This window comes from Mytilus californianus, unplaced genomic scaffold (assembly GCF_021869535.1).
Source record: "Mytilus californianus isolate M0D057914Y unplaced genomic scaffold, xbMytCali1.0.p SCAF_5, whole genome shotgun sequence".
Lineage (NCBI taxonomy): Eukaryota > Metazoa > Mollusca > Bivalvia > Mytilida > Mytilidae > Mytilus > Mytilus californianus.
The window spans coordinates 42,819,209-42,963,387 of NW_026262701.1; the positions used below are offsets into that span (position 1 = coordinate 42,819,209).

General features: G+C 32.4%; 2 protein-coding genes and 1 long non-coding RNA gene across 6 annotated transcripts; all 3 read left to right on the forward strand.

Moving 5' to 3' along the window:
* The first annotated feature begins 10,179 nt into the window (after positions 1-10,179).
* Positions 10,180-18,333, forward strand: LOC127702232 (heavy metal-binding protein HIP-like). Of its 3 annotated transcripts, none has more exons than XM_052206345.1 (3): positions 10,180-10,263; positions 17,380-17,460; positions 17,860-18,333. In XM_052206345.1, exons 2-3 carry the CDS (start codon positions 17,406-17,408, stop codon positions 18,297-18,299), a joined length of 495 nt encoding a protein of 164 aa, XP_052062305.1. In that variant the 5' UTR covers positions 10,180-10,263; positions 17,380-17,405; the 3' UTR covers positions 18,300-18,333. The 3 variants fall into 3 exon arrangements, with proteins under 3 accessions (XP_052062305.1, XP_052062304.1, XP_052062306.1); XM_052206344.1 differs by lacking the exons at positions 17,380-17,460; positions 17,860-18,333 and adding exons at positions 11,113-11,193; positions 11,608-12,134 and having other exon boundaries at positions 10,200-10,263; XM_052206346.1 differs by lacking the exon at positions 10,180-10,263 and adding an exon at positions 16,579-16,637.
* Positions 18,334-38,589: 20,256 nt separating this feature from the next.
* On the forward strand, positions 38,590-118,036 carry LOC127702229 (GTP-binding protein GEM-like). Its single transcript, XM_052206338.1, has 4 exons — positions 38,590-39,469; positions 112,664-112,746; positions 115,658-115,841; positions 117,566-118,036. Exons 1-4 carry the CDS (start codon positions 38,893-38,895, stop codon positions 117,808-117,810), a joined length of 1,089 nt encoding a protein of 362 aa, XP_052062298.1. The 5' UTR covers positions 38,590-38,892; the 3' UTR covers positions 117,811-118,036.
* LOC127702240 (uncharacterized) lies at positions 106,497-109,151 on the forward strand. Of its 2 annotated transcripts, XR_007982339.1 has the most exons (4): positions 106,497-106,541; positions 107,028-107,094; positions 107,468-107,556; positions 108,516-109,151. It is a non-coding gene; the product is annotated as an uncharacterized LOC127702240 (long non-coding RNA). The 2 variants fall into 2 exon arrangements; XR_007982338.1 differs by lacking the exon at positions 106,497-106,541 and having other exon boundaries at positions 106,837-107,094.
* Positions 118,037-144,179: the final 26,143 nt, after the last annotated feature.

Consider the following 144,179-nt stretch of genomic DNA (forward strand, 5'->3'; position numbering starts at 1 on the left):
ATTTGGTTAACAGTTTTGGATTTGTATTCATGTCGACTCTGAGAAAACTTTCAGTAATTTCGTCGACATTAAATTGATTTTAAAACTCTCCTTCTTTTCTTTGCGTTTTACTGACTTTTCTTTTCCATAAAACCGATTCGAATTATCTTCATCGGAATCTGTTTCCGGATAGATTGGCTTGCTGCTACCGTGTTCCTCAGACAGCATCTTTACATTCTGAAATTCACTACATTGCTCTTCATTCTTTTTGTATCCCCAATATGATCGAATGCATTTTAAAACCATATACACGTGGTCTTTTTGTTCATACCTACTGCAAAAATAGTATCAAACAAAATTATTCGTCTATGACGTCCGTTTCACTCAAAGGGTGTTTAAGGGCAAACGATACAGAGAAGATTTCTCGTGGATTTTTCATTCAATATTTACACAAAGTGAATTCTACTAACTACGCTCTTCGGCTTTTAGGGGATAAACCATTCAGCATTTTTTTTGCCAAAGTTCGGCGAGGTATAATAATTAACTCCCTTCAAAGAGGTCAAATTCCCAACCTATGATGTACTCACATGCTCATATCAATACGGCCCAGCTACCTGTGAAGCTTATATTTATTTACAGAGCGGCGAGGTGTAATTGGTTGTGAAGATTTTCTTCCCAGACGTTGTCCAGACTTTTAAAATTAAAATTTACTGTGAACTTAGTTCCCGTACATTATTAAACATAATTTTATAACTTGAAACGTTGTCCAAGTTCCATATTTAACGATAGTTTTACGTTATCTATGTTTTCTTCACCTGTACAGATGTGTTGTGTACAAATGGCTGACGACGATGTGTTGTCACTTTCAAACTCAGGTTGTGAAGATAATTTGAATTCCGATTTAGAAAACTTGTATTGTGCTAATACACAGAAAGTCAATACTGGGGCAGATTATCATGATGTTGAGAAACTAAAATAAAAAAACAGGGTTACCACTACCAAATAACAGTAGTTGACACCCCTAAAGGCCCTAAATAAGAACAACCAAAAAGTTCAGGGGAGAGTAAATCAAAGTCTAATGTCGGGGACATAGACCAATTAAGAGTTACAATTGGGATTGATAATCTCAATAGGAATATTGTTTCTTTATCTGCAGCTTTTCAGAAACATATCGCCGGGTCAAACCCGAGCACCTTGTCTAACTCCTCTAACACTATAGATACGGAACGTCAATTAAATCGTTAACGTGATAATGTTTCAGTGACGCTTAATAGAAATAGACCGGGTGGTGAAAATAATGAAGAAAGGGAACAAGTACCTACACCAAGGTCAGATTTAATTAGCTTGAGCGATCATGATGTCGGTAGCGATCCAATTCGCTTATACAACTGTAATGAATTTGATATATTTATCAGATAATTCTACCCTTAGCATGGGTTTTGTAACACTACCTGCTGTTGGTACTAACCCAGCTGATGCTGTTCAGAGAGCCTTTGATCAGCCTAATAGTGAAATAGATAAAGGTGAGGTTTTCGAGGAAAACCTTGAAGATGTTGAGTGTAGGGCAAATAACATGCTTAATGTTATATCCCATTGATCCTCAGGTTCCATTTCTAGAATGACTCTCATCCTTCACACTCCAAGTTATTCTTGGATGAGAGTCCTTTATGATATGTACTATCGAAATATGCAAGAAAATTAAATTTATTGAAAAAGTACCTAGTCGATTTGAAGGGAAAAAATGTGCGCATTTTTAGCTAGAAATAGAAATGCTAGCTTTTTCAAAAACTATTGTTTATTGTTTAAATAGTGTGCAAGTTGTGTTGGTACTATAATGTAATTTAGATAGGCTCCCCAAATCCCCCATCGCAAAGTATAGTACCCACACAATTTGTACAATATTTAAACTATAAATATTTATATTTTGATAGGATCTAAAATTAAATTTTGTATTTGCTTTGCCAAATCCAGCTTTTTCCCTATATGTAGCGAGTAAAAATACACGAGTTAAATATCAGCGCAAACTAGTGGTTAACAGTTAATACGCGTTGAAATTAGTTCTTTTTAATAAAAAGTTGACATTGTTGCTGGATACGTACCGCAAAAAAGACTTCACAATTGAACTGCTATATACACAATGTTCGAATATTGATATTTGCTTATAATAGATGCAATATATCAAGAAACAAAAATATTCTGTACAAATATCCAAAAGGCCTATATTTCCATAATGAATAATCGGACTACAGGTTAAATATTTATATTATCCTGCAAGCGACCTTTCTGCTATACTAATACATGTCTACAGATAACACGACGCGATATACGTATACTAGACGTATATAGTCTCCTGGTATCCTGCTTCTTTTGCAAGCAAACGGTTATGTCAAATTACTGTTTATGTCACAGTTCAATTCGGGGTCCTCATTGCGGTCCTCGTTTAAGTCATGTCGATTTCTTTCAAAAACAAATTCAACGACGATTGGGATGGGTAAAAAATGTACAAAATTAATTGCAGGATAAAGACAATAACTGTTAAGTGTCTTTAGATATCAGCTGTATTTGTACTTGGCTCGAAACAGGAGTAATAGCTCGCCTAATCTCGCACTACACCTGTTTCTTAGCCTCGTACAAATACAGCTAATATTTAAAGACACCAAACAGCTATTGTCTATGTACAGATTTAGCACAGGCAGTTTATTATTTACTCTCGTAGGGGTTATCATACCTCGTAGAAAAGTATGAAAAGTGACTTGTTTTTTATAATTGGAAATATTTTCCAGTTATACGATTGTTATGTATAATTATTCTATCTTTGTCAATATATTATCTTTTAAATGGTATTGGATTGCTTGACTGTTTCTTGTTTTTGCTTTATCTCCAGTGGCACGTATTTAACGCATAGCTAGGTAGAGTAGGATTTACCAATAAAGAAGCTAGGTTTGGTAGCTGGATCAACCGTAATGAAAAGCAGGGTATAAACTGTCACTTTAGAAAGTGGGTGTATGTTGCATAGGGCTTACATTTTACCTTAAAACAATAAATCGACAGACCCCAATTGAATATGAGAGTGCAGAAAAATAAATAAAAGAATTCTTTACTTTAGTCTTAGAAAATTTATTCGCGTTTTTGGTCAGCAATACTGAAAAGGTACATGAGTGTAATAAGCTTTATTCTGTTCGATTGTATAAGACCGGGAGCTTAATCCAGACTTGTGCTGTAAAATCTCCCACACATGATTCATAAACTGGCTATGTTGTGTAAGATCATTCGGTTAAAACGCATTTTTTTTAAATTGTGATGTTTTTGAATTTGTTATGTTAGTTTTGCTACTGTATATTTATATGATTTTGCATTTACATGTAATAATCACTTTATACAAAGGTAATACATTTTAGGAAAAGTTTGCTTTTTCATGATTTAAAATACACCAAATATTTAAGAAACAATTCATGACAGCCGTAGATTTATTTTCATTTAACCATGGGTTGGGCATTTATATTCGATTATTTTTCCCGAGCGTTAGCGAGGTGTAAAATATGAACATAAATGCCCAACTCATCGTTAAATGAAAACAAATATACGGCTGCCATGAATTATTTCGATTCTAATAGGACAAATTCTGTAATTTTGTCAACTGTGAAAGGCGTATACACACGATGCTGTTTTGGCTGTTCCGATTTACCTCACACATAATAATATTAATGCTATATTATTCAATTATAAATGAAAAAACTCACATTCTTCACCCAAATTTTTTCTTTTTGTGTTATTTTACTAAATTCTGAGGCGTACAAGAAGACTTTTCGCCGCCAAAATATTTCAAATTCCAAAATAACGTTACGCCTACGACGTTGCTAAATTTTACTAAATTTCGACGAATGCCATTGGAAACCTTATACCATCGTTAACGTTATTCCACAATTAGCCGTTATGTTCAATAAATTAAGTTCAAAATATACTGAATTTATGCAAATTTTGTTTAGCATATACTAATGTACAAAATATTTAATTCTTATTGAAAATTTAAATAAGATTTTAAAATATACAATATCATGAATTTGTGTTTAATTCTACACTTAGGAATATTTGTTTTTGAAAAGAGATGTGCAATAATTTTTTATGTCTTCTTCAAAATCCGTCCACAGATGTTAGATTCAAACCTATTTGTTATTGCTATAAACATTTACGTTTAAATGGTGTGAAAATATTAGGGGGTCACAGGATTCGTTTTTTTTTCAGTAAAATTAATTAGTTTCACTTTTGTAGCGTGAAAAAGACAAAGGCAAAAACAACAAAATAATCGTTATGTCGTGAAATAGTATTTTTTTTATATTATCATACATCACTCATACATAAATGATTTAGAATATAGCAAAATGCTCTCGACCAATGAAAGTTTAGAATTTGGTGTTCCTTAGTTGTGACGAATGAATGTAAATCATGTTCTTAGTAAGGGATTATCCTTTTGTTAAGGCCTACTTACAGTTCAAAACAAAGAATTTCTATAAATGAGTTACAACTGCCCGAAGCACATTTATTAGGATTATTGATTGAAAGTTGAATTTTGAAACAAACAAACAAAAAATCAAAATAAGTTTGAAGTTCACTTGTGCAGTACAATTGACACCGTTTGTGTTATTATATGAATATTTAGAACTTTCAAATAACAAAACAATAAGCAATATCAAAGCAATGGTAAAGAGAAGAAAAAGAAAAAAAAACTTTTAAGATCAAAGAAATTGAATTTACTTTTGAATTTCGTATAAAAGCATTTTCTTTAAACATTTAAATTTAAGTTAATTAACTGTAGTATTTGATGTAAAGAGCTGGAATAAAATTGGCTCGGGAATACAATTTGATTTTGTCTCTGATTGAACTGTAAATAAACAAAAAGATAATTTCTCACTAAATTATTACATAGTTTACACTCATACTCACAATTAGGGAACTTATACAATTTCTACCATTCCATTGTAACGTTGTGTCGTCTAATGTCTAAAACACATTAAAATTTCTCAAATTGAAATTAGTCCTTACATCACTAAGACAGCAAACACAAATCCGGTAAACCCCTAATATTTTCCTATCTTTACATAGAATTCTGTGGACGGATTTTCGGAAATCGCAATTTAAAGTGGGAAAATTCATACTCTCCGCCGCGTTTTACATAAATTCTTTACATTTAAAGACCATTTTCTTTTCACGTAATCGACAGTATCTTTGGAAGTATAAACTCTTCATATTTTTATTTTGTTTAATATTCAGATGATTCCAACAAATTGCGTACAAAATTTCTTCAAAATCCGAAATATTCGACTCCGAACTTATTTGACTTGGATAGTCAAACATTCAGCAAAACAGTTTGTTCACAGTTGTCTAAATCTTGAATCGGGATGTTATTAATAAAAAAAACAAATGTAACTATTTTTGAGTGTGGATTACGCTACATTTGTATTAATTTTTGTATACTAGTATTATAACTCATACAACAGCAGAAAATTTTGAAAAATACCCTATTACTTTATCGGGAACTTGACTTTTTGTCAATTTCTTCGGGTAACCTATTGACACTGCAGATTTGAAAAAAAAAACAAAAACGTTTAGTCTGTGCAAGTGATAAAAGACTTATATTGATGGAGGATACATAGAAGACATTTTAGACACCAGTTCAAGGTTATGTTCTAGATATTGGTATAACAAAAAGGAGACATTTGATAGAGAATGCTTTGATCTCATCACATTAAGAATATTGTATGCCAAGTTACTTGTACGCTGTTAAAAATATTATACTTGATTGGGTTTTGAAGTTGCTCTAATGTAGGCTGGACATAATACTCAATTCCGGTAATTTCGTGTGCCTTAAAGTTCAATGAACGGACTCTGGACGGATAAAAAACCGGTGAGCATCGTATATTTAGTTGTTGTCTTATCGGCATGATATTAGTATTAATGTATTCTTGCCCTCTGTGGACAACTTTAAAAGTTAACAGATTAGCACAACTTTTTATCAATGCATCTACGAATTTGTTCTATTATTTCGTTTAATAACTTTTACATAATGTTCCGTTCCCGTCTCGGGACGTTTCTTGAATAGTCAGAGACATACACAAATCGAGCCGACCGTGCGAATGCTTTATCGTCAGTTAAGGTAGTTAAACACACCAGTCATCATCTACAAATCGAAACGTTTTCAGGACGTGACCTTTGTTTAACCAGACTGGATGCTCCGACTAACTGGTCATGGATGAGTGCCGAATCAAGCACATGTTGTATAATATGCCTAGGTGCGACCATTTGATCTTCTGAGGAGATTTTTTTTCCGAATTGAATATTCGTTTGTATTTCTTGCTAGTACAACTTATTTGCATTCACAATTATTTCCTGCATTGTCCTGCATTTTGTTGGACAAAACTTTTTCATTTTTACACCACCTTTGGCAAAGTTAATAACAATGCCAGAATATTCATTTCCCCATTCTCCACCCTCAGAATATCAAATGGTCATCACCTAAGAACTTGAATTCGTTGACCATCAAAGGCATCCATGACTTCGTTTTGGCTGTGGCTGCACCTGCGCTGGTGCATAAGTTTACCAAGGAATGGTTTACTTCCAAAATATATAATTAAATTTTCATTTTCAATACTGCGTAACTCGAAGAAAAAATAAGACAAGAAAATTGTGTACTTATAAAATTATAATTAAAAATATGCCTATTTTAATTAACACGCTCTCGCAGCGCTTTTCTGGATTAACATTCATCATATATGCTCAAAACCAAATATATAAATGCCATGGATGTATTAGAAGCGACCTTTATGACTAAAAGTTAAAAGATAAAATGCAAATCCAAATACGAACAACTTGAATTGCCTTATTGAAATTATCAGCAATATGAAACTAAGAAGATTTGGTATGATTACAACAGAGACAATTATCCACCAGAGACCAAATGACATAGATGTAAGAAACGGTAAACCACCGGACGTCCTTCAACAAGTTCAAAACCCATATCGTACAGTAAGTTATAAAGGGTCCCGAAATGAAAAATTGTGGAACATTTCAAACAACACTCCCCCCCCCCCCCCCCCAAAAAAAAACAAAACAAAACCCAACGGCTTGATTTACGTACAACGTAATAAAGATAAATTAAAAATGACAGACAGATGTTAGCCATTCCGCTTGTTTACATGACATCATCGTTACGTCATAAAAGTGGCTAAATGACGTCATGAAAAAAAATTGAAATGAAAGAACATTGACAAAGCATCATTATATTATGCTCTCATATCTGAAATCAATGTTTCTTTTTTAACCTTAACCATCGGTCATATCGGCCCATTGGCAGTTAAAGAACACCTTAATCGGCCTTCTGGTAGTTAAAAGCAACGTCAATCGGCCCATTGGCAGTTAAAGGTAAATTCAATCGGCCCGTTGGCAGTATAAGGGTTTAAAACGCCCGGTGTTTACATTTGACGCCGGAAGCATACATATGACGTCACCTTGTTTAGTTGCAAAAGACAAACATCATTTGACGGAATTTTGGTTTTATGACATTTTACATCGAAATAATAACTGAAATGGACCGATTTGTTTATTTTGCATCTGCAAAAACACACAAAAGGCAAAGGAACAGCGCTTTTATTTCTGTTCTTTGTCTCAAACACACAGATAGGCCTTCAACACGAAGCAAAAAAAAAACTCGCATTATGTCCTCATAATAATCATTGAATTACAAAATAAAAAATTCACAGGATGGAAAGAATTTTATCCCTATACAGATTTTCCCCTACTATGAATAGGCTTAAGTAGATTTTTTAAAATTAATTTTGCGTTCTAAAACAACTAAAAAAACAATTTTTTGTACAATGTCTGCTTTTCACCAAAAAATCACCATTTGCATGATAGTAAAAGAGGGACGAAAGATACCAGAGGGACAGTCAAACTCATAGATCGAAAACAAACTGACAACGCCATGGCCAAAAATAAAAAGACAAACAGACAAATAATAGTACAGATGACACAACATAGAAAACTAAGGACTAAGCAACACGAACCCCACCAAAAACTGGGGGTGATCTCAGGTGCTCCGGAAGGGTAAGCAGATCCTGCTCCACATGTGGCACCCGTCGTGTTGCATATGTTATTACAAATCCGGTAAATAGTCTAATTCGGTAAGTCACATTCGTGAAAAGGGAAGGGTATTGTAGTTACGACATAAGGAACATATCCGATATCATCTGTGAAACGGTTATTCCAGAACTAACTATAAAAATCCAATTTCTTCAATCCGTCCTATCGTGATCGGATATGTAAAATGATGTGTTTCTTAAATGAATGATAAACTAAATGATCATTTCATCTTTTTTGTGATTTTTAAAATTGACTGCAAATATTAAAATAACGGCCAATATATATTTTTACGATGGAAGTCCAGAAAGACTTTTTCAATGTATTTTTATCATTATGTATTCAGTTGCAAATAAATAATGGAATACATTTCATCTATGAATATTATTTTGAGCATCCACAGTATTGCATTTGAAATTGGAATATAAGGTACATGTAATTACATGTTTTAAGAACGTATAAGATGTATTCGATGGAGTGGTCATGTGTTACCTTTTGATCCTTATTTTTCCTTCAAAAACTAAATAAAGTATGGTTGAGCTACTTTTATGTATGAATATACTTGTATTTGCTTTCGCTAGACATTACTATATTAAGGCAGCTTTTTCATCACGTATTGCTTATTGTCTTTGTGATAACAATACTTCCCCACAGGAAAAGCATCGGATATTTTGTTACATACACGTACATGTAAGAACGTGATCGGATATGTTTATTTATTGTTTAACATTTTATGTACGATGTATTTAGGTGTATGAAACTATTGTCTATATGTTTGGCCAAATAAACATAGAAGTTTCACCACCCATTTTCTTCAATCCGTCCTATCGTGGATGCGTAACGACCATTGAAGAAAGGTGTAGCGCCAATTTCCCCTTAATTTCTTGCACTTGCATTGTCAACATCCGAAAGATGTTATAACCATGTATTATATTGACAATATAACTCTTCCATATTATAATCTACTGGAAAAACTCTACAGAAGAGACCAAATGATGTAGAAGTAAGCATCTATACGTCACCGTATGGCCTTCGACATGAGCAAAACCTATACAACATAGCAAGCTATATATAGAGACCTGATTTATATAAAAAACAATAAACGAAAAACAAATACTATATTCAGGAACGAACTATAACTGAACTACATTTGTCAAGTTTGCGGTCGTCTATCCCGCCCCCAAATAAGGGACAGTGGTGTAACAGCACAAAATAAGGAACTAACTATGAAAATCCAATAAAAGGCAATCATACCATATCTTCTTTATAACATCGACAAGGTTTCCCAGAATGTATCGAAATTAACAGGCTCGAAAAACAACATCACTGTAAAAATTAGGATGTGCTATCCCGTTTGTTTCTAAAGGTACAGCCAAACTTCCAATGAAACTAAATCCAGACCATTATATTTTTACAAGACAATTTTTGTTTAACCTTAAAACCTCAGTCATATTTGACCTGCGAAAGAAAACTTTTCGGTTATGCACGCCTTATCAAAAAGACCGTTTAGGTGCATGTGAACCTTTCGGCTAAAATGTCTCTGTTTACAACTCAAGAGTAAATCTAAGTACCTAAAAATCTGTGCATCTGGAAAAGTTTAAAGGCATAGCATGACCTAAATAAATAAAATTCAAATGCATTTTATGTTTTAGAAAATTAAAACTTAACTGGATTTCGACATGGAATATCAAGGTGACGTAAGCTGTGTTACTGAGTGGACCATATCAAGTCAAACTTGAGTATTTGTTAATTTTATCATCAGCAGGGACAAGAAAAAAAAAGTGCACAGCAAAATCCAGTTAAGTTTTTAATTTTCTAAAACATAAAATGCATTTGAATTTTAGTTATCTAGGCCATGCTATACTTTTCCAGATGCACAGGTTTTTTTTTATATTCGGAGTAAATTTTGAGGTGTAAACACAGCTATTTTAGCCGAAAGGTCCACATGAACCGTAAGTAATTTTAGAACGAACTGGGTTCCGGTAGCAATATTAAAATTTTAAAGTTGTACATGTTGTATGTCAGCGTCTTGATATACGTTCTTTTAATTGACAAAGTTGAGGCGTGTTGTGTCCTTGACACGTATATCAGTATATATATGGCGTATAAAGCAGCAGTCCTCACAGGGGACTTTGATAGCCTGTTTTTTTCAAGGTAAGCAGCACTTGTTTATTATCATTTGTAGATTTTGTGATTGACAAATGCAAGTGTACTTTAAATAAGCTAAATTAAGGTCGTCATAAAAAAAGTTTTTAAAATGTAGATAATGGTAAATAAAACACTTTTATTATCTTCTGCAAAACCAGTTATTAAAACATGTAAAATTCAGAAGTACGTGAACATTGATTTTTTTTAAATTATAATGAATCAGTGATATTGATGATAAATTAAACTTTAAAGAAATAATGAAACAAGAAACATTATTCAATAACATTTGTGTGTAAACATTTTTCTTGAATTTTAAATTTAAATTATTTCCTCTTACAAAACATTTCTCTAATTCTACATCGATTTGAACCAATTCTGACTTGTCTTTTCCCGCGTCCGAAGCGCTTAGTGGATTTACGTTTATGAGGGACACTCAATTCAAAACATTGGAAAGCTTAGAATGTATAAATACATAGAAATGTTAGGACCTACATGTATATGACAAAAAGGGACCTAAAATGTATAGCCAAATTCATCTAAGGTCAACTTTGATGAATGTCATACTCAACGGGATGGCGTGGTAAAATCTCTCTTCCCCTTCATATATGTGTTATACTATAATAAACAATGGAAAGAGGATACAAAGTTGCCAACAGAGTGTGAATATAAAACAAATGAGATAAGTTTCGAAGTTTCACGTGTAGTATGACTTTTTCAAGTTAAAGACACATTCATACCTTGTTCCTTTTTTGACCGGCACTTTTCAAAAGTTTAGAATATTTTTATAGTTTACCTTTTTGACACGGTGATTATTCAAAAAGATACATTTTAAGCATTTTAATGTTTTTATTGCAGGATTAATATAAACAACTTGACGAATAATGATGATGAATGTATTTTGGATTTCTGTTTTGACTGTTATAGTACTGGTCTCCAGTAAGTTTGATATTAGTGAATTGAAATTGCATGTATCTTTTAAAAATATGATAGGATTCAAAATCAATTTTAATTTTTTACTTGACTTTAATCGTTTATAACGATTACTATTCCGAAATGGTAACACACATACACAGATAGGTTATGTAGGCTTGAATAAAAAGAGATACACATGAGTTTACGTCGATGAGACAATACTCCAAAAGCATTAAAAAAAAAAGAAAAGGCACATCGAAGTCATCATTCCGTCTTAACTACTTATTAATAATCTCCCTATTCATATTTAAATTTGTATTCGCCAAATATATCTTGGAAATTCCTCGTCATGCTTTTGTTAGTTGTCATATGTGACCATTGTGTTTGATTTTCGGATTGTATACTTTCTTAAAAATTATGATTTTTTTCTTCCTACAGAATCTACTTGCCTCATTGCATTTTCTTCCTACATGAGCGAAAACAAAGCGATCTCACAAAGTAATTCTGTTGTTGATGGAACAACCATGATCTTTGATAAAGTAGAAATAAATTCAGGGTCAGATTACAGCGTCGTCACAGGAAAATTTACTGCTCCTTCCTCCGGTATTTATGCATTCACTTGGACCATCTGCGTAGATTCACGTTATAAACACCCTGCTGGAGAATATAACTACGGGGAATATGGTACAGAACTAATGATGGGCAGCACAAAAATCGGTGTTTTACATACAGACACAGAGAAACAATACGACGACGCATGCTCTACAGGATTTGTCATCAAATATATATCATCGGGCAACCAAGTTTACGTCAGAAATAACTACGCTCACCAAGGTCGACTACTTAGCAAGGAGAGTCAGACCAGAACAACGTTCTCCGGATGGAAAATGCAATAAAAGGCAAATCCAACGGAACAAATTTTGCCAGATCTAAAATGTAATATTCAAAATAAAATTTGAAGACAATGTTTTATTTTATTTTTTTTTTAGTAAAAGAATAGAAAACATTTTAAGTATCAGATCTTTGCACAACATAAAAAACTAGAGAATGAGCAACACGAACCACACCAAAAACCCGGGTCGATCTTTTGTGATCCGGAAGGGTAAGCAGACTCTATCATACTCCACCCTTAGATGTTTGTGATAAGTTGGTCAAGGTAAACGCTTGTTGCCTTTCTAGTCATTTTTACTTCTTTGAATTTCAAAGATTTTTAATCATTTATCGGAATGCTGTCCAGACATACTTATTACATTATACCAGGTTGGTAAACATGTATTTCTGGTTAGACAATTCACATAGTGCATGTCCATAAAACGGTAATTTTAGTAAGTATAAAACACATGGTTCTATTTGATTAATGTTAAGGCTATATATTATTCTAAAGTAGTTTATATATATATACTAAGATAAAAGCAATAATACGAACTAGAGAATATAAGGGAAACGCATATATTTCAAAGCATACGGTTATTACAAATTTGCCAAATTAGACTAAAAAAATGCTGGAATATCGAAATTGTCGTGCTAAGTAACGATTCTTTGGTCATAGTTGAACACTTGTTGTTGTCAATATTGTCCACGACTGCTGTTGTAAAACCACCAAGATTCGTGTGAAGACCACATATTCAATGTTGAATATGTATGGATGGAATCTTCTAGTACTGTAGATAAATGGATAATTGGATGATACAAAAACGTCACGCGTAAACAACAGATTTTGATAATAAGTATCTGCTTTCCTGGTCCTATCATCAAGTAAAATGGTAATATACATTAAGAGATGGTTTAAGTTCAGTTTAATGTAAAGTTAAAGAATATCAAAATAGAAGTAATTTCGAAATGGAAAGCGTCATATTTGCCTCAATGCAATAACTCGACTGCATCTGAATATTTGGCTTAGCAAACGATTATCAACTAAGTTTTTAATGTCTGATCATGAGGAAAAGACTTGCCTACATCATGTCTTTTTGAACTACCTATATGTGCATTTTTTCAAATATCGTTGTCATACAAGCATATAGTTGCGATTGCGTGTTTAATTGCCACACTTAAATAATCATTAAACACATGAACCAAGCACCTGCTTTGTTAATGACATGGCAAGCCTGATATTACTACATTTTTCTCTTCCAGTTCGTTGTATACTGCAAGAATAGAACCGTGAATACGATTTTCTATACTTTCCCTAACGATTCTTTTGATGGTTGGCTTTAGTGCATAAATGTGACATACTCTTGGTATTAAAGGTCACATAGTTTTACTGAATGTATGTTTAAACAAAACACTTAGTAACCTTAAATAAGGGATATTTATCGATTGTGATATCTTATTGACCTATATGTTGATTTTAATAGTTTATGGCGGTCATCTTGGAAAAAACCGCCATATAGAAATTGCAAGGTGGGTCCATAGCTAATAGGGTTTGAAACACAATGAACTATTACCATGCCACATTTGGTGCGTTTATCATCAAACCTGAAATTTTGTGACCGATCTGCAAGACTAGTATACGTATTTAACGCATAGCTAGGGCAAGATTACATTTCCATTAAAGAGGCTAGGTTTTAGTAGTTGGATCGACCGTAATCAAAGGAAGTGAATAGACTGCCACTTTAGAAAGTGTGTGTATGTTGTACATATTTGTTTGTTTTTATAGTGATTAAGATTATAACACAATGTTGACTGCTGTACCCCTATTTTTGACATTTTTACCTATTATGTCTGTTTGTTTTGTATACACATTCTTGTCAATATAATGGAATTTTATGCTACTGTCATACAAGTGAGAGGTTTAGCTAGCTATAAAACCAGGTTTAATCCACCATTTTCTACATAAGGAAATGGATGTACCAAGTCAGGAAGATGACTTGTTTTCCATTCGTTTGATGTGTTAGTGCTTTTGATTTTGCCATTTGATAAGGGACGTTCCATTTTGAATTTTCCTTTGAGTTCGGTATTTTTGTTATTTAACTTTTTTGCAGAGAGCTTACATTTTGCCTTAAAATGTAAATCAACAGACCCAATAGAATATTAGAATGCAGAAACAAGAAAAATGAAACTTAACTTTTGTCTTAGAAAATGTATCTGTGTTTTTGGTCAGCAATACTGAAAGGTACATTAGTGTAAGAAGCTTTATTCTGTTCGAATGCATAAGACCGCGACCTAAACCCAGATTTGTGCTGTACAAATGCTTCATAAACTGGATATGTTGTGTTACATCATTCTGTTATTACGTAATTTAAAAAAAAAATATTATGGTATTGGATTTGTTTTGTAAGTTTTAGATATTGTACATTTAAATAATTTTGCAGTTACGTATGTACAGTAATAATAAAATTAATACTAGGGTACTACGTTTCAGAAAAAAGTTTACTATTTCATGATTTGAAAAACACCATTCGTTGTGCATTGTACAGTAAATAATTGAAACATTAGTATTATTTAAGTGTGTCATCATTGTAGTCAATGGCATGGAATTACAAAATAATGTAATTCACAAGAAGGAAAGCATTATATCCCTTTACATAATTGTGCTAGTGCAGACCATTCCCCATGAATAGACTGAAGTAGAAATTTTATTTCATTTTGCGTTTTAAAACAACTATCAAAAATAACTATTGTTCATTGTCTGCTTTCCACCCATAAATCACCATTTGCATGATAGTAAGATGGAGTGGTTCTTAAATAAACTAAATGATTAATTCGTCTTGATGGGGACTTTTAAAATTAACTGCAAATATTAAAAGAACGGCCAATATATGTTTTCTTTTAATAAACGTTTACGATGGAAGTCCTGACAAGACTTTTCAATGTATTTTAATTATTATGTATTCAGTTGAAAATATAAAATGAAATACATTTCATCTATGACTATTATTTTGAGCATGCACAGTATTGCATTAGAAATTGGAATATAAGTTACTTGTAGTACATGTTTTAAGAACATATAAGGTGTATTCGACAGAGTGCTTATGCAATACCTTATATTTCCTGCAAAAACAAAATAAATTATGGTTGAGCTACATTTATGTGTAAATGTACTTATATTTCGATAGACATTACTATGTCAAGACATCATTTTCAACACGTATTACTTATTGTCCTTGTGAAAACATTAATTTCCCACAGGAAAAATCATCGGATATTTTGTTACATACACGTACATGTAAGAACGTGATCGGATATATTTATTTATTGTTTAACATTTTTTTTGAACGATGTATTTAGGTGTATGGCACTATTGCCAATATGTTTGGCCTAATAAACAGAGAAATTTCACCACTCATTTTCTTCAATCTGAAGACACATTTTCCCGTTTCATCGTGGATGCGTAACGACCAATAAACAAAGATAAAGCGCCAATTTCCTCTAATTTCTTGTGCTTGCATAGTCAAAATCCGAAAAATGTTACAACTATGTATTTTATTGACAATATAACACTTCCATGTTGTTATGTACTGGAAAAAATCCACAGAAGAGACCAAATGATTTAGAAGTAAGCAAATATTGATCTACGTACGGCAATCAAGATTGAGCAAAATCTATTCAAAATAGCAAAGTATAAAAGGCTCTAAAGTGACAAATCTAAATCAATTCAAACGTAAAACTAGCGGCCTGATTTATGTACAAAACAATAAACGAAAAATAAATACTATATACAGGAACGAACCCAAACAAAGGACAGTGGTGTAACCACACAAAATAAGAAATTACTAAAACATCAGTTAAAGGGAGCTGTAAAAAATTGATGAGATCGATATAAAGCACAATAACAACAACAATAACAAAAAAAAAAAAAAACACAATAAAGACACAAAGAACAGATTTGAAAGTGTTCACAGTTACTGAAAGCTAGTTCAATGCAAATAACAACGAATAATGTCTAAAGGGCACTCATACTATATCTTCTTTATAGAATCGACAAGTTTTCCCAGAATGTAACTAAATCTAAGGGCTCAAAAACAACATCACGGTAAAAATTAGGAAGTGCTTTCCCGTTTGTAACAAGTTTTCTACAGGTACAGGCAAACTTCCAAATAAACCAAATCCAGTCTATTATATTTTTACTAGACAATTTTTGTTTAATCTTAAAATCTTAGTCATATTTGACCTGCGAATGAAAAATATTCTGTGATGCACGCCTCATTAAAAAGACCGTTGAGATGCATGTGGACCTTTCGGCTAAATTGATTGTGTTTACATATAAAAAGTAAATCTTAGTACCGAAAAATCTGTGCGTCTGGAAAAGTTTGAAGTTATAGCAGGACCTAGATGAATAGTAATTTTGGAACGAACTTGGTTCCGGAAGCAATATTAAAATTTTAAAGTTGTTTATTAGCGTCTTGATATACGTTATTTCAATTGACAAAGTTGATGCGTGTTGTGTCCTTGACACGTATCGCAGTATATATATGGCGTATAAGGCAGCAGTCCTCACAGGGGACTTTGATAGCCTGTTTTTACTCAAGGTAAGAAACACTTGTTTGTTATCATTTTGTAGATTTTGTGATTGACAAATTTAGTGTACTTTAAATAAGCTAGATTAAGGTCGTCATAAAAACAAAAGTTTTTAAAATGTAGATAATGATAAAAAAATACGTTTTTTTATCATGATTATCTTCTGCAAAAACAATTATAAAAATTCAGAAGCACGTTAACATTAATTTTCATAAATTATAGTTAATCAGTGATATCGATAATAAAGAATAAATTATAAAGAAGTAATGAAATAAGAAACATTATTTAAAAATATGTTTGTGTAAAATTTCTCTAATTCTACATCCATTTAAACCGATTTTGACCAGTCTTTTCCTGCGTCAGAAGCGCTTATTAGATTTACGTTTATGAGGAACACTGAATTCAAAACATTTGAAAGCTATGAATGTATAAATACGTAGAAATTTAGAAGTTACATGTATATGACCAATAGGGACCTAAAATGTATATCCGAATTCATCTAAGGTCAACTTTGATGAATATCATAATCAACGGCATGGTATGGTAGAATCTCTCTTGCTCTAAAACAAATGAGATAAGTTTCGGAGCTTCACGTGTAGTATGACTTTTCAAGTTAAAGACAATGTACAATGTCCTTGTTCCTTTTTTGACCGGCGCTTTTCAAAAGTTTAGGATATTTTTATAGTTTACCTCATTAACACGGTTATTATTCAAAAAGATACATTTTAAGCATTTTAATGTTTTTTATTGCAGGATTAATATAAACAACTTGACGAATAATGATGATGAATGTATTTTGGATTTCTGTTTTGACTGTTATAGTACTGGTCTCCAGTAAGTTTGATATTAGTGAATTGAAATTGCATGTATCTTTTAAAAATATGATAGGATTCAAAATCAATTTTAATTGTTTTACTTTAATTTAATCTTTTATAACGATTGCTTATCCGAAATGGTAACACACATACACAGATAGGTTATGTAGGCTTGAATAGAAAGGAATACACATGAGTTTAAGTCAATGAGACAATACTCCAAAGGCATTAAAAAAAGGCACATCGAGGTCATCATTCCGTCTTAATTACTTAATCTCCCTATTCATATTTAAATTTGTATTCGCCAAATATATCTTGGAAATTCCTCGTAATGCTTTTGTTAGTTGTCATATGTGACCATTGTATTTGATTTTCGGATTGTACACGTTCTTAAAAATTATATTTTTTTTTCTAACAGAATCTACTTGCCTCATTGCATTTTCTTCCTACATGAGCAAATACATAGCAAACAACCAAAGTGATCGTATTATTGATGGAACAACCCTGATCTTTGATAAAGTAGAAATAAATTCAGGGTCAGATTACAGCGTCGTCACAGGAAAGTTTACTGCTCCTTCTTCCGGTGTTTATGCATTCACTTGGACCATCTGCGTAGATTCACGTTCTGCATACTCTGCTGAATATGGTACAGAATTAATGATGGGCCACACAAAAATCGGTGTTTTACATACAGACACAGATAATATATATGACGACGCATGCTCCACAGGATTTGTCATCAGATATATATCATCGGGCTATCAAGTTTACGTCAGAAATAACTACGATCACCAGGGTCGACTACTTAGCAAGGAGAGTCAGACTAGAACAACGTTCTCCGGATGGAAAATGCAATAGAAGGCAGGTCAAAAATGTAATATTCAAAATAAAATTTGAAGACAATGTTTTAATTTATTTTGTTAAGTAAAAGGATAGAAAACAAATTAAGTATCAGTTCTTTGCACAACATAAAAAACTATAGAATGAGCAACTCGAACCCCACAAAATACCCGGGTCAATCATTAGTGACCTGGAAAGGTAAGCAGACTCTATCAAGCGCCGCCCTTAGATGTTTGTTATTAGTTTGTCAAGTTAAACGCTTGTTGTCGTTCTAGTCATTTTTACTTCTTTGAATTTCCAAAGATTTTTAATCATTGAAAATTTCTCAGAGTTTTTCTCTAATGAATTCTGTATTTACATGCTAAATAGTATATTTGTCATTTCCGTAATTAACGCTGAGTCAAAGGTTCATTGGGACGAGTTGGTCTTGTTAGGAAGAGCATTGCTTATTTCATTCGTTCACTCGCGTGGTTGCTTTAAAAGGAATGTTTTTGAAAGCCTTTTATAAGTAATCTAGATTAGATTAATAGATTTATAGATTATATTACTGACGTTTTTTGTCATCTTAATTACGTGTTATAGTGTTTTTTTATTTGTCTTTGTAAATTATTATCCTTTTGGCGTGGTACTTATACATCCCGCTATTGTGTTATTGTGCTATGGTCATTTTTGTATTCTTGTATTTCATTTTTGCGTATGTGCTTTATATGCCATTTTGTTTTTCTTTGTTGACATATTTGTTTGTTTTTATAGTGATTGAGGTTACAACACAGTGTTGACTGCTGAACCCCCTTTTTTGACATTTTTACCGATTGTGTCTGTTCTTTTTTTGTTCTCATATTGTTGTCAATATAATAATTTTAATTTTCTAAAACATAAAATGCATTTGAATTTATTTATCTAGGTCATGCTATGCCTTCAAACTTCAATATGCACAAGGTTTTTTTTATATTCGGAGTCAATTTTGTGGTGTTAACACAGCCATTTTAGCCGAATGGTTCACATGAACCTTAAGTAATTTTGGAACGAACTTGGTTCCAGAAGCAATATTAAAATTTTGAAGTTGTTTGTCAGCGTTTTGATATACGTTCTTTCAATTGACAAAGTTGAGACGTGTTGTGTCCTTGACACGTATCGCAGTATATATATGGCGTATAAGGCAGCAGTCCTCACAGGGGAATTTGATAGTCTGTTTTTTCTCAAGGTAAGAAACGCTTGTTTGTTATCATTTTGTAGATTTTGTGATTGACAAATGAAGTGTACTTTAAATAACTTAAGCTAGATTAAGGTTGTCATAAAAACAAAAGTTTTTAAAATGTAGATAATGATAAAAAAAAAACACGTTTTTATTATCTTCTGCAAAAACAATTATAAAACTTCAGAAGCACGTTAACATTAATAATAATAACGTTTGTAACTTTAAAAAAAGAGTCGAGTTTATTAGCTGGGTATAATACCAGAAATCATGGTATTCACAAACGAATTACTATCATACTAGAAATCTACTTTATTTCTGATTATACATTCGATGCATGTTAAAGTTACGGACATCCCTATTGGTATAATGAAATAAGTTACAGACAAGTTGTTTTTTTTAAAGTTACGGACATCCTAAGTGTTTTAGCAAATCGTGCTGTGATCGTTTATTTTGGAATATTTAAACACCGTATACGTTTAGGAGTTTCCCTAAAAGATTGATACAACTTTTTAATTACTGAAAAGTTGTGTTGTATTCATGGTATTGTTATTATATAGAAGAAAAGTTTCATACCGACGCCAGGCGGCTCCATCTTAGGCTGTGGGCAACATAAGTTACCCACTGTCGTTTAAGCACAGTGGTAGTTAAAAGGATTCAAAATCAATGTTAATTGTTTTATTTTCACTCTTTTATAACGATTACTACTCTGAAATGGTAACCCACATACAAAGATAAGTTATGTAGGCTTGCATAAAAAGAGATGCATGATTTTACGTCAATGAGACAACCACCAACGGCTTCAAAAAAATCCAATATGAACATCGAGGTCATTATTCGGTCTTAACAATTTAATCTCACTATTAGTATTTATATTCGCCAGATTGTTCATCGTCATGCTTTTGTTTACTCGTCATATTTTACCATTCAAGTTGAAATACGGATTATACAATTTCTTTTTTGTTTCTAACAGAATCTACTCTCATCCTATATGAACGAAAGTATAGCAAAATCACAGAGTTATTCCATTATTGATGAAACAACCCTGATCTTTGATAAAGTAGAAATAAATTCATGGTCCGAATACAGTGTCGTCACAGAAAGTTTACTGCTCCATCTTCCGGTAGCTATGCATTCACCTGGACCATCTGCGTAGATTCACGTATGTCGGATCCCCGTAAAAGACATGACTTCGGGGAATATGGTACAGAATTAATGATGGACAACACAAAAATCGGTGTTTTACATACAGACACAGAGGCAAGAAACGACGATGCATGTTCTACTGGATTTGTCATCCGATATATGCCAGCGGGCAACCAAGTTTACGTTAGAAATAATTACGATCACCAAGGTGAACTACTAAGCAAGGAGAGCCAGACAAGAACAACGTTCTCCGGATGGAAAATGCAATACAAGGCAGGTCCAACGGAACAAAGTTCTCCAGATCTAAAATGTGATATTCGAAATAAATTTGAAAACAATGTTTATTTAAATTTATTTTGTTTAGTAAAAGGTTAGAAAAAATAATATGTTTCAGTTCTTTGTACAATATGTGGTTTAATTGCCTATGAGACAACTATCCACCAAAGTTCAATTAAAAGATCACTATAGCCTATTTATTCGTTCTTTTCTGGCTTTCCAAAGATATTAAATAATTCAACATTTCTCAGACTTAGTTCCTCAAAAGTATTCTGTATTCATATATTTTTCTAGAATTTAGTTTTCCAACTTATTTTAGTGAAAGATACAATGTATATCATAATCATTTATAAATTTTAAAAGAATCATATTCTTTCTGGTTGCTTGGAGGTTTCTACAGTTTTTGTCAATCCATAATTGACCCTGTAATTAGAAATCTATTGTTTTCATACAAAAAATTGTCAAATGCCACTTTACCACTATCAACTTATCATGCTTGGCATGGATGCCCATTTTGGGTGGTGTAGAATCAGTATACGGTCGTTAAACGGGAAACAACTTGTGTTAAAAGTGTTCAATAATAAAATAAAATAGTAATTGGCAAACAGACTATTCAATAAGATTGATACATGTACTTGCACGAAAGAATTTACCCTAATTTTTTTTTTTCATTTGCGTGGTTGATAAAGGAGGGTTAATGAAAGCCATCTATAATCTAGATAGTCAAAAGACTGATGCATGTGTTTATGCCACTGAAATTTAAAATAGCAATATTGGCATACGTAACAACGTTTTCCATAAGACTTTAAATCAAAATAACGCAAAAAAAAGAGAAAAGAATAAAAATCAAAATTACGCAAAAAAAAATGAAAGGAGTAAAAGAGATGTAAGAATAGGTCAATGAGACAGCAACCAAACGACATGAAAAACCAAAAAGACACTTAGATCGGTTTCGACAATGGTTAATTTGAACGTTTTATAAAAAGAACATAGATCAAGTCTTGAAATGTTATGCACACATATTATAAAGACTATCAATGGACTGCTATCAACAAACAATTAACTAAAGAATATAACAAAACGACGATCAATGACGAGGTTCCTGAATTTTGTCACCTTTTTGGGGTGGAAGAGGGATGAGAGGGGGCACTAAGAGGTTGCGGGATCAAACTAGTTAGAATTAATTCAGAAGAAAGTACTGTTTACATAAAAACTTTTATTTAGGCTTTGCAGGTATTCATATTAATATATACGTATGTCAAGATTATAATACAAATGGAATACCATGTGATCATAGATTATAACTGACAAATAAACTCTGAATTAAAGAACTACTAAGAAGTATCTTAAAAATTATAAAGAATGAAGCATAACAAAATAAAAATTCTATGAGATACAAATGGAATGTAAATATCATACCCGCCAAACCGAAGGTCCGCCAAACAATCAAATCATCGAAACTGCAAATTGCAACTTTATAATAATTCTTAATCAAATTTCAAACACAATCTTAACTCATTCTACTACAAAAAAATTTAAAAGTGTGCAAGAGTATTAGCTATAAAGCTAAAAACATTATTAAGACCAGTAGTGGACAAATGCAATTGTCAATAGAAAACAAAGTGTTAATTGGCTTCCTCACTCTATTATAAAAAGTCTCTCACATGCCATGTATCTGACATTAGTAAGAGAGGAAGCCAACTGTTTTAGTACATTGTTAAAATTGATGACGAACAATTCAGAATGATTAAAATCACATGGCCTGGGTAATATTGAGGATAAAATAATTACACAATCTGGATTACAAATCCTCAATTCATGTATAATATCACGAATGTATTTTTCAAATACATTAGTATTAATATTAAATAGATCATTTGTACCCACATGTACAATTATATTGTTAAAATGGTACCAGGTGAATACCCTGTTTTTTAATTTCCTTAAAAGCATTTCGCTACTCAGACCACCAAAGGCCTGAAGTTGCGTATTCCTCATCTCCGGAAGATACTTTAAAATTGAATCTGATATTACTATACTGGGTTTACCCCATGCCTTCAAACTACAATATAAAATAACTTATTAACTACTAATAAAATTATAATTCCAAATGAAAAACATACATCACAGTCTACAAATCATTTTTGACGAGACTTGCATCTTATCAGCTAAACCATATCTAAGATACAATTTATAGGCGTCACTCTTCCAATCCCCTTGTAACTGAATGAGTTCAGAAGATACACCACAATGCCCAAGTTGCACCTCCTATTCTGAAGCTATGAGATGAGTATCTTGTTGGATCTAATCCAATTTTCTCTATAATGTTTTTTTTTAAAAGTTTGTAACATATTGTAGGACACTGGCTTAAATTTTTTACCAGATAATACAAGAAAAGCTGGGGAAGATGCTGAAACAGGAAATTTTATGCACATGGCCTTGAAGGCACTAAATGCACATAAGGGAGAGGATAAATTTTTAATAATTGGTATTTCTAAAACTCTCTCCCCAAATTGTATAGTCTTAGACCAATGAAACTGAACTAGTAAATAATATTTAAAAACTGAAATATTTTCTCTATGCAAACATTTAGAGCTATCATCTACTATCCCAACTAAATTGGATTTTCTACATATCAAAAAGAAAGCAAAAAGAAAATGCACCAATATATGTAACTATTGACATCATCACAATCTAATTCTTCCCTTATTTTTAATAGAATACTAGGTGTGATTGGAAGAGCTGCCCGAACTGTGTGGGGATTGCATCGTTTTAATCCCTTCATAAATAATCTAAAATAAAATGACTCAAAATGAATAAAAGGTAGATCAAAAAGTAAATGTAACAACTTTGTATTTAAATTGCAAGGCAATGTTTTAAAATTATAATAATGACAAAACAGAAAAAGGCCTTCCACTGTATCTTAAAATTTTTTCTAGTGCATGTGCTGATTTCAAAGATTCTTGTGCTTGTGTTTTTAGCATGTGGAGATCTACAGATAAACTAAGTTCACCAATTTTGACAGAATCTGAAAAAATTTGAATCTATATTAATATGTTGAAAATTTCTACCTCTAATTGATTTATAAAACTGCATAAGGTAAATATCTGACAAACTCCATCTGGACAACATATCAGGTAACCTATTATCAATACCGTCTATATGAATAGCTATTAATTCACATTCTTTAATTGCACAAATAAAACATATTTCTCTAAGATATGCTTGTAAAAAACGACTCCTTGATTTCCCTTGATTAATAACTTGAACTGAAACTATATTGTCACACTGAATGCATATCTTTCTGTCTTTTTGTCCCCACAATTTCAAACAAACAATAACTGACAATAATTCCAAAGCATTTATATGTAAGTTTTGCTGAACAATGAAATCTGGAAACACACAACGAAAGAACTGTCCATTCGAAGGACTACTAGCTTTCTCTACAGATTCTTCCAAACCAGAGCTATCTAAAACCCATTTCAATTTTTTATATGAAATATCAGCTTTTTCACTAATTTCAGCACCAGCAAAATCATCTAAATAATTTATCAAAGATATATCATGGTTTTTGGCTATAAATCTGACAGCATTAGTCACTGTCTGACAAATGAAAGCACTTGATTTTAAACCCATAGGTAAAACTCTATCAACAAAATAATGACATTTCCAGGTAAAACCAATTAAATTATAATCGTTTGGATCAACTGGAATTTGTCTATAGGCTCGGCGTAAATCCCTTTTAAAAATTTTACAGAATTTACCTTTCTCTTTAACAATTTCAATAAAATATTAGGATAATGTAGCTCTATATGTTTACCTAAATAAACATTTTTATCAATTCCATCATTGACTGATTTACCCTTTGGAAAACTCAAATCCATGATAACTCTCCTTTCTTCCGAGTTTGCTTTAGAGACAGAATTCAAAGGAGATATTACCAAATGATCATTAAATGGGTTTGATGCAAAAGGACCTAGTACAGCACCATAACCTACCTCCTTTTTGATATATTTATCAATATCTTTGGCAAAATCCCTTGCCCCACTATGATTTTTAGCAGTTTTATTGTTTCCAAATTCCTCAAGTTTTCTATCAAAACCTAAAGGCCAACCAAATTCTAACATATCACAGACTTCTTGGTCTGCATAATCACATAACTCTTGTCTCCAAAACTTAATACATAATTCAGAATAAACTGGAACTTTAAATGAATCAAAATTATATCCTGATACACCAATGAAGGAATTATGCAAATTCAAAAGAGAATTTTGTTCTGTTAAAATTACTTCAAATACTGCAATACACAATTTACAATGATCTTTCTTAGTAAACATGAATTTTGTAGGCAGGTTTTTTTATTTTGGCAATTGTCTGAACACTCAGGATGTTTTTTTTTATATGATTTTTTTGCCAACATGAAGCACATATGTGATGCACAGTTCTAGTTATACCTCTGATGACAGTTGAGTGGGTTGAGTTGCTATGTTCACATTTATTGCGCTGATATTTAACGCAAAACCAAATTTGCTCTTTACCAGTTTGGTTTTTGGAGACTGATCTAAAATTGGCTTGCTTCACTTTTTTTGGCAAACTCTGTCCACTTTACATTCTCTAACATCTGTGAGTCATCAGACCATGTTTTTCTACCTAACTCAATAAGTCTTAACCAGGCAGCATAAAATTCTAATACAGATGCCCAGTGATAAATAGGCAACTTTCTGTAATAACTTTAACCGCCCTTCTTTTTCAGATTTGTTTTTGTAGAAATTATTTATAATTTCAAGTTCTCCTGCAACAATCATTTTAAAATTCAATTGTTTAAACTCCAAATCTTTACTCACATACTCATACTGTAAAAAATTATGTGGAAAAAACTGTGGATTTATAACTTTATCTGCAGTCCTGACTTTAACTTTTTACTCTCTTTCTTTGACGATAATTTAGCTGACAATTCATAATCAGATGAATCCTCAGAGCTGGAAGTTGAACTTGTTTCAGATTCAGACTCGGTACTACTGTTCCCTCTCAATACAGATTCAGGCAACTGTACTACCTTCTGAGATTTAGAATCAGAATGTTTTCTCCTATGTTGACTAGTTTTAGAAATAGAACCCATAGTGTCATAGTCCAAACCTAACCTCTTCATTTCACCATTAACATCTTTATTTAATTTATCGTTTGATCTTAAATTCGTTAATGTGATCTCACCCTTTGACTTCTTGGACTTCTTTTTAGGCTTTTCTTCTAACTTTGACATCCCATCTACTTCCGCTTCTAACTCTTTAATCCGCTTGTTGAGCTGATCCCTCTTGTGTCGTTGTTTCTTTTCTTCTAGCAACTTAATTCTCAACTCCAGATCTTCATCAGACTCATGTTGCTTTAACTCATCACTCTCTTTGCTCTTTGTTTTATGTGGTGTAGTGTAAATTAAATCAGCGGCCTCATTCAATTTGTTCGACTCATCATCCGACATAAGGTCGAGTATATCGTCTTCCTCTGCATGAAGTTGCAACTCATCCCGATCCGAATTACTATCGGCCATTTTCTGAAATATATACTGAAATGCCATGTCATCTATACCAGAAGATCCAAAATTATTATTTTTTTTATAATCTACTGTCGCGACTTTTTTTCTTAGGACGATCCATAATTTACGGAAATATTAGATAAAAGTAACAAAAAACTGTATAAATCTAAACGACGACGACAAGCGTTGATAGAAAATGAAAAAACGACGAAATGCTCAAATTAAATAAAGAATATCGACAATTCGCTATAAACTATAGGTGTTTCTGAAAAAATGAGCAAACGACAAAATGCTCAAATTGAATAAAGAATATCGGCGATTCGCTATAAAGTAAAAAGTTTTGAAAAATGAACAAACGACGAAAAACAATGTTCATTAACAAATTAACTACGCTTAAAGAGGTTCCAACGACAAACTAAGACATATTTAAACATAAAAAATTTAAATTATTAAAATGTTGACTACCTGTTTTCTGGTGTTTCTGAAAAGTGATAATTAGTGGTGAGTTCTACTTTTAAACTGAAATTTTAATCCAATATAAATTACTGTACTGCGTGACAAACGTGTTTAAATTAAATTAGAAGGCAGTTCAAACTAAACCTTGACCAGAGATGTGTTCACCCTTAAATGAAGTGAAACCAATTGTTCAATTACCAATTCACTAAATTATTTTTCTGATTCTTCAATAACTATTCATTTTTATTCAAAAATTTACATTTTATTAATCGAGACTCTTTTCTTATGACCCTCCCCTTTTAATGTCGATAAATGGACTTAAAATAGGTACAAAAAAGAACAAACAACAAAAATAAGAATAGAAAAAGAACTCTATACTATCGATATATAACTACCACTAGGGGGTGTTTTACGACCTTATCTACCAATGAGGGTCTCGCACGGTCGGATTCAAGATATAAGATAACAAAAACAAGCAAATAACTAATATAATCAAAGAATACTCGCAGCAGGGTCAAAGTACTTGACCAGCTATAACGGAAGCCTGCCATCCTACACTAGAATATACGACTTTTAGTACTGACAGCGGCGTCATGGAATAGACGATTTTGGATTGACGAAATCATCTAAACCACAAGACTCAATGAATGGACAACCAACCTTTCTAAATATCTCCAGAAAGGGAAGATTTCAAGCACAACTCCTATCGTTTTGTTTGTATAGGTAATGTACCAATAAAACACTGGGCGTAAAATTTTTTGTGCTTATTCTTTAAATAAAATAATGTGTAAAAATGATTTTTTGGCGGACAAGTAGATGTACAGGAGATTACTTGAAATTAATGCTTAACTAGTAAAATAAGAAAATGATCAGAATTTCTAAGTTTTTTAAGAAAAAAGCATTATTTTGTTATTCAATATTTTTGGGTTATATATAGATGTTGCTTAATTTACTGCATAGCCTAGGAAAAAGCATTTGATTTAATTTCAAAACCACAAAAAGGATTTTATTTTCCTTAACCATGACATTAAAAAGTACAATGGAAATAGTATTTATATACGTGACGGTACGGTCAAGAAATTATTATATATATAAACAACTATTTAACGAGGGATTTAGAGACAAAAAAACTTCCGTACTCTTTACTGAATACGAATTTCAGGTTCAAGATAGATACTTTAGACTGTAGTTTCAATATATAAAAGGAGATGTGGGATATATTTCAATGATATTGACTGATTTTTTGCTTAACATCCAGTGGCAAATATTCCAAGCATGTTCAGGAAGAGAACAAATAAGCCTGCAAGGTAGTGGTTGCCCGAAATGAAGGTTGGAAAATTTGGACTGCCAATGGAAAATGAGGGTATGTGGCATAGGGTCTTGCATCAGGCCACCTTTAGACACATCTGATAGTTGAAGCAATGGTTTTTTAACATGCAGAGAGCGAAGCACTCTATTTACACGAAGCTTCAGATTTAATGTCCCTATTCTGACCGGACGTGCCTGCGTATATATACATCCCGCAGAGCCAAACGGACGCCTTACTTTATCAAGGGTTCGGCTACTGGAACGGGTCAAGTCCAAGGGATAAACATATTTCTATACTTCAGTCAACTCTTGGAATGCTTCTTCAATGATACATCAACTCAATGAATGAAATAAATTTAAAGATTTGTAGAATGTAGCATGCAGTCTAACACATCTCTTCATTACTGTTCATCATTATCGACATTAATTTTAATGAAAAATCTCATCAAAGATACAGGAATACACACACTGGCTTTATCATTTTGTTCCTCATGCAAATCTATGGGAAAAAGTAAATGCTTAGTAGCTAAATCAAATGTGTGAAAAATATGCTAAGCTAGCGACTTTTTATCACTCTATCGAATCAGACTATTTAATATGTATATTATAAATGACAACCTGGATTCTTTCTGGTGTTAACTTGTCGGTTGTGCTGCTCCTGATACCGTTATAATGTAACTCATAGTAAATGTTTCCTCAACAAATGTACAACGCAATGTAATGTACAATAATATGTTTTTCTGCATATCTTTGTTCTGCTTAGGTGATACCAGAATAAAATGATATATATGTGTTTATATCCTGGGTATATCCTTTGAACTGTAATAGAGTATATGCACCAATAAAATTGTCATCAAGAAAATAGAATTTAAACTAAAGAGCACTTATATATTTATATCCATACACTGCCTACATTTTACATATGCAGTACTTTCAAAAACAAACTGACGATGAATATACTATATCTGAATTATTCGAAAAAGTGAAACACAAAATTTATATATTAAATAAACTACACATAAACAGGTTGAGCTCACAAACATGTTTAACCCCGCCACATTCTTTATGTATCTGTCCCAAGTCAGGAGCAAGTAGTTAAGTGGTTGTCGTTTGTTCATGTCCGTCATATTTGTTTTTCGTTAATTGTTTTGTTATAAATTAGGTCGTTAGTTTTCTCAAATGAGATTATTATTTTTCATGTCGGTGCCTTTTATAGCCGACCATACGGTATGGGTTTTTCTCATTGTTGAAGGCCGTACGGTTGCTATAATTGCTTACATCCACTTTATTTGAACTTTGGTGGTTTTCTCATTGGTAATCATACCATATCTCATTATTTTTATATAAGTTAAAATATAAAGTATACAATGCAATCTACTATCGATCTTTTAATGATAAATGTGTATTTGCATAATAGAATTGTTTCCCTTAGAACACAGTGTCTCAATGAATCGAATTGGTGTTCATCGTGGAAATTTTACCTTATAAATGCCAAACGAATACAGCATACATTTGGAACTCCATGGCGATATGTGACCGTCTGCAGCCAGCGTTCAAGTAGTGCTTATTTTCTATTCTATGTATTTCAAATCCCAGAGAAAGGTCTCAGTGAACGGAAAATATTTATTTGTTGTAATCCTTTTTGAAATGTCAATATTTTTTTTTCTATTTTGAGTGTTTTTGCTATTTTGCATCGAATTCCCGTGTTTTGATTATCCCCTTCGTATCTTCTACCTATTTTGAATGTATATTGAAACAAAAATATCGAACTCTCTTTCTTTTTTTAAATTGTTAAGCTTGCTTGAAGTCGTTAATCTTGATTGGAAATATTGTACAAAGTACATGTACAACCATCCTTTCTTTTTATTTCGTATTCAAAGTAACTCGGTTCAACCCTAATCAACCAAATTAAATTCTCAAATAAACTTTGTCAAATTCAGTGCAGTCTCTCTTCAATGCTGTCATTCGGTATATCGAGAAAAATGATCGTAAAAGAATAAGAAACGGTGGTCAAGCATTGCCATCGGATCGTGAAAGATCTGGTATCAGATCGTGAATGCAATTTGATACAATTCAACTGCAACATGTCTAAAAATATCCGTTCTAACAATAAAGGCGTAAAAATTCAGAAAAAAAAATAAATATGTCTGTCAAAGTGGTTCAACTTCCTTAATATTACTGTGCAATAATAAAAAGAAAAAAAAAACCAGTACTGTTTAAGAAAACATAAAAGGCGAAACATAACATTATGCGAATCATTAAAGAAAAAACACAATTTGGATCTAAAATGGTAACTTTCCAATAAATCATGATGTATTTGAAACTAAATCATTCTTTTTTTGTCAGATAGTACAGTAAAAAAAAAGTGATGTTATCCCTGAAATGTTTTAGATTATTTTCAAAAAGAAGTATTCTGTTGATTTTTCATCAAAAGTGATCGTGACAGATAAGGCAGAGAGGTACAATGTAGGCTGAACTATACATGCTTACGACTCTGATAGATAGTTGTCTCATTGGCGATCGCGATCATTTTTCTCGATATACCGAATGGCAACCGTGCTCTTACATTAGTCTTTTTAAGTTTTACTTTTACCGTACCACTTTTCTTAATTTTTACATTTATTGTCAGAAAATTCAATTTCTTTTAACATCGCTTTACTTAAATTGATTACAGCGTGTATATCTGTTTAATCCACAATGTTCTACATAAGGAAATGCCTGTACCAAGTCAGGAATATGACAGTTGTTTTCCATTCGTTTGATGTGTTTAAGCTTTTGATTTTGACATTTGATAAAGGACTTTCCGTTTTGAATTTTCCTTGGAGTTCGGTATTTTTGTTAATTTACTTTTTATCTGAATAGGAATGTAATTGTTCTAGTGTAATCGACAATCAACTCATTTCCAACAAAACATATAAAAAAAACCTAAATTAAAAATAATACTTGAGTCTTGTTCATTACTTAAAAAAAAAAAACATATTTATTTGTATATATTAACACAAGATCTGTTTTCACTTAACCGGCAAACATACCTAAGAATCTAAGGCAATACGGAAACAAGGAGCCTAATTTGTCGAAAAATAAATATTTTTGTTTATCTATAATGTTAAATGCATGTGCAAATGTGCGAAGTGAGATGGGGTCTGGGGGTCTTCACTTGAACTACATTGAGTGAGTACGCTTTGAAATACGTTGGAGGTGAACATTTCACTTTCGTATCTCGAGTGTGTTGGATCGATTTCCTAGCTTTGTCTGTAAATTTACCGATTGTGTTCTGTTCCCGATCGTAGAAAGTCTGGATTCGCTCGTCTGGTGAAGCATGCATAACAGAAGATGCTTATCTTGCGGACACATCCGGTCTCGTTGAGTTTGAGATAATAAATTGCTATTAAGTTTGTTTTTCTCATGGTATGTATCTTTGAAAAAAACTTAATCAAAACGAATAGTCAATTTCTTTACGCTAAGTACACAGTCCTGGTAATAACATGTACACTGTCTAACTCTAAGTCAATATCATAAGTTCGGATGGCGTGATCCTGCGAACTGTTAACACATTTTGTTCAGCTCGAACCTTAAAAACTTTAGTTCGGCGTATCTTATACAATAAAGGCACGACTATCATTCATTGTTTCCACAGTCGCTGTGTAGACACTGTTACGTAAACCAGGAATTATTTCGGGGTTTGTCTTGTTTTTACAAATATACAAAATTTCTTCTATGAAATTGCACTTACATTTTGACGGTCGTTTCGAATATGTCAGCCAACTGATAATTTTTGACACCGGGAATCAATTCAAAATAGCATGCAATACCTGTGTTTCAATCTTTGTTTAAATCATATTAACATAAAAAGATGATTCTCACATTTTGTAATCTCTTTTCAATCTCACATTTTACCGCAAATTGGACACCGTTAATCAATTAAGAATATCATAATACACCTAATTTAATTCGGTCAAGTCCTTGAACAGAAATAGTTTTTTTTCAAATTTGTGGTTATTTTTTTAATTAATAACTTGTCTATCGATAATTTGACACTGGTTGTGCATCAATCTTGAATTCTATACTATACCTTATTATTAACCAGGTTTAGTGCATTATGTATGGAAATGCCCCTTTATTAATAAAAGCAAAACTAAGCCATTACAGACTAACAGGGCATTAAGTCAGGGCCATCATGAATAAACAGGGCCATAATGAAAAAAACAGAGCCCTTGTGAAAAAACGGCCATTATGGAAAAAACAGGGCCATTATAATTAATCGGGGGCTATTACGGATTTTCAGTTGTTATCAATTCAAATACATTTCTACGGAAAAGAAACATCAAGAAATTGAAAGTTCCCAAGAATCATGACTTATCTTATTTAACCTAGTTGCCAAATTATAGTTCCAGAATACATTCCATGATGTATATCAATTTATTCAATTTTAAGTTTTAAAATCAAGAATGAAATTTTGTATTTTGTATGCCATAAATTGCTTTGAATAGGACAACAATAAAACTATATTTACTTTAAAATTTACATGTAAGTCCATCACATCACTTTAAAAATTTCCTTTTATTATTGCATTTGGTATTATTATATATATATACAATTTCTCCCAAAAAACAAAAAGTGTTAAGAAATGGGTGTTTTCAAATTGACCCTGTTATTTGTCCTCAGTCAGTAATAATGACCTCGGAGGCTGTAATGTCCCTCGGCGTTGCATCGTGCCACGACAAGCATCTTCGACCATTATAACAGACCTTGGACATATAACAGGGTCATTATGAAAACACCAATTAATTAACGCTGTCGTATAAATTGTTGTTGAAATCCCAACACATAAAGATGAAAATCATAGTTTGTTGATTTTTTAATAAAAATTAAGTTTTTATCACATCTTCTAATTTTCACATGCCGCAAATTTGAAGTCCCCGGATTCTATGGTCATTTTTCATTGAAAAAATAGCTCAAAAAGATATTTCTCAATTTTTTTTGAGTTTTTTAACCAAAAGGAATGAACCATCATAGCCTACAAATGTAACCGGTTTATTCCTAAACAAAAGTGAACCGAAAGAAGCATGGCAGTTCAGTCTTTTGTTCAAATAATTACATAATATTTTTTCATATCATTACAAAACGATTTCAACTTTTTCAATGATTTGTGCAATGACATATATGCGACATCGAATCTTTCACAAAAAACTGATACCTGATATTTCACGGGCATAAATATCAAAATTATATAAATATTTCTACTTAGCACCACTTGCTGATTAAGCTACTACAAAAAAATGTTGAGAGCCATTTGAAAGTTTAATATAAAACGACAATTCAGAGAATAGTAATTCAGTCATTCATATCATAAAAAAAATCACGTTTGTTTATATTTTTTATGTCATTGCAATGTTGAAGCGCAATCTGTCTTTTATAGTTTTTTAATAGCGGTGATCCATTTTGACAGACAATTTAAATTTTTTGAATATTTGTCCTTATAATTTAATAAAATAGATTTTCTTTTGACCTTGTATGTGTGTTCTCGATACGATTTCTTTCACGATCTCTAACAAGATCTTTCACGATCCTGTCGCTATACTTGACCACCGTTACTTATTATTTTAGTTTATATAATTGTTGATGTGCACAGATGTAGTAGTGCTAACATGTATCAAAGAAATCTGTCCATACCGACGATTGGTGACAGTTTGTTTATGTATTGAGATGCGAGCGTTTCCTTAATATAAACATTGCAGACCTTAGTTTGAGACTTTGCGGTAGAGACCATCAATACAAACGGTAAAAAACTGCTATAGTTTATATTCTAGACACAAAATCACATCTGGCACTTCACAAATCTAAAGCAAGGTAAAGCGATTTTATTTATATAGCTCCTTATTAAATATTTACAAGAAACATCGTAGGTATATGCAATATAATACATTGTATTATCTAAACGATACAGGAAGTTTTGTCAATTATATTATCTTGTTATGAAATAGTTGACCATTTCTTTATAGTTTTAACTAGCCCCCTAAATAAAAAAAATCTTAAATACAAAAAAAACTATAACAACAGATTGGTGATACTTGAAAACCCATCTCTAAACATAAAACATCTCTCATTACATCGATTGAATATTTATATATCTATCTAATTTAAAGTGATTCATGACAAGTTTGCCGTACTGAATATGTCAGAAGCGTCAGTCTGGAAAATATTTTATCACAAAAATTGTTAAAAGCCAAAGATGTACAAAAATGTATAGATTTATGTATTTAGTGATCAATTTCACACAAAGTGTGTTATATTGAACATCAATATCCGGCTGATATTTCCCGGAGAAAATTGCGTTCATTTTATTTTAAACGTATCACATGTAACAGGGTATGGCATTTATCAAAATATTTGGAATGGATAAAATTTGGTGCTGACGTACAGATTACTGGACTGACGATATCCGTAGAAACTAAAATACTACACACTAGCAGAAACATACAGAATATAAGAATGAGGAGATGTTTTATGATTGTCAACGAGACAACTATTGCCAGGGTTAAAATGAAGTGGCAGTAACAGTTACAGCACAACATAAGAACAAATTGTAAAAGGTAGCTGTAATTGGCTAAACACAAAAGATCGGTACGATGCACAAAATCAACTAACATGAAAGCTAGTTCAAAGCCAATTACAACTAATGAATAAACCATTTTCTCCAAGACTAAACTATCAATCGGTACGTATCCAACAGGATTAGTGTTAAGACGTCATAAACAGTCTGAGTAACACATGACCTCGCGCAATGGCAAAGTATAAGAAAACATTATCGACAGGATGTAGTTCTCATAACTTCCATGTATCATATATAGCAATATATATTTAGTTATGTTTTAATTTTTCAAAAACAAAATCAATGTAAGTACTGCCAAAAAACAATATTTAAAGCTTTAACTACTGTGTTAAATTGATAACCTTTAGAAATAAGTTTAGTCAATGGATCAATTAGTTCATATGGATCGTATCTAAATTTACGGGCTCTAAAAGCACAATTACCATACAGATTAGGATGTGATATCGCGTTTTTTAATAAAAATTCTACTCTCCTAACTTTCTAACCAATTTTTTGTATCTGTATAGGAAAGAATTTGGGAAATATTTTAATTTATTTGTGGTAACGAAATCCCTTACTTAATGATTTACCAGTTATACATAAATTACGTTCATTGAAATCTAAAACGCGACTACAGACACGGGCATAGCGAACAAGTTGTGAAGTATTCACACCGTAAGAAAAATGCACTTCGTACTGTTTTGAATTACCTTAATAAACTCTTTTAGAATTTATGCCTCCAAAAATTTATATATTTTGGTTCCAAAACGTTTGTCTCCAGTCCCGAGTCTAACCGAATAAGGTTTCTTGCGTGAGCTGAATATTGGAAATCAGTAAAAACGCCTTGTTTTGTAGGAAAAGTATAATACATTATGTATACACTTTATATTCAAAGGCAACATGTAGATAAAGAAGACAAAAAGTTCGGAAGCTACGCACGGGCATTTGTTGCAACATACTATAAAATTAATGAACAGAATAACAAATCAATTCATTTATTAATTTGCACGGCACACAAAGATTGCAAAAGGTTGCTGATTTTGTTTCCTATTCTGTCGAAGGAATCATTTCTTAGTTTGGGTAACAAAGATTCAAACACGTAAAAACGAGCATTCAAAAAAGACGTTTAGTTCGGTCTCCGGCCAACTGGCTGAATGCGAGGTATTATACGTGGAGGTATGGTAATCCGAAGCTTGTTTAATCAAATTTGCAGAACCTTAGTTACTTAATATATAGGTACTTTAGAAAGTAGTATATAGCTATAACATCTATATCGTTTGTTTAGATGTCTTGTGTCTTCATATTTTCGTCTTGTATTTGTCCGCTGGACTTAATCCGAGTCCTATTGTTCTATATCTAATTATATTAATGTGCATCCAAGTTTTATGATTGAGTAATTGCATATCAGGACAACATGCAGATGACATATGCTTAATAATTGACTCTTACATGTACGGTGCATAAATGTTTAAAAGATTCTTTTAGAGATTGTGAAAAATTACTTAACTCGGATTTGGAACCTTAAATTTCCAATAGAAAAGTGAAGGTAATATGGAATTCAAAAAGATCAAAGACAAGACACTGTCATATCTGCTTCCCATTAGTTGGAAACTAATTTCATTATTTGTTTGAGTTTCAGTCTGTTATATTAAAAACAAAAAATCCGAAAGAAGCCTAGTTCAGCATAATTATTTCCGAATATTACATGGTTCAATGTTTAATATAAATTTCTATACATGTAGTTGTTTCTCAATTCTACGGCTTCAACTTAGTTCTAAGAACCTCCACCCATGTTTTGATAATATTCTTAAGGCTAGACTTCCATCCATGATACAGGGATTTATGTTGAGTTTTTGAGATAAGTTTCTTAGTTACTATTAGTAACAAGAAAGGCTTTTCTAGGTAATTCGAGCGTGACGTCATTTTTACATTTCGGTGATTCACATTAATATTATATCTTATTTTCGTTAGGTTTTTTTTTTGTAATCTATCTTTTTTAATTGTTAATTGTAATACATGGTATTTGTAGCATAATAATCAATTAATTTGTTGCATATTTAGCATACCCATATATTCATGATTACTTAAGCAAGACATTTCTATGTGTCAACACTTGTGTATCTCTAGTTACATGAAATAACGGTTTTGCAATTTGTATAGATTAATATCTAAGTAGTCCTGATTTGATCTTGATTTACGTTTTCATTCACAAGTATTAAAGCAGAATGACACTTTGAATCTAGAGGCCCCTCATTGGGGTGTCCAAGTAATCACATAATCACAAAGGTTTTGCCAATATAATCACATAATCATTAAATTATTTTTTTAAACTAGATAATCAAATAATAAAAAAATACAGTTCTAGATAACCAAATAATCATGAAATATTTGGGATGGTAATCAAATAATCACTATAAAAACGACCAAGTAATCACATAATCAAAAACCCTATGAGGAGGCTCAATCTATGTTGCAAAGTATTTCTCTTCACGATTTATAGAGTCAACTCCAAAAATTTCCAAGCATAACCAAAACGCTATTTTTTCGACTTGGAAACACAATCATCACATAGAATTGTTAAGTCAACTTATATTTCTAACGCTGCCAATAGTAATATTATTTTTTTTCTAAATGTCTTGAATATGCATTAAATATTTGCCACTGGCCGTTATGTACACCATTAAATATTGTTTTTATTGGTACTAATATTGATTTTGTTATCAGTAAATTAAAAGCAAACTAAATATTATTGTTATATACATATACACATTCATGGATCTACAATCTGTCGATACCTGTATCTTGGCATTGCACAACGTCATGTTTTTCTCTGACTGTTTATGACGTCTTTACACTAAATTCATTGGATGTTGGATGTGTACGGATTGATAATTAAGTCTTAGATGCATGATTTGTTTTATTAGTTGTTAGTGGCTTTGAACTAGCTGCCAGTAACTGCGAGTACTCTCAGATCTGTACTTGGTACATTCTGTATGTATGTTCCTGTCCCAAGTCAGGAGCCTGTAATTCAGTGGTTGTCGTTTGTTTATGTGTTACATATTTGTTTTTCGTTCATTTTCTGTACATAAATTAGGCCGTTAGTTTTCTCGTTTGAATTGTTTTACATTGTCATTTTGGGGCCTTTTATAGCTGACTGTGCGGTATGGGCTTTGCTCATTGTTGAAGGCCGTACGGTGACCTATAGTTGTTAATTTCTGTGTCATTTGGTCTCTTTTGTAGAGTTGTCTCATTGGCAATCATACCACATCTTCTTTTTTATATTTCGTGTCTTTTTGTTGTTTGGATATACAAGTACCCGGCCACGTCCACTTGTATTTGTAGTATTTGTATTTTTATCCATCCGATGAGTTAAGCCTTTTTCAACTGATTTTTATAGTTCGTTCTTATGTTGTACTGTTACACCACTGTCCCAGGTTAGGGGAGGGTTGGGATCCCGCTAACATGTTTAACCCCGCCACATTCTGTATGTATGTGCCTGTCCCAAGTCAAGAGCCTGTAATTTTGGTCTCTTGTGGAGAGTTGTCTCATTGGCAATCATATCACATCTCCTTTTTTATATGTAAGCAGAAAATCAACCAACAATTCAATAAAACATATAATTATGTTATGTTAAGTAAGCAAGAGATCTCTAATATAGCAAATGTTACAGCTGTTAGTAGTATATAAACACGATGAAAGGGCAGATTAAAAGCAATTATCGAACATACATTGTCAGTCGATACTATATCTTCTTTCCCATCAAAAAGGAATATCGGAAGTATTTAAATGCAACCAATCGATTAGCTGAAAGCGTAAAATCAACATTCACTTACACTGTGAGAAGCTTAGACTTTACCAACCAATAAAATGTTAGCTGTATCTATATCTATCAACCAAAGAGCAGGTAAATTTCAGTTTATTGAAAAATATCGGGAAATTGCCGTTATTAGACTTGTTGTAAGATTTTTACAAATATTGGAAAGATGGTGATTTTTATGAGTGGCTGTTCAACAATTGATATTATTTATTTGTGAATATAGAAAAATATCAAATGGAAATATTTATGAATTTAAAGGGAAAGTAAAGTCGCAACTTATTAAAGAAAATCATGCATCATAATTTGCAAGAGGTAGAAGAAGGAAAACTAATGTATTTCGATAAAATGAAACGTGTCCCAAGCCCATTGATTGGGGATCATAATTGTAGTGTGAACAATGAAAAATCTATTAATCCGAGGCCAAGAGCACGATCCACTTCTATGAAGAAAACTAAAAATAAGACGTTTGAAAGTTATGAAATTGACGGAATTCGACCTAGAACAAGCAGCTTACCAACGAAAAATAATTATCGGAGGCCTTTAATAAAGAACTTGAGAACTAACTACGAAGACCAGGATCATGACTTGTATAGACTAAGAACTTTTGAAATGACATCGAAAGGCATTGTCAACCGAGGAGATTCCATCAAGTCACGCAGTACCAACAGTATTGTTTCATCCGAAGGGGACGGAAATACCTTATCAATTGGGTCAAGTTCCTGTTCACAAAACAGTTTAGCCAATAGTGAAGGTTCTTTACAAAGACCTAAGCCTTATAAAATTGTTATATTGGGTGCCTTAGGTGTTGGTAAATCTACAATTGTCCAGCAGTTTTTGACATCGGAGTATCGGTTTGATATCAGCATCGGTAAGTCATTCTTAAATATCTAATGTACAATATGATTTTAATTTCAGTTCTACGTAATCTTAGTTATTAGTTCTTGATGCAGAAGTCTGTAATTAAAGAAATATCTCTTTTGTGTTATAGTAGCTAACATCTTTCAATGTTAACGGAAATATATGAAGAGTATTGTTTAATTGCGATCAGTTTTCTTTTATAAGTATTTTTGTTATGCATCGATCATCAATAATAACCCTTTTACATTTTATGAAATGTGCTTCTTGACCAATAATAAAAGATGATATATTATATATTTAATATTTGGTCATCGGTTATTCTCCAATGGTATCACGTGTCAAATAGCTAAATACGCTGGTGCAGATATAACAATGCGAAAAACGATTTAAAGAAATTATCACTAGACAAAATATTTGAAAATTCAGTTTCATTTTACTCATGTAAATCACTAAATCCTCAGCCAGATTTTGCCTCTCATGTTTTTTCATGTGTTCCAGTTCTTCAACGTTCTGTTAAGGTTTATAAGTTATATGATCACCAACATAACTGAAACTAAAATATTTGTTCAAAAGCGCATCTGGTGTATAGAATGTTTTACATTGAAAAAAGTTTACTACGCATGTTTTAAGTCGTTGCTTTATATTTTGAAATTAACTATGTCTTTTTCACTAGCTAATGCGTTAAAAACTATTGCCCAGTTACTCCCAAAAACTTTTTATCTTTTTTTTTTTAAACTTTCATCTAAAAAGACAATTCTAGTAAATTATACTGAAATTATTGTATAAGTTTCAATATACTGGAAACTAAGAAAATACACTCAATCGAAATTTCCGCCTTTCATCCCGTCCGAACCCCTGTTTGATTCATTGTTAATTAGTTCTCGTTCTGGAATCCATTAACTATTTACTAAATGATGTTAAACAAACAGTTGTCAATCAACCAACAAAAACAAGTGCAACTGAATGCAACCAATGTCATAAATATATAGCAAAGATAATAAGCAAATTAACTTGCTCAGACGTTTATTTGCAATTCGAACAAAATTACCCTCGGAATAATGAACAAAAGTATAATTTGAGATTTCCCACTCAGTTCTTTGATTCATTACATTGAAGTTGATGCCATTGTAAGAACAATAAAAACTATTTATTAAACAGAACACCTAAATTGAGCAAAATTTGAACCTATCCTTTGCAACACTATTTGCCAAATGGATGTGTTGACTAGGATATACACAATTATAGACCAACTAAAACGTCGCATGGAGTAGTATTAAGGGTTTCCATACAAACGCCTCAATTAAGACTTTTTGTTCTTTTTCCAAGCTAACAATGGTTGAACCGTCATGGTTTACACTGAACATAGCAATTGTAATGGTTGTAAACAAAGTTAACCGTTGATGATTTTGGATGTTTTGTTCAGTTCAGATTTGTTTTTTTTTGCATTCAGACGTTCGATGTGTTTTGGCTTTTAAAATTGAGCGTACCCTATGAAAGTTATTCTACGAAAACTCATCGTTTACACATAAATTGGTAGCTTACGGTTTTGTTGAGAAACATAAAGCTTTTCAATAATTACTATCAACAATATCCTGCGAGGGACACTTAACACATGACTGAAGTCTCGTTTTTGTATCATATAGAGATTTAAAACAGTTTATTTGCAAAACATTTTATGGAAATGTTTTTGTATTTCCCAAATTGAAAATTACATGTAGAAAACAAAAAAGGCTAAATTATTTGTTTATTACAAAAAAAAATCACTTGAAAACTGAAAATAAAAGGTTTAGAAGAAAAGATTTGAAAAGCTTCTGAACGTTACTGTAAAGTGTTTTGAATTAGCAAATGCCTTTAAGTAGAACGAAAAGACCATACAAATGTGTAGGTCAAAATAAAAATAGGTCAGAGGTCACCTATAAATATTAACGACTACTTATATCTCAGAAAGTTTCAACTGGGTACAAGCAGCAGAAAACGTTAATGAACAGTTTTTTGTAAGATTTCAAAACAAGCATATTATTATTATTAAACACACTCTTAAAGCAAAATTAAACAAATGTTGATAAGTAGCATGCAGTGTTTGAAGGCACTAATCTCTTTGACATTTCGTTGACATAGTTTTTATTTTTGCACTGGAAACTTAAGAAAAACGAAGATTGAAGGATGAATACATACAGTTCAAAAGTCAATCGTTCAAACATATTTAAGACAAGACCAATGTCCATTGTATATGTAGGCATTTGGTAGGCATAAAGAATAGACCAGAAGTATCACCATGGACCCTAGACCTAGATATACTTTTGATCGACTCTTAAAGATGAGTCTTAAAAAAATGACTAAAAACTTATTATCGTTTAGAGTTATTTGCTGAAATGTTTTCTATCAGAGTTAAACTACCGTGGTTCATTTACAATTTTCACCCTTAAAGATCAATTATAGATCAATGTGAAATTTCCGAATAAACTGACTGAAAAAAATATTGACAACAGCTGTTTTTGTATTGTTATTTTATGATATTTGTTGTATTTTTTTTTAGAGTAACCTATTAATTTCGTCACGTATTCACTGCAAACACTAACAAATGTCTAATATTATTTGTTTCCTACTCATTCCGTTCGTTGATAACGTAACTATGCTTTTGACAGTTTTTATTTACTTCCCCCTTTTTGAATTTACCTTTATGTGTTGTACTTTTTTTTTCTCTCTTTTTACGTGGTTTTATTTCTCTATTAAGTTGCTGTTTATCTAGGATGAGTTTATTTATCTCACAGATCCTTTATCACATGTATCCTTACTAAAAAAAGCGAGAAAATTGTCGCTTTTTCCGTCTGTCCGTCTGTGTGTCGCTTTGTTTCCGGATGTTCACTTTAGTTTCATTTGCTTAATTTCAATGAAAGCCATATAAAAAAGGAAGAAGCCTATAGCTATTGCTTGAAGGGTCACTAGGTGGAAGTTAAAAGTAACTTTTACTAAAATCAAATTATTTGTTTTGGAAAATGGTTTCTGGATGGTAACTTGAGCCTACCTTGCCCGATTAGAATGAAACTTATACAAATTGAAAATATAGTCTGATAATTTCACAGTTAAAGTCACTGTTACTAAAATTAGTTACTTTCGATAAATTTGGTATCTTTGAAATGTAACATATATTTATAATGTTTAGTAATATTGCTGCCCATGTGCCCATACCTGGCGAGAAAGTCAGGGTCTTGGGGAATCTTTGCCTTTGTTTATAACGTATGCCCACAAAGGTTATTTCTGGATGTTGTGCTCTACAGAAAGTGTTGGTAAAAATATTTGTTTCTAGATACCAGACTTTTTATACTCCCTGGAGCATGCAGCCTTGCTTAATGTCAACTTTAGTATCCCGTTATGGATTGAAATGTTAATTTTAAAAATAAATTGACAGAAGAAATATTTTTAAATATCAAAATATCAGCAAAACAAGCAAAGTGTATGTGATTTATGATTATATTTTTTACATTTTTGGGTTGCTTGCTTGTGAGAGAACTGTGCTGTATCATTTGCAATCAACATGTTCGATGGTCACGTGGTAAATTGACAGAAGAAATATTTTTAAATATCAAAATATCAGCAAAACAAGCAAAGTGTATGTGATTTATGATTATATTTTTTACATTTTTGGGTTGCTTGCTTGTGAGAGAACTGTGCTGTATCATTTGCAATCAACATGTTCGATGGTCACGTGGTAAATGGCTTCCGTCGAGCGCAGAATGGCGTTGTTCCTGGGTAGGTCTGGCATTTAACAAAGACTTTAGAACTGGCAGTTTCCTTCTCTTCTATAAGAACATGACGTGACGGCTCGGAAATAGAAAACTATGTATGAGGGCAGACACTCCTGTATTAGGACATTAAAAATCCGATTAAGCGTGTCGGTCTAGTACAGAACATTGCACTCGTATTAGATATAGTTTTTACGGAATTACTAATAATCAAACTTATATGCTTCGAAATTCTTCTAACACTGGACTAACAAACATATTGGTACCGTTAATGTTAACTGTAAAAATAATATATGGTATGATTGCCAATGAGAAAACTCTCATCCAGTGAACAAATGACGTAGAAGATAGCACAAAAATGTCGGCATTCACACCAAAAGCTAACCAAACCTTCAAACAGAATTATTCGGAAAGGATATAGTTACGATACTGTTGTCAAGTCATTAAGGATTGCATATTTTGTTATTAATATTGATTCATTCATAGGGTCTTTGCAGTGGAAATAAACACATTTATTCTAAAACCAGTTGTTGGCATGATACGGGTTATGTTCTTCTCATATATTTTATGATGGTATGATACTAAACCCCTAACGGGAGGGATTGTACTTGATTTTCATATGATGAAGATATAATCTTTTAATCAGTTTAATTGAGGTCTGGAGCTGACAGGTCAGTAACTACTAGTAGTCCTTTGTTCATTTATGTATCATTGTCATTTTACTTGGTTTCTTTTGTTACCTATTCTGACATCGGACTCGGACTTCTTTTAAACTGAGTTTTACTGTGTGTATTACTATGTGTTTCTTTATTCTACATTGGCTAGAGGTATAGGGGGAGGGTTGAGATCTCACAAAACATGTTTAACCCCACCGAAGTTTTGCGCCTGTCCCAAGTCAGGAGCCTCTGGCCTTTGTTAGTCTTGTATGTTTTTTTAATTTTAGTTCATTTATATGTTTTGGAGTTTAGTGTGACGTCTATTTTCACTGAACTAGTACACAATTTTATTTGGGGGCCAGCTGAGGACCACCTCCGGGTGCGGGATTTTCTCGCTGCGTTGAAGACCCATTGGTGGCCTTCGGCTGTTGTCTGCTCTTTGGTTGGGTTGTTGTCTCTTTGACATATTCCCCATTTCCATTCTCAATTTTATTTCGTCCTGAATATGCTTGCAATATTTGTCACCAGACGATTAAATTCAATTCGTATCCCAAGGAATAAAAAAACTAAGAAAATAATGAATAAGAAAATACAGACTTTAAAATGTTGACGTGAGATGTGAAATCATGAGAAGCACATCACACTAAATATTATAGGAAAATTCTAAACACCAAGAAATTTTTTTTATAAACTGTGTTTGCCATCATTTTATTTAATTTTTATTAAAATTAATTTTAAGTAAAATTGAGAATGGAAATGGGGAATGTGTCAAAGAGACAACAACCCGACCATAGAGCAGACAACAGCCGAAGGCCACCAATGGGTCTTTCAAAGTGTATATTCTCTGTAAATAGTTAAGATTTCTCTGGAAAAAAAACGATCATAATTTATATAAATTCTAGATCTGGCGTACTATATCCAACATTGACTGTGACTGTCGTTCTTTTTTAGATATCGACATTAGAATTTCTCATGGTATTCTTCACACCTATAAATTATGACATACGAGACGACAGTTCCTTTTGTTAATTTCCTTTGCAACATGGTGATTGTTTTTGGGCATCTTCTTATGGAGTGAACATTTCTCACTTGGTTCGATATCCGCATTATTTCGATAAACGCAATAGTTTGTTTACTCGCATTTTTTTAAAGCTAGGATAAAGATGTAAATTTAAGATGTACTGATAAACTTATCATAGATACCAGGATTGAAATTGTATATTTGCGCTAGACGCGCGTTTCGTCTACAAAAGACTCTTCAGTGACGCTCGAATAAAAAAAGTTAAAAAATCCAAATTAAGTACGAAGTTGAAGAGCATTGGGGACCAAAAATTCCTAAAAGTTTTGCCAACTACAGCTTAGGTACTAAATGATCTAGTTTTGGGATAATGATTTCGCCTTCAGAGATTTAATAGAATGGGTTATTTAATCTATCCAACTTTTTACTTTAATTTTATCTATCAATCATTTCTTTCCATATAAATCTTATATATCTTTTTTTTTGCATTAGCTTAACGGAATTATTAATCCAGGATGTCATTACATTGTTATTGTTCAATCATTGGGTCTTTCATTTTTGGGGATAACTATCAATTCGCTAATTTATAGTTTAAACAAGGAAATTTTTTTTCTGAATTGAAATTTTGTAAATTTATTTGGAATTATTAAGCAATGCAAAAAATCGTGCATTCTTGCATTGTTTATGATGTCGCTATCTGGAATCTACTCCGAAGTACAGTCGTCAATATTAGAATGTAGGACGTTATAATTTCATAAGTACTTCGAGCTGACTTTCAGTAACTGCGAGTATTCTTAGTTACGGTAATAATAGTTTTTGTTTTCTATAATATAAAAGTAAAGGAATGTGGTATGATTGTCATGAGACAACGATCCACCAGAGTCCGAAAGACGTGGATGTAAGCAACTAAATGCAACCGAACGGTATTCAACAATGAGCAAACACCCATATTGTAAAGTAAGATATAAAAGGCCACGACATATCAAAGTGTAAAACAACTCAAATGAGAAAAAAAAACGGCATTATTTATGATTAAACACTATAAACGAAAACAAATATGACAGACGGACAGACACCAAAGAACTACATGTATACCCGTATTATAGAGCTTTCCCGTGATGAGTTTTATATTTTATCCGGCAATCAGCCAACTATTGTACAAATAACAGTTTCAGCAAACTATTTTACCAATAACAGTCTCAGCCAACTATTGTACAAATAACTGTCTCAGCCAACTTTTGTACAACTAACTGTCTCAGTCAACTATTGTACAAATAACTGTCTCAGCCAACTATTGTACAAATAACAGTCACAGCCAACTATTGTACAAATAACAGTTTCAGCCAACTATTGTACAAATAACAGTCTCAGCCAACTTTTGCACAAATAACTGTCTCAGCCAACTATTGCACAAATAACTGTCTCAGCCAACTATTGTACAAATAAATGTCTCAGCCAACTATTGCACAAATAACTGTCTCAGCCAACTATTGTACAAATAACAGTCTCAGCCAACTATTGTACAAATAACTGTCTCAGCCAACTATTGTACAAATAAATGTCTCAGCCAACTATAATTGTACAAATAACTGTCTCAGCCAACTATTGTACAAATAACTGTCTCAGCCAACTATTGTACAAATAACAGTCTCAGCCAACTATTGTACAAATAACTATCTCAGCCAACTATTGTACACATAACAGTCTCACCCAACTATTGTACAAATAACCGTCTCAGCCAACTATTGTACAAATAACAGTCTCCGCCAACTATTGTACAAATAACTGTCTCATCCAACTATTGTACAAATAACAGTCTCAGCCAATTATTGTACAAATAACTATCTCAGCCAACTATTGTACAAATAACTGTCTAACTCAGGTACACACTAGTACATTTTTGCTCTTTTTGTACTTGTACTAATAAAGTTTCCTGTTACTCCGCTTCCATACTGAGCAAACGGTAATGAGAATATTTATTTTTGTGTGACAGTTCATTTTAGGGTCCTCTTTGTGGTCCACGTTTAAACTATGTCGTATTCTTTGAAAATCAGAGACAACTATTTGGATTTTCGCAGTACACAATTGGTCTAGATCTTTGCCCAAATCTGCAAACTTGGAAAAAGATAGGCAATTTATAGGTTAGACTGTTTATTTAATGAAAGAAAACTTGGTGATTTATTGCATTATTCAAAATGTTTAAATAAATACCAAATAATTGTGTTTTTAGAATCATTTTTCAACTTGGCCATTTAAGGGGAGATAACTCCTTTAGTAAAAAAATTATACTGGACTGATAGGGAAATTTTAATTTTTTACTTGTAGCAAGAAAACAAGTTCGGTGACACCATTTTTTCTTTTTATTTTCTTAAAGCATATTATAAAACCTATCTTCTCATATTTTATTTCAAAATTCTATTTCATAGATTTCTTTTTATGCACAAAAATGTGTTTTTTCATGATCAATCTAAGCAAATTTGTGCAATTTCATACGACCCGTAGCTTGAAAAATAGCACGGTGACCCATACTTTTTATTATATTTTTGGAAAAAGCATAGAAAAATCTTTATTTTGGCGAGTATAAAAAAATTCTATCTGAGGAAATATATACCTATGATCTACCTTAAACAACTAAACTTAGAGTGCGAGCCTCGCTTTTCGTCCTGTTTCTAAAGCTCGTATAAATACATTTTCCCGACAATGTTCTTTGTATACTTACATTTGTAGTTCTTTCATTTTCATGAGATTTGAGACATGGAACATTCAGTTTTAAACAACTATATGTTTATGCGCATGTCCCGAGTTTGGAAATCGTCAGATGTTGTCTTTCGATATATATTGGAGGTTTTTCATTTGTGGAAATTAAGAAGTATAAAAAACTAGTTTATTCTTTGTACACGTCCGTATGTAACCTTTACTAAATCAATATCAAGCCGTTGTGAATGTTTAAATACATGTTCAGAAGTTTTCATTCTGAGGCAAAATGTTGTAATCGGTAAATAGTGTTTGTAAAATACAAAAACATATAATTATTTTACTCTTTAACACGTAAATAATCGAACAACAATTGGTCACATATAATATAACCATCTGTTAGTTTTACGGTGTTGTAGTTCATCGTAGATTTTTGTAGATATTTTGTACATAATAAAGTTGTTATGTAGTTTCGTACATAGAACAAAAATAATGATGACAGGTTTTATTGGAATTCCTCTTTTTATTTACATTTGTTTTGGTTATAAAATATGAAATCATAATACTTAAACTAAGAGTCAGCTCCAGTGAGCATATCGTCTTATTTAACTGGTAATTTTATCGGTTTTAAACTTTTAAAATCATTTGAAACACTACGGATGTCTTTCCATCAAGCATAGATGGCCTTAGCCAGAATTTGCACATCGTTTTGAATTTTGTTGTTTTCAATGCAATTTTGTTATTATTGGCCTTTCGAAGGTTTTAATTCGAGCGCAACCGATAAGTCTTATGTTGACGAAATGTCAGTCTGGCGTATTAAATTATAAAATAGCTTTGTTGCACTTTATTAAGTTTATTATAAAGTCGAAACTAAGTTATTGAATAGACACAGTTATCGTCATTTGATTTTCGTTTTATAGTCCCTAGAGTGGACAGTGTATAACTTGCATTTTTTTTCATACGCTTTCCAAATTTATGTCTTTATATTTTATGCACAAAATAGTAAGCAGGGGAAAAAGGGAGGGGTTGAAATTACATCAACAAAATTTTGTTCATATGGTTTTTTATACGCCCGTCAATTTTTGACGGGATGTATTATGGTATACAAATGTCCGGTGTGTGTCCGTCCGTCTGTCTGTCCGGCGTAAACATGTCGCACCGTAACTTGAGAATGACTTATCCAAATTTCATGAAACTTAATATAATTGTTTCTTATGATGGTCAAACGATCTGTATACTTTTTGGTGAAAATAAGATTAAAACTTTTTGAGTTACGGGACTTAGTAACTAAAACAGGTGTGTGTTTTTTTTTCACATGTCGCGCCGTATCTCAAAAACAATTTATGATTATTGCTTAAAACTTTACACACTTCTTAGTTATAATAATCTTAAGATCTGTATACTTTTTGGTGATGATTCAAAATTTTATTTTAGAGATATTGAGTATTTTGTTAAAAAAGGGGGAGGGGTTTTTCCACATGTCGCGCCGTATCTCAAAAACAGTTTATGATTATTGCTTAAAACTTTACACACTTCTTAGTTATATTAACCTTAAGATCTGTATACTTTTTGGTGATGATTCAAAATTTTTTTTTTGAGTTATTGAGTATTTTGTAAAAAAAGGGGGAGGGGTTTTTCACATGTCGCGCCGTATCTCAAAAACGATTTATGAGTATTGCTTAAAATTTTACACACTTCTTAGTTATATTAACCTAAAGATCTTTATACTTTTTGGTATTGATTCAAAATTTTATTTTAGAGATATTGAGTTTTTTGTAAAAAAAAAAGGGGGGTTTTCGCATGTCACGCCGTATGTCAGAAACTATTTATGCTTATTGCATAAAAATTCACACACAAGACGACGGGCGTATCATGCGCTCATGGCGCAGCTGTTTATTAAGGTAAAGTAGTGATTTGGTCCAGTTGAAAAAGGTAAAAAATTAGTATGTCTGAAGCCGTCAAACAGAATTATAGACCCCCTTAACATAAAAATGTCTATATTTTGAGTAAGCGATAGTAGACTTTTCCATAACTTTGATATAATTTATCCCAAAAGTAGTACACTAAACATCAAAAATCTTTATGAGAGAGAGAGAGCTGTTGCGATTTTTTAACTTGTATATATCGTCTAAAAAAAGGCACCAGATACTGTGTTCTCGGGCCTAAGATGAAAGCTCCTACCAACATAATTTTCTTTTATTGAAACATGTTATTATGATGATTTTTCCAATATGAATGACATGCCATTTTACTGCTGTTCTTAAATCAACAGAAGGCTTCAATAGTTTTACCAATATAATGATTATCTATTATTAATGTATATCTCAGTCTGTTTTCCTAACGAAATGGAATTAATTTTTTTTTTTGCGAGGCGGACAATTAATTTCATAAATATGTGATAAGATTATAAATTAGATTTAATACTCGTCCTGAAAATCAATGTCATTTTACCACTGGACGTAAGCAAGCAACAATCTGCCATTCATGTTTTGTAATATCTGTTTCCATTTTGTACTTACTTGTTATGTTCGAGGGTATGACAATCTGCTATTCATGTTTTGTAATATCTGTTTCCATTTTGTACTTACTTGTGATGTTCGAGGGTATGACAATCTGCCATTCATGTTTTGTCATATCTGTTTCCATATTGTACTTACTTGTGATGTTCGAGGGTATGACATTCTTTAATTAAGTTTTAAAAATATTTACGTATAGTACATGTACGAGTATGATTTGAGTGCACACAAATAGTGTTTTTGATAGAAATATATATCAGATGAGCTCGAGAAGTTTAAATACATACTAGTAATCGCAAACCCTATTACCGGTTATCACAAAAGCAGAAACAACAGCATCTGTGTTTCCATTTGACATTCCAAACAAGGTTTTTCGCTATCGTGTCCAGAATATTTTTGTTCGCAGTTCTGACAATAAATTTTACAGTGTTGATCTGTGTTACCTACTGCAAATAAGGGTGCCGATAACCGGTAATAGCATGGAAGTCACAAACGATTCTAGCATATGCAGTAACTGTTCCATGTATTGAGTTTAAGTATACATGTAAAAAGTCTTAACATCATAACGGTTTCGAAGGTTTCATGATGAATGATATTTCTGAATACCCGACTGTTTCACTAAACCTATCAAAGTGTATTGCTCTTCTATCTTTGGTTTTAAAATTTCAATGTATACATCTCTTTGTTTTCTCTAAAAAGAAATTACAGAAATGAAGTTTAATACTTATTTTAACTTAATGTTAACTTTACTTTTATAAATATACATTTGGTTTTTTTTAATTTCAATCAAAATACCTACTGAGAATTTCTTTCCTATAATAAACATAGAGTTTATTTATGACCAAGTGTCAAAATGGTGAAAAGATTGAATGTAAAACAAACTAATTTAGTGTTTTATAACAATGTCTTTTATCTGTTATTTAATCGAGCGCATTGCATTTGCGCCAACTTTGACAAAATCCAATCTTTCATTTGCGCCACAAGGTTATATTTCATTTGCTGAAAAATAAAAACTATACATTTGCGCCATTTTACAGGTAACATATAACGTAAAAGTTTTAAATACATGTCTAGGTTAGTCTATGGAAAGGTATATACTATGAAATTTAGAGCGAGGGGCTTGCCCCGAGCTCTTAATTTCATAGTATATACCTTTCCATAGACTATCCAATTTAGCACATATTTACAACTCGAGTAATCTTTTAATTGGTCTATTGATAGTTTATTTTGGCTGACTACTTGTATCACAGGTGTTTGTAAAACGGAGCTCATTAACGAATTTTGTGTAAATCTACTTACTAGTATCATTGTAAAATATGTGATTTCAAAAGGCCCTTCACTCCAGAATGAAAAGATGGTAGCTGCTGGTGTAAGTATGTATACTGATATAAAGCAGTGTTTTACTATACATGTTCTTCTTACAAGGTAAGATGACAAAATAAATTGACCAAAAGCAGGCAATAATTAAATTGCAGTGGAAGCAAATTACATGTTTTGAAAACATTTTTTAATTTCACAGTAAAACTAAAGCTATAATAAATTTGAAACATATAGATAGTTTGTCCCCAAAGATATAGTCTAGCAGATAGGCATTAAAAAGCAACTACAAATAGATCAGAGATTATAGGTTTTGTGTTTTTTTTTTTTAATTAGTTCAAAGTAAAAACTAAAAGATTTATCAGAATATGTTTATATATATATATATATATATAGGTGGCACATTATCTTCAGACATAATCACAGTTTTTCAATTCATGACATCGTCCTGAACATGCATGAAATATTTGCCACGGGACATTAAGCAACCAATAATCAATCAATCAATCAATTCATGACGAAATAGATCACTTTCCTTAAGAAAGTTTAAAAAATTATCACCAAGTTGCTTTAATTTTCCTTCACAAGGTTTCATAGTACACACTTTTCTGTGTACAAAGTAATTGCATGGATGATACATTATCATAATTTTAAGATATCGTTGTACTCTAATCAAGGTATAAAGAACCATATGTATTACCCTTTATTTAAATGATAAAATTTGCAATTGTCAAAAACATTTTTTAGATCCAAAGATATTAATAGCAGGATATTTAAAAATCAATGTGAAAACTAATTACAAACTATTTAATTTAATTTGGAACACAGCATTTTATTTCAAAATAGCCAGTGGCAATTTTTGTTTTAAATATCTTGATTACGATACAATGAAATCTTACCCTTGTGGTCATTCATGCGTAGTTACTTAGTACACAGGAAAAGTATGTACTATGAAAATTAGAAGGCAAATATAAGCAATTTGATTGGACGAGAAGTTGTAAGTATGTGCTAATGTTACATCGTGAATAAGATGATTTTTTTTAAGTATTCCCCCTGGGTAACTAATTTAAAAAAGTTCATACTTATAATTGTTTAATATAAAACGGCGGGTTTTTAGAAGGCCGTATGGTTGTCTTTGGTGTCGTTCGTCCACTTCATTTGAATTCGCTAATCGCGTTCACACACTCTCTCTTTTCCACAGTTAATTCGAATCGAATTCAAATTGATGAATTCGTATTATGAAATAGAAATGCGTTTTCGTATGAAACAATGGATGAACACTTTCTAAATTGTAATTCGAATTATCCGAACAAGTGCTTAGACGGACAAATTAAAAGAATATCATCATTATTTCTTGATTCTTTAAAATTAAAAACATAACACTAATAATTCGTGTCCGCGAAAATATCATAGGCGAAAACTATAATGACGTTATTTGTTTTTCGTTTAACAGTGGTTTGTGCAAAATAACTGGAAACAATGTTCTTGAAAAAAATTAAAAGTTACGGTCGTTCGGACAGTAAAGCGAATTTGACGTGCATTGCAATTCGAACTTAAAACGTAAAACGTTTTGAATACGAATTTAACTAATTCGAATTTGTAAATTCGAATCAAATTCGAATTACATGTGAACGCAGCAAAGAAAAGCGATGTCTGTCGAGCCTTTCTCCCGTTTTGTAGCGAGTACAAATACATTTTTGTATTTTCCTACATTATACGAATATTGTTTTTAGCCTACAATTTAACATTTAATTTAAACGTATAGTTTTTTCCCCATCTAAATCGTTGAATTTGTTTTTGAATGAAAAATCTACATAGCTATAAACGTGGACCGCGATGAGGACCTCAAATTGAACTGTTATGTAAACAGTAATTTGACCATAACCGTTCAAGAAAGATAGCAGGAGACTATAAACGGACACTATACGTTTATCGCTTCATGTTATCTGTCAGCCTGTATTTGTATAGTAGAAGAGGGACGAAAGATACCAGAGGGACAGTCAAACTCATAGATCGAAAACAAACTGACAACGCCATGGCCAAAAATAAAAAGACAAACAGACAAATAAAAGTACATATGACACAACATAGAAAACTAAAGACTAAGCAACACGAACCCCACCAAAAAATGGGGGTGATCTCAGGTGCTCAGGAAGGGTAAGCAGATCCTGCTCCGGTTCGGTAAGTCACATTCGTGAAAAGGGAAGGGTTTTATAGTTACGACATCAAGGAACATATCCGATATCATCTGTGAAACGGTTATTCCATAACGGTCAACCAACTCGTGATGGCGTCCGTAAAATTTACGAAGGGATGATTTCAACTTCACCATTTGGAACTCTTGGTTTAATAGCTTCCTTGTGAGCTGCAATCCTCTATCAAGGAAATCATGATAGGAAACACAAGCCCGGGAATATCGCAGGATAGAAAAAAAATAAACTTAGCAAAAATTCTAGCAGCAATTAAATGCTTACATATCATTATAAAATCTTAACACGGTTAAACTACATCTAAATATTTATGTAGATTTTAATCTAGTTTTGATATAAAACATATGGATATAATCGATACAGCAATCGAACTTTCTTTCACCTTTGCTGAATAAACAGTGTTGAAGGATAAAGCGATACTGTACTAACATAATAAATTGAAATGTTTATTGATGAGTTAGCTGTTTAGTAATGAAGTACCACTTTGCTTTTTGAATAGCGTGAACGGTACATTACTCATTGGAAATTAAACCATGATAATTTATGACAAATTGTATAATGGCAATCTATTGACTGGGAAATGAGCGATACAAAATTGATAGTTTAGTGATAAAATGAATATTATCTCTGGATAATAGGGGAATCTACTTCCCTTTTACAAAACATGCAGAAGCAGCGTTTTCAGTTTATTAGAAGTGACTTTATGAAATAATGGTGTCTTTAAAAAGTTTTTACCAATAGCAAGTATTGAGTACTATTATCATTTTTTTCTGTCATCCCTCCGAACAGATTACTTCGTGCTTATTTGAAAACTATAGATGGTCTGTCAAAAATAAGTTGCTAAATGGTTAACTGTACCAAAGTTTTTTTTTATTCTTTATAAATAAGTACAAATGTGCAAAATTATCAAAAAAAATAGTAAAATAACAAAAATACCGAACTCCAAGGAAAAAACAAAACAGAAAGTCCTTTCTCAAATGGCAAAATCAAAAAATCAAAAGCTCAAACATATCAAACAAATGGAAAACAACTGTCATATTCCTTACATAAAACAGCAATTTCTGTGCGTATGTAACGTGCTTCTGTAATAATCTTTATTAGGTACAATCACAAAAGATTAAAAAAAAAAAAAAAAAAAAAAATGTGACATTACCGAATGGGACTTATCACTGAACTAAAACTGAGCAAATCTACGGGTACAACATGTGGGGCAGGATCTACTTACCCTCCCGAGCTCTGAGATCGCCCTCTGTTTTTGGTGGAGTTCGTGTTCAGTCTTTAGTTTTCAGTGTCTTGGTTTGTAGTGTGTTTGTTTGCCTTTTCGCGTTTTTTTTTTTGTTTGTTTTTTTTAAAGCTCTTTAACTTTTGATCAAGTTGTCCCAAATAAGCATCTCAAGCATCATTATACGGCATATCAAAATACGTATATAAGAATAAGCCTAACTCCGATTAACGGAACATTTTGACGCGTTCCCTGTTTATATGGGAACACAGTGTGCACACCAATGTGAATGCACAAACCAGATTGTAACACGGATATGAAATACATCTCTTTTTTTTTTTTATGTCAAATGAAGTCGAAAAGGTGTATACTTTCACCTTTGTGAGCTTTATTACGTTTTATGAGTTATTTAACAAGAATGTGTCCATAGTACACGGATGCCTCACTCGCACTATCAATTTCTTTGTTCAGTGGACCGTGAAATTGTGGTCAAAACTCTGATTTGGCATTAACATTAGAAATATCATAGGGAACATGTGTACTAAGTTTAAAGTTGATTGGACTTCAACTTCATCAAAAACTACCTTGACCAAAAACTTAAACCTGAAGCGGGAGAGACGGACGAACGACGAACGAACGGACGCACAGACCGAAAAACATAATGCCCCTAGGTTGGGCATAAAATCATTTGTTGTTTAACAAGAAGATCTAGGATATGATTTAGCCTAAAATGATATAATCACAATACACATTTAAATCGTTATCAAGAAATGGTCCATCGCAATCTCTCGACTGAATTTTTATATTTATTTGGTTTCACATTTGAGCAGGCCAACAGGTATCGCATGCCAAGACGGTTATATTTACTTTTCCGAAGCACCTGATTTCACGTAAGATTTAAACTGTGAATAAAACGAAATGGGGGTTTACGAGAGTATATTTAGTGAAAAAGACACATAGAGATTAATACGCAGTTTTTCATGATAAACACGAACATTTACGCGGTTTATGCATGTCAAGTTCTCATTAGCATCGAGTGTAAACAACTTGTGAATAATAATATAATATCTCTTTGATTTTAATTGTAACCAAAGAAAACCACTGAAGAGGCTTCTTATCTTCTTACTAATAACTGCATATGATTCGTTAATGAGTTTTGATAAAGATAACGTAGCTGATGTCTCTAGTGGAGCTGAAACTGCTGACCTCCTGTGACACTTGAGTTATCCCCCCTGGTTTGAGAGTTTCATGTTATGCAATCTCTAGTTTGCTGTGTAGTGTTATTTGTCTTTTCATCAATTTTATTTATTTGGTTATTGTATTTCGTTTTTTTCGATTTATGGTTTTTATGGCCTGTTTTGTGTTTTAAGTATTTTTTTTGGAGGAAAGATACATTAGTATGTAACGGGACTGATGAGTAAGGACTGAACTCTCCCCCTTTTATTCTGATCAGTTGAAGACAAAAAAAAAAGAAGTAGGGATTTAAATAAAATACATTCAAGAAAAACACCGAACTATGTTTTCCATATGACAGATGTCAGGTTAAACAATACTTAATTTGTATACCAAATATAAGAATGCTGGCAGTTAGTGACAGCAGGCTAAAAGTACATATGCACTACCGATATAGAAGTTATACCTTTAAACGCGATGATATCGGCTGTTGTATTTCTTTGAAGATTTTCTTTTAATAGCGACTTATTAGCAGTGCAGTAAAACACTGAACATCTGTACGTGAACCAATATATGTACTTCAATTTTGTTAAAGAAAATACAAGACGCAATTAACGATTTCATAATTAACTAAAAACCAATTCTTCAGAGAACAATTGAAGGTCTTTCCACCTCAACCTCGATAATAAAGGGTTAATTTAAAAAAACGGTGTAAGAAGGTATCACATCTGGTTCATATCATTTGTTACTTCAAACTGATTTTAAAAATATATGGTTTCTAGGTACTTTTTCATTAAGTTAGTATGAAAACGGCTACTTCCGCTTAAAAGAATGTTACTTCCGGTTGACCTTTTTAAAGGTCACATGCCTACCAACCTATTGCAAAATATCTAATGGTTTTATAATGAACCAGACGAGTATGGATTTTTAGCAAAGGTCAAAATCTAGAACGTAAAATTGACCTTTGACCTGGACCTTAATTTCAAGGGCATAGGTCAGTGATCTCAAATCAAAAAATCCTAGGTCATTCATTTGTATGGTTGAGAAGTTATAAATACATAAGGGGAAACAACTCCTATATAGGGTCACCAAAACCCTTCGACTTAAATGCGTTGAAGTTGCACCCTGTCGTAAACAATTATTTGGCATAAGCCTCTTATCATTAACTGTTACGATTTCTTCACAATAACGACAAGCAAAGTTCAAAATTAAAAACATGACCTTGACCTTTGACCTTGACCTCAAAATTTCTCCAAATGGACCAATGACTTCATATCAAAAAACTTGAGGCCTCTATGACTCATGGTGTGTGAATTTATTCAACATATCACAAATGTTAAATTTTTAGAGGGAAATAACTCCCATAAGATGTCATTGAATCACTTCAGTTAAACTTAACCAAAACATTCTTAATACATGTAGTGTACGAACAATTTAATTTGGAAAAAAAAATTGTTGACATCTTTTACGGTTTCAAAGAAATAAAGATAACAAGAAAAAGGGACGCGGGGAGATAACTCCTATAAAAATAAGTGTTTGGGTACACATGGTGTATATTCAATGACTCTACCATCCAAAGCCACATACCTACATATTTTGATAATATAGAACCACCTATTATTTCGTATTCTTATAAAAAAATACCAGCAGAAGTTTGATTTTTAATTATACGTCAGTTACAACAGACGTCAATATAGAAAATAATGTTCCTTCCACTTGAGATTGTGAAACATCTAGTTTTAGATATGTTCCCTATGGTCATGTCCTTACAGGAGACCGTGAGGTCATAACTTTTCTTAAGAAAGGACCGAAATATCGTCCTCCATCTAAAATAGATTGGAAACAGTGTCGTCATGTCATTAAAGACGCTCTGTATGTCTACTGTAAAAATTGGTGTAAACGTGAAAAATCTGATAAAAAATCTCTAGACAGTTATTTGAATAAAATTATGAATACTGTTAATATTCGTATATCTCATTTTGAAAACAATTCTGAAATTAGTAATAGGGTCCATGATATTCCCATTTCTAGAATAAAAAATAAACTCCAAGTACTCGCAAAGCGGTTTGTTTTCGTACCGGCAGACAAAGCAGCAAATAATCTAGTGGTGGTGTGACGCATATACGACACGGAAGTTCTCCAAAACGAAATTACAAATTCATCTACATTCAGGTCCGTACGCTCCACAGAGAGTCAAATTGTAAACAAGCATATCACTGCCACTACCCAACTTAAAGCCTCTTCCGAACATTTGAAAGTCCCTACTATGTACTGGTTACCTAAATTGCACAAAAAACCATATAAATTCCGTTTCATCTCCGCATCTAGTAAGTGTTCTACTACCAATCTATCAGTGCTTCTAACTACCTCCCTTACTACTACCAAAGAACTTGTTATTAACTTTTGTAATAAAGCTTATGAAAATAATAGTATTAATTATATTTGGAGTGTTAAAATTCTTTAGAGGTTTTAGATAAAAAAAAGTTTTCATATTTAATTAAATGGTCTTTTAAAAAATCACATTACACATTTATTTGCTGTAATTCGTTTAAAGCCTTTTTCTGTAACGAAAAAGGAAAGTATCTTAGATACACTAACTGGAAATGTGAAGATATAATTGAAGCTTTAAATTTTTTCCTGGACAACATATATGTACGTTTCGGCGATAAAGTGTATCGACAAGTAGTAGTTTTTCCTATGGGCACTAACTGCGCCCCTTTAATAGTAGATTTATTCCTGTATTGCTATGAATCTCTGTTTATGACCAAACTCAGTAAAGACACGTTATTGTTACATTTAGTTGATACATTCGACAATACCTTCCGTTATCTACATGATATTTTTTCGTTAAATAATCCAGAGTTCTCTAAATATACTACCGAAATTTACCCAATAGATCTTACTTTAACTAAATCTAACATAAACAGCAGTAGTTGTCCTTTTCTAGATTTGGACATTTCAATCTCTAAAGGAAAACTCCATACGAAAATTTACGACAAAAGAGACGACTTTTCATTCCCTATTGTTAATTTTCCTTTTTTAGACGGCGATGTTCCTTTGGCCCCATCATACGGTGTTTATATATCCCAACTCGTTCGTTATGCCCGTGTGTGTAGTGATGTCATAGATTTTAATGAACGTAATCAATGCATCACTGGTAAATTATTAAGTCAGGGATTTCGTTACCATAAATTACGTAAAACTTTTACTAAATTCTTTCATAGATACAAATATTTGATAAGTTAATTTGGCTGTACCTGTAGAAAACTGATTAAAAACGGTATTTCACATCCTAACCTTTACGGTAATATTGTACTTGAAGCGCGAAAATCACTATGTGATCCGTGTAAACTCATCGAACCTTTAAACAAACTTATTAGTAAAGGTTATCTTACCAATGTTGTAATTAGATCTTTGAATATAGTTTACATTGGCACTAATATCGATTTTGTCATCAGCAAATTAAAACATAACTAAATTTGTATCCTTTTCAAACGGGATGTATAAAGACACACCTACGTTCTTTTTGATCTATAAAGAGGTTAAACTCCTAACTATCCTACTGCCTGTCAATACATTTATTTTTGGCATTGCACAAGTCATGTCTTCTTTGACTGTCCATGACATTAAAATACTAAATCCCTGGGATGTGTTTTAGTTGATTTTAGTCTCTAATGCATGATTTTTTTTATTATTAATTGTTTGTGGCTTTTAACTAGCTGTCAGTAACTGCGAGTACTCTCAAATCGTACTTTCTTGTTTATTTGACCTGTTGATACTAAGTGTAATGCTTTTTTGTTATTAAATGTTATTCAGGGTTATATCTGGTCTATATACCAGCTTTGATAAGTGTTTGGTATTATTATAAATTTTCACTTTGTACTAAAGTGTTATTTGGCCTGTCTTGCTGGGCTTTACGGTTACCCCAGGGGCTAATACAAGCTATGCTTAGTGTGAGAGTGCCCTTACCTTCCTACTAGGTGTCAGTCCCTGCTAAGCTCGTCAGGTCTTAGATCTCAGGCTCCTTGCCTTGCTCGTTCCGCGGACAGAGAGAGATGCCCTCGAAGAAGAGGCTGGAAGTACCCAACTGTTACCCTTGTGTCATGTGTCCCTTCGGATCCCTCGGTGCTGTACCAGTATCTTTACACAGGCTGGGGAAACCCCCTTGTACTAATGGCAATTACACTACACCCCCCTCCATCTTAAAAAGGAGGAACTACAGTTCCGACAAAAACGACTGTAAAATATTATCTTACTCAAAACTCCTCAGTGAAAGACTGGCAGCGTCTTTTACTAACTCAACCATGACACAGGGTATCTAAAATATCTACCCCCCCTAAATCCTGGATAAGGGGAAAATTGAACAAACTTAATCTTTCCCTTAGAAAAATAATTATTACCCCTGTAAACTTAAACATACAAATGAAAATTCAGGACTGAACAGCTATCTAGCTATAGAGTATCCAAACTCCCAACAATTTACCCACCAGAGTTGCCACGGGTGCTAACCTAAACAGGTTCTTCAGGACAATTAACAGTCGAATTCCACGTCGACCATAGCTATATGCTATTGCAACTTATCAAGTCCAGGACACAGGTCTCACTACAAGACAATAATCTGCGTGCTCAACACGTCTAAAATCCCTGAATCTGTGTAATGTTCACATGCATGTACATGTATCAACTGTTCAGACCTGAACTGACGGAAATCATATTTCAAAATGTAAATGCACAATTATAAAACAATCTTAAAGTCCTGATGACAAGTTCATTAATATCGCCCTGAATTTCCAAATGAAACAAACTAATATGTATACCCTTATACATAATTTACAACCGACAAAATAATTTATGTCTGTAATCCCATAACTGGGAATGATGTACATGACCATAAATAATTTGACTCTTGTCAAAAACCCCACCTATATAGTGCCTCTATATAAGGATACATTTAACTATTTTACTACTGTAATAGTTAGTATAACTACAATTTACATAATATCAGGGTCATGACACCGCTCTTAATATCAGTTGCAACTATTTAACATATCTGTACACTTTACATGTGAGAGTGTGAAGTAAATAATTAATAAAAATCACATAAAATACAATAATGGTTCACACTCAACACAATTTCAAAGGCGTTAAATCCCAATCTGGGAAAACTGTTCTGTTACGACAATTTTACTACTGAAGGCGCCTCACCTCAATGTGAGGACGGTGACCTAACAAGTCAAAGCATACACTATCATCTAAGACGGTTCCTTCACAGATCAGTGAAACATTCCCACTTTCAGGGAACCGTTCTGTAACCACATTGTACAGTTCTGCCATAGAACTAACCCTTGCCATACACTGCAAACCTCCATACTGTATAACTACAAGTATTGGAACTTGAGGGCTCTGGATCGGCTTGAGCTGCGAAGAAGAAGGCTCTACCTGGGATTCAGCTAGTTGTGAAACTTGGCGTCCCAGGAGAATTGCGGTTTCATTCTCCGGAGTATGGTGTGCATATGTGTCATTGTCTGCAATACTGGACTGCAATTTTCTCTTTTCGCTAGATGTGTCAGTGTTCAAACTTTCACTCTCATAGTGAATTTCTTCTATTTCGTCCATCACTATGGTACGTTCTTCTTGTTCAGACACAACATTGTCTTTCTCCCCTTCTTTTTGAAGGATTGCTGACTCATCTTGAGTTTTATAAAACACTGGCCAGAAACTGGCATTCATCTGAGCAAGTTCCTCAGGTTCTGGAGGATTTCTAGGATTGTAGTTTAATCCCTCGGCTACCATATTTTGTTGTTCAGGAGTTAAAAAGTGAAGAACTGAAGTGAGGACTCTCCAGTTGAGTAAACAAGCAGGGCTGTTTACCGGTCTCAAGCTATACCTGACATAATTTGTCCACCACATCTCTTTACACACTGTACGATGAATTTGCATCTGTATCCCTGTAACATGTGTAGAACGAGGCACAAAAGACTTCTCATTCAGGAAGTTCACCAAATCTTTGGCAGTCACTGTTTCCTGCCTGGTTAACCATTTTCCTATGAGTATAAAATTGAGAATGGAAATGGGGAATGTGTTAAAGAGACAACAACCCGACCATAGAACAGACAACAGCAGAAGGTCACCAACAGGTCTTCATAACCACATAAGCTCTATGTTGGTGAAATCCCCTGTCGTTCATGAGTCTTTTGGAATGATAGGTCTGAAAGATTTCAGAAAGATGTTCTTAAAAACAATGTTGTTTTACGTCTCTTCTATCTACCACTACTGGGCAATTCTTTACAGAACATTTACGGTCTGTTCGGCTTTCGACACATGTCCTCTCTCTTTTCCCACTCTTGGGACAAGTATAAAACCCAAGGTTTTCTCTTGATTCTACCTTGTTAGTACCGCACTGATCTTTATTGTCTCTACATTGATCAGGCTCTTCCTGTGTTCCTCTTTCATCAGATACGTGTGTAGATGTCGAAGCCATCATGCCTAGGTTAAACTTGAGGAATGACTGTTTCAAAATGAAAATCAGCACTTTGCCTGCTGAGATGTGTGGCTGGGAACCTCTGTGTTGACCCTTCTGTACTGGGTTTCTCATCAGATGATGAATCTGAAGTGTTCGGTTCGGTTCATGAACAACATTGACATTAGGTTCATGAGCAGTATTATCATCCCCTAGGAATAGTGGCATGTTCCTGTTCTGTACAGTGATAAGAAGTAATTCTCCAAAATTCATGACACATTTGTTTTGTATGAAAAAGTCACATCCAAGTATCATATCACATGAAACTGGAGCTACATACAGTTGTTGACTGAACTGCATATGTCCAATTTTGAACTTTATAGGACTAGTTAGCCTGCATGGCATTGTCATGTTGGTACCAGCACCATACATGGTGGTCTTCCTGATAACATAGGGATTAGGCTCCAAAGTGTCAAAAATTGTGTCCTTTAGAATAGTAACTTCAGAACCAGAGTCAACTAGAGCAAGTACTTTCTTTCCTGCAGTATTTACTTCAACTCTGAAGAGTTTGGCTGCTCCTAGTGATCTCACTGTACTGATTCCTGATACTACTCCTTCAGAATCATAAAAATCATTTTTGTTAATCTCATTAAAAGATACTTGTTGGGATGTTGGCTCTTTCTGTACTGACTGACGACTGTCTGTGTCTTGTACATATAGGTCTGGACAGTCTTTGATATAATGACCTTGCTTATGACAATTTAAGCATTCATTATTATAATAACCACGTCTGGTATATCTCCTGTCACCCGAATTATTCCTCCGCCCACGACCTCGGCCATAATTACGTCTAGGCGAATAATTGGAAGATCTGTTGTCTTGGTTAGGTGACCTAGAGATGGTACTGGTTCCTTGTGTGACAGATTTTTCCTGAGCCAAACTGGTTATTGTTGACATCATTTTCTCAATATATTCCTCTATGCGGGAGAGACGATTGTTCATACTGGAATTGGTGCTTCCTACACCAAGAACTACTGGTGAGTTACCTGGCTTCTCTGTAATAGACTCAACTGCCTTCTTGCCATTTTTCTGAATGGCACTGACTGCCTTTCTAGTGTGCTGACACTATCTTATCATATCCAAGGCTGCGTCCATGGACTTAGGTTTAGAGATACAGGCTTCTGTTCCTGCAACAGTATCATTGTAACCCTGGCAAAATCTCATGATTGCCTGTTCAGTCATCAGTTGTTCACTGTATCTGCTGTAGGCTCTAGTGGCAAGAGACAACACTCGTTCCGCCCACTCCCCCAAGGTCTCTTTTTTCGCCTTGGACACTTGTCTGGAACTGAACTTGTGAGGTTTCTGGCAGTTCTTGATGACCAAATCTTTTGTTCATGTTGGATATGATGTCGGTAAAACTGGCTGTTTTGTTATTTTCTAGAAGTAAGGTGTAGTTCTCACTAGCTGCATCATCTAAACACCAGCAAAGCTGTTCCCGTCTTTGAACATCTGTCCACTCAGCAATTTTAGCATAACCAGAAAACTTGGTGTAAAAGGCTTTCCAGTTACCTTTCCCACTGTAACGGAGTGTTCTTGGGATCGAGGACAGAAATTGTCTTTTCTCTATTTTCTCGTTTTTTCTACTTTCCTGACTGCTTTTAGAACATCGCCCATCTGTGTCAGATTCTGATTGGGAGTCATTAGACCCTCTGGACCTTCTAGGACTACCACGACTATGGTGTAACGGAGAACTAACACTCCTTATAGGTGAGAAATCACGCTGTTGATCCTCACGAGGTCTGTTATACTCAGGTTCTGACCTTCGCTTATTTCTGGTCTGGTGGTATGCTGAAACATCTGACGTGTCAGAATCACCTGTATATTTATGTCCAGGATCACTTCTTCGTTGTCTCACATAGTAATCACTATTATAGTCCTTTGGTCTTGCTGAAGGTTGGTTATAATTTGGCTTAGGTGCTCCTGATGTTGGAGGTTGCTGCTGTGTGTCAGGTATAGGTAACTGTTGATAAGGCACGTGTAATGGTTGTGGCTGATAGCCTGAAAGGTTAGGCTGACCCAAACTTGGGTACGTTAAACCAGGTATGTATTGTTGGTTGTAAGGCGTTAAAATTGTTGGTGCCTTTGGCGGTGGTCCACTTCTAGGAGGCTGGAACATTGATGTTGGGTGACCAATCATCTTAGGTTGTTGGATCCTTTGTACAAAACTTGGCGGTTGAAACCTTGGTTCTGGATAATTTGGTTGTTGATGAACAACCGCACTAACCTGTTGTTGTTGTAGCTGCTGTTGAGGCAAAGAAACCGGCGCTGCAGCTGGATTTTGTTGTCGCACAGGTTGTGCAATAGTTATCGACCCCTAGTTGAAGCTGGTCTAGCCTTTGTTGTAGGTCTTGTACTTTTTGTTGCATTTGCACACTTTGTTTAGCTGGCAACAAAGGTTGTTGAACCTTGTTGAAGCCTTGTTGTTGGTTGGTGAGACAACTATGATGCTGTTGAAGATAGGATAATTGATGGTGACTATAGACATCAGTCTGATTTTGTACGGTTGGTTGTTGACTCTGGTTGACTACCAGTCGATGTGGACTGTTGTAGCCATGTTGATATTGGTTGACATCTTGATGACTATGTTCAAAATTTGGTTGTTGAAGGTGTGCAAAATTTGACGGTGTTGTAGGTTGATGCTCATCACTAAATGACTGGTAAAAAGGACTGTTGACCTCTTGTTGGCGGTGGTACTCATGTTGTACACTTGGTGAAAAGTGCACATGGCCATGTGTAGGTGAATGTAAGAACCGTGGTTGTTGGTTATAATCTATAGTTGGTCCAGGGCTGTTATATCTTGGTGGAGTCTGTTGCACCTCTTGTTGACGGTTGCAATCCTCCTGTTGATCAACCACAGGGTGTGGAATATGCCAGTTCTGGCTAAGCGGTGAGAATATTCTGTCATTTGGTTGTTTTTGGACATCACGTTCCTGTTGACTGTCTGGTTGATGGCGAACAACCATGTTGATCCTTGGTGATGGAGTATGATACTCAGTGTTTTCACAAACACTCAGATTCTCATGCTCTGAGTTCAAACTCTCTGTAGAGTGGCTCCCCTGTGGCGGTCCACAAAGTGACTGCTCTAACATAGGTAAATGTTCAGAATGCCTTTGTAGTTGTTCCAGACGATGTTTCTCCCATTCAAGACTTGAGCAGGCTCCTTCCTCTGAGCAAGATGATCCTACCTCATCTTGTGGATCACATTCTTCTAACCAGTGTCTTATGTTAGAGTTGAATTCTTGCAGATGCGCAATCTGTTTCTGATCTTCTGTCCGTCTATCTCTTTGGACTGGGTGATAAGGTGGTGACTCATACTCTGGGATGCATGAAATACCTGTATCCTTCAAATCCGCACCATGACACTCCTCTAGGTCCATTTCAATAATCATGTGATCAGACTTTGGAGTCGACATACTCACAGATCCTGCCCTACCACAGCTGGCTTCACTGACCTCAGCCTGTGGTCTCGGTGAAAAATCAATTATGCCTAGGGTACCTTCTGTCACTCTCATGTGTGGAATTTGGAATAAAACATCTCGATCAATGTGGATACCTTTTCCCCTCATATCCATGATCCTTGCTGCTATGGCATCCCCTATGCCAGGTATGCAGGTAAGTATAACCTTAGGACAGGTGTTAATGTTGATCATATACCCCTGATCACTCTGCATAGTGACTTTGTACTTTTTACAAAGTTATTAAATTTATTTGACTTAATTTCAATATAATTTACAAAGCAATATATATATAATAATCAACAATAATTTTTTTATTCAATAAAAAGTCAAGTCAATAATAAAATACACAACGGAACAATATAAAAGCAACCGCTCTTGTTTTTGATTACATCCGTAACTAGTAAACACAATATGGCGTCCAAATCTCGCGGCAAAAACCTCGCGTGACCTAGTTATCAATATAGCAAACTTTTCAAAAAGTTTTTTCTCAGCCCAAAAAATTTCAAATACGATGTTTTTCCACTAACTTTCACCTAGAAAGTAAACCACCGGACCTGGTATGTCTCCCTAAGACAAAATACCAAATTTCAGGATTGACTGAAGCCACTCATAATTTTGGAGTGATGCCAAACTGGCGTCCAAACCCCTGCAGGACCAAAATTTAAACCACCCGCAACTACCAGTAAAGTGTTATTTGGCCTGTCTCGCTGGGCTCTACGGTTACCCCAGAGGCTAATACAAGCTATGCTAAGTGTGAGAGTGCCCTTACCTTCCTACTAGGTGTCAGTCCCTGCTAAGCTCGTCAGGTCTTAGATCTCAGGCTCCTTGCCTTGCTCGTTCCGCGGTCAGAGAGAGATGCCCTCGAAAATGAGGCTGAAAGTACCCAACTGTTACCCTTGTGTCATGTTTCCCTTCGGATCCCTTGGTGCTGTACCAGTATCCTTACACAGGCTGGGGAAACCCCCCTTGTACTAAGGGCAATTACACTACAGTACTATGAACATCAAAATTATTTATTTTGTAAAATATTTCCTTTCTCTATTTGAATTGTACACGTATACCTAACAACAAAATTATTTTCATTTACCTGTGTTTGAATTAATTGCAAATGGCTGATATTTTTGTTCGAGTATATTGTTTTTCTTAAATTGTTTAACATTTCATAGCGGTATTTCATGTTACTTTTATTATTCTTCCCTTAGTTTCTTTATTTTGTATTTACATTGTATCATCGGTCAAATTTATTTGTTCAGTGTATGTTCACTGGTGTTAATATGTCCTTTGATTGAGTTAAGCTATTTCAGTTGATATTTTATAGTGTGTCTTTCTATCTTGTGATGTTACACTATTTTTCAGAAAAAGGATGAAGGTTTCTCGTTTTTTATATATATTAGACCGTTGGTTTTCCCGTTTGAATGGTTTTACACTAGTAATTTTTGGGGGCCCTTTATAGTTTGCCAAGGCTCACACCGAACAGCAAGCTATAAAGGGCCCCAAAAATTACTAGTGTAAAACCATTCAAACGGGAAAACCAACGGTCTAATCTATATAAAAAACGAGAAACGAGAAACACTTACGAACCACATCAACAAACGACAACTACTGAACATCAGATTCCTGACTTAAGACAGGTGCAAACAATTGCAGCGGGTTTAAACGTTTTAATGGTAACAAACCTTCACCCTTTTTCTGAAACAATAGTGTTACATCACAACATAGAAAAACATGTATTGTTTTTCAGTTTGTCTTTCTCCTTTGCTTTCATTTTTAGAAGCTTGGGTCTAACGTCTTAAATCGGTTATATGATACTACTAATTAAGACAAATCAACTTTAAGGCATGACAGATAAATATTTAAAGATATTGAACATGCATGATTTGATTTTTACTTCGGAAAAAGAGCAATAAAACAACGAAAAAACATTTTTTTTATCGAAATATGTTCCTTTTCTTTTGAAGATGATTTATGTAACACGAGGGGTGTTATAAGCTGACAGTTTGGCAGCACCTGAATTCAACCTGATTTTTGTAAGAATTTGTTGCTGCTCTATCCTAGTTTTCTGTATAGTATTTGTGGACTGCTGTGTGTCTGCTTTCCTGTTTCCTCAGGCAATAATTTTGAGTGCATTTCTATTGATAACTATTTGAAATTGCCGTTTTTATATCTTCTTACTTTTTTAAAACACTTAGCGACTTAGATTACCCTCATTATCTTTCCATTGAACATATTTGTCCAAACCTAAGATCTAATAATTCATATCTCGGAAGAGAAATAATTGCAATCATGCCTACGAGAAAAATCTAAAACGAGAATCATTATAAATGTCATTTCTTGCTAATTACCAGTCTATAGCTCTTATCGTGTCGTCTTTTGAACACTCGGAACAGACGTCTGTAATCATGACCTTGATTTCAATATCCTTTTGACCAGCATCTGAGATCAGAAACTGTTTAGCGCTTAACGAGTATATTTTTCAGGTTGTTTTTTTTTGTATCATAGTTGAAATGAAAAATAACAAAACGTAAAGGATTGCATAAGTCAATTGTACAGAAACATATAGTGACATTTGATTGTGAAAATAATATAGGTTCTTCAGCAGAAAATTAAATATCGGAAATTATTTTTACTTTTTGATATCAAACACTTTATTGAGACATTTGCGAATTTTGTTTCTAACTCTTTTAAAAGAGGAGAAAAATAAATTTAAAAGAGGCAATAACAAACATAATTCGAAGATAAAACAGAAAATACAATGGTTAAAAGAAGAACGACGAAAGTACAGACGACAATCCACAAATATCTATACAGGGAAAAATGTTTCAACAAAAATACCGATTTCCAAGGTAAATTCAAAAAGAGGAAGTCCCTGAAAAATGACAAAACCAAACGCTCGACTATATCAACAAACGGAACGATTCAAAAGAGATCCTGCAAATAACCTTATAAATTGATAAAATATTTTATGTTCCTTCTTTTCGTCATATGTACGTCAAACATTTGATGTAATTGTTATTCAAACTGGTTTTGTTCCAGCACTTAGTAATGCAAGTCTAAATACGAAGGCGAGCTATCACATTACATGCATGTTTCCTCTTCATAAAAAAAAAATGTGTGTAGATTTTACCGGATAGCAACATGCAGAAAGTATTAATTTACTAGTACTGGTTAAATATGAATTAAAAGTGAAGTGGGATAAGCGTCTAAAAGACAGCAACTCAAGATACAAGTTAACTTTTTCCAAATGAGACATCACTTTGAAAGTTATGACTCCGATTATGTTCTGCATTACCTTCTGATGAAGTTTCTATGTTCTCTTGCATTACGTCAATAGTCATTAAACTAATATTGTCCAGTACATGCATGACGAGAAGATGGTTGACGGAATTCAAATAGCTTGTCGCAGATCTCCCACTTGATGTTAAAGGAGGAAAAAAACGACGGTAGAGTATGATTGATTTTTATTTTCTGAACGTCCAGTTACAAATATTTCATGGCGAGATCAAATTTACAATAAATCTAAAATAGGTACATGTAGGCATGGCAGATGGGGGAAAACTTGGATGGTCACTAAAAATTAAGTGCACGTTGGATAGAGCAAAAATAATTCCTTGCAAAAGGCTATCCACGGACCCATCGAAGAGTTGTTTAGCATGCATAGAACATGACATTCTCCATTCACAAGGCATTGTATTGAAGGTTCCCTTTTCATGGGATGTGGCTGCATATTTATAGATCCCACACAACCTTATGGACCCCCTCTTCAGCACAGGCTCGATTTTGAACTTACATGTACTTAGTGTACGTTATTTTGTTTTCCACTGACGTTCATTTGTTCAAAATATTCTTTTAAAAGAGTACAACACACATGTGTCGCCAAATCCTTCAACGTATGCGTTCATTACATAATCCAGAACCAAGTGTTTACCTACAACACATCTATCCAAGTAAAGTTGATATTATGGAGAAAACACGATCTGCTTAATGCGTTGTACCTGGATGATCCATGACAAACGACTACAGTCGAGGATCTCTGACGACTGATTTTATAACATTGACTTTTTATTTCCCAGCAGCAATGTACATGATAGACAAGCTGTCGTTGTTTATAGCATATGTTTGTCGCAGCTGATGCGATACATTAGTCTGTACGTAATTAGCCAAGGCCTTTCTAGATAGAATATTCTTGACACAGACAGCGGTTTATAACTCAATTTAAAGTTATGCCTTTTTTTCTCATTTTTACGGACGATATCGTGTCGATCACACAAAATTTCTGTATATCAACCGATAAACGTACTTTTACCGAATAACCCAAAAAGTTTTAATTCCGAGACATGATATAATTAGATTCCAAATGTCCACATTTTTTACTTCAAAAATTTCCAGCAAGACGGAAGATGTATTTTACAGTTTCGGATACACGCATTGATCCACACCTAAAATTCCTGCTTATATTGTAAACAGGAATAACTAGACATCATTGAGATGGGAGCCATCTCTGTGGGCCCCGCTGTGCATAACGTGTGGTAAAAAATTTATATCTTTACCATAGGACATGGGGTTGTCAACTGAAACCAAGTTTATGACCTTGACCTTTTACCTAGTAGGAAGTTGTACATACATTATGACACACCCTTTGGTGTTGGTTAATATACTTGGCAAGTATGAACTTTGAAATCATAACGGTTCTCAAGATATAGAGCGGACACGATGTTTACCATAGGACATGGGGTTGTCAACTGAAATCAAAGTTTTTGACCTTGACCTTTGACCTAGGAAGTTGTAAATATATTATGACACACCTTCTGGTGTTGGTTAATATACATGTCAAGTATACAGTATGAAATTATAACGGTTCTCTAGATATTAAGCGGACACAATTTGTTACGGACGGACGGACGGACGGACAGACTGATCACTATAAGGCGACCTGCCATTCGGCGGTGCCCTAATAAAACTACATTTATTTATGACAAACACTTTCGACATAACTATGATAGTATAATTTAGAGCTTTGGACGAGTAATATCTTGCTGGTATTCTATTTTTTTCTTATCTCATTAAGAAAAAAATATATATTGAATTAAAAAAAAATTATATTAAATTCCTAATGTTACGCTATAAAAAGTTGTTATCTGCGTGTCAGCTCATTAGGTTTCCACTCGCTCAATACTAAAAGGTTTCATAAGATAACCGAAAAAAGCCATAAAAGACATATTTATTCAAAACAGCATTGTCTAAAGATAGAAAAAATATATCATTGATTATCCTTCAATTTTCTTAAGATTTGTATTGTATTTGATTTCTCCGAGGTTAAAGAACTATAATCACTACCTGGTTCTCTCATGAATAATAAAATAATGTACCAAAGTCAGATTTCTTACATGGTGTTATTTGTATAGAAAAGGATACTCCTTTTTACTGTGATATTCTGAACATAAAATGTTATTTACAATTGGCACTTCAAATCTCCATCCCTTCATCATGGGTCTACTCATTTTGCAGAACCTACGTATTGATTTATATAAAAATAAGGAGATGTTGTATGATTGCCAATGCGACAACTATCCACCAAAGTTAAAATGAAGGGGATGTAAGCAATTATAGGCAACCGTTCGGCCTTCAACAATGAGAAAAACCCATACCGTATAGTCGGCTATAAAAGGCCCCGACATGAAAAATATGAGACAATTCAATAGAGAAAACTAACGGCCATATTTATAACAAAACAATTTACGATAAACAAATATGACAGACATGAACAAACGACAACCACTGAACTACAGGCTCCTTACTTGGGACAGGCACATTAAGAATGTGGCGGGGTTAAACATGCTTATGAAAAAAAAGTAAAAAAACCCAAAAATACCGAACGCTCAACCCTCCCCTTATCCTGGGCCAGTGGTGTAACAGCACAAACTATAAAAATCAGTTGAAAAAGGCTTAACTCATCAGATTTATACAAAGAAAAACATCAAACAAAAACACAGACAGGACATGGCAGGGTATATATCTATCCCTTATCCCTAACAACACAAAAGACACTAAGTACAGATCTGAGAGTAGACTACTCGCAGTTACTGACAGCTAGTTCAAATCCAATAACAATTAATATAGAAATCATATATCTAAGACTAAAATATCAAGCAGTACACATCCAACATTCAATGGATTTAGTATAAAGACATCATTAACTGTCAGAGAAAAACATAACCTTGTGCAATGTCAAAATATAGGTATCGACATATTGTAGTACCGTGAAAGTACATATGTGTACTATTTAGTATGGTGTTAATTTACTGATAACAAAATCAATATTTATACCAATAAAACAATATTCAAAGATTTTATTACATAGTTGAACAAGTGTATCTGTAAGCTACTGCTAATGATACCCCGCCCCGCTTAAAGTATAAGGTAAACAGGAAGTTGTTGAGCGGTGAATCTGAAAACGCATCACACGGTATAGCTGACTCATATAAATCCTTGTAATGTAGTTCCTGAAAAAGATGCGACGAAAAATGTTCATGGGACGGACGGACGGACTGGCGGATGAACTGACGGACGGACGGATGGATGGACGGATGAACAGACAGAGGTAAAATGGTATACCCCCACTAAAGCGGGGTTATAATAAGTAACCTTTTAGTATAAGTTTATTTAAAGGATTATATTTAATTTGTTCATTTTTATGCATGACGTGATGCAACTGGACGTTAGAAAAAAACAACAATAAATCATCGAAAAACTACACTTTAAATCTTAATTTTTAGGCTAAAAACTCGTACATTTTATGATACATTGTTACAGACATAATATTTGAAGGTCAATTTTGTACGCCATATGCGCGTTTTGTCTTCAAAAGACTTCTTAAAAGATTCATTCATTAATCCTGTAGAGTTTGATCACTTCTTATCGCACTGTTAGGAATACTCTCATGAACACTTCCCCTCACATCTTTTCTTCTGACAGAAAACTTATAGACCTCTACTACGTAAAGCTATCCATGAACAGTTTTGGACAGTTCTACCCTAGAACGGATTCTGACAGCTATACCCTAGAACAAATTTTGACAGTTCTACACAAAACAGATGCTAACAGAACTTCACCAGACCACTTGAGAACAGATGTACTCTTTATCAGATTCTGACAGTTCTACACTGGAGCAGATTCTGACAGTTCAAACCTAAACTAGACAAACTATTGTGACAGTTTGTGAGATGAAATTGTTGTGGAGCCAGGAGTAGGGTGACACTTCCTTGATTTAACCTGATAATATTCAGGAATTTTTTTTATAGTACTAGCATTTTAACATGAACATTAAATGAAACAATTTTCAAGGTTCATGCCTTTTTAACAAAATTTTGAATATTCAACTTGATAAATATTTTCGCGAAATTGAATGTTACAAATTTGTTTAAAAAAAAACTATACTAAATTCAATAGTTTTTCATTTTGAATGTGACCCAACGCTTAACACCTTTAAAATACTTAACCTACAGTTTTATATGGACCCGTAACGGTGCTTTTTAACTGGAAAAAATAAATCGGAAAATTTGAAGTTTAGAATATATTTTTATTTACTAGTAAACACCACTACACAATTACATCATAATTCAAAAATGTGGTTACGAAAACACTAATTTTTCTAAACTTTGACCTCGGAAGGCATATTCCATGATGAAAAGAAAGCTTTGATATTATAATATAAGTTCCAAATTCTAAATCTTATCATCACTGCGTTTTTGCAAATGGACGGGTAAGCTAATAATGATAAGCACAGCATTTGCCATTTTGGTTTGCAGAAGATATAAATATGTTGTAGTTTCAGTCACAACAAATTATGTCTTGTATTGAATTATAATTGTAAACAAATTTCCGTGTAAAAAGTGCAAAATCAAAAACGAACTACAGTACCATGAAATCAAACTGTTTACTCATAATTAGTCATGATTGTCATCAAAGATTTACATATTCTTCAAAACTAACGAGTGATTGCAATCTTTAAAAGTTCAAATGGAGCCTAGCTATAAATCATTCATGTAGGAAAATTTCAATTTCCGATGTACGGTATATTCCAGATTGTTGAAGCATCAGTTGTTCACCTCAAATATTGATATACAGAAGTACAACGATTTGCTTGAATATCGGTTGATGTTTTCAAAGCATGTAGTTCTATTGAATTACACTATGAATCCATGGAAGACATTTTTCATTAGTAAAGGTATTATTTTGAATTAAAAACGTCGGTATTAGGTGATTAAATGCCTATGGCCAATTTTAGTGACCTTTTAAAATTTAAATAAAATCACGAATAGATGTGAAACTAAATAGAAATTTTCCCATGTGGTAGCAAATTGTATTAGTGCACTCTCATTTATTCTGTATAATCATCTTCCAATCACGGAGGTTATCTCATATAACCTCAACCTCCTTGTTCGAATGTTATCAATCAATCATAACTAATTCTGTAACATGCGATGTGCATTGTATATGTCTGTCATTGGTCTGCAATTTTGTAATTGACTTGAGTGGTCTGACTTGTAAGATAATGATCGATTAAAGGGCAAGACGTTGTTTTTTAAACATATTTTGTTGGTGTTGGGAATGATCGAGCAATAACGTAGCATTTTAATCGATTTCGACGTACGCAATACTAGGCACCGCATTTAACAAACACTGAAATTCCTTCAATTGTTAAACTTAACACACTATTGGTATTTGCAGCTATATGTTCGTTGTATCTAATGAAGATTATTTTCAGATATTAAAAAAAATATATACATATACCAGCAATGTATTAATGTATTGCATTGGTTATGATGATTCAAGAACTTGTATTCCTTCTTTTTAGGTTGCACGTTTTCTTATAGTTTATATGTACACGATTAAAACGGAATGTAGGGTAAACGTCAACAAAACACAAAACCGATCGACACAAGTTAAACAAATAAGTCTCCATGAGGATTATTGCAATGCTCAAAAACCCAAGACGTCCAAAATGATCTTTTAACCTCTAATAATTACTATTTGTCATTTGACATTTTCAATATGCCTTTTAATGAAAAGTAAGATATTCACAATTTGTATTTGATATATATCATTATGGTATATTTTATGATTTATCTTTTTTTTATTTGCTAATTTGGATACCTCACTATACCTTACTAAAACTTACCTTTAACTTTTGTATTTTGTATATACCTTCACTGGAAATCGAACCCTTCCGTGAAGTCTGATATGTGTGACTGACATCAACACATCGACTAAACCTCTCGGCAACTAATGGGTTGTAATTTGGATGTCTATTTTATATAGATGTTAGCAGCAATAAGTATAAATGAACATGACACACATCGGCACAAAGAACACACAGGGCTTGCACCTTTATATATACATAATAGACAATCGTATAGTATAAGTTGGTAGCCGCGAGGTTTAGATCAATGAGTTTTAGAGTCAAGTTAGAAGTTGTTTTTCCGTTTTGTTTTGTTTTTCCGTTTTGTTTTGTATGTTATTGTGGATATTTTTTTATAATAATAGTGGGTTATTATTATTTGCTATTTTACGTATTCGAAAAGAAAATGATTACATTCAATTTGTCCATTTTAAAAAAAAATATAGTATGATCTCATCTGTTTTACTACATATCTTTACAAATGTTAATTTGTAAATCCCTATGCGAGTAAATCGTGATGTGCCTATAATTAGGTTTTTGCTAGAAATTTCGGTAACATACTTATTGTATATACTAAGAAATAAGTTCGAATATGTCTTATATTGTAAATTACGGATAGATTATAAATTTTATCATGTATTGCTGTACATAAGATTGATTTCTTGTTTAATGTTATATATATTTTATGTTAGAAAAAACAACAACAAATGTTACATGATTATATAAAAATACTAAAAGTTCTTCTTACGGTGAAAATGCAATTTTTATCAATCGATTTTTGAAATGATGACAAGAAATATAGGTAATCCACTTATTATGCTGTTGCGATTTCATATCCCTTTAAAGAATAATAACAAAAGTCAATTAAAGTTCATCAATAATGTAAAAGACTTTCCAGTACTTCACCAAGAGAAGAACTACTTTAACACTGATTAAGTTCACAATAACTGTTAGATTCGGGATAGTGTTAGCACACATAATAAATGTTAAACCCTACCACATTATTTATTTTCCTATTTCAAGCCAAGAGTCTGTAGTCCAGTCGATGCGGTTGGTTATAATTGTTTTTGGTTTAAAATTCATATTTGGTCAAATCAGGGCGTCAGTTTCCTTTGTTGTATGTTTCACATTTTGCTATCCCGAGTCCTTTAAAAGTTAAATATGCGGTTTTACTCATTAGGGAAGACCGTGCGGTTGACTGTAGTTGTTACCCTCCTTGACCTTTTATATTTTGGTAGACATCGTCTAATTGACGATCAATATGTTATGCCCACTCCGCTGTGGTGGGGGCATAACATGTTGATCGTCAATTCGTTTCCGTTCTCTAATTTAAGTTTGCCTCAATCAAATGTTATGGAACTTATACACAATGCTTATTACCACTAAACGCAGATCGAGCTCGAATTTGGGTGACGTCACTTTTACAGTTCTTGAGTTATGTCCTTTTATAACGTTATGCAAGGAGGGCATCGTTTGTGTCCCATGGACAAATTCTCCATTTATTTCTTACATAACTATCTTAAAACATCCAGTGGCAAATATTCCATCCTGGACGACAGTCAAAAGTCTTGGCATATTATTGTATTTTGTAGTTTCAATATTCATATTTCGATTTTGGTTTATTAGAATTGTAAGACAATATAAGAAATAAATATACTGTCCATAATTACTCCATGAAATACATTTATTGATTGATTGATTGGTAATAAATGCCATTTTCAGCACTATTGGCTATTTCGGAGAGGTCAGTTTTTATTGTTAGAGGAAGCCGGAGAGAACCACCGACATTCGGCAGGAATACTGACAATCCTAGTCAGTTAAGATAGAAGTCGAGCGCACCTGCAAAGTGAAGGATGCGAACTCACAACCTCGGTGTTGACAGGCTAGTGATACAGTAGTTCGACTACTTAGACCACTCGGCCACCGATACCCCATCATGAAATACAAGAAATGGCATATCCGTCAGATTGTAGATTTCATATAGTATTGTATTTCAAACAGACAGTTTATTGTTATTATAATGTATCATAAATTGTTTCGTATCGTTGTGCTTATTCAACTGTGTATTGTTAATATCCATGAACATGTACTTCATCGGATTAAAAGTATTTTAGTTTTCCTCTTAAGATGAAAAGATATTGAAATTTTATAATGAATGTTACAGAATTATGTCACACAGTAAAGTAAACAGATATATATGGAATGCTTATCTGTGGTTGCCTTGCAACATTGGGTGATGCCTAATCAATGTCAATCCGTATCCGAATTATTGATTAAGAGATCTTTCATCTCCATGGTAAAACAAACCATTTTTTCAAGTTTGGAACTTATTATATTATCAAATTCTAAAAACAACTACAGCCATCGACTACCATATTTTTCTTCAGACAAAATGTGATGTTTGTCAATCGTACCGTGTTTATAAATAAAAATAACACTATATCACTATAACAAAAAAATCGACATTCAATAGACTATCAAAGGTAGATCAAAGCTTTGCTACCAGGGCTACATGGAGACCAAGCATGCTATACGAAAGACTAACCGGTGTTATAACTGTATAAAACGGTTAGGCTGCTGGTGGAGACGAACCCTTACTACGTTATTTTTTGCTATACAAATTACACTTATCCTCATTACAAATCTTACAAATTATCAGCTTATAATCATAGTGAACTGAACACCAATGTTAACCCTTATATTGCAGTTCTCTTCTAGTTGGTTTACAAATCCTGTCATTCAATTTTTGTTTATTTGTTAGTAATCAAAACCTTTTAAAAAATGATGTCATTTGACATTAACTGCATGATTTGAGCGTCACTGATGAGCCTTTTGTAGACGAAACGTGCGTCTGGTGTACACAATTGTACTCCTAGTATCTATGATGAGTTGAGGGACTGTCAAATAGACTCAGACTTTAGACGCATTAAAAACACTATGATCTAAATCATATAGTTATTGACCAGGATAATCAAAATTGAAAAAAAAACTACACACATTTGTCAGCGTGTCATGGTCCCCGTATAAAATACATTTAAATATTTGAAGAGACTAACTTTCATAGCTGATTTAAGTCTTTTAAAAAAGAAAATAACTACATTATAAAATACCACAAAACATGAGCCAATATATATTTTGTCTAATTTTAATGTAGTAATTTTGGTTTTGGACTTTCAAATATTTTGACCTCGAGCATCACGGAAGAGACACTACTTGTCGAAATGCGCGTCTGGAGCAGTAAAATAGGTACTGTTTATGTTATTATTTAAACATTCATTTGTATATTACCATGTTTTTTAATAATTATCTTACCTCAATAAAAGCAAACATTATCTTTATTTTTGAAGCAAATCTACATATTTGATTTATAGCGCTTCAATCCCAATAATAATAGAGTCATGCTGCAATGTAGCCAAATGCAAAACAATTAAGGACGTAGCTTTATTTCTTTCTCTGTATAATAAATTAGTTCTATACAAAAATGACGTCTATTACATAATCGACGAAACAACTATAACTTAACTGTATCGATCAACGTTATATCTTATATTTGATTTTTTATAGCAAAATGTAATGAAAATTCTGAAGGTATTTTCAATAAATAAGTCAGATACGAAAAATACACGTTTTATTTATTGAAAACTGCAGAACAAAGGCATATTATATTGAGAAAAGATAATTTTATCATGCATCCGGATTCCTTTGGTACTGAGAAGAAACTTGCTACCACCCACTAAATGTTCTATCGAACTCAACATTACTTTTTTTAAACAGTAGCTTTTATAAACTCGCCGAATACGGACATATTATGAAATTTTTATAACGATATTCAAATTTAATATAAACAAGATTACTATGCCGTAGCGAAAGGTCCCCCGCGATGTATAAATGCGGGATTATAGTGTGTTTCACAATTTTTCATTGCGATAAGATAGTCAAACTTCGTAAAAATAGTCGAAAGCAAAATGACCGTATAGTACAATCATCCTCACATAATGACAAACAATCCTGTCAAGTAAGAGAGCGTTCATATAAATTTGACCAACAGAAACGAAGAAATACTACATTTTCCAAAGGCGGTTATGTTGATGAATAACTCATGTCTGTTAAGAAACATTTTGGCGGGAAAAGAAACGAAAAACTTATCACTACCGTCTCCAATCACAGAATTTCAGAAGATTTTATAACAACCTTAATGTTGTCATGTATGGTAAATCTAGAATGAACCCAGGTTATCTTATACAGTAAAAGGATGATTAAATGGTGACCACTACACTTAAACAACTCTACAATCACTTATATCAAACATCGATGATGGTAGAATTTAGGATGTTGTTATTGTGGTTTTCATGGCAGACCTTGATGAATCTTGGAATAATGAAAAAAAGATATATGATGAATTTAAGCACCTGAAAATATATATCTAGACTTTTCAAATTTGCAGAAAATGAAACACAGAAAGAGCGATCAAAACACAATTTTGACTTCGCCTTTTAAATAAATTATGTATTGCCAGAATCTTGGTACATATTTTATATAATGAGAAGACAATGTTCGGGTCGCCTCTAATTTCATTAAAGATATCGAAAAATTTGTTACAAATCGAACAAACCACTGGATTTGTGAGGAATTTTCCTATCTTATATTTATTGGTAAATTGTTTCATTCAAGTGATCAACGCGTGATATCATCAGTGTTGATAACGTATTTTAGCGAAACGCCATGTGATCTTCCACTATGAGGAACAATAAAAGTCTTAGGACAAAATTCCCCTATTCATTTACCAGTTACTGTAAACCAACAGATATTCGCAAGCGATTAATTTCCGCGAGTAAAAAAATAGCGCGAATTTAAATCGTCGCGAATATGTGATTATTGGATCTTCAATTATATGAATATATCACGAAAATGAGAAGACCCCGAAAAAAAACTGTTGCTGAGTTGGCTAAAAAGAATTTTACGCAAAATAAAGTATGCGCGAAAACAAGCTGGTTTACAGAAGTTTATTTCAACATATTGGTAAAACTCGTCCCTCCGGAATAAAATGGTGCCTTTGACAGACCGATTTTTCAAGGATAACGGATCAAACATTTTTCCAATTATGAAGAAATAAAAAGGGGGTCATCCAGATGCGAAAGTATGTGATTTTCCATTGGAAAATGTATATTAAAATAATTTATACTTTTAGGGTTCAAACCCTAGACTGAGGTATTTTAGAAAAATTTGAACAAAAGCTTTAAATTTATCACGATTAGTTATTTCTTCAAAATATCAATGAAAAAGTAGTTTTTAGAACGTGGAGTATTAAAGGTATAATTTGATAATAAACAAAAAAATTTCCAATGAATTGAAAGAATTCGGTTCATTCGTTGAAGGTGAATTCGATTCCCTAATACAAGGAATAGCCATACCAGAAAGCATTAAATGCTTACACATAGAAAGGGGCAAAAACAGTGGTTGATTATATGGGAAATATAAATATTTCTAAATAAAATATAAAATACAAAATAAACAAGAAAAAATTATGAGAGCGTTCTGTCAAATATTATTAGAGGAGTTGCGTTCAAAAGGTCTTATTGTTACAAAACTCTCACAAATGGTCAAAGTCTTATAACGACGGTAAAATTGTCGGATTATAATGACTGTATTATATGGTTAATTACACATGATGGCAAACAATCCTATCAAGTATTAGAGATTCTGTAAAACAGTCACAGTCTCGCAACTCCTGTAACTCCTGTAAAAATGGTCAAATCAAAACGGCCGTACAATATGGTCAACTAAAAATCATATGTTCAGGATGTTCCGTTTTAATGAAAGGCAAATTTAACACCTTTCTACTGTCAAATTTGCAGGTTTTAGAAATTGGAACCTATATAAACTGTCAAACACCTAAGCTAAAACAAAATTAAGAAGATGATATATCATCGACCTTGTTCTGAAAATTTTTCTGTAATTACAAATATGAAGTACAATGAGAAGAGAAATTTTTCTTCGTGACTGATCGTTTCAAACATCATTTTCACTTGTTATCGTATATACATACACACCATACCCGATACACACGAGTGTTAACATCATACTTTGTCCTAATTTATTGATCTTCAATATCACTTGACACGTGCCATGTATGGAGCAGGATATTCTTACCGTTCCGGTGCACCTGATTTCACCCTTGGTGGTTGTAGTGGTTCCTGTTTACTTTTTTAGTAGTGATTTGTAGAAGGTTGTTTGTTCTCTTCATCATCGTTTTTTGCTATAAATTTGTATGTATCTCTTCTAGTTGTGCCTCTTTTAATTATAAATTTGATACTATTTCATAATCATAAGCTTATATACGGTAAAAAATTGAAAAAAATAAGAATTATAATGATCTGTTGTTTGTATAGACCATGACATTAAAAACTGCACAAAACATACATTGCGATAGGGTGTGAGGGAAAAAAAATCAGATTTCACAATTTAAAAAAATCACGAAGCAAAGCTGGTTCTATATTCTACATTTATATAAAAATGAGGTTATTTGGTATGATTGATAATGAGATAACTATCGGCAAAACTTAAATGACGAAGATATAAGCAATTATAAGTCACCTTACGGCCTTCATTGATAAAAACCCATACCGTATATATGCTATAATCAGCTGTTAAAGGCACCGTAATAAAAAATGTGAAACAATTCAAACGAGAAAAGTAACGGCCTACTTTATAACAATACAATAAACGAATAACGAATATGACAGGCATGAACATACAACAACTACTGAATTACAGGGCTCCTGACTTTGGAATGGCACATACAGAATGAGGTTAAGCATGATTTTGAGCGCCCAATTCTCATCTTACTTGGGAAAGTGGTGTAACAGCACAACTTAAAGATAACTGTAAAAATCAGTTAAAAAAAGACTGAAATCAATAAAAATTGGTACGAAGCACAAAACGAACAACTTATATAAAAACAATAGACACAAAGCTCCGATATAAGAGTACTTGAAGTTATCCTTTTGTGTTTTGATGGATAGTTATCTTATTGACAATGATACTACATCTAGTTATATGTCTTTCTGCGTTATTTATCATTAGATATGACAAAAGCAAAGGATACTCATACAACATGAAAATACAGTTAAATAATGCAACAAAGTACTTTTATTGAATTTAACTTACAACATAAAACTATGCACATCTCAATTTCATTATTTGGTTATGTTTGTTTAGTCATTGTATTCGAAAAAACAACATGGAATATAATAGTACAAGATAATTACATTATATGTAATTTAATACCAGCACTGAATATTTAATGGGAACTATCAACTTCAATGAATTGTTTAAAATATCATGGTCATTCACGGCATGCAACACTTTTACAAATCAATTTGTTTTGCATGTACTTCGCGATAATTAGATCTTATATTTTGTACTGGCTGGTTAGCTTAGTAATATAAAATATATGAATTATTTGAAAATTGGAGTTAATAAAGGGAATAGTTATTAAGAACAAACGAAATTTTGTCAACTACATTGTAAGTTCTAGATAAGTGCATATGAATAAAAATGTGCATTTTTTCATTGCCTGTGAAATATGCTTAAATTATCAACGTTTATGTTATAGTTAATGGGGAAGTGAAATGGTTTTTAAATCAGAAGATGAAAAATTAACATTGATAACTATTAGATGTAAATCAACAATCTTCTATCTTTTATACATAAGAACTTAATAAAAAAAACCCAGTTACGCGGTAAGATTAGCTTTTCTTGAATGAATCGAAAGTGTACGGGTTTGTCATTTGCTCTAGTAAATGAATTTAGTCTTAAACAGTCATTTTGATTTTAAAATAATTTGAAAAGTTTGAACCTAAGCACGAATAGTTTTGTTAACAGTTTAAGTTATATTTCAGATATTATCTACTTATGAATAAAATAATGTTCCGAAATATCGTTCGCACAGAATCCAATACTGTTCAGTCAACCTTATATGTGTTGTTGTTTAAAGCGTTAAATTTGAACTTCTGAAAATTCTTAAAATGAATTGTATAGTCTTAATTAACTGATAGCAATTGGTCCAAGAAGTACCACATTACCGCAGTGAGTATGTTTGAAAGATAAACCATAGCTTACTAATATTTTTGGTCCAGTGTTTAAAGACCTGTACAAATTAAAATGCCTCGTTTCAGTTCAAAATCGATTTCATGTGAACTTTTCATTAAGATCAAAGATGACGCTGAACTATATTTTTCCGACAAGGGAGTCGATATGTTATGCAAGTACATGTACACTGTTCATGCATCTATGCAAAATCCATGCAGAAAAAGCCAGAATCTTAGATTATAGATTATGAGAAGTTGAAAACTTGTGGATGATCTATTTGTCCTTTTGAACAATAATATATGTTTAAACTATAGCTATAGGTTGAAGAAAAAACAGATAATACCATGGCAAAAATCGAAAAACGACCACAGAAAAACACTAGTCTACAAAACGACACATCATTGAAACTAGTAAACTTACGACTGAGCAACACAAACCACACCAGATAATATGATTTATGTCAATGAAGGGTAAGTAAATCCTGCTCCACATGTGGCAACCGTTGTGTTGATCATTGCAAAACAGATATAGGAATAAGTTTTGCCATATTTTATATGCGCCTGTCCTATGTCCGGAGCCTGTAATTCAGAGGTTTCGTATGTCGCTGTATACCATATTTATTGTTCGTTTGTTGTTTTGTTTACAACCTAGGCACTTAGGTTATCTTTTTGCTTCTTTCAAAAAAGAGGCGAATAATATCAAAGGAACACTTAAACTCATAAGCCGAAGATAAACTGACAACAGCATGGCAAGAAAAGAAAAGAAAAAAACCAACAGACAAACAACAGTATACACAACACAACATAGAAAACTAAAGAATGACCAACAAGAACCGCACCAAAAACCAGGGGTGATCTCCGGTGCTCCGGATGGTTAAGCAGATCCAGCTCCACAAGTTGCGACCGTTGTGTTGCTCATGTAAGTACAAACCCGCTGATAAGTCTTATTCGGTAGGTCATATTCTGGGAAACGGAGGACGGAATTGTTGTTACGATGATTAAAACATAACTGTCGTCATCTGTGAAACAGATATTACATAACTGTCAACGTGATGGCGTCCGTAAAATTTTTGAAGGGATAATTTCAACTTCACCTCTTGTTTTAATAGCTTCCTTGTGAGCAGCAACCCTCTATCAAGGAAATCATGATAGGAAACGAAAGCCCTGGAATATCGTATCAACTGGGTATATAAACTCCACATGCAGGCAGTGCTGGAATGCTTTTACATATAAATGGAAAGTTCACAATTCGGAAGCTGAAATCATCTCTTTTGTCGTAAAGTTAGTTCTCAACCGACCCTCATTGTCAATTTCTAGATGTAAATCAAGATATAAGGCAGACTTAACTGTATCTGTTGTATCCTTTATACTAAATTCGGTGGGATAGATGCGTTCAATATAGTCACCAAACTTTGAATTATTTAGTGAGATGACATCATATAGCGGACCGTGAAGTTTAAAGATAATGATAGCTTCTTTACATTCTTAATAAGAAAATCATGTATGAAGTCAACCTCATACGAATAAAGAAATAATAGACAAGAAGAGGTTACCATCTGAATGCCGATTATTTGTTTAAAAAGCACGTCTTCAAAACGCAAAAAATATGTTGTCAATCAAGAAATCAAGCATCTTGATAATGTCAGTTTCGGAGAATTGTTTGTTTGAATCATAGTGAATGTTTACTAGGCACAGCTTATCCCTCCCTAAGATACTCGTACCTACGTTGCCCCTTCAACAGCACATTAAACTACACGTGGTAGATGTAATAAGGTTACATTGCCATTGCAATTAATAGTCCAATTTTGCTCTAATTTGTTTCATATAACACGTGATGAAGGTTATTCAAATTCAGCGTCTACCATCTAAAAGGAAAACATTTTCCAATACAACATACACGTTAGTCGTACCATATATAATGTTATTATTCATTCATACTTCAATATGTTATGTCTATATCCACACATGTCCAAATCGATATGGCAAACATGCATAAAACTGTCGGATTGGCGGATAAACAAGGATATTCATTTTTTTTTCTAAAAAAATAACTTCACGAAAACTTAAAGTTATGTAAAATAGATATTCATTAAAAATTAAATTAAAATTATAACAACAGCTTTGTGTCGAAATAACCAGTATTTGTTACTAACTTTTGTTATACACTGGTATGCAAAGAGTTCTGCAGTAATTTACGATAAAAGTTTACTCATAAAATTGAGAATGGAAACGAGGAATGTGTCAAAGAGACAACAACCCGACAAAAGAGCAGACAACAGCCCATGGCCACCAATGGGTCTTCATCACAGCAAGAAATCCAGCATCCGGAGTCGGTCAATTTGACCAGTAGCCAAATTTTCCTCTAAATGAAGACAGTTGGGGGGCCAAATCAAATATAAGACCATTAAAAATAGAAAGTTTCAGAATTGCCAATATAAAGCTAAGGCAATCAATGGCTTGCAATTGGGTAAAAAACTTTAGTGTGCCGAATTATTAAATAATGTACTTACTGTTAATTTACAGAAAACAATACTTATCAATGATATATTACGTGACCATAAAAGTGCTGACAACTTAGAAAGTAATACAATCAGGGACGAAACTTCCACTAGCAGTGGCGGCGACCAAGTGTTTGTTAAATATCACCAAAGATACTGGGTTTATAATTTAGTACTCTAAAGACGTCATGGTCATTTTCTTCATACTAAAAAGTTCATAATAAAATATATTGGGTTCAAAAAACTTATCTATGATACAAGGCTTATAAGTTACTACACCAGACCCAACATTCGTCCACATAAAACAACAATATACTGGTGCTCGAGTCAAAACATAAAATCGCAAATCTTCCTCGGACGATGTTATATTTCTCGACCCTATATTCATACGTATACGTAACGTCATCGACAAAATTATGCATGACGCGAGCTTCTGTATCAGACTTCGTTTCGTTATTGATAGGTTTAAAAATATTCATTATTATGTTTATATGAACGACTAAATAATTAATTGGTACAAGACTTAGTACTAAAGCTTTGTTGTTTTTACTTTTAGGATCTAAATGATTTATAATGTATCTAAAGTATTCGGAATGAAATTTCATTCTGTAAAATGAAAAATATTTGATGAGAAACAATAAACTAATGTGAACATATTATTAATTTTCAATAACATCGTTTAAGCTTATGATAAATCCATTAATGTTTAAACTCGCATTTCTACTACTGCTCGAAATGATTATATAACAGTTATACATGTAAATAGATAAAGAAATGTGATTAAGTACAACGGTATGATTATTTTTAGGAAAATCGATTACAGATTGTCCTTGCCTTTGACAAACAAAAGTACGAAGAAAAACAAAACACAGAGAACCAGTAAAATGACCAAAATGGGCAGACTTCACATAGCACCGTATCGAGTTGTGTAGTGATAAGAATATAAGAAATTTTGAATAAAACAAAACAAAAAAAACATGTAAAATTTAAAAAAAATAAAAATGTGTGGATAAACAAGGCTATGAAACATACATAGGATACAAAAGGCTATAAAACATACACAGGATACAAAAGGCTATGAAACATACATAGGATACAAAAGCAAATTTTATGAACAATAAAAGGATTGAGGTGTTGGATTGTGTTTAACGTCTAGTGGCAAATTGAACATGCATAGCAGTACGAGAAGTTATGTAGATGATATGAATACGAACCCTGCTAGACCGGCACGCTGATGCCTTTAAATCATATAAAAGTAAGGATATGTGGTATGAATGTCAAATAATAACCAGCGACGTATATGTTAAACACTAAGTGTCTTGCAGGGCCTTCAACAATGCGCAAAACTCATACCGTATAGTAAGCAATACGTATGCACATGTTCAACCTTTAAGTGTTTACAGAGACTAGATTGTTGTCAGTTTTGAACTGTGTCCAATTTGGTTTTGTTTGATGATTATAGATTGCATACTTAATGTTTCGTTTGTTGTATGTTTTAGACATTACCGATTATGTTGCATGAACCATTTGTACAGTTCAGTGCATTTTGCCTATTCAACAAACTTTTAAGAAATTCTCCTATACAAGACTAAGATATAAAGGTTAAAACGAATTCGTTTCCATAATCGATTACTAGTATTCGATTTCATACATCATGTAATAAAGTATTTAAAAAAAATTGCTGTTCGGGTATCAAAACTCTAAAAGTTTAATAAAATCTCTGGTTTACTTTTTTGTCGTATGCTGTAACTATCAAAACATATGTATCACGTCGTCCGCGGCACACTGTTAATCATTAATTTTTTGAGAACTTCTTGAAATGTATTTTTCAAAGAAAGTTGTCGGCAGTTCCATTAACATATATTTAGATGTATTCACGTATATCCCACAATATTGCGAGAATTAACGTGATTAGTATTTTATATATTCATAACGTCAGAAGGGAACAGTTCGTGCGGTAGTGAAAAGTTTCAATTGACTTTCACACCTTTAAATATTATGAATTCTGTTTTGTTCATTTTACAGTTCGCATGCCTGTTTTAGGTTAATAAATCTTATGTCGTATGACATGTTGCGGAAGTTATTAGGTTGGCACAACCAGGATCTTTGGGTCTACGAATTTTGAGATTTAGATACATTTACAATATTATTTTCTTTGATATACAACACCAGTACAATGGCTTCACAAAACCACTGAACCAGTTCAATGTTATTGATTATGCTGATTGTGAAAGTTTTTATTTGATTGATCTCTGTCGGAATATTTTGAACAACTGGTAAAGTAAAGAGACTAACATCAACCCAGCCTTTGATATTAAAAATTCCGCTTTAAGAATGTTGTACGTTCGACGCGATGACTATGGGAATTCTTTGGGGGTCATATCGATGGTTAATACGATGGCGTCTAATCTAAAATATGAACAAAATGCTCAATATGAATTATTAACTTTTTCTATTGTACTTTTTGTATTTTTATGTATGTTTCAGTATGTTATAACTCATATATGAGAATTTTATTCAAATCGGTGAACATGAATTTGCAGCTAATGCCCCTTCAACTTGTAAGGTTTTAAGTGGCAAATAACATAAGACAACATAATATCCATAAAACTGTAGATTTTTCGAGTATTTAGGCGAAGAACCTTGCATGATATGATTATGAATGTATTTGCAACAATTAAAAGTTAGGTAATTTAATCTAGGGAAATTTTCATTATGATATGGTTTTCTTTTCATGAACATATGCGTTGTTTAAAGTTAAAATTTAAAAAGACTATTTATGTGAGTATCACTTTTTCAATTCCAGCAAAAAAGCCAATGATAGTAAATAATCATGTCACTACCACAGCTCAGCTTAAGGCCTCCTCTGAACATTTGAAGGTCCCCACTATGTATTGGTTAGTTAAACTATACAAAAAACCCGTAAAATATCGTTTCATCTCGGCCTCTGGTAAATGTTCTTCTACTAATCTTTCGGTGCTTTTAACCAGTTCCTTAACTTCTATCAAAGAACTCACGTTAATTTTTGTAATAAAACATAAGAAAACAGTGGAATTAACCATTTTTGGAGTGTAAAAAATTCTTTGGATGTGTTGGATATTACGTGCTTTAAATGGTCCTTTTGACTCGGTTGACAGTTTTGACTTTTCCATTCTTATACTACACTTCCACACAATCTTATCAACCAAATTTAAGTTTTCCTATCTAATTAAATGGTCGTTTGATAAATCTGATTGCAAATTTAGTTGCTGCAACTCACATAAAGCACTTTTCTCTAATGAGAAAGGTAAATATGCTAGATAAACTTACTGGAGGTGTGATGAGATGATTAAAGCACAATATTTTCTCCTTGACAACATTTTATACGTGTCGGCAATAAAGTTTATCGACAGGTTGTAGGTATTCCGATGGGCACCAATTGTGCCCCTTTAATAGCAGACTTGTTCCTTTACTGTTATGAATCACAGTTTATGCCAAAGTATGTTCAGTAAAGAACTGTCTAAATTCCATTTAATTGATAATTTAACAACACTTACCGTAATCTTGCTGATATTTTTTTCGTTAAATAATCAAGAAAATTCTCTAAATATACTGCTGAAATTTACCCGAAGGAACTTACTTTAAATAAATCAAATATTAACAGCAATAACTGTCCTTTCCTAGATTTGGATATTTCAGTATCACACCAGAAACTTTACGCACAAATTTACGACAAAGGGATGATTTTTTCCCTATTGTTAATTTTCCCTTTTTGGACGGTGATGTTCTTCTGGCACCGTCTAACGGTGTTTAATTATCCAAACTCGTTCGCTATGCTCGTGTCTGTTGTGACGTTTTGGATTTCAACGAGCGTAATCTATGTATTACTAGTAAATTATCAAGTCAGGGATTTCGTTACCACAAATTACTTAAAACCTTTACTTAATTCTTCCATAGATACAAAGATTTGGTCTGCAAGTTAGGCTGTACCTGTAGAAAACTTATTTCAAACGGAAAAGCACATCCTAAATTTTACGGTGATGTTGTAAACCGAGCCCGGAAATTTAGATAAGATCCGGGTAAACTTATCAATCATTTAAATAAACTTATTCTGAAAGGTTACCTATTAAACACTGTAATTTAATCTTTGAATAGTGTGTTTATTGGTATAAATATTGATTTTGTTATCAGTAAATTAAATCCATACTAAATATTACACATATGTACTTTCACGGTACTACAATCTGTCGATACCTATAGTTTGGCATTGCACAAGGTGATGTTTTTAATTGTTAATGACGTCTTTACACTAAATCGATTGGATTTTGGATGTGTACTGATTGATATTCTAGTCGTAGATACATGATTTTTTTAATAGTTGTTATTGGCTTTGAACTAGCTGTCAGTATCCATGGTAACTGCGAGTACTCTCAGATCTGTACTTAGTGTCTTTTTGTTGTGGGTATCTATAAGTACCCGTCCACGTCCACTCTGTGTTTTTGTTAAATGTATTTCTATTTGTATCCATCTGATGAGTTGGGTCTTTTTCGACTGATTTTTATAGTTTATTCTTGTGTTGTACAGTTACACCACTGTCCCAGGTTAGGGGAGGGTTGAGCGCTAACAAACATGTTTAACCCCGCCACTTTCTTTATGTGCCTGTCCCAAGTCAGGAGAGTAGTTCAGTGGTTGTCGTTGGTTCATGTCTGTCATATTTGTTTTTCGTAAATTGTTTTGTTATAAATTAGGCCGATAGTTTTCTCAATTGAATTGTTTCCTATTTTTCATGTCGGGGCCTTTTATAGCCGACCGTACGGTATGGGTTTTTCTCATTGTTGAAGGTCGTACGGTTGCCCATAATTGCTTACATCCACTTCATTTGAACTTTGGTGGATAGTTTCTCATTGGCAATCATACCACATCTCCTTATTTTTATATTGATATGAGTTACGTAAAGAATCATACAAAAATTATTTGAAGAGCTTCATTCAGCAAATTGTTTAACGAATGCAAACATATGAAACGTGTTAAATTGTGAAGTAAAGTTTTAGAAAAGTTATAATTGTTAGGTTAAAGATGTGTTTACTGTACGGTCAAACAGTCTCAGAAAAAATGCTTTACTATACAATTACACACTGTTGGAAAGGTTTATAGAGTCAATTATTGAAATGAAACCTTGTAATTGTTCACTATTTAAGTGTATTTTTATTTGTAGCATATACCATTGTAATATAATACAATTCTTACATACATACAAATACAATATGAAAATACAATTTCCGATAAGGTCACTCAAAACAGACACTGGACGATTCAATTTCAATGTAAAAAGTATGACATGTAATAACCGCTAGTTTTTAGACTTTCACATAATTTCAAAAATACAGGCTAAGTCAGGAGCCTGTTGTTCAGTGGTTGTCGTTTGTTGATGTGGCTCTTAAGTGTTTCTCGTTTCTCGTTTTTTTATATAGATTAGACCTTGGTTTTCCTGTTTGAATTGTTTTGCACAAGTCATTTTGGGGCCCTTTATAGCTAGCTGTTCGGTGTGAGCCAAGGCTCCGTGTTGCTGGCCGTACTTTGACCTATATTTGTCTACTTTTATACATTGTGACTTGGATGGAGAGTTGTCTCATTGGCACTCATACCACATCTTCTTATTTGTATTCATAAACAATGTTGTTTAAAGGCTTCTCAAATAATCTTCGAAACATTATTACTCTTTCGGCAACATTTCGTGTCGATGATTAGCTTGACGATACGTTTTACGCAAGTTTCCTCAAGATGAAACGCCTATTTGTCTTAATGAAGATATCCATAAATGCCCCCTGATTGTGGCGACAGTTTATATGAAACGAAATTGATATTATACAAAATATAATAGTGTTACTACATTTAAGAAATACATGCATAGACAACACTGCAGTTTTAGTAGACAATACGCATTTCTTTGTATACACATATTGTAATTCGTTCTTTTCATACTTGACTTACTTTACCTTTAATTACCTAAAGATAATGACACCTTTTTGAGATTAGAAACATTTTACTTGTTTCAATAATGACTACAATCGGAGGTGACTGCTCAGTGATGATATATCTTATCAGTACTTGTCCTCGTCCTTTGACATTAGAGTGCTCAAGTGTCCGACAGACATATTTGCCAAGGTTTCTGATTATTCGAACCATACACAGAGATTGCCAATATAAGGGAAAATCAACACCATTTTGATCTTTGTACATGTTGTAATGACTTACAATTACTGGATATTCCCTTAATCAAATAATATATTTAATTTAATACTTCATATAAACTTAAGGTTTTATTTCTCAATCAGTTTCCGTATATTTTTTCCCACCTGAAAATAAACTAAATAACTTGTATTACCTCATCAACTATACCTGGGGTATAATTTGTTACCGTAGACGCGCGTTTCGTCTAAATGAGACTCATCAGTGGCGCTCGAATCAAATCAATTGGAGGCCAAATAATCAAAACGTAGATGATGAGTATTGAAAACCAATTCAGAAAAGTTGTGCCACATGCAAATAAGGCATTCTCTGTTTCGGATAGAAGACCTTTAAGTGAGTGTTTTCAAAATTCGTTATTTCGTAAACAGAAAATTTACAAACTTTGACTGTATAATATGTATATAAGTGATCTATAATTGTGGATCATGTTATTCGGTGTAATTTATACCGCTGATTTATTACATTTTCTTGATGTATTGTCTTCATATGTTTTTCAAATTAATGGATATCTTGGGATTTCTACCACAAATAATGTAAATCTTAAAAAGTCGCATATGGCATGACATTTATCATGTATTTGGATTACTGAATGGATGACTGAATCCTTCGGGTCATCATGTCAAGTTGTTAATTTACATTTACTTTTAAGAAGTGTACATAACAAAACAGTACAGCTGATGCAGAGTTTGTTTTAAGTGATGTCAATGTCCTGTTCGTATATGGTTAATACAACTCATCTTTAAGTAAACAAATAAAACATTCAAGGAAGAAAACAACGGGTTGCATTTCATTTGTTTGTCCGAAAAAAACTAGATTGCTTGAGAATGTGTGATAGCATAATTTATGCAATTGTCATTCAATCATATCTTGAGTACATGTATGACATTTCAGGATTCAGAAGTTAGATGTAATATGTTTCTTTATTCTACATTGGCTAGAGGTGGATGAGATCTCACAAAACATGTTTAACCCCGCCGCATTTTTGCGCCTGTCCCAAGTCAGGAGCCTCTGGCCTTTGTTAGTTTTGTATGTTTTTTTAGTTTTAGTTTATTTATATGTTTTGGAGTTTAGTGTGACGTCCATATTCACTGAACTAGTACACAATTTTTAGGGGCCAGCTGAGGACCTCCTCCGGGTGCGGGATTTTCTAGCTGCGTTGAAGACCCATTGGTGGCCTTCGGCGGTTGTCTGCTCTTTGGTCGGGTTGTTGTCTCTTTGACATATTCCCCATTTCCATTCTCAATTTTATCCTCATAACTTACTCATACATGTATGTGATATTGCATTGCTTTGATCTTTAAAAATTCAGGTACTAATGACAATGGTTAATTACCTTTTGAAGATGTCCTTTCAGATAAATATAGTCACCGGTAGTATAACATGGTAAAATTCTATAAAACATATAATTTTCTATTAAAGGAAATACAATTACTTATAAAGGAATTAATAATGTCATAACGTTTCATCATGCTTATGTAAGTTCAAGCATACAACTGAAACATTCTATGGCCATTAAGTTTGAGTAATCTAAACATTTTATATTATATCTGATCGTGCTACTTGAACTGTACAGTTGTCTTACCAAAATATAACCAATTCAAGCACGTTGTTGTTCTGTTATATCTTTTATTCAATTTACTTCAGATGAGAATACATTCCTGAAAGAACATGTTGAAGCTCATGATTTGTGTTTAGTGGGGATTTTTTTTTTCAGTAAGTAGTGTTGAATGTACCCGCCTGTGCTTGCCTCTGCATGTCATACAGGAAAATAATTCTCATAATGACAGAAAAATCGTGGCTTCAATCAACTCCCAGATATCATCTTTAATCATTTTTTTTCTGTGCATCTTATAAGGAATCAGTTATTAGTATTATCAGTGTTTACTTAGAAAGGGATAGCATCAGAAATGCTACGAAAAACTGAAAAAAAACATCAAACCAGCAATCCATGAACTAGGCATTCTGCATATCCAACAAACTAACAGAAGACAGTCATGGGTTCCAAAAGTATAAATAGTTTGGCCTTGACATGAAAAAAACGTGAAACAATTTCAACGAGAAAATCTACGGCCAGATTTATAACAAAACAATCACCAAAAATAAATATGAGTAACCGGCTCCTGACTTAGGACAGGCACATAAAGAATATATCGAATTTAAACCTTTTGTTTTAAGGCTCAACCCTCTTCTAACCTGAATATTGGTGTTACAGCTGTACAAACTACCGATATGAGAGTACTAGCAGTTAAAAAAAGCTAGTCCAAAGCCAATAAAAAATAGTAAATAAGACATGTTCTTTTAAAAAAAGCATGACTGTGTGCAAAGCCAAAATAAAGTACATACTATTGAAAGGTTGTAGTTTTCATACCTTTATAGCAATACATATTTTGTTATGTTTTGAGTTATCAAAACTATATTGAAAATGGAAATGGGGAATGTGTCAAAGAGACAACAACCCGACCATAGAGCAGACAACAGCCAAAGGCCACCAATGGGTCTTCAATGCAGCGAGAAACTCCCGCACCCGGAGGCGTCCTTCAGCTGGCCCCTAAACAAATATGTATACTAGTTCAGTGATAATGGACGTCATACTAAACTCCAAATTATACACAGAAAACTAAAATTAAAAATGATACAAGACTAAAAAGACCAGAGGCTCCTGACTTGGGACAGGCGCAAAAATGCGGCAGGGTTAAACATGTTTTTTTGTGATCTCAACCCTCCCCCTATACCTCTAGCCAATGTAGAAAAAACAAACGCACAACAGTACGTACAGTAAAACTCGATATAAGAGAAGTCCGAGTCCGATGTCAGAATAGGAAACAAAAGAAAATAAACAAAATGACAATAATACATAAATAACAACAGACTACTAGCAGTTACTGACATGCCAGCTCCAGTAATTATTTTAAATGACACAGTAAGTATAACCTCATGCATTATCTTAATTTCATATAAAGACGATACTGTAAAGGAATGCACGTCTTGAGTGGGTTTCATTGACGTATTTGATTTCCATTTCTATATAATATTTAATCCGATTATGCTGCTGCAATTCATTTTTGATTAAAAAACAAGTCCTTTGACTAATCAATTTTCAATGAATTTTAAATTTCAGTAATTCAACTGAGATAATAAGTTGATCAGCGAAAATGATAAAATAGGGTTTTAATATATCTCATGGAAGATGATTTGATCATTTTAGAATACAACGAAAATCAAAATTATTTACTGAATTGCATGGATAACTCATACCTTATAAACGATTACTTGTAAATCCTTATAGAGGTCAGTCTCACCATATGTACCCGCAAAAATAAAGTCTTTAATCAATGTTTACATTTGAACAAAGATGACGACACTATTAGCAGAGATTTACATGTAGGCGTAGTTAAAAATGGTTGCTTAAAAATTAAGACAATTAGAACATGCACTGAAATAATATTTTCTTTTACACAAAAGCTTTTTTTTATCGTCATTTCGTATCACAACAACATGAGTTATGATAATCAAATAAAACGATCGATTGAGGTTTCAGAAGGAATATTTTTCTTAAAGTTTTTTAAATGTCTAAATTTGTGACCATTTTAGTTTACATATTAAGTGGACATGTTGGATCAATAATTTAATAATACATTTTTTGCAAAATCAAACTCAACATTTCAGGCAATGCGACGAAAACTGAGGTTGCAACTTCGCATAAATTGACCTTTTATTCCATGCCCTTTTCGTTTTGTTGGTTTTAAATGAATTTTGCCTCCAGGCCTTGCGGTCATAAAAATTTCGAGCACGATTTTCCTACTCAGACTCAGAAATCAACCAATCAAAATACTGGATTTGGTGTTTCGAGCACAATTTTTGTACTCAGAGTACTGAGTAAACTTTTATGACCGAGAGCCTAGAACTGTATGTATTGAGGGCATTTATAAAAGTTTATTCCAGAAACACATACCGATATCACTGTAATCTGGATAATACATTTATACATTTATATTAGTTTTTTGTGTTCATTGTATTTATGTGATTATTAATAGTATAATAACTTATAAATAGTGTTTGTTTAAGTAAGCGCTAAATTTCTTCCAGTTGGCACTAAACAGATTTTTATGTTTTCCCCAAAATACCTGCTCAAGTTTGAATCTGAATGAGTACACTTAAATTGATTAAGGAAAGTATGTATCTGAAAAGCTGTAATGTGTACATTAGTCAAACGTTATTTTGTATTTTAAAAGCATTTTAGAATCAAAATATGTCTGGTAGGTAAAAAAAAGTTAAAATCTGAAGTTGAATTTAGTTTGCAAATGAAGATTTCAGCTGGGAATCCTTCTATCGAAATCGAGAATCAGACTACTTTTATTATGTATAGGCAAATCAAGGGTATGTTTGCTTTAAAAAGATAAACCTGTATCACTGCACTGTCAAAGAGTTCACAAATCATCTTTAGGATCGTCACTATGTAGAATAATTTAGAAGTATTTTTGTTCCGTATTTACGTAATCATAATTCCCTAACGACTGCAGTTATGATTATCAATAATTAGAATCTAATTTGCCGAATATTTTGTGCAATATAGCATGTATTTTTTTGTCGACCACTAACTAAAAATGGGACGGAAGAGACGATGCCTCAAAACATACGAAAGACGTTCAATTAAAGTAGATTTTGAGGGAATAGCAACGAACTAAAACAATTTTTTTGTTTTCCATGTCGCTGTCACATGTGGTCAGAATGGGGTTCGTAAATTGATTCCTCATAAACCGTACACCAATGACTCAATCTAAAGTATATTCAGGTAAATCGATTTTGGGATTCTCTTTAGATATTGTGATAATTATATCAGAAAGAGAAAATATATGAATATAATATATATAAGGGGCTATTGAAATCGGAAATCAAAGGACATGCAAAACAACATAATCAAATGAAAAAAATCCCATTTTTTCACAAAACATTACAAAACAAATTAGGCTAGTTTACAAGAACCTTAAACTTGAAATTTGATATAAGTGACAGACTACTGTTGAACGGGCTATTATGAGTACGGGTTTTGCTTTGATTTATTACATTTTCTTGGTGTATAATCGTAATTTTGCATGTAATGAATGGATATCATGGGAGTTCTACTATAAAACGATAAATTGTTAATCGAAAAAAGCCGTATCTGACATGAAATTTATCATGTTTCAAGATAACAGAATCCCTCGGGTCATATTGCCATGGTTGATATTCTACATCTACTATACATGCACTTTTAAACTTAGTACACGTACACTTGTTGAATATTCCATAGCGAATTGCCAAATATTCTATTCACAAAAGGCTGATAAAATTAATCTCCACGTAAACAAAAAAAAAACAAAAAATTAAACATAATCATTGCATTTAAATATGATTTATGCCCGAGTGTTTGAGAGTCGCAAACTTCAAGAAAGAAACCAATATTGTGAGTTTTAGGGATAAATGACATGGACAGTTCATTTCTGACGTTGTATTTCAGCAGCAATCTGCATTCCAAGTCATATTTAGTAGACCGTGTATCTCAACCAAGCCGAACCGCCTCGGTGCTCTCGTGATAGGGTGTTCACATCGAGAGCGGGAGGTTGTGGGTTCGAACTTAAAATTGGTATTTGCTGCTTCTCCGCTTTAAGCACGCGACATCAAGGTGTAAGAGTAAAGACTGGTCTGCTCGGAGTCAGAATATTGATTCCGGGTAAGGTGACATGTTTTCCTGTGGACTGTTACATTGTGAAATAACACGTTAAAAATCCGGCTCAGCTTGTCGGTCTAGTACAAAGCAGGGTTAACATTCATATCACATTAACATGTTCTCGTCCTGGAAATGCATATTAATTTGCCGCATGAAGTAAGCAGTCATCAGTCATCATTATCATCAACCCACACCCCGCCCTCAAAGATTTTCAAGAGAGATTTCAGTAGGATTCATGTTGCATTTTGGGGAACCAAATCCCTGCCAAATCGCAAACTGATTGTTAGTTGTTCGATTCACAAAGTATTATTTGGTTAATAATATTAACCACATCTTACTTTAACTGTGGGACATTCAAAATTATATCTCGATTAAACATTCACACGTCTAGTTAATTGTAATTTAGACGTCTGAGAACCTTTTTGTGGAAACTTATAGTGCAAATGTATCATTCTTTTACATTAATAAAAAATATATACAAATATCGATAGCTGCTAAAACAGCTTCAAATGATTCTTAGAGTTAAAAGACGACCGATTATTGTTTAAGTCATTTCTAATGTATTTTTTAAAGAAAGAATTGTAAACAAAAACAGATCAAATGACATAAAATGTCTATACATTCTTGATAACATTGTTTTCCGAAATCAAACCTTAAAATGTTTATATAATAAATAACTTTTTCTAGTTCTAATACATGTTTGGTAATATTATATTTAAAGCGTGTGCCATAACGTTTAGATTTGGAAACAACGCCCTACCGAATGGTTATTCACTCATTGGATTAGCGTTAATTTCGTTTTCGTATAGAGCAAAACAAAAATACACAGAATCCTTCAGAATCGGAAAAAAATTATACTCTCTTTCCTCCTTTTTCTCTAGTTAGTATAATTCCTGTTGTTCGTGCGAGTAAAACAATTGGGATTTTTGACAATACTTAATTTTTATGTCGGGATCCTGAATTCGATTGGGAAAAATGTACATTGGCATATAGAATGTATGAAAAACAATGATTCTTTAGTCTATTTAAAAAAAACTTACTCGTAAACAACGGGTGCAAGTTACAACTGTTATGCAAATATTCATCATGTAAAAGTACTAAAAGTACTCAATTTTACAAAGCAATTGATTAATTGTAAACTACCGTTAGTAGCGTTCCATCGTAACTTTCTCACAAACACATTTACGATAAAGAGTAAATCAATATCAGTATGTACATTGTAAAATGTTAAGTGAATTTGTTCTATAATCCTCTCGATTGGGTTAAGAATTTTTTTTATCGACGTTATGAAATTGCCAGAAACATGTAAAGAGATATCAATGCCCACTTTTTATATGAATGTGTGGTTTGTGTAGGAGGGGTGGTACCACTCCATTCCGTTGTTATAATTTGTACCGATAAAATCTTTATTAAAGAAGATAAATATATAAATGCATCTAAAAGAATATGACTTTCAATAATGTTATAATTAGTAGCACATCCTTTTTCTGATTTATTTACAAACCATATGCTGATTTACAAACATGAATGCACTTTCTCGTCTGGTTTATTGATTCTAAGCTTCAGGAGATAAATATTTGATCAGATCATACTGTTTCGTTGTTATTTTTAATGTTAAAAGTCATTTTTATGAAAAGTCAGTTATTATTAGAAGTAATATAATTGATATATTAAGTAGTTGATTTGAGAGAAGTATAAAACATGGTTTAGACGTATCCAATTAATTGTTGTATTTTAAAAAATTCAACAATATGATGAGATGCGTTTAAAAAAAATTATTGAATGTTTAAAGATAAACCTTATTCATGTCTACTAAGCAAATACTTGTAAAATAGCTAAGTAGGTCATGTCTATACATTTGTACCAATACATTTTTTTACATTTAAATAGAGGACTTAAAAAATACAAGATTTGTAGGCATAATTTAAAAAAAAAAACGTTGACTGAAACTCGATCCAAATTATAAAAATACCGAATTCAAAGGAAAATTCAAAACGGAAAGAAATGGCAAAATCAAAAGCTCAACCACATCAAACGATTCAATAACAACTGTCATATTTCTGATTTGGTACATGCATTTCCTTCTGTAGAAAATGGTGGATTTAACCTGGTTTTATAGCTAGGTAAATGTGAATGTGTGGTTTTTGTAGACCATGGCTTCTCATGGGAAACCTTATAAAACATTTCTTTTCGTGAGCATATACGTACATGAGCAACATGAGGAGCAAGATCTACTTACACTTCCGAACACCTGCGATCACTCTCGGTTTTTAATAGAGTTTGGGTTGCATTGTCTGTATTTGTTGGTGTTTACTTTAATTTGTAGACTTGTCTGGTCTGTCTGTCTTTGCGTCGATTTTTGATTTTTGCCTTAGCGTTTTTAGATTGTCTTCAACTTATGAGTTTAAATATCCCTTCGGTATACTCCGTCTCTCTTTCAACATGCACAAACATGGAAAAAATGTAGTAGCTACATTTAGCGCTATAATTACTTTGTTAAAGTTCAACTGATCAACAATAGCTAACACAGCTACGTCAGAAAAATTCTTTTCGAAATTCTTTTGCAGATTACTGAACCAATTTAACGTTGTACTCAACTAACTATTACGTCACTACAAACGTTTTATTTTTTATTTAACTGATCACAAATGAGTAGTCATTCCTTGATACCGTATTTTTCAGTATATTTCCTTTTACATCATTATCTTTTAGGCAACGTCCAATCAAGTAAAATCAGTAAAGTAAGGATAGCGTCTCATATGACACAGTTGAACATCCCCTCTAAACTGGCATTTTCCTCTTACTAACGCTTATATCTGTCTTATCTCATGTTTTGTCCCTCTGCAAGCACATCTACTATGGATTTAAAATTTCAATTTAATTCGTCAAGTCTGTGCATTGTCAGTTTGATAAGAAATGGTTTGCCATCTGCGCGATTTTTATCATATAATACGTAATTACGTATACGAAAAGTATATAGTTAGTGAATTTATCTTGTAGCTTTCTTAAATTAAATGTTCATTAAGAATACGGATCTAAATACAAATACAATATCTAATGTTTATTTTTCGTTGTGATAAACAGCAGTAAAACAACGTTAACTCTGCAAGAGGGTTGTTGTTTACCCATCGGAATACCGGTAACTACACTATAACTTTACGAAATACTTTTCTTAGTCGGAAAAAATAACATAAATATTAACTAGCAAAACATTAATGGTTTTTGTCATTTCATAGCGTGTTATGGTTTTGATGGTTTATCCCTGAAAAGGGAATTGTAACGAAAACAACATATACATTTACACGCAAATTGGTCGTAAGATAAGATGATTTATAAAAGAAAATTCCATGTTAGTAGTAATGTCATACATGTATATCGACAAATGTAAAAAAATAAAAAGATGGAATAAGGAACGAATTATTTTTGTCCATGCGCACAGCACGTCTTTATGATATTACTTTTATCAGATACTCTTCAGATTAAAAGTCAAAACAATCAAATAGCTAAGCACTGCTGGCTTTTGTGTGAATTGTATTATCGGGGACTGTTAAAATGATTTGTATAATTTAAAGTTTCATTCATTTTTTTGAAGAAAGTAGCTGACTGATAATTTGTATCACATTATTTACGCTATGACTTTGAGTAAGACATTTTTGTTAATGATGACTATACGTCAAGCTTTTCAGTAGATTGGAGCAGCAAGACAGTTTTTTTTTTATCCATTCTCATCAAAATTTGTAAAATTACAATTGGCTATAATGTACATGATCTTATGAATCATGATAGAAATCTGTTCTTGTCTATCTTGATCCATTCAATTCATAAATGTACTCATATATCTAACTATTAATAAAAATATGAATTTCGACTACATTAGAAATTAACAAATTAATTAAAGCTAAAACCAGCAAGTTTTTAAATGATACAAAAAGATACAAATAATCATAAATAGCTAGATATCTAGTATTTTCAGCAAAACGATAATTTTTTAAAATTTCATCATGTTTGCTTTAAATTAATCTGTGCACTTGGTAAAAATTAAAGCAGCATGCTTACTGACAACCAATGTACAAGAGTTGTCTCCGAACTTGTATGCTTATCATCATCTGACAGCTTGATCAAAATGTTTAAACAAACATATGAAGATACCAAGACTTACCACTACCAACATTTACCAACATTTAATTGAAATTTAAGCTGTTTGCAAGAACAGTCAACAAGTTGCGCAGGTTCTAAAACAAGGTTAAGGTCAATGATCATACAGTTCTAGTACTAAGAAACAAAAGCGGACAAAACAGTACAATTTCCGTAAACATGTTACTTTATATACATGTACTCCAAAGACTTTTGTATTAAAAATTATGACTTGTAAAATTAACTACTTATATATTTATATATATGAGTTCACTCGGAAATTTTCTTAGTTTTCAAGTGACCAATTTACGGGGATAGTCGACCAACTGCTGTTGGGCGAGTAATTTGCCATAACATGTTTATATAAAGGGTTACATGCATTCCCTTCTTTATTATAATATCTTTCAGGTATAAAAGTAATACAACTCAATAAATAATAAAAAGGACGCCATGCCAGGGCTTTTTATATTTTACTACACGGTATGAGTTTTTTCCAATGTGCAAGGCCGTACAATGAGTGCTTTATAGTTGATTAAATAAAATAAATAAAATAAATAAAATAAATAAAATAAATAAAATAAATAAAATAAATAAAATAAATAAATAAATAATCTTTATTTCAAGAGGATAATCTCATTAGTTAAAACTAATCTTCCTGAGAGTCCTCAAAATAATAATAACATACAATGTATTTATAAAGTACATACAATATTATAATGATATTATAATGATATATACACAATATAGAGTTTTTATATAGATATTAATGAGAAAGCATATTTATTTGCACAATTTATGAAAAATTTGTAACATTTTGTTTTAAAAGATACAAGTGTATTATTCATCTTTATTTCATTTGGTAAACTGTTCCATATTTGAGAACCCGAATATGTAAATGTTTTCTTCAAAAAATTTGTTTTAAATTTGGCTTCGAAAGATTTAATAGTTTTTCATCAGCAGAACGTGAATTATAATTTTGATTATCAGTAAAATGAAAGTTTTCTTGCAAATAGTTAGGAACCATATCCTTTAAAGATTTAGATACAAGTATTGCCTTCTGATATTGAAATTGTTTTTTCGCATTCAACCAGTTCAACCAATAAACCGGAGGATGTCATTATTTCAGCTTCTACTATAACCCTAGCAGATTTCTTTAATAACTTATTAAGTTTATTTACTTCACTTTCATAACAACTACCCCATATATTGCAACAATAATTAAACAATGGCAGAATATAAGCATTAAAATAAATAATACGTACATGTATATGCATAGGTAAATAATTTCTTATCTTTTGTAATAAGTTGATTCTATTTGATATTGTACATGACATTTTATCTATTTACTCATTTCAATTTAGGTTTTTGTCAATATATAAACCTAGAAGTTTTTCACAATCTACATTCTCTATTTGATCATCTGAAACATTGATATCTAAATTGTTCCCAGTTGAATAAAGCCTCTGTTTTGAACCAATAAATATTGATTTACATTTTTTGGCATTTAGTTTCATACAGTTTTGCGAAAACCAGTTTTCAATTATATAAATATCATTTTGAAGGTTAGCATTTAACTCATGTACATTATAACCTTTACTATGTAAAATAGAATCATCTGCATATAAATCTATTAATGATTTTTCTATGTTCAGTGGTAAATCATTGATGTATAAAATAAATAACAGAGGGCCAATGATAGAGCCCTGTGGTACACCAGTTTTTATGTATTTAGTATAAGACATTACGTTATTGACCTTAACTTGTTTTATATACAAGTATTGATTAAATCCTTTCGTTTGATTTCTGATGAATAGTTGTCTCATTAGCAATCATACTACAACTCTATATCTTTAGTTCAAAAGTGAAAAAGATATAATATTGGTTGTTGATGTCTATTATATTTTCATCATAATCAATAACTATCGATTCAATGTAAATATATTCTAATACTAAATTTTAAATATGAAACACTATATGTGATCTATTTTAGTCTATCTTTTACAGACATTTTAATAGGGTTATCGTATGTCTATTACGACTATATACAAATGTAAAACTGGCTTGATATCTAAAACGATTTATTAACAGTTTTCATCGATTGTTTCATTAACTATTGATGAAACATGTGCATCATTTAATAATTCATTACTTTCTAAATTAAATTCTAGGACATGAGATGTTTTTAAAATTAAGTACAGAAAGGACACCTTTATGTCAATTCTATATCAAATTTAAATTCAAGGGACAAAACAGGAAATTCAATTCAAGATTTTCAGAACAGCTGATGGTCTTCTGTCATATATTTTTACTTCTGTTGAAATTGATGTAAAGTCTCTTAGTCGAATAATGGTCTTTACGATACGAAATCCGAAGTTTTTTTCATATATAACATAAAACTCGTATCATGCCGCGTATTTTGAAGACAATAATAACATATTGAAAAACATGTCTAACCTAGTACTGAACTAAAACTAATTCAGCTAATGAATAATCAATTGAAGAAAATTAAATATAAAACAAATTTAAAACAAAACTCATGACAATGAAGGCTATCTTAATTGTACGGTCATATCCCAAAAAGTATCGAGAATCGACATAAAGTCTTTATTTCTCACTATAAGAACAGTAATGTTAATGATGTGGTGAACTTTCAGTTTTTTTGGTTTTTTTTAAGTCGTTTAAGTATTTTAGGTTTAGGCAATACATTCTTACTTCAAATCTCAAATATCTTTAAAGAAATCAAAAATTATGGTGAAATTTAAAGAAAGGCATAAATTCTGGGAAAAAACAGGACCGGCTGCGTTGACAGATATAATTGTCTCCTGCTATACATGAATCAACCGCCTTTTGAATACACACTTAATCAAAATGTCACAATGGTAATAGGACATAATCGGTAGATTTATAGATCAGATGAAATTTCTGGTATCTGATGATCTAAGATCGCGACAGCAAGTCGCAATCGAGTTGAAACACAAACATATATAGTATCGGTCAGTCAACTTGCAATGGTGATCGTAAAACATATTTTAAGTCGCTGTTCCTCATAACCCTATATGCACAGTATCAGGAGCACACCTCCGTAAATGACGTTCATATAGTATAAACATACACGAACGTAACGTATTAAGGTAACTTCCGATACTAAGGGAGATAACAACGTTTTACTGATGTAAAACTGGTTCCCTGTTTAATCTTAGGATATATCGCCTATATATCTGGGTCACGGGTACAGTTCCGTTGTAGCCTGTTTATAACGTGTGTAAACAACTTACAGCTGATCGCACGGAAGAGAGGAAGGTTTATCAAAAAGATTAAACTCATGCGTTCGTTTAAAATGAAGAATATGAATAGCTTCAGCTTGAAAGTTCACACAGTCTTAAATGATTCTCAACTTATAAGATCATATGATACAAGTTTTTGTGAGTTGGAGAAAATTCGGCGTCCGATCACAGTGACCTTTCGTTTGACGAAACCTGGAAAGAAGGTCGACAGCTAGCTCTGGCTCACCACCTAGCGCAGAATCTGTTCGTTAAGATGTGTGACTGTCCCCTGTCCATACCATGGTACCTTGTAGTAGCTGCAGTGCATGTAACCTGCATATCATGCATATGTAACAGCGTAGATACGAGGAAAAGAAATGGGCCTGGTGAATTTGTTATCAATTCAAAAGCTGCACTTGGTAAGAGATTTAAATTTTCTCTCTAGATTCTCTTTACACATTTTACTTGGTGGAGAAGGTGTATGGTTTCATGTCTTGTTTTAATGAACCCGCCCGACACCTCTCTTTTTCTTTCTTGAATTCCCCTCTATTATGGTCTGGGGGTATGTGTGGTGTGAGGGTAAAAAGCATAATTTTGAGGAGAAGTGCTGCCCAAATTTTTTAGGAAGCTGGACTTAGTAATTATTCTGGAATTTTGCCCCTGGAAGTTATTCTATTTATCATTTTTTGCAATGAACAGAAAGACAACAGCATAAGGGGCTTTTTAGTTTTGCATCCAAAAGGGGAGGATTATTTTGTAAATAATTATTTGGTAGCAATTTATCATAAATGAAATTAGAATTGAAAACAAATACAGTCACAATGATTCATTCACAGAAATAATGTTTTACAAACTTGAAATATTAGTTGTCTTTATCTTATAATCAGAATTTTCATATTAATCATCTTTTGCATGTGATCATAGACCAAGTGGGCTGATACCTTAGAGATTTAGTCATTTAAAAACACAGATAGAATGATGTGTAGAATGCAGGATAATGCATGAAGGGAAAAGAGAAAATGAGGAAGGGGCATGCAAGCCACACCCACCCTCACTCCACATTATTAGAAATTTATATGAGTCTGTGATCTATAAGAATAAAGGCAAATATGAATTTACAATCATATTATATAAATATAAATTTAAAAAAAAAAAATTGTATATTCCAAATAAAATTATGAACTCAAAAGTCTAAATAGTTTATCTAATTAACCAATGCGCAGACTGACATTTCATATCATATTTTTCAGGAATGATACATGCAGGAATTAGTGCCACACATTTTAACAATTTTCTTAATGGATTGAATATACTTTTCTGTGAATTCATCCACCATAAAGAAAAAGGAGAATAAAACCGGAAAGAAAATATTTGCAGATGCAAATAAAAGAATCCTGTCAATTAAATCAGGAAAAGAAACAGCTTTAAACATGGTTAATATAATGAGTAATTGGAAGGTGATTAAATCTTTAGTTAAATAATTGCAAAGTATTTTTTTGATAATTTACCAAAATAGATATAAAGTATAATGAGGACTATAATTATATTCATATTTGCCCTAGCAGTCATAAAAATGAATTAACAGATCTTGGTAATAATTTCAAGTTTAGGGTCAATATTTCAAATTAATTTTTTGGTAAAGCAGTGTTATATATACTTGAAGACTTTGATGTATAGATCATGACAGAATTTGTTTCAACAAAAACATTGAACTAGAATTAGTTACATTGGTATTTATTAAATGAAATCTATATTTATGGATAATTTCAACAAATTTAATGAACCCAATTTGGTTTTGAAAGCCTTTATACATTATTATTACAAATTTCATTGTTGACAGCCTGAGTTTCCAGTTAATTTTAAATGTAATATGTTTTAGCTATAGTATTTGAACACTGCATGTACTTTCATTAATATATGTTGTACTACTTTTTTTTCATTAGGTTGAAGCCAGTTTTGTTGCAGAATAGCAAATGTTTGGTACTGGTTGGAACTATGAAAGTAATACAGGTAAATTTAAAGAATTAAGGCTTTAACTTTGTTAATAGAAAAGAAATGCCCAAATGTCAAGGTCAAAGTGGACCTTGTAGATTCTAAACACCCTTGTGAAATCTTTAGAAGCAACAGTCTTCTATGGTGAGAGGATGCCATACTTTGCAATGTTCATATTATTATATGGAATATGATATTTTTTCAGTTTGTGAGTGAATTTATAGTTAATTTATTTTAAAAAAAATGGCTCGTTTATCATTATTTTTATTATTTTGTTATTGAACAACCGAAATTGATAACAAGTAATATAAAAGTCTCACTCATTATGAATCCTATAATTATATAAATTTACTCTCAATACGATTTTTATTATATTTCTTATCAATTGTAGGTCTTATGGTGGATCATCATCCTTTAAAGAACAGCAGGTTATTAGCAGCAGTTTTACAGAAAAATGAAGGATATAAATGGCTGTCAATGGTAAATACACACATTTTAGGATAATTACATACAGTTACCTTTGAGAAATAAACTTGAGGTTTCATTTGATACTTTTTAATCTGATAATGGTGTTTTGCTGGCATAGACATTTCTTTTTGGACAATAGATTTAGTAACTTTTAGTTTGCCTCAAGTTGAAATGCACAATTTCATATCTCATCAACTATAAATTGTAGGATCATGTAAACTTGTACAAAGATGACAAACATTTGCCACTTCACTGACTTTGGTTATATTAAACATCCAATTTCATATCTCAGCAACCATATTTAAAGGTGTCAGATCATGCAAACTTATATACACAGATGACTCTCAGAGTCTCAGTTAGTACCTCAGCTTCCAGGCAAAAGAAGGTTAGAGTGATCCACATTTTACACTATTGATTTGTACTTTATCTTATTATTTAATAAATATAAAGTATATTATAAAGACTGCCACTGGTTCCTATGTGCCACAATGAAGCTAACTATGTGATGTAGATTACTTATGTTTATCACAAACTTGGTCACATGTTGTATATGTAAATGTATACCAAAAAGAACAGTTCAACTGTATTGATTTAAGGTAAATGGTCAAGGTCACAGCTATTAAATATATACCTTGAATTTGCATTTGTATTGGGCACTATAATGCTCCCTATATTGTCACTTATATTTCATTCCAAATTGCCATTGAACATTAAAAAAAACACTAAAAAGGATGTACATCATATGCAGAAGCAATATAAAATTGCATACCCATCAGGTGACCTAATTATTGTAATCACTTCAAAAACCTGGCCATATATCACATTATGATATTAAACGCTTAATGAGTACCTTTGTTAGTCAGGTATATAATCTTTTTAAATTGATGTTTTAATACATGATTGGATTAATTTTGCACTATAATACTATATATTACACCTTTTCATTACAAAATAATAAATTAAACTTTTAGGTAAATGCAGCATCAGAACGTTCCCCCGGCAAATTTACTCTGAAAGTTTGGGAAAGTATGAATTAGAAATTGGAGAGGCAAAGAGATAACCAGAAAACACAGAATTTATAAGAGAAGAATTGAAATAAAAAGAATAGAAAGAAGGTCCCATGTAGTTCAAATGTTAAAGAAGGAACAACATATGAAATAGAAACTGAAGTAAACGACAATGCTTTAGTGCTTGTGACATTCAGCAAATTCCTTCTCATATTCTTTATAATATATATATATATATATAGATCAATGTGTAAAATTTGATTTTCAAACAAGACGCCTTTCAAGAAATAGTGACATCACTCAGGTAGCAGCTGTCAGTGGATCAAACCTATTCCAGAGATGTAATATGCCAAGATGTGACATTTTAAATGAAGGGAGCAAAATAACTGGTATTTTCTTTTCGTAATGCCACTAATAGTAATATGATATATCTGAATGGGAGCAACCTGTACTATTCAATATGGATCGAAGGATTGACAATTTTGACAGGGAACAAAATGAACTCTAATTATGCTATGACTATCAATCAGTATTTGACTGAATCAGAGGAGTAAACTATATACATATTTTTAAATATAACAGTATATTTTGCTTAATTATTGAGGCATTAAAAATAAAGAAAGTTGAAAAACCTTTGAAAAAGTTATAATTTCATCATTTTTTGCTTATGTTACTATGACATCTGAAAATATATAATGTATTATTATTATGCTTCATCAAACTTAAATCATTAATTGAGGACAGGGTGACAAAGTCTTGACATTTTTTTAATCCATTTACTTGCATGACTGGTATCTATGAATCGATAATTGAAAGAAAAAAATATATGGTGATTTTCGCTAACTGCTGAGTAATTTGTTTTGCTCATTTTAGACCACAGTAATGCTTATATAAGCTGCATTATTATAATATTTGTTTACATTTACATAGAAGCCATGTGTTGTAGCTCTGAAATCATGGTATTTGATCTCTTTTTGTCTCTTAGGTAGTTACTCTTGCACATCAGAACAATGCAAAAACTTGAATTTTCCAATTTCTTGTCCTGTTGCCATGGTAACCATTGTTCGTAGAAACAAAAATTGCTTTCATTTGATTGTCTTGTGAAACTGTATTATTCTGTGTAAGTTCAACAAAGGATATGACAACATGTGTCACACTTTGTACACACAATTTTGAAAGATATACAAAGAACTGCTGTTGATCACTGTGTTGTTAGGGGTCACAAAAAACGTTTTTAGGTAAAAAAATAGTCTGGTGACCCATATTTTTATTTTTATTTTTTCAAAGCTCATTGTTTTGACCATCTTATGTCAAATTTAAAAAAATATTCATTGGACCATTTTTTTGGAAATTTAAGAAAAATAGAAATTTTTAACAAAATCTGTGTTTTTTGTGTGCAGCAGTGTTGATGTAATTTGAGCCGTAATTAATAAATATGAATAAAACTGCCATTATTTGTGTTTTATTTACATTTTTAATGTTAATTTTGTAATAAATGAAGAACAAACCTTTCAAAATACTTTCAAAGGCTTGAAAAAAATCCAGAGTTTCTACATCAGGTATGTATTTATGCATACACGTGATGTACCAACTTTAGTGACCGTTACCATGGAAACGAGTCTGGTGACATACTATTTTTAACTCAAATTTTTATAGAGGCCATTGCATAGTATATGTATGCAAACTTTTAGAAAAATTCAATGGTGAAAAAAAAATTGCTATATCTGTAGGGATCCACCTTAATTGAAATATGTATATGCCATACGATGAGACAGAGATAATATTTCTGTTGAGAAATGTAGAATTGAAAATTAGAAAATTGAAATCATCAGTTGAAAAAGTAAAATAACAAAAAGAAAAACACAAAGGAAAATTCAAAAATGAAAGTCCCTTATCTAAAGGCAAAATCAAAACCTCAAACACATCAAACGAATGGAAAACAACTGTTATATTCCTGACTTGGTACAGGCATTTTCTTTTGTAGAAAATGGTGGATTAAACCTGGTTTCATAGTTAGCTAAACCTCTCAGATGTATGACAGTCGTATACAATTCCATTATATTGACAACAATGTGTGAGCAAAACAAACAGACATAATAGGTACAAAATGTCAAAAATTGGGGTACAGCTGTCAATATCGAAGAAAAGATTATGATATGTAGCAGATCGTTTTGTTTCGGTGATATCCTTGATACGACATGTTTAGCAGTGATATACGAGATGCAAACATTCACTGAGAAATGTTGGTTATCGAGTGACAGGACTTCATCAACATATCTGAAAATGAAATTAAAGTAATCTGTGAGACAATTTTTCTTTTTGGTTTTGAGGCTATGGATGAATTCTGCTTCACAAAATACAAAAACAAAATGTCAAGTAGGGATGTCCTATTAGTACCCATTGAAAAGCTACTAATCCACCTAGCTCAACAAACCTGTTGTCAAAATGTTCAGCATTTGTATAATATTATTTTTGGTGTATGTGTTATTGGAATCGTTGTCTTCTATAAAAAGCGTAATTTTTCATAACCTAAAAAACGTAATTTGTATCTTCGATTCTCAATAAATGTTTCATGTGTATAAGAAAAGCTTTTTTATTAGACATTGTAGTAGATCTTTCAATTGAGCATGGGTAAAAGTAATGTAAAGCGTAGGTAAATTAAAAGTTTTGATACTTAAACAAAATTATAAAGATTGTTATTGAATAATTTGTCGTAGATCTTTTTAATGTTCAAGAATCAACGTCTATTGCACCACTGGTTAAACATGTTGAATTTACCTCATCACAATGTTTTTGAAGTCGATTTTTTCCTGTAGAAAAAATGGTAGTAAGAACTTTAGAAAGATGTTTAGTCGAACAACAAACAACCCGGCTGTATATTGTTCTTTGTGAGGATTTTAGTGAAGTTAAGGTATTCAGTATAATTACGAGAGACTTTCATTGTCCTTCGTATGTTAATACCAAAGTTGAGAACGACGGATTTGTGATTTTCTAAAATCTCCCCTTCCTGAAAAAAGTAGGGGTATATATGGGATTCCCAGATTTGCTGCGAAATGAAAGTTCTTAAGTTGTTGAGCAGTTTAAATAAATTGATCAGATTGGGTTCATTTGACCAAATCTTTACCTATTTTTTCTTGTAAATAGATATATGAAGGTGTGGTATGAGTGCCAATGAGACAACTCTCTATCCAAGTCACAATTTGTAAAAGTAACCCATTATAGGTCAAAGTACGGCCTTCAACACGGAGCCTTGGCTCACACCGAACAGCAAGCTATAAAGCGCCACAAAAATGACTAGACATAAAGTGTAAAAATTTTAAACAGGAAAACCAACGGTCTAATCTATATAAAAAACGAGAAACGAGAAACACTCATGAACCACATCAAGAAACGACAACCACACCTGCATCCATCGGTTATTTAAATTTTCCAGTTGATTGGCTGAGGAATTCGATATTTCGGGGTTTTGGCTAACAAATTGTTCATTGTTAACGATGCCAAGGTCACCAAGGTTAAAGTCATCCTGAGTGTAGAAATAGTAGTGACTTAAGTTGACACTGACCACCAAATCAACACAAGACTTTAAGAAATGACAATAAACGAGGTTCCTGGCAGGTTAAACTATTATTTGGTAGACATCAAGCCCCCTTCAAACGCCAATAAGACGAATAACAAAAGGTTGACAAATCAATATGATATGAAAATCAATACGGGAAAAGCACTTTACTACAATATATAATGGTATATTAGATATTAGAAACACAAGAACACGACACAAAATGATAAACAATACCGAACAGCGTTAAACTATCTTGAGTCTATTCAAATTGTAATAGAAATAATGATTAATACCCAACAGATTCTAAATAATTTTGAGTCTTAGTCAAATTGAAAGAGAATTCAGTAGAGACTTATTATTTGACATAATTATTATTCTTTTTGTTTCCTTAAAGTTTGAGTTCACGTGTGAATTGTCTATCAGAGAAATATTATGATCGTAACTTTTCATAATATTTTTCAATCGTTTATATACATAATGTTGACTTTGTTTTTTTGTTTGTTGTTTTATTGATATTATTCCAATATATCTAGTATTTTTTTATTTAATTCAGATAGCCAACAAGAAAAGATGGTCTCTGTTCTACTAGACGCAGAGGAATCAACAATGGAGTTCATTGACCTTGAATCCGAATTGGTAAACTAGTAAACATATTATGTTTCATTGTTATCAGTGTTCATACTAAACAAGTGAAAAAAATGACCATTGCTATTTTTCAATAATAAAGTTAAATAGAGTAAATGGACACAAATGACGGACATGTTCTCAATTTGGTTAAATCAGGCATAAACAAGAGCGTTATAATGAATGCGAAAATTGAAATAATCTGTTTCCGTTGATATTATTGAGATGTCAATAACCCTGGTGACATCGACTTCGTAATATGTCTTTTAGTCATCTAGAAAGTAATCTATAGAAGCACTATATTAACACCTCAGTACAATCTATAATTTATATTCTATCCTTTGTATAAGGCACGGAAATTTTACTTCTGAATAAGGCAAGATTATTATTAAAAAACAGAGATAAAAAATAACAAAGGTACAAAACAGAATCATAAGATTAAAACAAAACAATGGCAAAAGAAAAAAAAATCCCGAAAACTACTGTCTACAATACCAAACATAGTAAAATTAAAAAATGATGAACACGAACCCCACCAAAAACATTGGGTAATCTCAGGAGATCCGAAAGGGGAAGCACTTATTTTTCATATTTTCATAGAAACTCCTTAATGAAGTCTACATGTACCCTTATAAAATAAGGAACAAACTTCAAAAAAGGAAGCATAATTAGTTTCCGTAGAAATGCCGACTGTTTATTGAAAACATCGTGCTCCAAAGGTCGCACATATCCTATCAAAAAAAGTCTTGCATCTTGATAATGTCTTGAAGAAATTTATCATGGAATTAGAGTGCTTTTTAGTTTTACAAGAGAGGCAAAAGTTACCAAAGGGAAATTCAAACTTATAAGTCGAAAACAAACTGACAATGCCATGATAAAATACGAAAAATAACGAAAAGACAAACACAACGGTACACAGAACACAACAAAAAACTAAAGACTGAGCAAAACGAACCCCATAAAAAACAGGGGATGAATTCGGGTGGGAAGGTCATAAAATACTGCTCCACATGTAGCAACCGTCGTGTTGTTGATGCAAGTACAAACCCGTTGAAGGTCTATTATAGGTATGTCACATTCGAGAAATGAAGGACAGGATTGTGGTTACGAAAAAAATATTTCATAACGATCAATCAACTCGTGATGGCATCCGTAAAATTTTCGAAGGGACGATTTCAACTTCACCGCTTAGAACTCATGATAGGAAATGCAAACTAAGGAATATCGTTTCAACTGGGAGATATATACTTCATATGCAGGCGATGCGGGAATGTTGCTGCATATAAATAGAATGTCAACAATCGGGAAGCTGAATTCATCTCTTTTGTCGCAAAGTTTTTGTTCTCAACCGACCCTCATTGTCAATTTCTACATCTAAGTCAAGATTTAAGTCAGACTTTACTGTATCTGTTGTATCATTTATTTCAAGTTCAATAGGCGAAAGGGAAAGATCCGTTGAACAGAGTCAACAGACTTTGAATTGTTTAGTGACAGGACATCATCTATATAGCGGAACGTGAAGTTAAAGGATTATGCTAACTTCCTATCATTCTTGCTAAGATGATCCCGTATAAAATTAGTTTCATTTGAATTAAGAAACAAGTCGTCAAGAAAAGGAGCACATTTGGTTCCCAGGGGAATGCCTCAATACGTAACAAATACATTGCATGTTGTCAATCAAGAAATCACGCATCTTGATAATGTCAGTTTCAGAGAATATTTTGTTTGAACAATTTTAAATCAAATTATTTTTACAAAGTATGATATATTCCGTCTTAAAACAAGATATTTGCATTTATGTAGGCCATTCTTATAAAAGAAATAACGTTGGACTATTTTTGGCAATTTGTCTTTACGTTTACAACGAAAAGTACTAGCGTAAAGGGTGAACAAGTCAAATTTTCTGATACAATTGCACGAGGAAAGTAAATCAGTAAGCGCTGCCACATTAAAACACTTAACATTGAGGGGACAAGGTTAAAAATAAATGAGGACATGTGGTTCATGTATGCTTGCCAATGAGACAACTATCCACCAGAGACAAAGGACATGGATGTAAGCAACTTTACGTCACTGTACGGTCTTCAACAATGAACAAAACCAATACCAGTATATACAGTTATAAAAGACAACAGTATAACAAAGTATAAACAATTTAACCGAGAAAACCAAACGTGTAATACTGTAATACAATGTATTCCTGATCTGCAGTAAGGCTGAAATAGGTAAACGTTACATGTTTGGTCAAGAAGTTACACACATTATAAATGACGTCATTTTCTAGGTACATTACTAAGTTTAAGGAACGTTTTTATTGTAATATACTATGATTTTATAATAAAATATAATTAAGGTCGGAAAATGCTGGAAACTGATTATGTGTTCTATATATTATCTGAATTATTTGTCACGTGAATTTTCCCTAGAAAGTGAGGTAAATTCCTATCTTCAAAGGTTTTATATTATTTGAAAAGCGGTTTTTTTTAACAACTAACAGATTGTGCAAATCTAAGATAGATATTCTTTACTTCTATTGGACAGTAATTTAACAACAGAATAAATTATAAGACAATTAGAGTTCAACATACATGCATTAATTCCCGTCTTCCTCAAAAGGACAGTTTTCAAGGTGATAGGTTGTAAATCCCGAGTGTAGACAAGTAATGAATAAAATCGAAAGAATTCCAATTAACACCAAACAAAATTATATTAAGGACATACACAATAAATAAAACCAAAGACAGTCACTAACAAGGTTCCCGACTTTAGACAGACACGTTCATATGTGGCCGGGTTATTCTAGGTTTACTAAGTACTCAACCACCTCCCCATTTATTCACAATTACATGAATTAGTCGATTGACAAAATTAACAAATAAGAATTGCTTGATTTTTTGCATTTATTCACTATTGGCTCTTTCAGTGTGACCACGAGGAAGGAGCATTTGATTGTTATGTGGTAGTTTACTCCATCGATGATAGAAATACATTTGACAGAGGTGTTGATATTTTATACAATCTTCGTCACGAAAAACACATTAACTATGCTATGATTTTAGTTGGGAATAAAAGTGACCTTGTTAGAACCAGAATAATACAACCAGAAGGTAGGTATTTACACCGTGAATAACAAACCATTGAAACAAAAATTAGCTGTTTTTAAACCACGTGACATGGAGCTCGAAAGACGTTCTGTCAGGCCACGTGAAATGGAGCTCGAAAGGTGGTCTTTTAAATCACGTGAATTTGAGCTCGAACGACGCGTTATCAAACCATGTGAAATGCAGCTGGAAAGATGTTCTGTCAAACCACGTTACATTTAGCTCCAAAATGTTCTGTCTAACCACGAGAAATGGAGCTCGAAAGACGTTCTGTTAAATCACGTGAAATGGAGCTCGAAAGATGTTCTGTGAAACCACGTGATATGTAGCTCGAACAATGTTCTGTTAAACCAAATAAAATGTAGCTCGAAAGATGTTCTGTGAAAGCACGTGAAATGGAGCTCTAAAGATGTTTTGTTAAACCGTATGAAATGGAACTCTAAAGATGTTTTGTTAAACCACGTGAAATGGAGCTCGAATGATGGTCTCTCAAACCACGTGACATGGAGTGCAAAAGATGTTCCGTCAAACCACGTGAAATGAACATCAAAAGATCAAAATTGAGCTTAAAATCAATTGTAGTAAAAAAATTATTCAATCTTTCTGTCAGAAACATTGGTTGTTAAGTCATATAGTTGATCTTAACAAAACTTCTGAAGCTTCATTACTATTTATTTAAACAGACTGTATTAGTAGCACAGACAGAATAACACTGTTTTAACTTATGGTCCGTAAACAAACTTACGGAAAGCCTTTTCTACCTCACTTTGAGGAGATTTATTTCTGCCATTGTCTAATTTTCTTTTTGGATAAGGGAAGGCCCAAGTTTTACATATTCGCAACAATTCAAGTTTGCGTTATTATTTTACTGCCGACAAAAATCCCTCGCGTCAATAAGTTGGTTTACAGTATATTAGTACTCTCATACACAGAACATGAACGAATCAAGGATTATGACGTCAACCAGCTTTATAGTACTGATTTGCAAACTTAGTTTCAATAAAACTGTATAACTTATCACATAGAAATTGAAAATAGATATGTATCATATATATTATGCCAGTTACCTTGCATAAAAACATCGAAGCATCAAAGACCTCATTTACATCATCACGAAAGAATCGAATGTTGTGTATACATTTTGTATTTCAAATCTCTAGAATTTATCTAAAAATCTGGATTGTCAGCGGTGAGATTATTATATGATGTCATTTGTTTAAAGATTATATTGTCACAAGTTCTACATATACTATAAAACATATAAAAAAAGAAGATATTGCCAAAGAGACAATAAGCTTATATCTCTTTGATTGAATCTTGAATTTCATTACCCGATAAGTGCATGTAATCAATGCTATATTTTCATTTCATTTTTTTGAAAATTTCCAAAGATAGCTGTAAATGTGAATTTATGCATAATCCTGGCATTTCAGGATTATAGTACAATATGAATTCGTCAGGTTGTTTATTGAACAATATTCTAAGAAGGACAAAGATCATTTTTTTTATTATGAGATCGTATAATCACTTTACAAACACATTTATAATGCTTTTAATTATGGAATGTATTAGATATTGTGCCCGATAGATTAGGATATTAATACTAAGGTTGAAATGTACTGCTGTAAAACAAAAACCTAACATTTGTATGCCACTGCTGAATAGTGCTGTTGACGTTATGAGTAATTATATATTAAATATTAAGCATCAACTTTTTTTTATATTTGTAGAGGCCAAACCTGTGGCAGTACAGTACGACTGCAAATTTATAGAAACTTCAACAGTGCTCAATATAAACATCGACGAACTTCTGGTTGGAATATTGAAACAGATTAGATTAAAGCACAAGCAAGAAGGAAGGGAACGGTTGTGTGGTGCAGAAGTCGGTTGCATTAACAAAAGTAAAACTTTGCTGACCAAAATTTTTGGAAAGAACACATTATCAAAATCATGTGACAATTTGTATGTTTTGTAGTGTTTTATGAAACAGGTGTTTTTGGAAAGCGAACGTACCTCAAAGGTATTCATTACATGGTTTAACCTATTTTTAGTCGATAATGGTATTTTGTAAAAATGGGAAAAGTATATATTTTTTTCAAATGTCATTGAGAATTTCAATGACAATGTCAACGTGAAATTAATGTTTTTTTTTTGGTTTTGCTTTGTTTTTTGAAAAAGAAGAATAAAGAACGTCACAAGTGCTTATTGTTATTACTTTTTAACCACTTCTTTTGTGTATATGGTTTGTAACGAGAATTTAGCAACTTGTCTCCTTAAAACTGCTTTTCTGTGTTTTATTTGGTCATAGTATTTCACATCTCCCATTTTGAATTTTAAGTTTAAATAATTATGATATCAATGATCTAGATTATCTCGCATATGTTTATACTTTAAATTTACTTATCGCCATTTCTTTTTCTTATTATGTAAGTCAATACGTCGTATTCAATTCTTTTCAGGCGGGATTTGATTATTCCAGTTTTGATCGTTTTAATTTTCATGCTTACAAAATTATCATGTTTTTAAGAAAAGCTACCATCCATATTTGAAATATGCCTTAGTTTACATTGATTTCAATACTTCATCCTGTTCAGTCAGTTCCCGGCAAAGTCCATAATTTCTTTTTGAAATACGCTGAGTTCTATTCTTCAATCATAATATTAGGTCAAGGATTTTAAATCTGTATTTTATGAAAAATTTGAAAACATTTTGATGGAATAGTTTGACTTTTTAAACGGGTTAATACTAGTATTAAAGGGAATACTGAAACATACAAAAAAAAAATTTCTTAACTAATGCATATACTTCTTTTACATGTTTTAATTAAGAAATACTGAAACAAACTTAAAGTTAACATCGCATTACTGTTCTTGAATCTATATCGATTTCACAGATACAGTTCAGTATGCTTTTTATTTTACCGTTTTGGAATATCAGTTTCAAAGATTACCACAGTGACTGATATATATATATATATATATTCCATTCCCGTTTACATTTCCTCCATATCGACTCACCGAAACGTTCTTGTCATGAGCAATATGACGGATGGCACCAGTAAAACAGGAATTACTGACATATCAGAGGTTAGATTTGCTAATTTATAATTGTTTCAAAATCGTTTTTATTGCCCCAATGATATCTTCTCTACTTGTTTTTGAAATATTTTATTTTTCATATCTGAAAGGGGGATGTTCACGTGTGATGTAGAAATGTGTTTAATTTCCACAGCTGATACGTATTTGAAAATAAGGAAAATTCACTATCGAAAAATTTTAAAACAAGCTAAGTATCACAATAAATGAAGAATAAAATTAGTGAACATAAGTAGTGTTCCTCAACTGGAACAAATAATATATTATAAGGTGTACTTAAAGATTTTGATTTTTTTTTTATTGTTATTCTCTTCCCTAGCAAACAGATTTTAGTTTTAAATGGTCATTTTGATCTAAACAACTTTTAAAACGTCAAGTCCTGCTGAGAGTTTCAGATATTTTCTTGTTTGAAATTCAGTACTGTTCAGACATATCAATTGTAGTCAATCCAGTACTGATCAGACAAATCAGTATGTTTTTGTTGTGTAAATGACTCCTGCACAGTCTGAAAATAGTCTGAACGGACCTTTATTGACTGCAAGCAAATTTTCTGAAGAGTACTATATTGACCGCAATGGATAAGTATGTCAATTGATTGAAAGTCGAATTTCTCTCGTAAAAATGGTCGAACCAAATTGACAGTATAATATGGTCAACTAGGTGTCATTTGAGCACGATAGTGCAAAAATGAGAAGGTCATATAACTGCCGACAAAATGGTCGAATTAAAAAGATTGAACAATAAGGTCAACTACACATGATGACAAACAGTGCAAAAATGAGAAGGTCATATAACTGCCGACAAAATGGTCGAATTAAAAAGATTGAACAATAAGGTCAACCAACTACACATGATGACAAACAGTACTATTAAGTATACAAGCGTTCTGTAGAACAGTACGATAGTCTAAAAATGGTCAAAGTCCCATAACTTCCTTAAATGTAGTTGAATCAAAATGACGGTACACTATGGTTGACTACACATGATGACATGCAAGTTTCTGTCAAACAATCTCTTGGAATTTTTGTGTTTCAGATGGACGGACGAACACTATTACTATATATTTCGAGGCATTGGCGTCTTGGATCAAAACTAGCTGTTACGAAAACCAGTTTATTTTTTATTTCACGAGCAATTACCTTCATCAGGAACACTCAAAGCTGGATATTTGAAAGCCAAGGATGTATAAGGACCGAAAACGTTGAAGAGTTATAAACCAACAAGTATCTAAAACATTTGCCAAATCCATCTAAGGCCAACTATGCCTGAGGGAGTTGAAACCTTAGTTTCTACGTAATTTCAAAATTTATAAACGGGTAATTTTAGCATGTTTAGATAGTTTGTAATAAATCATGTCAGTACCGAAGTACTGACTACTGAGCTTATGATACCCTCGGGAACTGACAGTCCAGCAGCAGAGGTATCGACTCAGTGCTGTAAAAAAATGAAACAACACGTTATAAATTTCAAGCGTCCGAAGCGCCTTTCTGGATTTACCTTCATCAGTAAGGTTCCAAACTTCGTTTATGTTTTTCTTAGTATCTTGATTTCCGTCTTAATCTGAATTATTAATTCAATTTAATCGATCTCCGAAACTTGCTTCTTTTCAAATTTTAAAATTAATAATCAACACTAAACAAGCAATTATTTTAACTGCATCTTTAATATTTTTAACATATAAGTTGTAAAAGCATTGTATATCATTCCTATGGAGTTTTAGCATAAAACGATAATTTCTGATTTATTTTCGTGTCCGCCGTGTACTTTTTCAGAGATTATCTCCTCTTAAAACTACTAAACCGATTTCAACCAAGAATGAGATGAACGATCCTTGGAGTATATGGTATACAGTTTGTGTGTTTTACCTCGTCAGTCAACAAATATGGCCGCCATTGCTAAAATTAAAACAGGTATGTAAAAACATTAGTTTCGTAGTATCATGAATACCATTAATAGGTAGTGAAAAAGTGACGAAAAAAATAAAAAAAGTCCCAGAATGTGAAGATCTACTTACTACGAATTTCATTAAAAATAACTATTTAAAGACGTTTTTTTTTGCTTATTTTCCTGTTTTTGCCTTGTATTTCAAAAGTTATATTAGATAGGTAGAACCTGTTAAAGACATACATAATCAGTAATACATAATATTTACAAAAACAGATATTACTGCAACCATTGGATAACTCCCGAAAGGGATTTAGCCTGCAATATGTGCAATTGACGGTTCTTATCTAAAATTGGTGTGTGTACCCTTTTATCTCAAAAACTATAATATGTAGTTAAAAACTCTAAAAAAGCAAAAAATACATTTAATCAGATATACAAGATCTGCATAAATACATACACAACCTAAAAATTGAATTACTAAACCAATTTCAACACAATTTGGAGTGAATGTTTCTTATGGTACACATGTATGTAGTATACTTTTGTTTTCGTTCAGTCAGTAGACATGGCCACCATGGCTAAAAAGAACATAAGGGTAAAATGATTAAATATCGCATATATCATGAAATCTATAATAGCATGAATAGAGAAAATCTGGCAGGGCAAAAATGCTAACAATGTCAGGATCTAACTACAAAAATGTACTTTCCTTTTTCCAAATAATCTTGTTGCATTTAATCATTTTTATTGGAAGGGGGATGCCAGGCTTCTATGAGCCTCTTGTTTTACATTCAACACATGTGCGCACGACAAATATTGCCTTGAAGTTTTGTAGGTTATCTTGTTAACTTGTATATTGGCACTAAGCTGTGAAGTGACAGTCATGTTAAGTGTTAAATGTTATAAATTACAAAAGTAGGATTGTTTGTCAAAATGTAAACCTACCCAAAAACAGTAATTATGTGGCCGCATGGAGGGAGATATATAACGCGAGACTTACGTGTATATATCATGTATATTTGTGTTATTATATTTGTGCATATACAACTGTTAAGGTGGAGGCTATGCATACTGCATTTTGATATACATTCGTTTATTTTATTTGGACTATGATTTAATTCGCTAACGTTTTATAAACAGGTTGCCTTGTGTGCTCGAACGACGGAAAGAAATACCATACGAAGAAGGAAGTAGGCATTAAATTCGAAACCAATGTTATTACGGAAAGGACCTTCAGAAATCATTTTGGAATGTCCCCTGCACTGTGAATACGAGAAATACAGTTGTGTGTTCCTATGTGTCATATAGGTACGACAGTCAAAATATGATAAAAGTCCCTTTACTCCCATAAAAATTATAAAATCAATATGACGGTTTCATATGGTCAACTACACATCATGTAAAACAATTTACAAAGTATGAGAGCTTTCTGTCAAATAGTCCCAGAGAAAGTGTGCGTTCATAAGGTGTTGTTGTCACAATATTCCAAAAAAGAAATAGCCAAAGTCCTACTTCTTCCGTAAAAATGATCACATCAAAATGACTGGACAATATAGTCATGTAAACAGTATAGCAAATCCTAGTGTATAGTATCAGAGGAGTTTTGTTAACAAGGTGCCATTGTCACGCTTCTAAAAAATGGTCAAAGTCCCATTACTCCCGTAAAAATAACTGTATGATATGGTGAACTACACATTCTGGCAAATAATCTTACTAATTATGAGAGTTTTCTGTTAACAGTCTTAAAGGAAGTTTGTTCACAGGATGTCACAATACTATAAACATTAGTCAAAGTACCTTTACTCACATACAAATTGTCAGATCAAATTGACGGTATGATATGTTTAACATAGTTAAATTTACATGATTGCAAAGAATCTTACCAAGTATCATAGTTTTCTGTAATATGGTATCAGAGAAGTTTTGGTCGCTACATGTTATTGTCATAATTCTCAATAAGGTTCAAAGCCCCATAACTATTGTAATGATGTTTTAATAACATTGGCGGTACCAAATGGTCATCTACGCATGATGTCAAACAATCCTACCAAGCATGAAATTTTTCAGTAAAATAGACTTAGAAGAGTTGTGTTCACAAGGAGTCAGTGTTACAATACTAAAATAATGGTCAAAGATCCATAACATCCATTCCAATTATTAAATCAAACCGACGATATGACACATTCAAGAGAATCTGACGACAAATAATCATACCAAGTACCATATGTCAAACGATCTCTGAGTTTTGATGTCTTTCACGGACGGAGAACATTACCATATCTCCCAAAAACAAAAATCGTAAACTCAAGCTTTGTTTCCATGAGTAAACATTATTTGTTTGTTCTTTATTTGTTTACTATAATTGTATATATTTAACAAGTCGGACTTCGGTCATAGATGTAGTCTGTTGTGCTGTCCAATATTTTGATAATAATGTTGTCGATTTTATTTACAATTACAGTTTCTTGATATTCGCATTTTAAAAGGTTTATTTTTATTTTGTGGATGTATAAGTTGTGTTACATACCATGATATTTAATTTTTATATGACGTCATGATTTCTTTCGAAGAACATGTATAAGAATGATGAGGGTCTGGATGGGCCGGGGTTTTTTCATTCCTTTATTCTTTCTTCGTTTTGTCCATTATCTATTCGTTATAACATAGCATAAGTAATTCTATATTCTTTATTTCATTGGCCTAGTTTTCTCTATTCTTTATCTTATTTGCCCATTTTTCTCTAATCTGTATCTTATTTGTCTATATTCTTTATTTTCTTGCCCTTTATTTCGCACTGTCTACTTTTTATTCTCGGATATGTAAACCGCATTCAGACCTTGTTTATTATCAATAAGGCGAAACAAGATAAAATTAAGGTAAAACTGTATAGGATAAAAGTTGTGTACTTTGAATGCATTTGAAAGGAGTTGTTTTCTTTTTTTTTTATTACTAAAAGTTATCAAAATTTCAAATCTACATTGTGAAGTTTATTTTATTTCATTTTCCCTTTTTATTAATGTTTTTTTTTCACATGAAGATTTTTCGTATACAACTTTCAGACATTCTCCTAAGATTTAGGTACAATCGTTTTACCTCTAAATTATAAAAACTACTACTAACCCCCATAAAGTACTGAAACAGGAAGAGCCAAAGAAGAATTATAGTTTTAATGTAGGTCACATATTTTTTATAATCAGATAAGATTGCAAACTAAATTAAATTTAAATGTTTGAAATAATGTCTGAAATGATTAAATAAACCTCAAAGTGTTCTTTAATTTAAATGTCAATTAAGATAAATTGGGACTGAAGCAGTGTAAGTCAACGACATGATGGAATTTCTTTGTAGTTTACAAGATGAATATTGGAACAAAAATTTGAAGTGACAGTTTCTATCTAGCATTATCTGATATGGCGATCAATCAAATCATATTTTACATTCAAAATTCAATTTTACATTTATTTTATTCTGTAAATTTAAAAAAAAACACTTGAAATCATATGTCAGACATTGTTAAGATTTTAATGTATTTAAATTTTTTTTTTTTAATAATGTATTTTGTTAAAAAAAAGACTTTGAGGAAATGTGTTATGTCTATGCATATTCGCGTAGAAGTACCTCGCTATTTTGATAACACAGAACCACATATTATTTTATATACATACAAAAAACCAGCAGAAGTTTTATTTTTAGTTGTACGTCAGTAACACCAGACGTCAGTGTAGAAAATAATACTCCTCTAGCTTGAGACTTGAACTTTTTGAAAAAAGCACCAAAATATCGTCCTCCATCTAAAATAGATTGGAAACTAGAAACAGTGTCGTCAGGTCATAAAAGACGCTCTTTCATCGTATTGTAAAAATTCGTGTAAACGGGAAAAATCTGATAAAAAATCTCTTGATTCTTATTTAAATAAGTCTATGAATGTTGTGGATACTCGAATATCACAATTTGAAAATAATTTAGAAATAAATAACAGAGTACATATTACGCCTATTTCTAGAATAAGAAACAAACTTCAAGCACTCGCACAGCGGTTTGTGTATGTACCGGCCGACAAAGCAGCCAACAATGTGGTGGTGGTTTGCCAAAAATACTACTCGGAAGTTCTTAAGAATGACATTTTAAATTCATACTACATTCAAGTCTGTGCGCTCCACAGAAAGTCATATAGTAAACAATAATATCATAACCACCTCACAGCTTAAGGCTTCTTCTGAACATTTGAAGGTACCTACTATGTATTGGTTACCTAAACTACACATAAAAACCAATAAAATATCGTTTATTCTCGGCCTCTAGTAAGTGTTCTACAGCTAATATTTCAGTGCTTTTAACTAGTTCCTTAACTACTATCAAAGAACTTATCATTAAATTTTGTAATAAAACATATGGAATTCACTTTTTTTTTGATGTTTTGAATAAATTACATGCCTTTGATTGTGTTGACAGTTTTGACTATTAAACTATTTACACTATACTTCCACACAATCTTATCAAACAAAAGTTTTTCAACTTAATTATATGGTCGTTTGGTAAATCGGAATGCAAAAATTGTTGCTGCAACTCATTTAAAGCCTTCTTCTCATGAGAAAGGTACATATGCTAGATATACTTACTGGAGGTGTGATGAGATGATTGAAGCTGTTAATTTTCTCCTTGATAATATTTATGTGCGTTTCGGCAATAACGTTTATCGACAGAATGTAGGTATTCCTATGGGCACCAATTGCGCCCCTTCAATAGTAAATTTGTTTTTGTACTGTTTTGAATCACAGTTTATGACCAAACTCAGTAAAGACCCGTCTTAATTGCATTTAATTGATAAATTCAAAAACACTTACCGTTTTCTTGATGGTATTTTTTCGTTGAATAATCAAGAACTTCCTAAACATGCTGCCCATAGGAACTTACTGTAAATTCAGTGGTTGTCGTTTGTTGCTATATATCATTTTTGTTTTTCGTTCATTATTTTATACATAAATGAGGCCGTTAGATTTTTCGTTTGTATTGGTTTACATTTATCATTTCGAGGCATTTTATAACTGACTATGCGGTATGTGTTTTGCTCATTGTTGAAGGCCGTACGGTGACCTATAGTTGTTAATTTCTATGTCATTTGGTCTGTTGTGGAGAGTTGTCTCATTGGCAATTATACAACATTTTCTTATTCTTATGTTTACACAATAGTGCTTTGATACCATTGTTTGCTTAACTAACAAACAAGTTTGCAGATATGAAACTTTTGGTGAAAAAGAAATTTATTAAGACTATTTTGAACAAAAACTTACTTGCTCATAAATTTGCATTAAACATTGGGGATTAAAGCACTTTGTAGTATACGTATTCAAGATTTCCAGAAAAACCAGGCATTATTATTAATACTAGTTGACCTCCGAATGGTCGGGGTGACTACAAGAATTTAAACATTGGCTGAAAATTGGCATATGGAAAGGTGATGCATGTACAATTCAGGATATACCTGGTTTCTTTGAAGTAAAAATATTCAGAAAGCTTTGAAAATTGAAAAAAAAAATATATATAGCAGTTTTGAATAGGTGGTCTGACACCATAAACAATGATGTTCTCACTTACTGACTTTTTCCACGAGTTCTGTTTTTCTGGCCCATTTTTATTATCATATCGTCAGAAACCAAGTTTTCATGAACGTTGTTGTGATTGTCACCTATACTGTAGCAAAATGTGAATGACACTCATGAGTATACATTATAGATCAAGTTTACATGCATGCAACTCAAAAACAAGAGAGACTTAACCCTGCAAAATTCGCAGACAAACACTTTAATGTGTGTTGCTATTTTATGTGTACTTAAGATTGAAACAACAATACACTTAAAGTTAAGTATAGTATATGTTCTTTCATTAAATTGAAATCTGAAACTGTATCTTGATTAAATCCGATTTATATACATGATATTTACCCCTACACATCGACAATTTTAGAACTGTCATATTACCGGCTTAATATTAAACACAAACATCACGTGTTAATCAGTCTTCATTGCACCTCTGTTTACTATATTGATGCAAAATACAGAGTTGATAAAGATAATTACGAAAGAAGGAGGCTCAATGAAAACATGTAGAAGTAGGTTGCAAAAGATAAGAAATACGCTGAAAAAAGGAAAGTAACCAGACGTGATTAGCTGTACATATTAAAAATCGTTACTAGTTTGTTGTAGGTTGTGAAACAGTTCAACTACCTCATGATTCATATCTTTTATTTAACTAAGTAAAATGATAATTAAATGAAGCAAAAACAGATAAATCTTCTTAAATGAAACTTATGTATATATGACTCATGAATATCAGATGACAACAGATTTAACTGGCAACTATGATATGTTTGAATTTTATTGGTACCATATATACATATTATTGTTAAATGATGGATAAATATTTGCATATAAAATTCTTTCGGTTCATATCATACAAGGGCTGGCAATAATAAGTTTCTTTATCTGTGCTTGCGTTTGTGTGTGTGTGTCTTTTCCTGTGTCCGTCACATATCGTTTCCGCTTTAAACGAACTTCAGCATGAATATTTTACTATTAGGGGTGTCACTTATAAGGACGAAAACCGTACATTGAAAGACAATGTCAAAACGGGTGTAAATGGCAAACGTCCGTCAAATTCATTCTACAAACCTAAATGTAAAAATATAATAACCATTTTGATTGTGGCATTATTCAAAGTGACTTCACTCAAAATATAATATAAGATAAAGGCGTAATGGACATCAAAGGGATATTCAAACTCATATGTCGAAAACAAAGTGACCATGCCATGACAAGACGACAAAAAAAAAAGACCGAAAGACAAACAGTATACAATACACAACTAAAAAGTGAGCACCAAAAACAGGGGGTGATCGCAGATTATGTTCCACATGTGGCAATTGTCGTGCTGTTCATGTAAGTACAATCCTCTTGATAAGTCTAATTCAATAGGCCGAAATCGAGGAAAGGAGAACGGAACTGCGGTTACAACAATTGGAACAGATAGTGCATAACGGTCAAGTAACTCGTGATTGCGTCCGTAAAAATGTCGAAGGATTATATTTTATATAATTAAATTCTTCAGCAATAAAACCGTTGAACGATAATGATGATAACAGATAGATGGCTGTTGAACGTCCTCGGGCAAACTAAATGCTTATTCAGGACGAGAACATGATGATGCAACATGTATATCAACCCTGCTATGTACTAGACATACACGCTGAGCCGGAATCTCAACTTGCTTGGTCACGGTCTGCAGGAAGACATGTCAACCTACCCAGACACATTATTCCGACTCCGAGAAGAGTTTCTCTTTCTCCTTAATGCTATTTACCTAAAGGACAAACACCAAATACTAATTGTATAATCTTTGGTATGACACGGCAGTGACGACACCTGTTGTATAATGTTGTTTAAATTCAATACTGTGAAGTCAGAAATGTTGCGATGTTTTAATTTTTGGCGAATATTATGACTGGATATGTTTTGTCCAAAAAACAGGCATAATGTATATTGTTAGCATTACTTGGATGCTGCAGTTCTTGAAATCGTAATAAGTAATCTCACATTGTGACCATTGTTAGAAACTAGCAATAGTATATGCATGCAACATACCACATATGAAGAAAAGACATTCACTAAAACGAACATTTTCCGGCAGAAATGGGAAAATCATGAAATGAATGTAACCAGTCAAGCGAATCAAAAGATAAAAACGTGTTAGTCAATGATACATAATATCAATAGTTTAGTACTTGTACACATAATTTATCAATGATTAAAGACAAAAATACCAGGAACATCTAACTAGCATACAATATCGGGATGTCCTGATATCAAACGAACACAGACTTGTTTTTGTTAAAATGTCTTTTGATTGAGTTAAACATTTTCAATTGATATTTTATAGTGTGTCTTTCTATGTTGTGATGTTAATCTATTGTTTCAGGAAGGGTGAAGGTTGGCGCCTATTAAAACGTTTATGGGACCCATATCTTTCCTAAATGGTTTCTGGTAGTTTAAAAGTACAACTGAGTCTGACGAATTATTACCGTTCAAACAAGTTACAGTTAAGGACAACATATGAAAATCTTCGTACTCACCAGCAATCAGATCACGTTTTGGAAGTAAGTTTTGCACATTTTAATGTAAAAAAGGAAATTGAAGTTGAAAACATTTCACGTAAACTGTTACTCTTTGAAACTTTTACGAAGCAAATACTATGATCGTCATTATCATAGGATAGTTGATAAGTAACATGATTAATTTCTATTCCATCCATTATTAAAATAATTGAAGAACAAATAACACAAATACAATTTGAACAACGTGAACTCTATCGCCAAAACATTGCGATTGATTTACATGTTTAATAAAACCCATGTGTGAACGATTTTTTTATACATTTGTTTAAAACAAACAATCCAAGGGAAAACCAGATCAGTGTAATAATTCTAAATGTGTTAACCTTTTCCTTTGAAAAAACACATCACGTAGAAAAGATATACCTCATACATAGAAAAAAATAAATTTTTCTAGTTACCACATAAGTTATATACAAAAAGACCAACTCTCATTCTGTATTAATCGATTACAATACCCATTATGTAACTCCTGACTGATCAACTAAGTAGTGAGAGTGGTTATACAAAGTTAATAGACGATAACATTATAAATCTACACTTTCTATAATACATAAATATTCAATAGAATACAAGACACACAAAACAGTTTGCATTTCATTGGTGTACAAAAATAAACAATTTCTTTTGTCAATGTTCGTGCATTATTCTCTCTTTAAGGGCTTAGCATTACTATATATTGCATGGCATATTCCTCAATAAGTGCACACAGCAAATCTTTTCCTTTTATATTCAATTAAAACTGCAATGTTCCTGAAAGAAAGAAAAATAGGGTGTGCTTTTTTGCTTTATTTGAAGACTTTAATATTAATTCACTTATAGGGTCTTTACATCGGAATTGAACACATTGGCTAGAGGTATAGGGGGAGGGTTGAGATCTCAAAAAACATGTTTAACCCCGCCGCATTTTTGCGCCTGTCCCAAGTCAGGAGCCTCTGGCCTTTGTTAGTCTTGTATCATTTTTAATTTTAGTTTCCTGTGTATAATTTGGAGTTTAGTAAGACGTCCATTATCACTGAACTAGTATACATATTTGTTTAGGGGCCAGCTGAAGGGTGCGGGAGTTTCTCGCTGCATTGAAGATCCATTAGTGGCCTTCGAATGTTGTCTGCTCTATGGTCGGGGTGTTGTCTCTTTGACACATTCCCCATTTCCATTCTCAATTTTATCTTTAAATTTAGAAATAAAAGATATACTTTTGATCGTTTCAGATGAGTTGCTGCTGGAAAAAGGGTACATCACAAATCACACATTATTTGCGATAACAGTGTATAGAACTGAACAGAACATTCGAACACTTTTATCAAAGTCAATAAGGCATACAAAGTCGTTAATCGGACTTATTGTTGTCTCATTGGCACTCAGTTAGCATATTTTACTTGCCACTATGATATGTTTGAAAATGAATGGTTACCACATCTTCTTATTTATATTATATGAGCATTTAGAATCATGGTATCAGAAATATACATGGTATAATTTTCAAAGAATTCCGCTCAACCCGGTGCTAAGGGCCGTTTAACTTGTTGCGAGGTGTTTTTTTTTTGCTCCGTGTTAAAGGTCTCACTAGTGTGACTTTCAGATGAAGAACAGCAATAAAAGCGCTGTTCCTTTGCTTTATGTGTGTTGTTTTTGCTGGACATGTTCTGATTTTGTGTCATGAAACGATGATCCATATCTTTTGTTTTTTCTATTAAATTAATGGAGTTTGTCTCTCGGTCTGTGGGGAGGCCGTAGCAAGTTTCCCCGTGCTTGATATCTATGCTTTTCTGTATTTTCAAAGTTATTGTGTATTTATTCTTGAGAGAACTTTTTTTATGTGTGCCACATCATTCTCTAAGTTTTAGGTCAGTTTGTGTACTAAAAGTTTAATAAGACGCACACTACATATTCTTTGTCCTCATTCCTTTAAACGTTAAATTTGCTCTTCCAAACATGTTATAAGGGGATGTGACCAATATACCGTTATTTATACCTCAGACCGCACTGGTTACCGGAACTTTAGATACACCAAACCAGCTACTTCATATCTGAGAAACAGGCAATATGTGCTCTCAATTTTAGAATTCGGTTATACATTTTTGTATTATTCAAAATTATCAGTCAATATGTGTTCTACAAGGATCTCCAGTCCTTCACTTTACATTTGATATCTAATTACAAATTATACATAGTTTTATTACTTACACCTATGCGTAGTAACTATTTTGTTTTAAATATGTTCTACTTTCCAGTATGTTCTTTTTTGACAGGGCCCCATTTGGTGGTGTTACATTTTACAAAGTCTATTCGAAACCAGTGCTAGGGGCCGTCTTAAACTAGCAGTGAGGGAAGAGTTTTTTTAATCTCCGTGTTGAAGGCCTCATTGTGACTTTGAGATGAAGAACAGCAATCAAAACGCTGTGTCTTTTTTGCTGTGCATGTACTGATTTTAAGTCATGGATGAAGACCCCATACCCTATGTTAATCTGTTATGAAATCAAACTTAAATAAAGTCAGCGGACAAGAACAGTGGATCAAGGTGACCTTCCTTTGCCTGGATGCATTTCAAATCAAGTGAAGATGATCCACCGATTGTTATTTCTTTTAAAGTAACATAAAGATGAAATTTTATAGTAAAATTTAAAAAAAGTCATTGATGTAAGAGAAATGGATCATGGTGATCTATATTTGCTTTGTTGCATGTCTTCACCCTTTAGACGAATCTTTATCCACAATAGTTGATCATACAGCTTATACTAAAGATAGGAAATTTGTTGTAAATGTTGACCCTACTATACATGTAGAAAAATGTTAAGGTCAACCATGTGTATACATTATAGATCAAGTTAATATTCTTGTGGTGTAAAACCCAACTCACTTAAAGACACTTAACCCTGCAAAATTGGCAAATAAAGGCTTTAATGCTTGTTGTCGTTCTATTTGTACACGTCACTAAAACCTATATACGTACACTTTCAAAAATTGATATCTGAAATTGTATCCTGATTTGAATACATGATATACACCTCTGCACAATCTCTTCTTTAGAACTTTCATATTACCGGCTTAATATCAAACTAAAACATCACGTTTTTAATCAATCTATATTGCACCTATGTTTACTACATTGTTGCAACTTACAATATTATAAGATAATTACGAAAGAAGTAGGCTGAAATCATGTTGAAAAGGTTTTAAATGGTTCGAAAAACTATAAAAAAAGTGATAAGCTGAACATATTCAAACGAACTGTAATTAGTTTGGTGTAGGTTGTGAAATAGTTCAACTACCTAGGTTTTATTTCTTTTTTTCTAAATAAGTAAAAAGATTATTAAATGAAGCCAATAGAGAAAAATCTTCTGAAATTCAGACAAACGTAAATATTTTAAATAACATGAATGCATAATGAGTGTAAAATTGGGAAAAAGGGCACTTTTAACTTAACCGGTAAACAATAAAGAACAGGCAAACATATGGAAATCGGGAGACTATAATTTACCGGCTATGTTCATTTATAAGATTTACACGCAAACGTATCATTGATAGCGACTGCTACAGACGAAGATGGTTGCAGCTGCAGTGCCATACTTCGATAAAATATGTTAACATATTTTACTGGCAACTATGATATGTTTGAATACGAATGGTTTCGTATTTATATATTATTGTTTAATAGTTAATAAATATTTGTGTTAATAGTTAATAAATATTTGTGTCTATCACTTTTTCGGTTCAATCAATATTAGGGCTTATGCTAATAAGTCGAAAACAAACTGACAATGCCATGGCAAAAACAAAAAGTGACCAAAAGACAACCAGTATACAAAACACAACATAGAAAACTATAGAAGGAGCAAGCCGAATCCCACTAAAATTTGGGGGAAATATCGGTTGCTACTAAAGGGTAAGCAGATTCTGCTCCACATGTGGCACCCGTTGTGTTGGTCATGTAAGTACAAACCCGGTGATAAGTCTATTTCGGTAGGTCACATTCGAGAAAAAAGAAGACTTTATTAAAGTTACGACAATTGGAACATATAACAGCAAAGTACATTATCGGGATGTCCTCATAACAAAAGATCACGTGCATGTAAGAAAATGTCCTTATCTGAGTTGGATACAAGAAATGAGAACAAATCATTTTTCCAAAAAGTTACGACTCAAATCAAATTGTTTTTTGTCAAATATGAACTTTATATTTTACAAAAGGTAGACTTAGTAGAAATGACAGTTTTGTTGCAGAATTTTTTGAATATGTAAATCAATTTGAGATTATAGATTTGATCATCTGTTCACTGATACAAATATTAGGATTCCTTTCAAATTTGAATTTCTGGACCAATACAAATCATCTCAAACGATGAATTAATCTATAAAAGTTCTTTTTGACTGGTTTTAAATAAGGACAATCTATTTCAACAGGCTGTGGCTTTTTTTTAGCAAACCTTCAGGTGATCGAAAATAGCATGAATAAAATAAGCAATAAAAATATCAATGATGATGATATAAGTAATATTGTAATGAATCGAGAAGGTTCTTCAGTTTGCCTAATGATGTACTTGGTAAAACAGGCCGTTAGTTTTCTCGGTGGAATTCTTTTACATTTGTTAAATCGGAGCCTTTTATAGCTGACTATTCGGTATGGGTTTTGCTCATAGTTGAAGGGCGTACAGTAACCTACGTTTGTAAAATTCTATGTCATTTGGTCTCTGATGGAGAGTTGTCTCATTGACAATCATACCACATCTTCTTATTCTTATATAGGTAAGTGTAAAAGTACAAGGACTAGTACACAAATGTCATGTAAAAGAGAGGCGAAAGATACTAAAAGACCATTCAAAGTCATAAGTCGAAAGTAGACTGACAGCGTCATGATAAAAACAAAGGAAACATACCAAAAAAACAAACAACAATACAAACCCTACATAAAACCGAGGGCGAATTGAGTGTTGAAATTGAAATTGAAAAATTGGTAAGTTTTTGATCTAATCTAGATTACTGTGGATTCATTATTATTCGTGGGATACCAATTTTGCGTGGATTTTGTGGGTATAGTTAAACCACGAATTCAAATGTTCAACGACGTACAAATATTCTTTAGGCTTGTATGCAGACTTTGGCAAAACCACGAAATCAAATATCCACGAAAATACAATTGTTCCTCAATCCACGAAAATTAGTATCCACGAAAATAAATGAATCCACAGTATGGTGTGTTTTGTTAACTGTTGTTTTACTTTTCGTCGTTTATCTTATTTTATGCCATTGCATTGTCAGTTTGATTTATGAGTTTGAATAATCCTTTGGTATCTTTTACCTCTTTTTTATTAATACAGGAATACGTTTTCTTTCAATGTAATATAACATATGCATTAAAATACTTTTTTTTTTAAACTGTCAAATTCATGAAAACATTCACGATTGCCTCTGTAACGATAAACTCGTAGATAATTATGTGATGAATTTTAACTTTACTTTGTCTTCTTTGTTTTGAAAGACAATACATAGTGTTTGTGAAATTTTTTTTAACATTCAGATGATTATTAATAAAGTTCGGTTCCATTTCCGATAGTTTGCTTTGTCGTTTCTTTTAGTGTAATTTTTTCATGAAACAATATTACCGCTGTAAAACATTTTATTATCACAGAAAAGCTTAATTTTGTGCATTCGACTTCTTTAAAACAATTATTTTTTTCGGAGAATGACAAAAAATAAGTTACAAAAATATGTTCAAAGAATTAAATGTCAGTCTTTAAGTTAATAACTTGAAACACGCAAGAGATTTTTTGAATTTTACTAGTTCTACGCATACAATCAATATATTTTTTAATATAAAGAGGGAACCATAAGGCAATTTAAAAATCAAATACAGTCAATTTCGTTTGCATTGATAATAGCAAAGCATACTGTGACATCTATACACATGCCAAACAGCAAATAAAAAAAGCAATTAATAAATGAAACAGGAACTGAATATATATAGGCAACGTTTATTTAATATAACCCTCCAAAATGCATAAATATATTTATCAAATGACGAGAGAGCAAAAAGAATTAAATTTGCTTTAAGAATTTTAAACAATTGTTAAAATTGAGAGTAAAGTATTTAATAAAGGCGACCTGTCTAAATGTTTTCAACCTCGAACATGGTTTATAACGGATTGTTGTTCTATTGAAAAACATATCACATAACTTAATTTTTATAGTTTTAAAATTTCTACTTTGTATCTCATTTATGATACGTAGAAATATAGCTTTATAATACTTACGGCTTTAATAAAATGTCTACAGCGAGGATCGTGTTACTAGACACATGCCTTGTCCATGTTTGAGGTGATTTTTTGATTCTCAGCTTGAACCACAGGAAAATTAAAACGATTTCCCTTTTAGTGTTGTTGCAACGATATATTTTTTTTTATATTTATTGAATTTCGTTTTCAGCAATGTTTATCAAGCACTCGAACGACCAATAATTCAATGATGTTTTGTTATACCCATCACTTAATTATTGACTATTTATACCGAACAATAAAGGGATGTTTAAGATATTGACAAAATTACCTGCAAAGTCTCACTGACGATCATCTCCACATCGTCTTATATTCGTATGGCAAGAAATATTTGATATTTATTCCATGTCTTTGCAAATGTAGGGGATCTACATCTATCTGTTATCATTATGAAGGTCAATATGACAACTTTTGTCAGAACTAACAACTATGTATTTAACACACTACGTTTGTTACCTTGAGTTCATGGACTCAGAAATTTTTGAAACAAACCCCATTAAATTTGCAATTAGATATTATCAAACAAATACATCCCGAAGTGAAATCTGTTTCAAACAAGAAATAGCTTGCTGTTCGGTGTGAGGCAAGGCTCCATGTTGAAGGCCGTACTTTGACCTATAATTGTTTACTTTTTACACATTGCGACTTGGATGGATAGTTGTCTCAATGGCACTCATACCACATCTTTTTATTCATAAGAACTGTTAACCAAAAGAACATAAAATAATTAACCGACTATGAGCAAAAATATTAATAATATATATACATAAGTCAAAGAGAAACTGATATTACCATGGGAAAAAAAGAATAAAAACGACCAAAAGACAAACATCTGTCCTAAAAACAAGACATTAAAGACTGAGCAGCTAGAACCCCACAAAAAACCAGAAGTAATACCAGGTGCTCCCGATATATAGGCAGATCCTGCTCTAAATGTGGCACCCGTCGTGTTGCTATGTAAGTACATAATCGGTAATGCCACATTCGGGGAAATGATGATGAAATTGTGGTTACGACAATTAGAATATTTCCGTCTTCATAACAGAACATGGACGGAGTACAATATTGCGTTTTTGTTTTGCTATCGTTTAGTTTTTATGTGTTTGTGGAAATGAAACTGTACACAATCGCATCACATAGACTTGTTTTCAACAACTGCGTCCCTTTAATAGCAGACTTGTTCCTGTATTGTTATGAATCCCAGTTTTTTTTACCAAACATAGTAAAGATCCGTTTTTGTTTTCGTGACACCATTAAGTATATCATAATGTACCCAATATTCGTAAAAAGGCCATACGGTGACCTATAAGGGCTTAAATCCCCTTCGTTTGAGTTATGAAAATGTGTATGTATGGCAATCATATCAAATTTCACTATTTTATATAGGACCGTTTGTCACTAAGAATGAATTGAAAGTTTATGTTTCATTTGCGTTTGTTTTTTTTACATACTAAGTAAACAAACGAAGTAAAGTAATATTATTTGTTTTATACGTTTTCAACTCTCCATTACAAACTTTGTAAACATACCTTTCTGTAACGTCAGTTAAATAACGAATTTATCAAATAAAGGCAATAGTAATATACCCCCGTTCAATAGTCATACATCGATTTAACTGAATCAAATCCGGGTCACGAACCAAAACTGAGGGAAACACATCAACTATAAGAGGAAACAAAACAAAAACAAACGCCAACATACATAGAAACGGACTATGTGATAACAACTGCCATATTCCTGACTTGGTACAGGACATTTTAAGACAAAAAAAAAAATGGTGTGTTGAACTCGGTTTTATGGCTAGCCAAACCTCCCGCTTATATGGAAATGTTAAAAACACCGCTAAAATGACAACATTACGTGACAGGAATACAGTACAAATAAATGCAAGAACATTCAGGACAGAGAAATACATAAATAAATAATATAATAGTACATTACAACATGTAAACCACAGAATAACAAAGAACACCTAAAATTAATTTACTACAGAACACAAATACAGCACAATAGAATAATGAACTGTCCGTCACACGAATGTGTCAAAGCCACAAAAAGTGACTTCACAGGTAAATTTCTAAAAATAGAATATAAAATTGGGATTAAGTTTGTAATGGTGTTATTTGATGTATTTTCTAACCATTACAAGAATATTAATATAGAATTGTGCTAGTAATGGTGTAATTATTTGTATTTATAACCATGTTGGTTTTTCTTCTAAATCAAACTGTGTGAAAACAAATAAATCCTGTGCATATACATGTAGTTGCTTTAAACTAAAAATCATATAAATTAAGACATTTAGAAGGCAAAATATGTTTGATAACTACTTTATCTAGGACCATTACAGGACAAATATGCTTTTCCTTTACTAAAAAATTGTTTCACATATAACACAGCATTAAAATTCTAATTAAAACCAGTTTTAGTTTATGTCACAAATCATTTCGCTTCACGATTAATTTCAATCATTCATCTCTGAACCATAGAAGTTAAATAATTTCAAAGAAAATTGATACCAACAGCTGATGAATAATCTGTCATTTGTTTTGTGTTTCGAATATTTTTGGATAGATTTCCTGAGAGAATTCAACTTTAATGATTGCAAGTATTTCAAAATTCCGTCAAGACTCTTCATTTCTCAAATATAAGTTTTCCGAAGTTTAAATAACTGACTTAAATACATGTATGTACATACTTGTTCGCGGATTATAACTGTACTAAGATTTTTATTCAAAGATATTTTCTCTATCGTGTAAACAGTATAACGTGCAACCTATGACGTTAAATATTGTCTATCTTGAAATTCACTTACATGTACCATAATCTTGACAATACTTTTTTTCTAAATAATCAAAAGTTCTCCTGATTTACTGCAAAAATTTACTCAAGGGAACTTACTTCTCTGATATAAACATTTATAATTCTTATTTTTCTAGATTTAGATATCCCAGTTTCACACAAAAAAATTCGACAAAAAAATACGATATTTCGTTCACTATTGTTGTGTACAAAAAAAAATGTCCAGATCGTTCGCTATGCTCGTGTATGTAGACGTCCGAATACTAAATGTAATGATTGATACTTTAGTTTTTGAGAACAAGATTCATATTATAATTGATTAATGGTTATAGACCTTGAAATACCTTTCAGTTACTACGAGAAGTATATGATAGGTGTTTTATATCGTTTGTCTTTATGTTAGGTGGTTTTGTGCTTTGTGCTGATCAATTAAATTAAGCTTTTCCCAACTGCTTTCTACAGTTTGATATATTGTGTCTTTACACCAATGTCCCAGGTTAGGATGAGGAATGAGCCTTTATGAACTTGTTAAACCCCTCAAATTTTATATGTGCGTGTCACAAGTCAGGAGACTGTAATTGAGTGGTCGTTGGTTGCCTTCTATCTTATTTGATTTTCGTTTAGTGTTCATTTATATGATCATAATCCGGCCGTTGCTTTTTCTCGTTTGAATTGTTTAACATTTTGTCATGTCAGGAACTTTTATAACCGACTATCTTGTATTGGTTTTGCTCAATGCTGAAGGCCATACGGTGACCTATCAGGGCTTAAATCCCTTTCATTTGAGCTATGAAAATGTGTATGTATGGCAATCATATCAAATTTCACTATTTTATATAGGACCGTTTGTCACTAAGAATGAATTGAAAGTTTATGTTTCATTTGCGTTTGTTTTTTTAAATACTAAGTAACCAAACGAGTAAAGTAATTTTATTTTTATTTTATACGTTTACAACTCTCCATTACAAACTTTGTAAACATACCTTTCTGTAACGTCAGCAGAATAAAGAATTCATCTAATAAGGGCAATAGTAATATACCCCCGTTCAATAGTCATAAATCGATTTAACTGAATCAAATCCGGGTCACGAACCAAAACTGAGGGAAACACATCAACTATAAGAGGAAACAAAACAAAAACAAACGCAAACATACATAGAAACGGACTATGTGATAACAACTGCAATATTCCTGACTTGGTACAGGACATTTTAAGACCAAAAAAAATGGTGTGTTGAACTCGGTTTTATGGCTAGCCAAACCTCCCGCTTATATGGAAATGTTAAAAACACCGCTAAAATGACAACATTACGTGACAGGAATACAGTACAAATAAATGCAAGAACATTCAGGACAGAGAAATACATAAATAAATAATATAATAGTACATTACAACATGTAAACCACAGAATAACAACGAACATCTAAAATTAATTTACGACAGAACACAAATACAGCACAATAGAATAATGAACAGTCCGTCACACGAATGTATCAACGCCACAAAAGGTGACGTCACAGGTAAATTTCTAAAAATAGAATATAAAATTGGGATTAAGTTTGTAATGGTGTTATTTGATGTATTTTCTAACCATTACAAGAATATTAATATAGAATTGTGCTAGTAATGGTGTAATTATTTGTATTTATAACCATGTTGGTTTTTCTTCTAAATCAAACTGTGTAAAAACAAATAAATCCTGTGCATATACATGTAGTTGCTTTAAACTAAAAATCATATAAATTAAGACATTTAGAAGGCAAAATATGTTTGATAACTACTTTATCTAGGACCATTACAGGACAAATATGCTTTTCCTTGACTAAAAAATTGTTTCACATATAACACAGCATTAAAATTCTAATTAAAACCAGTTTTAGTTTATGCGACAAGTCATTTCGCTTCACGATTAATTTCAATCATTCATCTCTGAACCATAGAAGTTAAATTGTTTCAAAGAAAATTAACACCAACAGCTGATGAATAATCTGTCATTTGTTTTGTGTTTCGAATATTTTTGGAGAGATTTCTTGAGAGAATTCAACTTTAATGATTGCAAGTATTTCAAAATTCCGTCAAGGCTTTTCATTTCTCAAATATAAGTTTTCCGAAGTTTAAATAACTGACTTTAAAAATACATGTATGTACATACTTGTTCGCGGATTATAACTGTACTAAGATATTTTCTATCGTGTAAACAGTATAACGTGCAACCTATGACGTTGAATATTTGAACAAGGTCGAATAATTGTGTACTGCTGTTGCATCATGATTCAGCTTTGTGTTTGCTGTTTTCTCAATAGGAAACAATACCATTTCTTACATCTGCCATTTGCTGTTATAAAAATTAAGAAATGTGGTATGCTCCTAATGAGAGAAATGTCCAATAAAAACCTACGTACCAGAATGTAAACAACTGTAGGACACTGTACAAAAACTCACGGAAAACTATTAGGAAGGAATAATGTACATAAATGTAAAGGTAAAGGAATTCAAATAGTAAGAGGCAATACATTAATCCTTGTAACGATATCATAGTTTTTGATAGTATTGATTTAGCTTAAAAGTATCAATGATCAATGTGTTATTATATGTATAACATTTCAATACGCAAGTTAAAAAAAACCATAACATTTGCTATGAAGCGCAGGAAATTGACGCTCTTGTCCCACATTTAATAGTTAAAGTTATTTGAACGCATCTATAGAATGAGCCGCTGAAGGCCTAAGACTTTCTGATTTGGTCGATGAGTTCGAGGCATGTTTCAGGAATATATTATTCAGTTTGGATCAGTTCTAACGTCTCTCTAAAACGTTCAGAATAATCTGTCATAGAATTGTTCTAACTTTATACTTTTCTAGAAAATTTTAGCTCTAATACAGTCATAATCTGTTCTAGGTGAGAATTGTCGAAAACTGTTCTAGGGTAGAACTGTCATAATAAAGTCAAGTGTCGAATTATCAGAATTAAGTCTTGGTGACTAACAGCCCACCAGCAGAGTAATCAACCCAGGGGTAGTTATTACATTACCGGTACAAATTTAACTGCATTAGAACAGTTTATGTCTCTTAAGTGAGAACTGTCCAAAATCTGTCATTGATTTGATTCTTATGAATGGAGTTATGATATAGTAATACTACTGTTGCCTCTAAATGAGTTTCAAAACACAAAAAAAACCCAAAGTATAGTAAAAAAAGTCCAACAGTAGATGATATGAAGTCTAACGTTATTTGAAATATTTAAAGTCTACGTCGATTATTTTTCAAATATTTCGTGTCAGTTGGAAGACCTCATTTAATGCGGTGATTAATTTATGTATTAATTTTCCTTTTAAAAGTCCAAAACCAATTGTCATTTTGTTTCAACGTAAAAGGATGAGACACAAAATGAAACAACATATTAAAAACTCAATCAGGATGATACTTAAATTTCCTGATTTCTGATTAATTGTTCTTTTATGGATAAAGGAGGTTGTTGTCTAAAAGATAACGAGATAAAGTTCGATTTTAAGTGGTGAAATGGTGAAAGTCAAGGACGAAAGATTACACCCGCATTTTATACTGTCTTTTTTTAAACTTAAAATAGTAAATCAACCAAAATCATGTCTATGAAAGTGTTATACAAACTCGATACATCCATGCTCTGTAGCTAACGATGAGACGAGTATGAAATATGATCATCCGCCCAAACCTTCGTTTCAAACACGAAAAACCATACAATTTCTGTTTATCAAAAAGTTTGTAACGTAAATACAAACTTTCAAAAAAGGAATACCGTTTTGTGTTTACAGTTGATAAAAGTAAGTCCCTCACGTTTTTCTGGCAAGTTTTATTTGCTTGTCTTAATTCATACATGTGCTAATCGGGGAAGCAGCCAATACAAACTATATATTGATATGTCTGTTAAAAACTGAAAAACATATTAATCATGTGACATTCTGTATGTGTCTGTCCAAAGTATCGAGCATGTTAATCGTTGTAAATAGTTAGGTGTCGTTTGTTGTGGTCTGCCATATTTGTTTACCATTTATTTTTTTTAAGCTTTAGTTTTTTTCTCTTTTGAATGGTTTCACATTTTGTCATGCTGGAGCCTTTTGTAGGTTATTTTACGTTATGTGTTTTGCTCATTGTTGCATATTGGACTGTGAACTATAGCTTCCGTGTGGTCTCTTGTAGATACATGTAGTTGTCTCATTCGAATTAATACAACATCTCCTTAATTTCATAAGAACTTGAATGGCAAATTGCAGAATAACAAAATCTTTGATTTTACGTTGAGGGTAAAAATAAAGGCTTTTCTTTACATGTATTTAAGAATTAAAACATAATGACATAAGTATATATATGCTCATTGATCATTTCTGGCTATTTTACTTTTAATAGGTATAGGGAGCAATTCTAGTGTCTCTTACAAATCTGGCATGATCTTTTCTAAAACAGTTTCTAAAACAATTCCTCTGATAAGCTGTTTTATCAAAGAAAAATTTGAATAGTTTTACTTAAGACAAGTTTTGACAGACCTAGGTACATGAACCCTGAACCTTCTAAAAAGCTGTGATATTTTAGAACACGTTAAAACAGTTTTACCTAAAGGTAAGGTATACATGTACCATAGAGCAATATTGGACTGTTTCACCCTAGAACGAATTCGGACACTTCTACCCTAGAACATTTTTTGAACGTTTTGTAAACTCTAGGACCAATTCTAACACTTCTACTCCAGAACCAATTCTGACAAAACAAATTCTGACTGTTCTATTCTAGAAAAGTTCTAAGGATAAAGTGTTCTGAATAGATGTTCGAACGAATCCCAACTATAACGTATTCGGTTAGTACTATGCAATAAAACCAATCGTCTGAGTAAGTGCTCTGGACTAATAAACATGACCAAATCACATTTTGCGGATATTCGATTGAATGCCAAAATTCAAAAACATAATTTACAATCTTTTGGGGAAATGCTTTCCGATTTTTTCAATACACCAAAAACGCAAAGGTCTGTAATTGTAACATGTACATAAAAAAGGACAAATAAAAAAACATATTGCTGAGGTTGTTCATGTAAGATGTATACATTTTAAAGATAGAAAACATTACAAACAATCTGGTATGATAGAGATTAACAGTGTAATATTCTGACATGTAGCAGCTGGATTTCTCTACTTTATATGTTTCATTTAACAATAATCGTCATAATAATCATACTACTTTAATAACGTCCATGTAGGACATTGACAGGTAATTAGAAGTTCAAAAGAGCAAGGGTAAACTCCTGTATATATGTAATTGCGATATAATAAGTTATGTCCGCCTCTTCACTAGAAGGATAGACATGCATGCTTACCATCTAACGACTTGCCTTTTATCAGCCATATTTAAGAAAAAAATATGGTAATATGAATATGATCTATGCTTTTCAACATTTACTAGTAAAGTACATCATGTCGGATTAACAATATGCTGGATCAAAACAGATATCATCAACCTGAACAATTTGTTTTGACTCCAAATCAACCAGTATTAATTCTAATTATCCTCATGTTCGCCTAATAGATCGACTACACCTTCATTTTTAAAACCACGTCTATTAAATATATAAAGAAGTAATAGATACACATTTCTTGTTTTAAAACACAGAAAATCATAAGTTTGATTTTAAAATAAACAAATATGTTGGGTGAATTGATATTGCGTCAAACAGTTGTATATATGTGATGTATTTTAACACATTTTTGGCTGCTGGATCTCAGTTATTGTCACATTAACCTATTATCAAATAATACAATATAACTATAAACAACTGTCATACAAGTTGAAGGTTTAGCTAGCTATAAGACCAGGTTTAACTCAGCACTTTCTTGGCCCGTTGATTGATAGCGTTTAATTTTAACAGTTTAATGGACTTCCCCTTTTTTAATTTGCCTTGGTGTTCGGTAATTTTGTTATACTTTTTTTTTACTGTTACCAACTGAGCACCCTTACTAACCAACTTGACTTGTATTCATATGATGCCGATTTTCATACGAAACTTTCTCACAGCTAGAAAGAGAAAAAACCTCTGGCTTATTCTTTATTTTCATATATACCAATGATGATCAGCAGATCTAAATATTTGTATAATTTG

Bases quoted from the DNA above. Each gene is read 5' to 3' on its own strand.
- LOC127702232 (XM_052206344.1), top strand. From the start codon at position 11,139: ATGATGATGAATGTATTTTGGATTTCTGTTTTGACTGTTATAGTACTG. The intron at 11,194-11,607 runs GTAAGTTTGATA...TTCTTCCTACAG, and splicing joins TGTTATAGTACTGGTCTCCA to AATCTACTTGCCTCATTGCA.
- LOC127702229 (XM_052206338.1), top strand. From the start codon at position 38,893: ATGCATCATAATTTGCAAGAGGTAGAAGAAGGAAAACTAATGTATTTC. The intron at 39,470-112,663 runs GTAAGTCATTCT...TATTTAATTCAG, and splicing joins TCGGTTTGATATCAGCATCG to ATAGCCAACAAGAAAAGATG. The intron at 115,842-117,565 runs GTAGGTATTTAC...TTATATTTGTAG, and splicing joins CAGAATAATACAACCAGAAG to AGGCCAAACCTGTGGCAGTA.